Here is a 126,591-nt window from a genome sequence, read left to right on the forward strand (position 1 = left end):
TCAATTCTAGATCTATATAGCTATTTATGGGATAATCTCTCTGGCCTGGAGCTTCCTACTATGTATTGTATTTTTCTCCTTAAAGGATGAACATGGTGCATCAGTGGAGACTTAGTCTTCTAGAAGAATGTGGTCTATTGGTTAGAAAAAGGCTAATTATGAGAACCTGAGATACAACTTCCCTGTGGCACTATTCTTGCATTTCAGTCCAGATTTTTCAAAAGAACAGGTAAGATGAGAGGGAGGACTTTTCTATTAAAAATTATTTGGCATAGGAAGAAGACAGTCTCATGTATTCAAATGTTTCTATAAAGCCAATTATTAATTGACCAGGTGTTATTTGATTACCTTTTGTAAATATTTTTCTAGGTTTTTCTTTGACCTAATGTCATGCAATGTATTATCTATCATGGCAACTATAGTTTTATGAAGTGCTCAATCACTTTATGCTTTAGCCTTCCCCAACAGCTGTTTACTTGACATTGTTGCAATTCCTCCTAGTTTTCATTGCTGTTAAGTGAGAGAAAGGGATTTGCATTCATTTGGATATTAAAGTTTTCTATTTAAAGAGGAAAAGGAGAATACTCTTTTTTAATAAAAAATAATAAAGAAAAATATCTAAATGGACAAAATGTTTAAATATCAAATAAAATAATAGGATTTTCAATATTCGTGTGTGTAAGCTTCATTTTAAAGTATAGCTATTATATCAATGTTATTTTAAGACATTATTTTTTTTCGTCTCTGCTAAGAAAACTAAAACCCAAATAACTGTGGAAAGCACAGCAGGATTTGATTTCATAGCTATTGCAATTCCTTTACCATAAGAAGACTATTTTCAGCCATGGAAAATGCAGAATTGTTAAAGAATGTTGAACAAGATATATATTTTTTCTATAAAATTTGAAATGATTTAACAAACACATGCTGAATTAAAACATTACAGATATGGGGAAATGGAATTTCAAAAGTCCTCTAAGCTTTTCTTTTGTTTAGTTATAAGCAAATAAATAGCCATAAAGTTAAAAACTAGTATAGCAACCGAGCTGCAAAATAATTATCAGTAATCATTTATTTGAGACATAAAATATCTCAGCCCACGGTTGAAAAATGTCTATTATGCCCAAATTTGGGAAAGCTATATTTTTATTTCAGAAAATGTATTTTTGGCTTATCCTTGAAGAAAGAGAAAGAATGTAGAAAGCAAAGGTTATTTAAGGAAACTTGGACAGCAGAAGAGGGGAGTATGTATACTTTTCAAACATAAAGGGTCACCGTGGAAGGCAGCCAAATTTTTATGCCTTGTCAGGTGTGTTCCCCAGATCCCTGTGAGACAAACAGAGAGGAAGAGGGTTCAGTACTCCTAACCTGGGCCAGCAAAGAAAGAACAAAAATTTCGATGCTCATGGACAAATCCTAATTAGCATCTTTCTAAAGAGGGGGTGAATAGCACCTGCTGACACAATTTGTATTCTTGCTGCTACCTTAACGCCAGGGGGATAAATTGTGTTAGCTGAGTTAGTTCTGAGAAAAGAACATCACTAAAGGTCAGTGGCAGTTTTTGGAGGTGCTCTGTGCTGTGTTAGAAAGGGAGATTCTGGCCTTAATTTTGTCTTTGTAAGAGAAAGCATATCTTGATTCTCTTTTTTATCTTTTCTTATTTTCACCTAGATCTCCAGAATTAAAATGTTCCAACATTTCTAGGAATTTCTTTTAACCACAACTTTAACGTAGCAGTACTTTTTCTGTGGAGAAGATAAATAAAATATGAGACATTCATTAGCAAATGATTCTGGGTTTTCTCTGGACAATTTCTACAGCATGTCTTTCAGACACAAATTATACACTCAGATATTATATCAGATTTGAAATTCTAAGGAGAGCTAGAGAGCATTAACCAATTTTTGCCAGACACTCTGGCCATCAAGCTAAATATTGGTGAAATATGGTTATCAAGAAAAATATCTGGTTATTTTTATGAAAAGATTTTTCATTAAAAAATAAATATTTTTGATAAAAATATTTTTATTCTTTTATTTCTTTAGTTTTTAAAATGTCAAGAAATACCTTTTTTTAATTGAAATAATCACAAGGAGAAATAAACCCAATAGTGAGCAATAGCCAGCAATGGAGATAGAAATAGCTGTGAGAAGAGAGTGTATAATGAATTAACATTTCTTATCCAGCATATAAATACTGAATGTTATCTAAAATATGAGCCATGATTGGGCTTTGCTACCTCTAGCTGCTTTGTTATTCTAATATTTCCACTATTGAAAGGGAGATAAATGGAGAAACGGAGTTCTCATGCCATTGTTTCTGCTTGTCCACAGCAGCATTAAACATAGGGTTTAAATCACAGCATATTTGTTCCTGCAGATATGAGTTCTTGTGCCACCATCATTCTGGTGCTTTGTGTCTCAACATATTTCACAGTCTTGAAGGTCTGATTTCCTGACCTGTTTCTCCTTTACTGTTGTCACTGTAGTGATAAGCTTGTGCCTTGCAGTCACAATGAATGCAAGATAATATCTCCCTGTCCCCGCCTCCAAAACCACAATGTTTTTCCTTTTCTTCTGGACTAAATAGAGAGAACCATCTCATTCTCTGTTTTTAACAAAACTGATATGTGTTATTAACCTGGAGAGTGTTTTATGGGATGGAGAATACACCAAACATTGCTTTAAGTCAGCCCTCACTCAATGACGTATCATAACCTACTGTTGCATATTACAATGGTTCAAAGCAAAGGCAAATTTAGCTTTCCAACCTAGAATTTGTCTAACAGCTAAAATTACATTAATCTTTCAAGCTGTTCTTTCTACTTGACAATTAGGTTTTTCTGTGGCTGTTGGATATATTGGGTGAAGTAATATATTATTTATTGAACAATTAAAAAGCCCACAAATATTTGGTAATTTTGTGATTAAGAGCTTACATAAATAATGCAGTTTAAAAAACTAGCTAAAAATATGTGTAAAATAAAATAAAAAGAGAAATTACAGGCAAGATAGATTTTTCCTGAGCTAAGAAAAATAACCCAAATTTGGACTTTGGGTCAAGTTTTGCTTTGTCAGCAGGGACAAGATTTCAACCGCTATATCTGTCTCTCCAATAGCTAAGCTGAAAATTTTATAACATCTTTTTGTTTAAGGACCAAATACAGTAAAAAAATTGTGAAAATAAGATTCATGAGTAGCGTGGGGAAATCAGTAGGGATCTGGTTTTTCCTCCTCCTTCCACTGCAAAAGAAAAGCACACACACTAGAGCCAGCAGGTGTATGATTGCATCCTTTATGGCTGACTGCTCCATTGTTAAGTACCAAGTCAGCTGCTGACTTATACAGCAAACTGGTTTTTGAGGTATTTTAGTGAAACACCTGAGGTTACTCTCATAGTCCAATCTGGGACCAGACTATAGATTAATTATTTGTTTCCCTGGTCTGCCATCCAACATATTGCATAAGTCTTCTCTCTCCTTAACTGATCAAGATTGTATTCCACATGGGAGATGAAAACAAATTTACTCCTAAAATGGGTTGAAAAGTGCTTACAGAAGGTGATAGGACATAGCAACAGGCATTTCCTAAGGAGTTTAGAGGCGGCAGCCAAAGACCTCCTCTGTTAATTTCTCTAGAGATCAAATGAGAGAGAACTAAGCGCGGAGGGAGTGCCAGATCCCGTGGAAGCTGCCGAAGAACTGCTGCGTGTCATCTGGACGCGGTCCGGCTCAGCGTTTGTGTTAAGAGAAGAAATGTACGCAGAGGGTGTGCCAGCGGCAGCCGAGGCCGCTCCCGGAGGCGGGAAGCTTCACTCCGTGCCCTGGCCGCAGGAGGTGGGCAGAGGCAGGGGCAGCGCTGCAGGGGAAGAGGCAGGAGCAGAGGCAGGGGCAGCGCTGCAGGGGCAGAGGCAGGAGCAGCGCTGCAGGGGCAGAGGCAGGGGCAGCGCTGCAGGGGCAGAGGCAGGGGCAGCGCTGCAGGGGCAGAGGCAGGAGCAGCGCTGCAGGGGCAGAGGCAGGGGCAGCGCTGCAGGGGCAGAGGCAGGGGCCGCGCTGTACGGGCGGTAGTCAGCACGGCCCCCGCTCGGAGCGCCCGGAGCGGCGGGCGGGCCCGGCGGGCGCTGTCCCCGAGCCGGTGCTGAAGGGGCGGCCCCGCTCAGCGCCTGTGGCCCCGCTCAGCTCCCGTGGCCCCGCTCGGCTCCCGTGGCCCCGCTCGGCTCCTGTGGCCCCGCTCGGCACCTGTGGCCCCGCTCCGGCACCTGCGGCCCCGCTCCGGCACCTGCGGCCCCCCTCGGCTCCTGTGGCAGCGCCATGGCCACAGCCGCCCTCCTCGGCCCCGGTAAGTGCGGCGGGGGGGCAGCTCCGGCCGCCCCTTCCTTCCCTCTGTCCCTCGGCACGGCTCCTGCTCCCGCGGGTGTCAGGCTTGGCTCGGCCCCGGGAGCGCTCCCCGGCAGGGCTGGGGCAGGGCGGCGGGAAGCAGGAGCGGAGCGGAGCGGCCCGGACGCCTGCTCTGGGTGAACAGCCGCTTGTCTGCTGGCCGGGGAGCGCTGGGTGCTGCCAGGGCTACACACAGGGCTGCTCACACTGCCTTTGGGCTTGAGTGGAGAAAAGGGGAAAGTCAACAAGGCTGGTACAGAAAGATTTGGTACAGGAGAATATGGTGAGACAAGTATGTTGTATGTTAACTTTTGTTATTCTCCTTTTCTCCTCACTATATACATGCTCTTCTCTCTTTAACACCCCACTACTCTAAACTGATATTTCTGTGTTAAAAGTATTCTGTAGGTAGTTCTGTCCTAGGTTTTGTTAAAATAAAGTTGTCTTTTTATCACTTTTCAACTATATTCAAAGTATATTCAGCTGTAGTTTGCCATTTTGCCTTTGGAGCTTGTTATCCTACTGCTCTTGCCATTGGATAGAAACCACAGCTTGGCTTCCTAATATTCATTATTACTTACTTGCATTATTTTAGGATTGCAGAATTGGGAAATGTAATTCTTCCATTCCTCGATTCCCAATCTGCAAAATGAAGGTGCTAAAATATTTCTATTTTTCCTCCTTTTAAATTTAGGCACCAAATTCTACAGAAAACAGAGAATTGTACACCTACCCAGCAAATCAATAGGCCTTTGCATAAAAATACAGACATCTGTAGAAATTTAAATGTGTGTCTTCTTGTCAATATGGATCCTGCTAAAAGTTTTAGCTGCAAACTAACTCTTAAATACCCTCAACTCTTCTATGCAGAATCCCTTAGTATTCCAAACTCTAGAGTAAATAATTAGAGAGAGCAACTAAAGTAATATCTGTCAGTTTAAGAAATGTATAAGCTACAGTGCCCTGGACTCTAAAATCGTATGGGACAGTTTGTTTCATGTAGGTTTCTGGCTGAGTACCCCCTCTGTACTGCTGAGGAATCAAAGACCCATCCATAATAAGTCATTAGACCTAAAGAAGCCCTTCCTTCGGCTGAAGGGCCTTAAATCATAGATTATGCTACTCACCTCTTTATTTTGCAAAAACATCCCCTCTTATTTTGGGACCACTTTCCAGTTAGGTTCAAAACGGGCAGCAGTGTGAAATACTCCCTAAAACGTAGCAGGAAGGCTGTGCAGTCAGTCCTGTTTTGACTGTCCCAGCCACTGGTCCTTGAAAACTGTCTGAACACGAGGAAGAGAGCACAGAGACTTTGTGATGTGAATCCTAGTCAGATGAGTAAACCTTCTGTTGTGTAAGAACCTAAAAAATAGATAAACAGTCATCCAGAAAAATACCTTTTCTTAATAAATATGTGGGTTTATAATTTTGTATTGTTTTATATATGCAGTCATTTTGCCCTGTAAGGTATTTGGCAACTTTTTTTTTTCCTGTCATCTGAATAAATAGTGAGGAATTTCAAAATAAGAAAGACCTTTTGGAGGCAGTCCTAGAACTAAAATGCTGCCATAATAAGCCATAATTGTCCTATGGATAGGGCCAGCTGCACATTCCTCAAGGCCAAGAGGTAGGAGCTGTTTCTGTCAGTATGTCCTCAAGGCTGATGGGCAGACAGAGCCTGGAAGTGTTTGAGGCTGGAAATCACCACCAGTCCTGCATGGATCTGGGAACTGTCAGGAATATGCACCACTGAGCAAGGATTAGCACCAGCTATAATAAGCACATGTGGCCTCTTTGTTGTCTCACAGGCACACTAGTTGCTGTTGCACCTGTCCATTGTTATGTATTAAATGTTGCTTCATATTTATTGACACGCGTCCGAAAAGTGTTCCCTACAGCAGCAGCATTATATCCCTGGCAAATAATTTCCAGAAGGAATGGCATCACCTCTAAACAGTAGTGGCTCTTTGAGGTTATCAAGAGGGATATTTGATATATAATTTCTTATTCTAAAATGCATAATTGAAAAAAAGTTAATTTCTTCAGCTAGGGTCTGAACAAATCCTGAAGCAACATTTCATGCCTCTTGCAAATGAGGTTTAATGGATTAAACAATGCTGGAAACCACTCAAATTCCACAATAATTTACCTGAACATGACGGTGGGGGGGGAAGGTATTTTGTCAGAAAGATGCTGTGTTCTTCAACAACTAAAGAAAACACATCAGGTGTTCAGCAGGTAGTTTGATAAGGTCTGAAATCAGTGACTGAAACTTAATTTTATAGAAAATAAAGACACATGATTAAAAATTAGAGGTTGCCTTACCATGGGGATGTTAATGAAAGAGCTAAACCCCATCTGATTTATCCTTTCTTAACAAGGCAATTTAATTTTCTACTGATAAGTCACAGGCAGTGCTGCTATAAATTTTTTTTTTACCTTGAAACCTCCAGAACTTTTTAATGTAATTAGCAGGCTCAATGCACTCAGGAAAGCAGATGAAGACATATATGTGAAGATTGCTTTCAAGAAATTATGCATCTGTGAAATAAAAATAAAGAGAGTGAAGAGTACTGTATTTATAAAATAAAATCATATTTATTATTTAACAGTTTTGTAGTTGTCAAATCTCTTTCCCACACTCTATTCATAGGAATTCCTAAACAGCTTCGTTTGGTGAGATTTCATGTGAATAAAGTACTGTTTATTCTGAATTTTATACTGTCTTCCTTTCTGTAATTTATTATGGAGCTCAGAACTGCAACAATTTCTATATATCCATGCATCAATGTCATATATAACTATGGTTACTGTTATAATACTGGGGCAAAACCAATGCAAAATATGCCACACTGAAACTTTGAACATTTAAATTTAATTTTCCAGTTACAAAGTGGAGGAAAACTTTGTTCTGCTAATATTTAATTTGATAGCAAACTTGAATCTATAGAAAAAACCATAGTAAATTATATTTTTAAAATCTGTGTTTAAAGGAAAAGGGTCAGTACAGTATCTACTGCTTTAAATAGTCATTATATTCTGTTTTTACAGTGTTGTTCATTTACTTCACATGTATATCTACTGTCCAGACTACTGACTGTCTGCACTTGAGGGAGCAATGTATTAATGCTGGAAATGGATGTGAGAGTGTCTGGAATGTGGTTGAAGATGCCTGCAATATTTCAGGTAATTCTGTATGGTGTACGCACCTTGATTTTGAATTGCTATATGCAATTGCATGTTCATAGTTTATTACAATATTGCTCGGTAACTAAATGAAGTCTGTGAAATCTCAAAGAGAAAAATTAGGGCAGAAGACAATCAGCTTCTGAAATCCTTTGCAATGGCCAACCCTACTTTTAGTAACAGTCACACTGTCTCTTCAAGAAAGTGATAGGTGAAATTTCTGCACTAGGAACAAACTCAGAGCCTGAACCAACTCAAGAAGTCTGAATTCAGCAGAAATTAGGCTTCTGTGGGATCCTGTTAAAAAAAGCCTGTGTGCAACTGGGGAAGAAGTTCCAGCTTTGTTTTACACAATTTGCAGGAGTTGATCTGCCCCTCCCTGGCAGTGTCCAAGGCCAGGTTGGACGGGGCTTTGAGGAACCTGTTCCAGTGGAACACATCCCTGCCAATGGCAGAGGGGTTGAAGGTCCCTTCCAATCTAAACAATTCTGTGGTTCTGTAATATAACACAATACCCAAAACAATGTGGTAGTTACTTAGAGTAATTTTTAATTATTGTACTAGAATAAGAAACAGATAAAACATTCACCTCTAGTATGAGCTACCTGAATGAATGCCTCTGTCTGATCTGTTGCATGTATTTGATGTTCCAAATGTCCCAAGACAATATTTGAAATAATTAGAGTAGAAAATTCTCTTTGGGGTCTTTCTTAGTGTGTCCCTTTCCAGATACTTATCTACTTTGCATAAAATGTCTGAATACTTTTAAGAAGGGATGAAGTAAATGAAAAGTATATGATAATATAACAGTTACAACAGTTCCCAAAGCAGCTGGGCTTCAGCCCATTTTTTATTGATCTGTTGAATATTTTATGTGAAATGAAACAGTTTCAAAAGATATGGCTGCTGTTTAGAAAAAAAATAAATTGGAATATGCAGTACTTTCTGGCTCAAGTGCCCTAAAGATGAGCTCTCTAGGACCAAAACAGAACAAGCTGAATTTACTTCTCTCACATCATTCACAAACACATTAGCACCAGGACTACTTGCCACAAAGATATATATTTGTGCTGTAGCCTGTTAATCTTGGTACCCTGCAGCCAGATGAAATGGGCAAACATGATGGCTTCTGTGGCCCCCCTTTGGATGTATGACATTGTCCCATAATATGACATTTCTCTTTCTTATTATCCTATGTACTTATTCACTGATATTAAAGATATTTGTAACTGGGCCAGAGAAATCTTCCAGAAATACTCATTCTTGTGACTGCTTGTTTGGACTTGCATCTGTATATTTCCTTAGGACAATAGCTTTTGGCAAGGACTCTCCAGCATTGCAGAGCACCCAGATATTGTGTTGGGTCTAGGACAAATTATACTAAATGTGCTTATTAGTACCATGATCCTAGAGCATGTGAATCCATTCAGACAGCTGGTGGTACCTCTCAGACAGCCCACAGAAACAGTGATAGAAAACCCACCAGCAGCATCTTCAGTAAGAGTAACATTACACTGACTGTCATGTGCAAGTCTAGAAACTTCATGCTGTAGGAATGGAAAATGTCCTTTGAGCACAAACATGTTACTTGGAGGCAATAGACAATGGGGTAAATACTTGTTTTGTTAGTTTCTTTGTGGAAAACCTAACTACAAATTATAATGAAACTCCTTTGGGGTACGAGTTCGATAACTCAGTTCCCATCAGACTGTAACCTCAAAGTTAAATGTGTACATTATCAGAACCTGCATCTTTTGCTCTTCAGTGCAGGTCTGGGAACACTCTCCAAACTACTGCCTAAGTCACTCCTTTCCTGTCAAATTTTCCATCACTTCTTCCCCACTATCCAGCAGCATTTCAAGAGTCTCAGTTTATAATCTTCAGGATCCAATCCTTCTTTCACCTCTGTGGCCAAAATGTGGTGGAAAGAAAAAACAGAGTCAGGATAGAAAATATAGAAATATTAAATTTTGATGAAATAAGATTTTTCATTTTGAAAAGATCAAAAGAGTTTCAGCACTGCTGAATGAAGATTTTTAGGTTTGGGTTTTTATGGTGTATTTGTGGGATTGGTTATTTGTTTGTTTTCCTTCTGTTGTTTCAATGTAAAAAAAAAAAGACATTTCTGAACACTGATTTAACCATAAGTATAAATTTTCTTTATTTTTTTGAATGGGAAACAGGAAAGGTTTTCAAAAAAAAACCAACTCAGATCACTTTCATTTTAAGGAATCACATTTTGAATTAGATCTGTATGAGTTTAATTTTCCTAGAATAGCAGACTCATTGAGGTTGGAAGGAACTCTGGAGATCTATTCAAACTGTGGTCTCACCAGTGCTAGAGAGGAAAACCTCACACTTTCCCCTGCAGTCTTCAAATTCAATTCCCACTGAGATGACTGAAGAGCTGATTAAGCAAAAGCAGAGATTATCACCCTGGGAGTGTCAGCTTCTACTCTGCCATGCCTCTATCTGTGGTCCTGTGTACGTGAATTGTGCACCTATAAATAAATCAAATTATGAATAATGGCTGCCAAACATTAGGTTGAGAGAGCATTTTTTTTCTTAAATGCCTTAGAAGCATATGTATAAGATAAAATATATTACCTAGAACTAATCCCTGGTAAAGCAACAATAATTGAAAACCAGTAATAAAATATTTTCTGCTGCTAATCACAGCTGAATCAATACCATGTACAAACAGAGCAATACTGATAATAGGTTATTTCTACACAGTTTTTAAGAAGTCATGCAAGGGAGCCCCATAAATCTGATGTGCTTCCTGCTTGTGTCCGTGCCCTTTGCGTGTTGGTGGCCTCACAGCCTCTCCCCAGCCCCAGCTGTCAGGTGCTGACTCAGCATGGTGAGATCACAGCACAGGGGCACTGAACTCAGCCCCAGCTCCTGGCCACGACTGGTCAGTGCCATGCAAACAGGTGAGCTGAGTGAGGCTGGGGTGCTGTGCAAAATACACTGGGGCATGGGGGTTTATTCTTCTAGTTCTACTCACCTTCACCCTTGAGGTGTGATCTGGACCTTGAAAAAGACAGTCACAAATTTTGAGAATAAGCTAATTTTTACACCAGCCCCTCCTTGATCTTTATTGCTGTCTTTCTACTGGAATATATTTTCCTGAAATTCTTTTATTCTCCCTTTCTTAGTTGATAAAATGCAGAGTAGAATATCCACACACTCATCTTCGTGGGCCATGTCACTGCATCCTTTCCATCCTGTTTATATGGTCAGGAAGTATCCTATGTCTGTGACCTTCAATAAATCTCCTGAGTTCCTTGACTTGTGGAACTGTGAGTGCTAAGGGTCTGGGGTCATGATCTACTTCTGAAAAAGCAGAAGGAAATTTGAAGATGGGGTTGGAGAGATACAGGCAACCCCAGCCACCATCACCTCTTTCTTTGCTGATGGAAGAGGTGGAGTGGGAGCAGAGGCTGGGACCTGCAGCTCTTGCTGGCCTGGGACATTCCCCACTGGCAGTGTATTATTTGATATATCCCCCAAACCCTCCTTAGTCAGCAGCTGGAGAAAAGGCAATGCAGAGACTGTTGGTAAAAAGGGGGATCAGGACAGGGATGTGAAGTCAGGAATAGCTGATTCTCATCACTTCAGGCAGTGGCAAAATGCGCTGTTTCCTCCTGCAGACCTTTGCCTCCACTGCCTTCCACTGCTATTTGTGTCAGCAACATATAAGTGATTTTAAAGACGTGTTCACATCAAAGCTTGCCCGTGGTGCTGGTGACAGAGAACTTGTCACTTGCAGTTTTACTGAGTGCAGAGTCTTTGCTGCCCCACACCTGTGGGGAGCAGCCAGGCAGGGAGCAGGCAGCACCATTTGCAGGGCAGAGACATCAGCCTGTGTGCTCAGGAGACAGAAACCAGCCCTCATGCTGCCCTGTGACCTGGCTGGATCTCGTGAGCCACAGACTGCTTCTCTTACATATTGTGAGACATTTAATATCTATGAGGTAAAGAGAGGAAATGTGCTGGTTTGGGGATCCACATACCTGTTTTGACAAGGTAAATCATGGCTTTCACAAAATAAAACTTATCTAAATCAAATTAAATTGCTTCACTTGTAACATTCTTAAGTAATGTATAACTTTCTTAAGCAATAATAAATCATATAATCATATCATGATAACGATTGAGGGGACCTTAGAGATCATCTAGCCCCAGTCCCCCCTGCCATGGGCAGGGACACTTCCCACTAGACCAGGTTGCTCAAGGCCTTACCAAACTGGCTTTGAACATTGCCAGGGATGGGGCATTTACAGCCTCCCTGGGCAACCTCTTCTGATGTCTCATCAACCTCACAGTAAAAAATTTCTTCCTAAAATCTAACCTAAATTTCTCTTCTTTCAATTTGTACCCATTACTCCTTGTTCTACAGGAGTTCTACACTACAGTTCCTGACAAAGAGTCCCTCTCTGGCTTCCCTTAGGCCCCTTCAGATACTGAAGGTTGTGAGGTCTCCACACCACCTTCTCTTCTCCAGGCCCAGCTTTCTCAGCTGTTCCTTGTAGGGGAAGAGCTCCAGTGCTGTTATCAACTTCCTGGCCCTTGTCTGGACTTGCTCCCACAGTCCCATGTCCTTCTTATGCTGAGGACACCAGAGCTGGATGCAGCACTCCAGCTGGGGTCTCATGGGAGCAGAGTAGAGGTGTAGAATCACCTCCTTCCACATGCTGGCCACGCTGCTTTTGATGCAGCCCAGGGCACACTTGGCTTTGAGTGAGCACTCACTGTCAGCTCATGATGGGCTTTTCATCCACCTTTGCAGCCAAGTCTCATTCTGCAGGGCTGCTCTCAATCCTTTCTCTGCCCAGCCTGCAGGTGTGTCTGGCATTGCCATGACCCAGGTGCAGGACCTTGCCCTTTGCTTCATTGAACATCGTAAGGTTTGCATTGTCCCACTTCTCAGGCCTGCCAGGATCCCTCCAGGGGCATCCCTTCCCTCCAACGTGCCAACTGCACCACACAGCTTGGTGCCATCAGCAAATTTGCTGAGGATGCACACAATCCCACTATCATCATAACAATAATATTTTTTAAAAGCTTTCAGCTCATAAAGTAGATGGTTGATTGATTTACCTTTGTACCACAAACTAGTACATGTTCTTTATTTTCACCACACATACGTGGAAAATATGACCTGACATCCTGTGTGTCTTTACCATTGAGTCCAAGTGCACATGCAAATAGACTTGAAACTAGGCCAGCAAACTAAGGTTCCTGGACCTTTTTTTAAATGTTAACTTCTCCCTCATTTTTATTCAAAAAATCCTAAAAATCAGACTATTCTTGGGCTGCTTTAAATTTGTTGTCATTCTTAAACTTAGGCAGTGAAGTTGTTCTGTGGGGCAGGGGTTCAAGGGAATATCCAAATGGCATTTTTAGGTTTGCACCACCCTCAAATGAGAGAGAGAAGAGCAAGCATCTCCTCAGCCTGGGGTTCTCATCACCATTATCATGGGGCTGCCTTTGCCCTCTGTGTCCTGTCTCTCACTCCATCACACAGTGATGCCTCAAGCCTGCACTCTGTGTTCCTGTCCCTGTACCAGGCACCTCATTTCTGCTACACAGGACCAAGATAAGTCTCTCAGTTCAGGCTGTACCCCTTCCACGCCTAGGCACCTTTTTAGTTTGGTCTCAGTGCTTGATCTGCCTAAAATAAAAGATGTGAGTTTAAGGTTTTATGTACTTTGAGAGAAGATCTTCTGGCAATGGATTGGATCAAATAAAAGAAGTCAATATTGTACCCACAGCTTTATTATATTACTTTGAATATTATTTAAAATTTGTAAAATAAGACTGTCTTCTCTTGGCAAAGCATAATATTTTTGTTTTTCAATTTAATTGTTTTACGTAACCATATCCCTTAAGCATTCATAAGCATTAATGAAATTATAATTTTAATGGCGAGTTCTAGGTAATAGATGCAAGGCAGAAGACAGTGTTGGATGTAATAGAATAATCCAGGTCCTGGCTGATGAATACCCAGAATTTAGAAACTGTGTCTGCACTAAAGACGATATCTGTAGCATCACAACTTTGCTTGGGGAACTGTGCAGCATCAACAAAGGTAACTGAACATGAAGGTGTAATTATGAAGACCAAACCCAGTAATTTTGCAACCACCATTTTAAGTGGATTCAACTTTCTTTGCATATTCTCAAGTGTGATAAATGCCCCCCAAAATTAGTCTTGTCTTCTCTTTGATATTCATGCTCCATCATACATATGAAAGAAATGCCACAAAAGCAATGAAATGCATGTGAGAAATCCAAATGACTTCTAAAACTTTTGTTGAATCCACTGGAAAGCAAGAGTGAATACACAGTGTGTGTTGAGGGCTACTCAATGCCCAGGGAAATTTAAGAGCCACTGGATCTAGGTTGTGCATATAGCCACTTTCAGTAACTTCTGAATGGGAGGATGAGTGCATGGGGATGCACAGGGGTGCAGTTGTGTCACACTGTGTTGCACGAGGACCTTCACTACATCTAGGAGAGGTTACTGGATGTGTGAAACATAGTCACCACCTGCATAAAGCTGTACATAATATTCAGAGTGCATCTTTTAAAAATATTATTGTAATCAATGAGCCAAGCTCCCCTCAATTTATTTTTATTTTTCTGAGAACCCCTATCCCTGCAGAAAGTCTATCTCTGTAATTGAGAATTGCTTAGTACATGAAGAAGTTGCAGTTTCTGGTTCAAAGTCTCCTGGCATAATGATTAGCAAAACTGACACAAGAGATAAAATCAGCCAGTGAATGAGAGTGCAAAGTGAGTTTCAAAGTGATTCCTGGCACTGATCCATCACACCCTGCTGGCCTCACAGCATTCATCATAGTACTAGACTGGACATTCATATAGTACTAGACTATGTGGCCTTATTGCAGAGGGAATAGTAACATCCTGATCTGCCCCAAACTCCTTGCCTCAAACAAGAAGGATGGATATCTGAAGCCTAATGTTGCTGTCATTGGAACAGTTGCTTTTGCTTCTAGCAAAATGATATCATTTTTTTTTTTTTTTTTTACAATTGACATTACATTTCTCACCACTATAGAAACAAGTTTGGATAGACTTACAGTAGTGTTGAGTTTACCTACAAGGGACAGCATATGGTGTTGCTAGGCACTTTCAGGAGTAATTCTCCCTGTCTAACTTCAATTGCTATTTTAGGTAATGAATCAACCATCTTCTGGAGTTGTCATTCTCTCTTTAAAAATGATGCATTTGCTTAAGATGATAATCCATTATATGTCCAAGCTGTAGGTGGTTAAAATTATGAGAAGTTAAACTCTTTATACAGTAATTTTAGTGAGGATGTTTTACTATTGTTTTACTGCTGAACTGTTAGAGTGGACTGTACTATACAGCTAACAGCACACAGTAAACACGAGGAAGATTCATTAGTTTGTAGGACTGGAATTATTATGTGTTTGCACACAGCTCAGAATTAAGCTAGGGCTGTTTCACTCGCTGTAATACATTCAGACAAGCACCCTTTTCCCGAGTTTTGGTGCTGTGATGATGACCCATCATCCATTTGATTTATAACTGTTTGTACCTATTTCTGCAGACTATTTGGAGTCTCCCTCGCGGTCAGACCCTGAGCTGGGTGTCAGGCCCCCCAGGAGCCCCGAGGATCCGGGGAGCTGTGCTGTGGCGAGGCGGCTGTGCCGGGGGCAGCCGCGCTGCTGGGCCGCGCACCGGAGCTTGCGGCGGCACTGCCGGGCACCCGCGGGCACCTGCAGCTCCCCCCGGCCCGCCAGCTGCCTGCTGGCCTGGAGAGAGCTGAGGACAACGGCCCTGGGAAGGTGCACCTGCCCAGAGCCGCGTCGGGCCAGATGCATCAAAATCTGGAAGGGAATATTCAACAACCCTTGCTTACAGCACTCGCAGGAGAGCCAGGCCTCGGGAGCTGGTGACAGTGATGGCAGCGATGATGACTATAATGCTGATCTTGATGGTGAGAAAAATCTGGTCACTGACACAAGTTAGTGCTCTTCCAGCAGCCTAATGCTTTCTACACAGCAGTAGTGTCCACAGTCTACAAAAAGGGATTTTTGCCTATTTGCAATTCAAATTTGGAAATATGTCCATTTTAGGAGGTTTATTTACAAATAAATTCAGAATCTGATACGATATGATAGTCTGAGTGCAAATACTGTTGTTCTTCAATGAGTTAATTTGATACAACCTGATATAAATCAGTCAATTTCAGTTTTTCGCTATAACTAGAAGCAGTATAAGACCAACAAAAATAATTTACTAATAGCAAGAATTGTCTGCTACCCTTGACTTTAGGTCATGACAAGCAGTCAGTTGAACTTGAAAACTGGTCCATTGATAAACATAATAAGGCCCCTGGTTTTTAAATATTTACAAGAAATCTGACTTTATAATGCACTGAGAAGCTCTACAAAACTCTTACTGAGTCCACAGGATCTTTAAATATGTAAAAAATGCTAGGAGCAGCCTTTGATAAACTGTGCTTTGACCCCAAAGCTTATGAATATATGTAATAGTGAATTCAGAATTTGTTAGTGGGTTTTATTTGGTCAAATTAATTTGTTTTATTCTTATTTATTTTTATTCCTGGTGCTATGCCAGCAAGACAGCCAATACTTAAAACTCAAAAGGCTAAGATATATTTACAATTTATGCCTGTACCTGTATCTTTTTCTTCTAGACAATATTAGTATGGAAACAAAATTACAATGGGGTTTATCTGCTCTCTCCAAACAAGGTAAGTCTGAATTTACTTATGAATCCTAATAAATAATTTCAGCTCAATTTTCAGAGAGTGTACAACATTCCTTCAGATTAAAATTAATACTTTTCATTGAAATGGATGAGCAGGGAGTTAAAAGACCAGACATATCTTTAGTTAAGGTACTGGGTAGAGAAGAACCCAAAAATCAAGTAATGTAAAAGGAAATCAGGTAACAACCATGATTCTGCCAAACTTACAGAGGCAAATCTTACCCCATAAGCATTTTAGGGTCTAGAATTTTCTAGATATCTTTGGAAGGTTTATTTCAGTCTCAAAATACCTAAACTGATGTTAAAAGCACAAAAAGGCCATTTATATTCTCTTCATTACTTGAGCATAGGACTGCACACTGGAGATTTCACCTGTTTCAGGAGGGTTGCTTGTGAGCAGTGCAAGCAGAGCAAGAAAGAAGTATGAAGTTAATCAGTAGGCTTAAAAGAAGCAAGAAAGAAGGAGGACCTGGATCACAATTTTGGGAATCAAGCTTGATTTACTGGAATTATGTAGACAAGACACCTACCATTCATCACTTGAGAAAAATTTTCTTGAGATTTTATTTTAAAAGCTGTTATTGGTTTTAGCACACACAACAAACAGGAGCTGTTTGGATGTGAACAGGGAGTGTGTTGAAGATGAAGTGTGTAACAAACAGCTGTCCCTGTACCTAAAATTGTGCTCAGTAAATAAGAAGTGCAATGTGGAAGGATGTCAAGCAGCCATAAGGTTCTTCTATGGAAACATGCCTTTTGAAGTTGCCCAAATGATGATATTTTGTGACTGCATCCAGCATGATGAATCCTGCCACAGAGCCAAAGAACTTCTCCATGGCAAGCCCTGTGCAGTTACCGTAGTTCCACCCCCATCATGTCTGAATGTAATCCAGATGTGTGAAGAGAATGAATTGTGCAGGTGAGTAGAAGTATTTTGCCCACTAAGGTGCTTTTTAATAATGGTTTTGTCAAACCATTTTTATTATACTATATATATCCCAGCCATAACAAAATTATTTTCTGCAGTGTATCTGCTGTGTTTGACATCATCACAGATGTTTGGATCAACTGTGGTAATTCCTGAAGTAATCCCACAAGTAAACTGAAGTGATTAATTTTCAGAAAGGTTCGGAATCTAATGCATGCTTTTCTTCTGCCTGTATCATGACACTTAACACCATTTCTGCTGGACAAACTATGCTATTTCATATTTTCATTACCCCTTTCTTCAGATAACACCTGCCTGTCTGCACCTTTGCCCTCCAGCAGTTTGCCCAAGTCGTGCAGCAGACCAGACAAAGTTTGTTTGGTAAAAGTAATTACCTTTCAAGGGCAGAGTCTGACCCTTTGTACCCAACAGCCATGCAACCAGCTTGGCCTGTTCAAAAATCTTTTATCTCATTCTCTTCATCTCAAGGATACTTGCAAAAGCTTTGAAAAATCTGGCCTGAAACATGCATAGACCACCAAACTCATGAAGGATAATGCCTTTCCAACATTTCATTTTATATTTTTAAAACATGCAACAGGATTACCCATATTTGCATTTCTACCTAATTGCCTCCTTTTAAGGACAGTCAAGTGGCCCACTTCGTTTTTCAGTGTGGTCACCTTGTGGGTTAGAGTTGAATTTTACCTCAAAGCTGTGCTGAAATTAACCTTCAGTCAATAAACCAGGAGGCTAAGAGATGGCTTTGGTTTTGTGCAGATTATTCAGATTGATGTCAGTGAGAACAGCCAAAGGGCTATAAATGTATGTCTGTACATGTATAGACATGTAATGTCATTATGGCTGAATTCCCCATCATTTTGGGAACATTAATGTTTCCTGGCACTGACAATAAATGCATATAATTAGCAAAATTAGTCTGTGAATTACAGCTAGTCACATCCATAAATCAGGAGGTGAATGAAAATAATTCCATTAGAACAGAGGTGGCATCTGCTTTGAGATCCTTGCTTGTGTAATAAAAATATTTACAAAAATTTTCTACCCAGTATTGCAACAGTCCGTGCTTTTCCATGTGACATGCCTGTGGCTACTACACAATATCAACAGCAAATTAATAGCATATATAACATATATGTTATTAACATATATAACAAATTAATAACATATATAAATTATTATATGCTATAACATAGATGATTAAGGAAGAATATTTTAATAGCTTAAGGTACTATATACTAGACTTTACCTTTATCATCCCCTAAAATTTAATATTATAAATTTGTTTTTAACATTTATCTACATATTTTTAGTTAATTTATAATGGATATTTTCTATTGTCATATAGAGTGCATTAAAAGCCAATTTTATTCCATCCCAACAGCAACTAAATGGAAATAATTTGAGATTACTGAACTGGGTAACAAGTTAATTCTTCCTGTAATTTATCTCTACTATCAATTTATCTTTAAGTTCACTGTGCTTTTTCCTGAGCCTTTGACATTGTATATTGTGTTAACATTTGGGGGGCCAAGGGGTTGACAGTGGATGTAGATTATTTAATGCTAAATAAGTTGAATGCTTAGTCTTCCTTCACACTGCTCAAAAAATGGATCCATTAGAACAGCACATGGTGTGGCTTCATTGGGATGACAGGTCTAATTCCTGTATTCACATTTCTTCTCTGAGTATCTGAGACTGTTGGAATTCACACTGTGTTTCCTGGACTCTGGGAAGCAGGGGCTGATTAGAAGTGCTGCTGCTTTTTCTCAAAATCAGAGCAGAATTTATATCAGCTATCAGCGAATATTGCAATTTTTAAGGCTTAAGTGGTACCTTGGAAATACACTCTCTTTAGTGGTGTTCATTAAACGTCTTTTTATGAAGTCACATTTGTTAAAGTGCCATTGTACACTTCTTTTGTTTTTCTTTATTTTTTTCCCCCACCAGGAAAAAATACACAACTTTTCAGTCAAAGTGTTGGAGACATGTGACAAAAAAATGTTATAATGATGAAGCTTGTCTTGAAACCTTGCTCAAGCATGACGTGCCCTGTTCTGCCACCACTGATTGCAAAGCAGCCTTCGTCAGCATCTGGGGCACGATGCTGCTCACAGAGTGCACCTGCCAAAACGTGCCTCCCATGGAGCAGCCTTTGTGTGAGCTCTTCCACCACATGCTGCACAGCAAATCCTGCTTCAGGGACTTGCGTGAGTAACACTTACAACTTAGATAATCTGTTTTAAAGAGAATTAAGATCCTAATTTACATCAAATCTTTGCTACCACTGGTTTCAGCAAGATCTGCAGCTCTGGGTTTTTAAAAACACAAATCAAAACAAAAATTGAACATGTTGCCATTATAGTGCAAGAGTTCTATTGTCATTACATTGCAAGGGTTCCATATTGCTGGAGTTTCATACCTCCTTGATGTTTCTTGTAGGCAGTTCCTCGAGGCACTGACTCTTCCTTGTCCTCACAGCAGCCAAGTGATTCCAGATCCCCTCAACCAACCACTCCACTATTTTAATAACACTCCTCTTATTGGCTACAGCTGTGGCCTGCTCCTAATCTTTAATAATTGGCTCAGCTGCAACTCTTTAGGGGGTAAGATTACGTTCCTAGATACATGACATACTACCTTTATTTACTATGTTCTATCTCCCTACAGAACATAGAGTTTTCCTCCTCTGGTATTGGGAAAAATGAAATTGGCCACATGTCTCATTACCTGAATTTTCTGAAATAAAGAAATAATTTCTAGAGTCTATATTAATATGCAGATTAGATAAGTCTACAAATAATACAGATAAAGTTTACAAATAATACAAAGTAGCATTTGGGGTTTTTTTCTTTTCTTCTTGGAATCTGAATATTAGTAAACCTTACACATATTTAGCAACAGAGTTCATTCTGCAGAACATAGCTTCAATTATTTAAAGAAGGCTTTAGGATTTGGTCTTCAGTAAAAACACTGGATGTAATTAAGATGAACTATAGTTACTTTCACAGATTCAGTAATGAATTTCACGTGCTTAATTAGCTAAATATTTTTGTCAAATTTACATGTCTTTGCCAAACCTCTGATTTAGAGAATTGTTAATGCAATAAATGACAACATGGGAGCAAACGTTACTGTCTTAGTCTGAAACTGCAAAGTGCCTTTGAAGCAAAGCTCCTCTTTGTCCCCACTTACTGTGTCCTGGGTCACATCACAGGGTGGTTCTCTATCATAGGGTGCATGGGCCTCCTGTGGTATAAACTGAACCTGAAGGTTCATCTGCAGCCTCTGCAGTGCTCCACCTGCATGCAGACATCTGGTCCATCAACCAGAACAAAGGCCAAAGTATTCTGTTCTCCTTAAATCTCTGACTCATCACACCAACTATTTTGCAATATAAATCCTCTTAGGGTATGTTACTCACTGGTGCATCATGCCCCGTGCCAGCTATCTTCTACATGTATACTCCAAGATTATGTATATTCTTAAACTAACTTGGGAGAGGTAATGATACCTAAAGATCTCAATGAAAAGAAATGGTTCTTTCATAGTTTTGCCTGACGGACAGTGTTTTGAAAACATATATGGATTGTGTGCATGCATTTCATTGAATGAAGTAGCTGCTCTTTTAGGTCTAGAAACCAAAATTGTACCACTGATAAGGATGTCTTTTCTTTTTTTCATGTCCCTCAAAGGTTGCCCTAAAATTAAAATCAAGTTGCTGAAACACAGCTCTTAGTTTAGTTAATCATTACTCAAATCCAGACTCTGAGAAAATATTAAAAATCTTGTAACAACCCCCCTGGAAAAGTGATAATATAACACACTTAGACTTGAGACTTCTAGCAGTGATTTTGCTGATGAATATTATTTACTTGCTTGCTTTAGGGCTGAATTTAACAGTCCAAATGAGTGAGCAAATCATCATGTTAGTTATTTCTTTACCTACAAAGCAAAAAAATGATCCTCATGTGTGAATAATCAAATAATTGCTGATGAGCTTTTGCCATTCCCTGAAGCAGTCTCAGGATAAAATGGTTAGAGGGTTTTTGTGATTGAAACTTCCCTAACCTAATGGGGACTGAAGAATGGAAACTTATATTTCTTGTGTTGTGCAACAATTTCCTGGCAGTTAAACAAAAAGAATGTAGGGATCCAGAGCCTTTGGTGGATCACTACCTACTCTACAGACCACTTCCAGCTTATTGTTATTTTTGCTTTTTTTTTGCTTTGTCCTAGATGTCTAGTTGTGATGCAGCTAAACTGATGGTGGTGATGATCATAGGTTTTATTCCAAAGCATGTTTTTAATGCTCTGCATTTTAATACTCTGCATGGCAGTACAGAGATGTGGAGTGACTACTGTACAGTGCCCACCCAACCCCATGTGCTGAATTATTCTATTCCTCTGGCCTGGGGGTGATCTTTGGCTGACTTTCACTCTTACAATGGCAATGATCTGTAACTCTGAAAGATTTCTGGATAGGCAAATACCCAGGATCTGAGAAGGGGATCTTTGCCTCTAGAACTGGTCCATGAGTGGTGTTTGCACCATCTCATCTTCCTACCCTTGCATGGCACTGCCTTTGCTCCAAGTGCTTGTTCTCAAGGCTGTGCTCACAGTGAAAGGACTGCAGACTCAGTAAAAGGCAAGAATTGTGACTGACTGCTGCTGTGTGAAGCAGAAACACAGGGTGGATCATTGCCAATGTGAGATCAGTGTCTCAGCAGGAATAAGAAAAAATGTCAGTGAGGGAAAGAAAAAATTTAGGTCTCCAAAATACTTTAAGTCCGGGCTGTACTTTTGGATCTCACAGAAAGAAAACCAAAGACCAGGTAGGTTTAGTCCATTGTTATTTGGACAGCCAATATCCAGGCTGCAAATGTGTGCCTTTCTTATATTTCAAAAATTTCTCATCTTGTTTTTCATGTGAGTGAGCAGATGTATACTTGTATGGTTTTGCCTTCCACTCTGTAAACTATAATACTTAAGTAAACCTCCTATTTTTCATTTCAACCAAAGAGATATATTTTCAGATATATTCATAAAATTATGCCCACTGAGAGGACAGGACTTCCTGAAAAAATTTGTTGAGGTCTAACAATGCAGCTGAAGAATAAACTCTGCCTTGTGGAAATTACTTCAGACTTCTATCCCTTTCTCACCACTTCTGTGTTGGTTTGGTGGACCCAATTCTTTTTGGTGGGCCTATTTTTAAAACAGTTTATGTGAAAAGAGAATTTAAGCTCTTTTGTGGCAGAGAATGTTTTCAAAGCATGCTTGTCATCCATAAGAAAAACTGAGATGGAACAGGAAGAACTATTATGCACTCATTCAATTTGTTCATCAAATATCAGTCAACAGTATTTTTAAATAGGTCTCTTTTTAAATTATATGGTAGTTAGCAAAATATCAAGCAATATTCACTTATATTAATTTTAAAGTAATATTTTAAATGGATATTTTCTTTCCAATATCCAGGTCAAATTTCTATTCAGAAGAAGGGTTTTCACTGGGTAAATACAGAAATGCCAGGGGAAAAGATTTCCGGAGCACAGCTCCATTCTTCTGCAATTAAAGGTGAGTTTGGTCAAGTCACTCCATGACTTCCACAGCACTGCTCTCCTTGGGTGGGTTCAGGCAAGTGAGCTCGACCTGCTACTCCTTCATTTGGTCTGGAAATCTCCCTACCTGTTTGGCTTAGCTTATATATCCACAAAATAAAGTTAATCAGACTGAATCAATTACCCTGACAAATGGTTTTGAAATAGATGTCTCACAATCACTGTATTATAATTGGGGAAAATTAAGCTATTAAGCCTGCCAGAGCCTGACTCTTTGTACAGTCATTAGAGAGTAGTAGTCATAATGTGTAACACAAATTATTATCTTTGATGTCACACCTACTTCTATCTCTCTTGACTTTCTGCAGTAGTTACAGCAACAAAATTAGAAGCCACAGTAAGTGGTCTGAGAAGGGGCTTGTGTTACACTTCATCAGACTCTACCTTCTTACACAGCAGAAGGGCACACAGTACCCCTTGGGCTGAAGAGCTGCAACTTTTATTTCCTTTTATTTCTTTTATTAGAACTGCTGCTTTTCTTTCCATGCGTTTACAATAAGAAATTAAGCAACATAAAGCTAAAGGATATTGAATTAATATACAAATGTTTTCATTGCTGAAATAATATTATTTTATATTTCCTTTTGAGGGGCCCAATTACAGAGTGAGAACTATAAAGAGCTTAATGCACAAATATCACCTCTAATGAGAATGACCTGTTCTACCTTGTGCAGGGCAGATTACAATTTTCCAGACTAATACTAAAATTAGTTCCCAGAACTCTTCCTACAGAACACTTTTGACTGTGAAAAAATTAATTCAATATCTGCATGCAGTAGAAAATGAAGTGACTTCTAACCTCTCCATCCTTCAACTATTGCTGAAGTGGGCAACCTGGATAAGGGATAAAAAGGATATAAAAATGGATTAAGGGAATGGGATTCCTGAGACCTGTGTGTGCATAATTAAGCATTTGGCTGTTAGCATTAAAATTCCTTAAGAATCATGCATGTTATCCAAGTGCTCTTTGTAGCCAGAAAAGAAAGTCAGGGACCCTCAAAGGGACCCTACTCTTCAAAGGAGGAGTAGTCCAATCTTTTTGGGACTGCATTTGCTGAATATTGACTTCTCCTTGCCAATTGCTGAGGGAGCCTGAATGCCTAGTTGGAACAAGACTCTAAAGGTTAAATAATGCAAGTCATAGTACAAGAAATACTGCAGTGAGAAAATGAAAATGTGAGATATTGCACCCCTGTGACTAGTTCTAACTGCAGACCCTTTCAGTGGGTAAAATGCATTTTACATTTCACTTAGAGATTCAGATAAATATTTGCAAGAAGCAGCCTGCACCCAGTTAATTCGTTCACATTGAAGTCTGAATATTTTCCAAAAACCATTCCTTGAAGTCTTAACAGAATTTTGGATAGCTTTAGAAAAATAAAAAGAATGCTGAGCAGCCTAAACCATACAATAAAATATTCTTTCTATTGTAGCTGTCATGTACATGAGATGGGAACTTTAAGCCATGAAAGTCTCATAGGAAGTCAGGTCAAGAAGAATTTGATTCAGGAAATCTGCCTGGTGGTAAAAACCATACTGCAAATTGTTTCATAAATCCCACTGCCAAAAATCTAACTCAGTGTCCTAGATTCAAATGCTAATAAATGTGCATTACTCAGGCTGCAAAGGGAATTATCATCTTTACAAAATATTTATGTTTAACGAAATCAAATCCCAAAAAGAATTCAAGGCACAGAGGCAAAACAGATAAGTTGTCAAGTATGGCCTTTCACGTGTGTGAAGACTTTTGAAGGCATTTGCTTCTTGGCTATTTTCTGCTCAAAAAACATGAGATAAAATCTGCTGATGTCTCTACATTAAAATCTCAGAAGAATCCTTTACTTAGTTTGTCACTGAAAGATACAAGGAACTCTTTCACCAGATGAAATGAATGGCCATCTACAGATGAACATGCTCAGAAGAAACTCAGCATGTCTTCAGCTTTTTCTTTTTAGGTTTATACTTAAAAATATAGAGTACTGTTCAAAAAAACAGTTCAATTTCTCTGTTTTATTCAGCAGCATTGCAAATCATCCCATTGGATAACATTGCTTTAATAGAAGGAGTCTTTCACAATAAATAATAAATCTAAGCATATATACCTATATTCAAATATATTTGTAAATAAATAGAACCATGGAAGTTGAAAAATTATTATTCCAGGTTTGGTGTAAAAAATGTGATGCCAGGATTTTGTGAAAATCTGGACTGGATTTAAACACATTCACATTCTCAGGAGGGAACAGGCCAACAGAGTCATCTTTGGGCTGATGCAACTCTCTTAACAAAATGTGATGTGGGCAGAGTCAGAACCATATAAAAGTTAATGAGACTTTTCCTGCAAGCATGAATTTGATCTCATTTTGAAAACAATATCAAAAAGTTATAAATCAAATAAGATTTCTCTAAACTCCTAATATGCCTACCTAATTATGCATCTTCAGCCTGGCTTTGGCTTTATCCTATGCAAATGATATCAATGACTTTACAGACCCAAATAATTTAGAAGATTGCTTCCTGCACATTGGTTTGAAAAGTGATTCATGGGGGAAGATAAGGATTTATTTTCATCACCATGGAGCTTTGAGGCTAAGTTTTGGGTTGTTTATGGAAGAGGAAACTAGAAATACAGAACACTTAGCCTGCTCTTGTGAAATACAATATAATTGGACTTGATCCAAAATTTTTGAAATTTCATCTTAAATTGTAGCGTTATCATATATTTCCTACCAAGGAGTAGAGTGTTTAGATAAACAGGTAATTGGCAGGGTTTATCTGTAAGTATATCATCTGCTGTGGGAACTGAGATTAGTTCAGCTCCAGTGACTTTAATGTGTAAGGTATCAAACATTGTCAGTCTGACAGTTTTATAAATGTAGAAAAAAGCCTGTGACAAGCTGCAGGTAGCCAAGAAACCTCTGAGCAGAGGCTGGGATTAATCTGTTTGATGAACATGCACTAGCTATACCTAAGCAGGTAGATCCACAATAGCGTAAGAGTCACCAAAATTCGTCTTTGTTCCTGATAGAACTGAATCAACATCTCTTTTACCATCAATTCATCAAAAATGTAGCATTTTTTCAGATTTTGTCAAGAAAATAGAAAAAAATTCAGTTGGTCACATCAGTGTTTTGATTGAAATGAAGCACCTTTTACAAATTTTATAAGAAAAAGATCACAATGTTCTGTTGAAAAATTTTTAGCCCACTTTTAAGCATCCATGACCGTACAATATATAATGTTAGATATAATAATTTTTGTGGTGACATACTTTAAAAGTTTCCATTTGCCTAAAATATGTGTGAAAGTCACTTTCCACTTCACAAAAGTAAGAAAGTGTTGCCCCTACAACTGCTCCTACACTTGTAAAAAGTTTTCAAAAATAGCTGCATGTACAGTTCAGACTCAAACTGAAAACAATGTCTACAAATGACTCTTTTGCTAAAACCCATCATTTCATATAAATGCTGTAACTCGAGAGCTAGGCCAACTGCTGATGTAGTTTTTAATATATGTCACTAGCAGTCCTTCTCTAAGACAGACCTCAGACAGACCTCTTTCTTCAAAAATTTACCATCTTAAATATCTTCCAGTAGGTTACTGGATTAAATGGAACGTTCACTAGATTTGTGCAAATTGTGTTTTGATCACTGCTTTCATTTTCTTACATCGGAAAACTTGAATGTGGGGTAGTTTTTTGAGAAAAAGTGAGCACAGTCCTACAATGAGTGCCAGGCAGGCCCAACACCCTGCTCAGCTCCTTGTTTTCCTTGCTGTGGAAACCATATTCACTCTCTGCTGCCAGGGCTGCTGCAGCATCCACCCCACCGGTGCTTACATTTATATGAATTTATATGACACACTACCCCTGCTGCATGCATGCAGTGCACACAGAAATGCCTCATTTATGTTTTATGTGCATATACATAACACATGGAGCACCTAATAACTGATAACTTATTCAGAGACCAGAATATGGCCTTCTCACAGCCCAGAGTGGTGGCTCAGTGCTGAGCCCAGGGATCCATCCCTTCCTTAGGGAATGTTTCACTAGCTAATAGGATGGAGAAGCTTTGGAGCAGCCAGGGCCCTCTGTGTTTGAATTCCTCTGTTAACAAAACTTACCTGAGTGTACAAAAACGGAATCTGTGCAACAGGAACGTCACAGAAAGGTCTCATGTTTTATGCTTGTGGCTCTGCATTTGTGGCCACTTGTCACACCTCTCCATCCTGTGTCCAGGGCTTATATTGCACTCCCAAGTGAAATGTTCCTTTCACATATTTGATCAAAACCAATGGATTCATTACGTCAGGGAAAAAAAGAGTTACCCCTCCTTTGGAAAATAAAATTTGTAACAGCTCCCAGTTTTTCAACAGTTGGAATTTTTAGCACATAAGCCACCAAAGTGACTTCTTGGTGAGAAGCCTAACAGAAAAAGGAAACTCTACAGCAATGGGGCCCAGAAAAACAGTGTTAGATCCCATTTGATGTTAATTTGATTCTAGGTGGAACATTGCTCCACACTGTAATTACAGTAATACATAAAAATAAGTCTAGTTGATAAGTAAGAGCCAATTCTGCTCTGATACACAGAATAACATTAAGATTTTAAAATCAAAAGGGAGAATAGTCCAAAATAAAAGTCATAGTAACAAGCTGTTCCCCTGCAGCAGAGTGAAAGGTAATGCTATACATATGAAATGCTGTTGAAGCTGGTATTTACTAAAAGAAATCTGAAAATTGCATTGGATCAAATGGCAAAGGTAGAATTATTTCTACCACTGACATACATCTAGATCTTTTCCCTCCTTTTAATTACTTTTGTCAAAACTGATAGCTAATTTGGCTCACATATGTATGATTTCCAATACAGATCTCAAATCTGATTCTTATTACTAAGCAAGCAGATGTTTCATTTCTGATTTCTGTTTTTATTTTTAGGTGAAACTGTCTACATTATTGCTTACTCCTCCTGCATAGCTCTCATCCTAGGAATAGTCCTGTTGACTCTCCTAAAGATGAGGTAATTTGATAGGGATATTAATCACTGGTTCTAGGAAATTGAAAAAACAGAAAATAAAATGTTTTGACTCAGTTAAAAGGTGGGCATTGTGATTGTCTTTAGAAACAGTCCAGCATGCCCCAGTGATGGAAAGAACTGACATTGTGGGTGTCAGCAGGGAAGGGTGAAATACGAGATGTATCTACAATGCCCTCCATTCATGCAGAGATCCCAGGCTTTGGGAGGTTTCATTTCCTGTCCCATGGCAGGGGAAGGTGAAATCTGAATTCAAAAATTCTGTGAGACTACTTTCCTAGCCCCATAGCAGGCAGGGGTAATGCAAAAAGGAAATGAGAATATTCAGCATTATAACATATTTTGAAACCAAATCTTGAATGCTGCTATTGTAGTTAAGATTCTTGCCAAATGCCATTTTTGCTCATAGGAGTCTGTAAACAACACCCACTATCCCTGCCATCCTTTTCTTTTCCTCCCTCTCTCCCTCCCTCCCTCCTTTCCTTCCTCCCTCCCTCTGTATGAGAAACTGCACATACACCAATGCTTGGTAAGAAAACAGAAATGTGCATTCACTTAGTTAAATGAACATGGCCTTTTCTTAAATGATACATTTTCTTGGACCAAATTAAATGGCCAGATTTCAAGAATTACACTGTCAGATGATAGGTAACAGAACATGATGTAGCAGGAGCTATATATAGTGGGAGGGATATTGAGTCAAATTTCATTATTAAGTTCCGAGGCAGATCAAAGAGGAATTGTAGAAAAATGCAAGAGGCAAGTCAAGGATATATGGGAACAGAGGCTTTCTCTTTAGGTTTGCAGTTACAGAAATATCAGCATATAAAGAAAATTCAGATTTAAAGAATACAGAAAATGGAAGAAAGAACAATGCATTAATAACAATGAAGGGGATTATTTTATACCACAGTGTTCATCATAAAAAGAGGAGAAATTTGCCACTGATTTCAATTAAGCCAAAGTTCAAACCAAAAGCTGTGTAGTTCATTGTTAAATACATGCACATTCTTTGTTTTCAGAGCCTGCAGAACAAAACATGAGTCAAGACGTCTCTCGCCAGACCATTCTTCTGAAACATTTATGGCCCATTATAAAAGTCACAGATGAACTACTCTCTTGCTTGTGCTTTTTAAGGCTATTCCTGAAAGCCAGCCTGTTGTACATATGTGATAATAAAATATATATTAGAAAAACTACTATAAATTATGAAATTTTGTAGTTAAGCATACAAAATATTTTTTATATTTATTAGCTTATTTTTAGCCTTTCAAAAGCTGAAAAAAGGGGTAAAAATGGTAAAACTGTGCTGTCTCTTATTTGTGTAGATCCACAGATCTGTCCTGAGCTGTACATTTCCTAGATTTTTAGATACACATGACACTGGTATAAATGCTGTATCAACAATGGCAATCTTTGAAGCCCACCCTTTCTGATCTCTACTCACCTGGAAGAAATTAAAAAAATCCACTCAGAAACATTTTAGAGACCTGATAAAGAGCACATTTGTGTCATTTTTGTATACCTGGCTCCCAGGTACCAAGTACCTGAAGCAGCAGTCACAGCAAAGCTGCCTGTAGTTTGATGGTGGAGCACTTGCAGGGTAGGAGGAGGTCAGGGTTACAGCCCCCAATGAACTAAAATGACTCTCTGGAATAATGCTTTGACTCCAAAATGTTGTTGCTGAAAATGTTTTTAATTTCTCCTCCAATATGCTTCTAAAAGAAATGAGTGGGGTTTGTCACTTTAAATACAATAACTTTAGAGAGAAATTTTTGGTCTGAATGCCCAGTGGAGAAAGTCACTTGCTTGGGGCTGCAGTGTCTGCTTCTCAGGAGAGAAGCTGTGACCCATCTCACCATCTGTGTTTCCTATTCATTGTCCCTAGGCAAGACACGAAGTGCCTGATTGTCCCCTTGCACTGTTCTGGGAGCCATGGTCCCAAACACCATCCTGGATCCCACCTTGTGCCTAGGAGCTCTGGATTTCTCTCTATAGCTGCGTTGTTTGGCTAGATTTCAGCTTCTATTTACTACCAGTGAGTTGTCTTTGTTAAATCTTCGTGACAATCTAGTCCTGGTGAGCACAAAAGAATGGACTGCTGTTTCTTATTCAGCTGTTACCATGAATAGCACAGGTGTTGCCTTGTTATAATAGCATTTGATTAATTAACTTCATTTTGAATGTGATTAGTTTTAATTTTGTTTGAATTGTCACTAAATGTAACTCAACTCCAGTTTTGACCATGAGACCAATGGTCTAGGGCCACATCTAGTGCTAGATGACAGATCTAGGACTAGAAATAATGTGATCAGAAAAGTAAGAATCTCTACTCTTCTATGTGATTCTTGCCTCTGGCTTTGGTAGCTTGCAAAGTTACTACTGTAGAGCAAAATCTTAAGTGTGCAGTTCTGTTGGGGAGAGGCTTAGAAATCTTACACAATTATTACAATGTGGAATTGCTCTGTCTCTGTTATCTGCATAAACCAAAGAAAGTCCTTTTTGTTTTGCAATCAAATGTTCTGTCATTACAAAATCAGCATTTGGACAAAAATACAGAAACAGAGAAGTGAAGTTCATTTGTTAATCAAAAAGATCTGCTTTAGCAGTCCAGCAATTTGCAGCATCTGGCCTAACTCTCACCAAAGTGCTATATTCATATTCTTCATTTTAAAACTGTGAAGTGGGAAGATTTCAAACTGAAAATAGTGTTGAGAATATCTTGAATCAAAACATTTCATTACACAGGAAATGTACTTTTGACATGAAACCTGTGCTGGTTTTCAGTCTGACTTCAAACACCAGTGAATCTTCCATTCACAAAATTTGAGGAGATAAATTTAAATTTAGATTTTACTAAACCTCAACAACAACAAAAAAATTACCTTCTGTCTTAGAAACTTTTTTTTCTAATTATCTTACATTTAGACACTAGAAACCCAACTCAAAGATGTGTTTAGATGCACACACAGAGTCACAAACAAGTATGTAAAATGCATTTGAAACTGAGGGTATGTTACTCTGAGAGACAACAAGATATTTAATGGCTCTTGTGTTCTTCTGCAATTTCACAGGCTCTCTCTCAAGAGATGACTTAGGATGCTTAGTGGGAAAAGTACATTCCCTCCACTCCATGTGTACAAAGTAGTCTGTCAATTGTATCTAGGTGTTAGTAGTTAAATAAAGGAATTTCTGCTGGGATGATCTGTATTCCTGTAATCCTCATTATACTCTAACTGCTTCACAGTTTTCTGAACAGAGAATCATAGAATCAGTTAGTTCGGAAAAGACTTTTAAGACCTTTGAGTCCAACCACGATGGAAGAAAAAGCAGTATTTTGTAAGAGCTTCATTATTAAAATATTTTCCCCTGAAGTATGACACCTGCATCCAGTACCCAGATGAGGAAAGTTAAGTCTCTTGATGACAAGATTCCCAGGACACATGTCATTTTGTAGCATTCATCCTCTTTCCACTGGAGCAGGGACATCACAAAGGGAAGAAATGAAGGCTGATTGGGCTAGAGGGAGAAACCATGAATTTTTGCCTTACAGCACTCTCATCTGAAAGGGACAATGCTGGGTTCCAGTATTTTCTTTGAAGATTGTTTATACATTTTATCTAACAATTGTTTCAAATTAAATGTGTGAAGATTTTTTGGGACAAGTACACAGGACTAGCTCTTTCTTGTGCAGTGTGAAGCTGTAAAGCCCAAGTTTCTATTTCTGTAATGCCACAGTGGGTCTTGATTTCTTCAAAATGAACATTTTTCCTTGGCTGTCTCACCTGCTTGTGTGGTGAAAAGAATGAGATACTTGGATAGGCAGAGGCTCAGCCTTTTGAGGCTGTTGTGGGAATCACATCCCACTGCCCTGAGCTAGATATCAGACCAAGCTAGGAACAGAGAGATGGATGGAAGCAGCACCAACACCAGAAGATATGCCACAAAACAGAGAACACCATTCAGTTCTTTTTAAAAATGACTGTGATTGTCTTTCCACCAAGGAAAATACTAACCCTTGTGTTCAACTATTGAAGATAACTAACTGCAGGTCATGTTCAGGCACTTCAAAGTAGCATGGGGTAGGGAATTTTGCTGTTGATTTCGCCAAGAAAGTTGCCTCATCAGTATTTTGATGTTTCAGACCACATGCTGAAGTCATTCAGTCTCCCATGAAGTGTGTAGGGAATCTTAGACATCACTTAGACAGCACAGATTTCTATCCTGCATTGGAACATCTGAAGTTAGATAATGCCTCATTGAGTTTTTTGAACTCCTACCTCCATTCCTGCCTGTAGCTTTTAATGTTTAGTTAATGGAGGAAGGAAATGTTTCCCCAGTAACTTAAAAGAGATTTGTCTGCTATAAAAACACACAGGAACGCCAGATTAAAAGGTAATCCTAAGAAAAAGCACTCCAAATGTATTACAAGGTAACAAAGTCAACACAGGCATACACGTCAGTGACAGCTTATATTTGCTAATGCTGTATGCATGAGCTGGTCAGTTAGAGCTGCTGAATCTGGCATAAAACATGAGCATATCGGTTTCAATAAACAGCAAGGGAGATTTTATTTCAGCTGTAACACTGCATATTGCAAAATCACAAATGCATTTAACCAGGCAGATACATGACAATTCCTTGACAAACATATCGTCTCTTTGACATTGTTTTCAAAGGACTGAGTTGACTTTGGCTGTAGTCCTTCTGCCTGCTGTGTTATTGCAGCAATGAAGATCAACACTGCATTACAGCAGGACTGTAGAGAAAAATAATCTTAAAAAATATAACAAAAGAAAAGTTGATTAATTTTGATCAGCAAGTCAAGAACTGGAATTTGTTTACTTGCCACTCTTATACCTGTTTAGCCACTCATCTAGATACTTCACAATCAGTGAAGAGAACTGAAGGCAGTGTCAGAAAACACAGAAAAAATCAGTGGCAAAAAGTATCGAATTTCTGATACCACAGTAACTAAACAATATTTCTACCCCTTAAACTCAGTGGAAAAAATGGGCAGATCTTATACATTCACACTAACTCTTTGGATAAGCATTATTTCATTTCAACAACACTGATCCCAAACATAAGAATTTTATCTCACAGACTTGTAGTCTTCATTTTGTGACTCCTTAATACAATAATAAAAGTTTTATGAACTCAAATGACACTATTAAGAGTGGAAAATTAGCCAAAGCCTCTCTGGACTTATTCACAACACTACAACATTTAGTTCTTATTTCATAAGCTCTGGTTATACACAAAAATGAGCCATTAAAGTGTTGGTCCAGAGCCAAGTTGCCCTAATACATAAAAGTTTAAACTACAAAGCAAGCTGCTGCTGGAAGACATTAGAACTGTATGGAATCTATGTTGTTGCTGGGTTCTGGAAGGCACTGAAGAATGAATATGCCCATACTACTGGAACTGATCAACTTTTCCTCCAACAAAGGATACCAGTCATACCTTCAACAATGTAACATCTTGACTTAAATTTTTATAATGACACAGTGATAAGAACACCTGCTCATGGAAGCCAAACTCCTGGATGCAAGCCCTCCGCAGCCAGGGGGCTACTTCATGGTGAAGTGACAGCATTGTATTCAATTGGGGACAGTGATAGGGACTAAAAGAGCAGACATCACTAGTGAATATAAGCATATAGGTTCTTCTGAATATAAGCAGATATATAATATAGGTACTTCTAAATATAAGCATAAAGGTTTAGGGGTCAGGAGCACTGGAGAGCCTCATCCCATGTCTTGGCATGTTTTTCAAGCGATATAGTCTCAGCTGTTGTCCTATGAGCTGAATTCAGTGCTACCTATGTGAGTGATGCACGCTCATGGCATGGCTATTAGATTAGTCTTTGCTATTAAAAGTAATAGATGCTTATTTTTTGAAGCCAGACATTAGGTGTCATAATGTTCTGCAAAGTCAAAATTATGCCAACCCAGGAAATCAGAGCAGCAGCATTTTACAAACCTAAAATATGTTAGTAGGCAGAAGGTAAGATGTCTCAAGTCATATTACAACTAAACAAGGATTTCATAGGGACTAATGACCTGGACCCACAGACCTAAATTCATCCCAGGTGGCAATTTTGGCACATAAACACTGGGTTGTGGTTGCTCTTTTTTTATTCTGGCTCTATGTTTCTCTCTCTCATAACAATCATGACAAACAATCTATTTGTCTGTGACCTCCACCCTGGATTACAATAACTCACAATGTGGGTTAAGCTGAACATGTGGGTAAAGTACAGGCTCCAGATGTGACTGCTCATCTTTTCCAATGCTCACATCATTACAGAATAACAGACCTGCAATTAAGGCTCTCCACAAGTTTCCAAGTAGTTTCTAAAACAGACCCACCCAATAAAGAACTGAGACATTTTAGATTGTTCATCTACATGATTTAATAGGTACCCTGTTTCACTGCATGGGGAGAATCAAGAGCCTTGAATCAAGAGCCAACTGTCTGCAAACCAGACAGTCCAGATGCTGAGAAGCCTAGGATGCACTGTGCACAGAGGCATAAAAATGGACACTATCTGTTCAGTTCCTTACTTGGCTGATAATTGAAGACTTCACCACCACCTTCAAGAAAAAGAACCCTGCCTTGCAGAGGCACTAACATTCTTTTCTTGGGATTTTTCTGGGCTTAGGAATTTTTAATTTTCTATTTTACCCAGTGACACAAATTATTACAGATTTACGAGAAAGTGTGTTCTTTTTCAGTTCATAATCACAGGAAAAGCTGAGCTGGAAGGGGTCCACAAGGATCATCAAGTTCAGCTCCTGGGCCCTGCACAGCACCATCCCCAAGAGTCACACCCTGTGCCTAAGGGCATTGTCCAAACACTTTCTGAACTCTGTCAGGCTGTGTTGTGACCACTGCCCTGGGGAGCTGTTCCAGTGCCCACCCACCCTCTGGGTGAAGAACATTTTTCTGATATCCAACCTGCACCTCCCTGACACAGCTTCAGGCCATTCCCTCAGCTCCTTCATGGGTGGGTATTAATCTCCCCAGGCTGAGCAGCAAGTTCAGTCTCAGTTCAGTTGTTTAGTCTCACATTCAGGTTTGCTTCACAACTGCTTTGTTTTCAAGGGCTGACTTCCCTTTCAGTCTTTGAGAAGCTTGATAATGTTTCTGTTAATTAAACATGCAGGCTCAGAGGGTCTTGGGTGGAAGAAAATTCATCAGGACCTACATGAAAACTGCATACTTCAGCTCAAAATGAGCCAAATCTGTGCCTACAGAGAAAACTAAACAGGAAAAATTATTATTAAATACGAAAGTATTACAGTGAGGTTAGTCACCTTCAAGGGTAAATGACACACAAATTAGGGAGTTTTTAAGATGTCAATTCTGGCACCATGTTCAGGCTTAACTGCACTGCTGCAGTTTCCTTACCTCTTCATTTGGTCAAATTCATTACAGAATTTTTAAGTCTGTGAATGGTTCAAGACCTGGTTTTATTTAAGTTCATGTTTTGGTATATAAGCTATAGTGGCTGCTAAATAACAAAGCCCCAGCTGAAACATGGGAAAAAAGAGGAAAGAGTTTTTTTGTGGTGATCCAATCATGCATCCAGAGCAGGTCAAGAAAATCAGGGTGTTCTTACCTTCAGGAGTACTTCAAAGTCTTCTTACTAGACTCTGCAGGAAAGATTTAGTATTTTGGAACGATAGGCAAGATATTTCTTGCCTCACCTGAACACCTTTCTGTTTTTATCCTTTGACTTTTACCATGAGAAGAGTGAAACAAAGTAGCTTATATTAATTTTGACTATAATTATGGCATAAACAGAATAGGAGTGTTATACCAAATTTATAGCTTTGTGTTGCTGGAATGCAAAGACTAACTTTGTTAAACAATGCCAATTCTAAAGTACACAACTGGCTAAAAGATGTCAGAAAAATTCACTTTGGTATTTCAAAGGCAAACCATGACTCAGCTGTAACTTGGCAGACTTGAGTTCCAGACAAAAAACTTTCAGCCTTTTCTTTTTTTGTGTGTTATCTTCCACTTTCTTTCAACTTACCTTTTGACAAGACTTCACATTTTTGAGGAAAACTGAGAATATGGAAGAAGACCACAGTCCAGGGTTTTAGATTTTCATGTCAACAGGACATGTTCAGAAAATATAGATCAAAGTTAAGTACACAGAGAAGCACAGATCCTACACAACCAACCAGTAAGAGTACTGAAGTTTCAGGATGAAAAACATGACAGTATTTTCATGGCACACTTGAACATTTATATATAGGATAAGGCTTTTTGAATTTGTCCATTTGTTCATTATTGATCTAATCTATTGATTATTGAACAGTGCAGTTCATTGGCATCTTGTTGAACTAAGGCATTTAAAAGAACAGTATCATTTTCAGTAGAGCACACAAAAAAAAAATAATTCTGTGGTCTCCTTTGTTTAAGCTAGTCCAGAAAAATACTACTATCCTAAAAAACCTGTGATTTCTGGATGAGAATGTCAATTCGTAGCCTACAGCATGAAAAATCTAATTTTTTATGAAACCTTGGATGAAAATGTAGCCCCTTCTACACCACTATGAACCTGAATGATGTTGAAAACCTTGCCAATTTTTATTTGCTTTGTATAATTAGGTTTTAATAAGTTGACCAAAAAATGCAACTACAACAAATTTAACATATGTAACAAATAAGGAAATTTGCTGGAGGATTGGAAGGAGCTGGCAGAGTGCCACTCACCACAATGTCTTGGAACAAGATAAAGTCATCCATAATTTAGCAGATGTTAAACAAAATTTAAAAGAAGTTCTATTGCTAAAAAATTCTTACAGTGAATTCAGATTTGGCTCTGTGTTCATAACACAGTGACTTGACAAATGAAAAGCAAGAATTCAGATAAATAAAACACATAACAGAATGGCCACACACAGTGTGAGATCTCATAAACTACTGAAAATATTTGTACTGTTCTGAAAGACATCTTGATTAAAATTTAACTATGTACTCACTGTTTCTACCTGGTTTTCCTGAAAATAACTAAAAATTCAATTTAAAACATGGTAAAATTTCCTGATATTTATATATTTCTCTTGTCTGTAGAAGTACAGAGTACTTCTACAGGGTTCTGTACTACAGTCATTTATTTCTTACTTACAAATCAGACAGTTCCTGACAAGACAGTACAGTACAATAACTGTTCCCATTAAATAAAAATTATACATAGGTTCTATTTTGTTTCTTTGATGCAATGGTTTCCTTGTTTCTTTTCCTAAAGCAAATGTCCTTGGTCAAGGTAAATGGAAAATGTAATCAAGCTGCAAAAAGAAAAATCCATTTAATTGATAGTTCCAGTACTGAAGGAAGCTTGTGCAACCTTTGAGTTTGTTTTCTTGTTCAAAGCTGTGCAGATGAAGTTTCCAGCTTCCATCACGGCACAAAGATTTACTCCCTAAAAAAGAGGGGAAAATTGTGAAGAATAATAAATGCACATGTTGAAAATGCTTAGACTCCAAGTTTTTTGCTCCAGGGTCTAATTTTTGCAAACAAAGGGCCTGATTCATGTTATAGGTCAGTAATGGGGATCAGTAAAGCTACAGTGATTTACAGGTAGTTACAGCTTCTAGTTGTTTGGAAGGTTCTACTACTTTGAGAGTGATTTCTTGTCCCATCAGCAGTGGACCAAATACTGGAGTAATAACCTTCAACCCCAGAATAATCTGGAATAAGGAGCTGGAATTACAGCTAGAAGTTAGAAGCTATACTTATTTATCATCCAACACTACAAAACTTTGTGCAAAAAGCATGAAAAAGGATTCAAAAAGTGAAGACTTGTGTTTTGCTATTGCTATAATCTAAATTTAAAATTACACAAAACCTAAATAAAATCACCACCAAACCAAAGAAAAAATAAGCATTTGATGGTGAGATTGTCTCCATGGGATTTCCTATCAACCTTTAGGACAAGCTGTATTCTTGCTTGGCCACCAGATTGTTAGCAGATTAATCAATCTTATCAAGAAGCCTGGTACATGGTATATTTCATATAATCCAACTATTTTTTGCTTAATTGCTTCCTTTTGCTATGAGTCACTTGTTAAGGTCAATGAGTATTTTGCCCAAGAAAAGACTATACTGAAAGCATGAGTCTAAGGTGCACAGCAATGTAAAGTGAAATGCATGATTTCTCCTCCTTATTTCAAAGAATTGTGTTATTTCAAAAGAATAAACATCGTTCTCATGAGGAAAAGCTGCCCCAAAGTGTGTACAAGCAGTTCAAAACTTGTACAGTGGACACTTGTGATTGAACGTTTTCTGATATCTACCCTGAACTCCCTAAAAAGCAAATGAGAGCAGATAAATGCTTACAGTGAACTCTGTAAGGCACTGAATATGCTTTAACAGTGCCCAGGGAATGTCCAAGTTCTGTAATCCTTTCATGTCAAGGGAATCCACTGGCCTGTACATCACACAGAACTGAAGCCCACCAACAAGTGAATGATAAGTTCCAATGACCTCAGTAATGCAAATCTTCCTATTTCAGATATCAGGCATTTAGATTTCTTTCTGTGGTGATTTAAATGCAAACCACACACTTTGTAGTTTTGGCAGTTCTTTATATGTTCTCCTTTGAACTTGACTCTCCATGTCCATGTGTAAATTAAACATAAAGTTACAGCAATGCCTGAGTTAGCACAAACTCATTATGCCACACATCCAGATAAATGGGGACAGACAGGAAGACCAAAGAGCACATTTATTGAAGAAGGCAGTAAATGAGTTCTAGGAATACAGAATAATTAACATGCCAGCCAGCCAGGGATACTAAATGAGTGCTCTTGAGGTGTGGATGCTCACTGGTAAGGCTCATTAAAGTGCAGCTCAGGGTATGTGAGCTGCTCTGCCCTCTCCTCCAACAACAGGACTGGTAATAAAAATGACTGTGACTCCTAGCCAGTAACAGGTTCTGTACAATTTTGAAATACATTAAGTGGATACCCGAGAAATAACAATGTCCTGTGCCTGGGTGCAAAACATCACAATTTTTTTCAACTTTGAAGTCAGAAAAATTGACAACAAATTAATAAGCACTATGAGATATATCCAAAACTGTGACAAAAGCTGAGCTCTGCTCAGTCTTTCCACTGTTGAGATGATCAGCCTTCTGTAGCAATGTCTACAGTACTGAGTTTTTTTGTGGTTACTGAGACAGAGCAATGACACAAAGCAGATGCTACTAAATTCCTCATAGTTCCAGGTAGGAAGAAGTAGATTATTAAAATTATGTTAAATACACAAACCATTTCTAGTCTAAATTGCTAATGAAGACAACATCATTCCTGTTATATGTCAAGCCATATTAAAGCACTGAGTTTGCAAAAACTTCTATGGGCTCTGAATATTTTGTTGTACAGCATAAGTTTTTGTGAGGTACGTATTGTATGTTTCCTAGAATTTTTTTTTTTTTCCTTAAAGTCTTAACTGGAAAGTAAAAATATCTTACTGTGTTGATCCCCAGACCATTCAGCATGTATATCACATCCTCTGTGGCTACATTTCCAGTAGCACCTTTTGCATAGGGACAACCACCAAGTCCTGCAACAGATGAATCCACCACAGAAACTCCCATCTGGAAAATAACAACACAAAAATGAAGCATCAGCACAGAGTATTATTTATAATTTTTCATAAGTGGCAGGCCATATGTATTAGTTACCATGCATAAAATACACATTTCTCCACAAATGGATGTGTTCCTTGGAGGAAATTCCTTATAATGGTTTTAATCCTGACATCTTTATAAGGTAAGACATTTCAAACACAGGATACAGAACAAAGAACTAATGGTCCATTACATGTGATTTTGGCAGATAAGATGATTGCTGTTTTATAGAAAGAGGTCTTTTCTCTCTTTATCTTTCAACTTGGTGCTTTTAAATAACATGCATCTAATATGAAAGGTTTTCATGCAAAAAACCAATCAATGGAAGTTCTCCATAGATATATACAGGTTGAGCTCGGAATATTTTTAAGAGAATACTTGATGCACAGTGTTAAGCTTTCTCATTTAAACTAGACTTAAATTAAGACTTGAAAAAATACTCAGCAGTGGTAAATTAATAATTGTTTGCTTTTTGTTTTCTTCCTGCTGCATTCAAATATCTTCTCTCTTCTGATCCACTCAGCATATTCATGATAAAAAGTAGTAAACCAGTTACCAACTCCATCCAGAACATAATATTACATTTCCTATGGGATGAAGTCTTCCCTAGGAGAATGATAAGGGAGGAGGCAAAAAACTGAGGCAGTGACTTCACTGATATGTTTAGGAAGCTTTTGCACCCTCTTCTTTCTATTATTTGATGTTTAAAATAAAGCTGACACTGGAAAGCAATTGTTTTCTGTTACAATGCATTAGGTATGTGATCCAGGACACTGGGTCTCCCTTGTCAGAGAAAGCTCTTCAGTCTTCCCCTGCCTCTGGAGGCATTCAGGCTCGACAGATAATCAGAAGCAGGCAAGGGAATTAGGCAGAACAATTATTAAGTCTTCAAAGACACAAGTTCTTAAAGAACACAAGTTGCTCTTAGTGCCGTAATAGCACTAGAGGGTTCCCTTCCCCACAGGAATAATTTAGACAGACATACACCAAAACTGTAAGACAGGTCAGGCAGACTGAAATTCAGGACGGGAGTTCCTGTGCAGAGATAAATTTTCAAAACCCTGACTTTGGATACAGAGAGATTCAGAGGTGAAGCCATGCTTGTTACCCACATATGCAGGTCAGGAATTTGGCTTAGAGGCCTGACTGCACAGATTGGTGATCACTCTTCTGTCCCTGCAGGCTGCTCTGGGAGCCTGAGCTTCTCCTTCCCAGACATGCACACAACTAGCTGGCAAGGTAGGTAAATGACCATCCTGCATGTTGCAGTTGCTAAGTCCCCTTTCCAAATATACCTCGTAGTTAGTTTTTTAGTTCTAAAATAAACTAACCTAATGTGGGCGTTTTTTTTGTACTTGTTTCTAGTTTTAACAGTGCACTCCATAGTTTTATCATTGGCCTTACAGACTCTTTGGACTTCCAACATCTCTGGAGAGCAACAATAAAGAAGGAATTGTTGTCACAGGTCTTATTCTTGGACAGAGAAAATTATCTTGATCTAGGTAGCTGCTCAAAGCCTGTAATAAAGACCTCAAAGGAGTCAAGGTGCATTACTATGACAGGCAAGAGAGTACTATTTAATATTGCTCACATAATAAGGGTCTCTAAAAAGAGGTACCGTACTTCAAAGTACACTAATTTGTGACTTATGGAGTGAATCACCAAAGTGCACATTTCACATTTCAGTCATTTGTCACACTCTTTGTTTGTGCAGGCCACCAGTCAGAAAATGTCCAGTACACAGAGGATGTGCATCCACAACAGCTGGAAATTCTGTCTCTTTTTGCACTATCTGCTAAGATTCATGCATTTTCTCTAGAAGTCATTGGCCTGAGCTCCACAGTGGCAGCTCTCAGCTTACAAATGTCCATGCAGAGACACATGTTGGGCTTCTTATTGGAAAGATTTAAGGTATAGTGGAGGTCTGCAGAAAAGGATGTCTAACAGGCAGATGTACAGGTTGATACAAGCATGATCCCACTACTATGCCTTCTCTCTCAGTCTTATTTTAAGATTTACATCAGAAATTATTGTTTCAGAGAGGCAAAGATAAAATAAAGTGTCTTTCATGGAGGTTTTCCCAATCTGTCATAACTGCTAGAGCATTCTTCTTCATGCACTCATTTTCAGTAATTTTTACATGAGGATAAACCTATAGACAAATAATGTGTTGAGGTACATCAATGCTGTTAAATTCCCAAGGAATATCAGCAGACTCAGAAACAGCTTCAGTATTTATTATTAAAAAATTCAGTAGTACTTATAAATAACTTCAGTAGTTATTAAAAAAATTATGAACATTCACTTTCTAATCCCCAAAAATTATCTCAATAAATTCTTGTCCTTTTACACCAATAGGAAAAAAGTATCAACTAAATAGTATTTGGCAAAAACGGGCAAAAAAGTCAGTAGTCTGCTCCAGTCCTTCACAGGGCACTCACTGTAAGCAAAACCAAAACCAATATCCTCCAGCATTAAAAGGGCATGTTTTCTAAAGACATTGAATTGACACATATTAGTTCTTGATTTCCTTGTACAAACACTAGTGATGCCACTGTGATTCTGAATTTGCAGTGCAAATCTCGCAGCAGTGGGGTACAGGTGGCTGATAATTGTTTGTTGCAAGTGTTGGTGACTATGGGTGGAAATGAGATATCACAGCCACCTGAAGGTAGCATGGAACACGCCTCTGTGTCTAACCACACCCTTGTATTCTCAGGCAGCCTTGTCTGAGTTATTCAAAGTACCCTCACTGGAAGCTGGAGAAAGCTCAGACAATTTATATTACTGTAGATGCAAGAGCATCTAAAACCCTGATGCCTTCTGCTGACTAAGCATTGGGAGCAGTAATTTCCACATGACAGACAGTGATAATTGCTCTGTCTTTTAAATCATTGACTATTTTGGCTAAATATAAAAAAAAGGAGAAGGTCTAATAATAGCACCTTTACATAGGTTGCATCCTTGGGGGGATGGCTGTAGCCCTAGTACAGGACACTTAATCCATTATTTCCCAGAAACAGTGCATAAACATGAAGTCTCTAAAATTGTATCTCTATCAGGATGTATTTGCTATTTGAACATTAAGCCACTGGTAGACAAGGTCTAAACATGGCATATATAATACAGCAATCCTGACTGACCTCCAAATCTGACAGTTCCTCAAATCAGTGGTCTTAACATGCAGTGAGCAGGTGTCTCTCCTTTAAGATGTCTTTTAGAGTTCTCTTCACAATGCTTTTGAAAGGAATCTACTGTAATGTGCTACTATTTCAGCAACAGGCAGGGTCAGCTGCATCTGTGTACTCTTGCATGTTGTACAGACAGTTATAATTCAGTGTTTGCTAACTCAAGTGCAGAATCACTCCAGTTCGTCTTCAGTGGCCCCATTCAAAAAATCCTTAAATAATCCATACTCTAAACTCCAATCTAACAGTGCTAAAAAAAGATGTTGGAAAACATCCCTCAGCAGTGGTACTAACTAATTTGGAGGTTGATATTACAGCCCAGCCTGTCTAAGCACAGAGTCTGAAATAGCACCTAATAAATAACTCCTCTGCACATTTGAGCAGCCATGAAGCTCTTTTGTTTTTGCAGCCATTAAAAGCAAAAGCAGCTCTAAAGTAAAACCTAAAAATTGGCCAAATATGTAAAACTAAGTATTTTCCTTCATCTTCCATATTTGTCACACTTTTACAGGAGATAATGAATTTCAATCCTTTAACCAATTGAAGCTTGCAAAAAATTCACTGTCAATATGATGTTTTAAAAGTCCAGAGTCTCACTGTCACTTCCTGACAGGCACTAAATTGTGCTGACATTCATGAGAAGTTGTACTGCAGCTATTTCATAGGTTATGTCCTAAATGAGCACTCACTGAGCTGCTTCCACATGGACATATGTGGAGGTGAACAATGGCTTGGCTTCCAGGACAACTACAGTACTTCAATATTTTTGACACTTTTGAAAATCACAAAATTCCTGACAGTGGTTCCTGAACACCTTCCAAACTTTATTTTTGGCTAGCTTTAGCTTACTCTCCAGAGAAGGCAGAGGACTTTTTCTCCTGTCCCATGCTAAGTTCCTAATTCCCCAACGAGAAAGCAAGGAATTAAATTCATCACCTTTGTCAAACAGCCAATTTTAACAGGAAACCATTATTGCCAGTGAATAATAAATGCTTCATGTTTCTCAGCTTGCTTTAGTAGCTCCCCATAACTTCTTGTTGGGACAGTCAGTCTCCTTCCTTACTGATGTTTAAACCTGGTTTGTCTGGCAGAAGTTTGACTTTGTTTCTCTCTTAAAAATGGCAAGGTCAGCATCAGTAACTCCAGGAAAGTATGTGGTATAAATCAGAAGCTATAAATCAGATCTTTCATAAATTTGGCTTCTTCTAAATGATGAGATTTTGAAAGCATAATATCAAGGTATTGATATTATGCAAGGATACAAGGTATGCATTAAAGAGGAAAATATTTGTGCCACAAAGTCAAGGGGCCACAGTGCTGTGAAGCTCAGTGCCTTAAAGATAGGAGCATGTAGATTCTGCAAAGAGTGGCTGCATTAGTTCAGCTTTTGCTCAAGGAAGGCAGCAGGCAGAAGTAAGATTTGTCAGGCCAAAGGCTGCCCACACAAAAGGCAGTACAGGACTAATGCTATTTAATCCTGCAGCCCAGTCAGTGCCGAGCTGGCACTCTTGGAATGGTGGCTTCTGCCATATCACTGTGTCTCTCTGGCATCAGTCTGCTACCTACCACTACATGGCATGTCACTGGCAGAAACAGCCTCTCCTGCAGAGAAACACAGAATTAGCCAGACACAGAAATGACTATGCCAGCAATGCTTTGTAAGGTTCAGTGGCTACAAAGACCCTTCCCTAATTTACATTGTCAAGTTGTTTAAAACCAAAGCTTGCCATTCTCCTGTATTTCAATATAATACATGTATGCAAATAAATATTATTTTGGTATTGAAGAAATTAAAATCATCATTTTCTATGTATAAGGCAATAAAATGAGATAACACCTCTCTGTGGAAATCTGTGAAAGTTATCTGCATTTCCTTCCTGCTTCTCTGCTTTTGCTAAGGTTAAAAAACTGCTAAGAAACATCACAAAACTGCTTTTGACTTAACACCATCCCTACTGACCACAGGGTGTCACTGTAACATTAAAATATCTAATTTCCCAGTTCCCGTTGTTTGAAAATTAATACATTCATCGAGGGGAAAGAAATCCTTTTCTTCCAAAACATATTGAGATGCAAGCAATTTGTGGGCAGACGTGCCACATAAAATAGGTTAATACTACATTCCTTTAACTCATTGTACACATCTTTTCATATTGCTACTGACACATTTATTATAAGCAAAGCTGGCAATGACATCTAGAGTTAAAGTTCCCTAACACTTTCTGTCATAAGGCCCCACTTTCAGTTGTTTATTACTTTGTCAGCCTTTAACTGCTGGAACTTATATTTTCCATACCTTGTCTCTGCCTCAGACTGGATTGTTTTGAAAGTTTCAGTGAAAAATGGGCTTGGCCACTTCCGGGAACAAGTTTTGGGGAAGAAAACCACTCTGTTACATTCATATTCAATAAGTTTTACACGAGTTTCTTGGAGATATTTTTGTAGCTTTGCAGTCTCAAGTTTGGCACAGAAGGGGTACTGATCTTAAGAGATCCCAGTCTGGACTTAGTTACAAGCTCAGGGAAGTTCCACCTTATTTACCACCCTATTGTCAGGAACTGGTCAGTCTGGGAGTTAAAATGCCCAAGGGTCAAGGGAGCAGCAGCTGACCATGATTTTTTTTTTTTTCTTAACTTCAACTAAGAATTGTGAAGCAATTTCTCTGAGCCTGAGTTGAAATATCTGTGTCCCTGACTGACAATGCATCACCTGCACAAAAGCTAGAGCAGTGAGGTCTGTGTTGCAGATCTGGTTCTTCAGAAAACATTCATGGATGTTTAGGGGGAATCAATTCCATTCAACATGAGACTGGTTTTGAGATTTTGGAATGCTAATAAAAATCCTGTGCCATAACACAATTAAAGAAGCAGATGTTCACAAATCATTATTTTATTGCCCATGGAGGCTGACTGTGCTCCTTTCAGGAATATGTGCACTCTTATATTTAGAAACACTGGGGTTTGCTGGTGTGGGGCTGTGCTCAACTCCAGCTCTCCCTTGCTAAGGATCACAAAGCTGCAGGGGGAGCAGGAGGCACGCCAAGATCTTGTTGGAACCCATGAAGATGCAATCATCATGCCAGATGATGCTGCTGACTCAAAATAAGCAGCTACTGCTCAGGATGCTCTTCAGCAGAAGTTGCTGCTCTCAAGCAAACCTGTGATGGTTTAACAATTTATCTGCTTTCTATGTAATGAAATAACCTGATCTATAAACACATGGTATTTTTTCTACAGACAAAAATATGTTTGAACACAGTCAGGAGACCGATGAAATAGGTAGGGAAGAGAAGATAATAATCTTGTGATCTGGAGGGAAAGGGGAAATTAGACAGAAAAGGCAAAGGGCAGCTTTGGGGTAGGCTGGGATGGAACTGTCCTGTCCAGAGATGCAAAAGCTGTGCCAGGTTTCCTGTGCCCTACATCATCACGTACCAACAAGGTGTTTCTCATATGCTACATGCACAAATGAATAAAAATAAACTGGAAAACAAACAGAGGGCTTTGAATGGACAAGGGAGATAAATGGTTGCTTAACTCCATGGTAAAGTTACTGAGGGTAGCTTTGGGAGAGGAAAATTTAACTGGAACTGGACAAAGAATGCTTGGAGCTGCTGACTGTTATGGTCCAATGAATAAAGAAAAAAAATATCCACTTACTTCCATGGGTGGCTTACAGAGGATAAGCTGAGTAGACACATATCCACTAAAATAAAATGGCTGAATTATCATAATATGGGGCATCAGCTGAGAATGGATTGAATGAAGGACAGAACAGGTAAAAATCAATGTTTGAGATGCATGCTGCAGGCAGTGCACTTCTCTGTCAGCCACAATACCGAAAAGGGCAGAGGATTGACATGAAGAATCAGGGAAAGGCACTGATTTGAAAGGCTTACTATTTGAAGTACACGTGGCAAAAGTGGAACATGTGAATCTATCAATGAAGCATGGCAGCAAGCTTGGGCATGACCCAAGCATGACAGCATTTTAAAAGGCCCCTTTTTTCCTACATTCAGGGAGCATATAATGGAGTTAATCTATCATATGTACCCCTCTTACTGTGTCTATACCTTAGAAAGAAACTACAAATTCTTTCGATCTTATTTTTTTGTCCTTGCTAGCTTCTGCCAAGTCCCAAACCCTCTAGTTACTGAAGACCAACTTGTGTTGAGCCACTCTTCAGCTTAAGCTGAGTGACCAAATTGCTCTTGAGGTGTAATTTCTCTCACTTCTTATAACCAGAACACTTGCAGCATTATGCACTAAGTGGCAGTGGGCACTACCTTGTACCAATGTGAGCAATCAAAATAGATTGATGACAGAAAACATCTCTTGTTTTAAAATAAATTTGCAGCAATGACAGCATTTATAAAAACACAGGGAAAGTAGGGCAGAACTATTTTCATTCCACAGTACCACTATCATATATCAGCATCAGGGTATCTAAAGGACTAAAATGCTAGCATTTAAAAGGTCATCTGACTTCACTTCAGCCTAAGCCTTCATGCATTGTTACAATTTTTCTTATTATTTTAGAATGTACTACAAGGATATGTAGAATTTTGAATCCTAGTTTGGTCTTCACAAAATCCATGGTATCTTTTGCATTTTGTATTAATGCATAATAGATACTTTGTACTAGGAATACATAAGATATTTTTATAGCAGTTATTTTCTAATAACTAGCAGTTAAGATACATAAGATATTTTTATAGCGGTTATTTTCTAATAACTGCAAGAGAATTTTTGGAGATAAATCTCACAACAGAAATGAACAATTGTGCATCCTACTCAAGCTGCACACATATGTATCTCCATCATTCACTATTACTCCATATTAGAGTCAACCAAAAATAATTGGTATAGTTAATGCTGTTAAACAAAACCTGCACTTTTTATTCAGACTTAACTACTATTTCAAATCTCTTTTAATTCTATTTTCAGAATCCCCTGAGTGAAACAATACTTTATTCTACTTTAGCATGTAGGATGTATGGAGGTTCAGAGGCTCTGCTCACCAACTCATTGACAAACTACACTCAGCATAAAGAAACGTGGATTTCCAAGATGTAAGGTAAACTAACCTTAGTAAAAACACCTGGCATTCTTTACATCTTCTGGATTGCACAGGTGCACATCCATCTTCTCCTATATATGGAAAATAAGAACTGCATCCTCCATTCAAATGCTTTTAACTTATTTACAGCTAAACTGGAGACAATATTTATCATCACAAAGTATAAAGCCAAATGTCCTTTTTCTTCAGGAGCACCAAAGATTAACAGATTAGAATGTTTTCCACATGTCCACTTTGGTGTCAAGAGAATATTGAAGAAGTTTTCCAGCTTCCGCAGCTCAGCCAGATGTCAATGGATCCCACAGTGAAGCAAAATTGGCAGAGTAGCCTTCTCATGACCCCGGCATTGTTTTATCAAGGATCAGTTTAAAAGTATAAAGGGCCCATTTCTTGCTGAGATCTGTAATGTTTTTCAGCCCTTTTCCCCTGCAATTACACAAAAGTGCTGACTTTGTTGAACTACTGATATGCAGTAGTATTTCTTATGCCTTCTCTCACACTGTGCTGTAATTGCTGTTTATGTTGGCACAAGAAAAGTACCACGTCTTGTTTCCACTGTACATTTCCGGACTCTGGTTTCAGCAACATCAGTGGAGGATATTGTACTGGGCATATGTTTTGTTGTGTAAACATTAACTGGTAATTTACCCTGTCAATCTCCACAGCATGGCTTCTAATTACCAGAGGTTGAGGAGCTTCAGATGGACATTTTACAAAATATTTACAGCAGCTATCCTGCTTCTTTTTTTTCTTCTTTACTGCTATTTGTGTTTTGAAAATCCTTGCAAGAGTAAAAACTCCATCAAATGGAGTAAACAACTCCTTCAAATGGCATAAAACAAAACTCAAAACCAAATGTATTCATTCTTGTGCACCTCATTCTCTGGAGTAACTGAAGACCAGTTTCCTAACTAGTTAAGTAAAAATCATGGCAATATTACAGTAAACATGATTGTATAGTAAAGTACCAGATATTTCTGTTTGCTTGCAATTTGATTATTCACTTTATTTTTTTAAAACAAGGAAAAAAAACTTATATTGGCATTTTTTTCCTAAAATTCATTCTTGCCAAATAGCCTGTGAACTTGCAAATGGCTGTGCACATCCTTATTTTATTCAAGACTCAGACAAATGTACTTAACAAATGGGACCTCTTAGGTCTTGTTAGAAAATCTACTGCAAAATTCAGAACCAAGGAACAATCTCCCTTTAAGAGCTATGGAATGTATGTTTTAGTCATTCATCTGTATAATTTCAAGGAAGTAGCACTTTATATGTTGTGCAAAAGACAGTGTCTTGAGTAGAATTCCAGGATGGGAATCATTCCAGTAACAATAATTACAGCAACATGGGCAAAGAAGATGCAATCAAATAGGGCAGTTTTTGTCCACTCTAGGCAGAGAGAATTTTTATTTCAAATAAAATTTTCATCACAATTTTCATTATAATGCAAGAAACTTTTTTTTAAAGTGTGATAGTTTCTTTTCATCTACTGATCTATTATAATTGGATCAACTTTATAATGTTCATCACATTACAGCACCTTAGCATGTTACACTGCCTCCCCTTCAAATACATTGATTAATTAATTGGTGGCATTAAGGTGGGGAGCCATGAAATGTAAAATGTCTTGAAAATTTTCTCTTTTTCTGATGGAAGTTTCTTTTTATAAAAAGACATCTGTAATTGTCTATCCAATGTATCTGCCAGCAGTACAGCCAGAACACTTCTTTTGTTTAAAAAGCCATTCAACTTAGCACCTTGTATTTTACTATAGATGCATATTATATTGCTCTGCTAAATCTACTTCTATTTTGTTTACTTGGCTTATTCTTTAGAGGAAAAATACTCCATCAAGTTAAAATTATTTCTTACTGTTGCAGTTCTTAGTGCAAGCAAAATTTAACTGCTATGAACATTGGAGAAAAAATCTTTCTATAAGAGTTTACTTTATGCATTTGAAAGAACTCTGTTAAGCAAATCACATCATTTGCCTCTGGCAATCTTACCACATATCATTTGCACTAAGCAACAAAGAACAAAAAAGTAAACAGGCAAACATGCAAGCTGGAGTGCATAACACTACCGTTCATTTATGTTTAAAAATTATAAAAATGTTTTTATTTCTGAATGCCTGACTGTTTAAATTCATAGTGCAATATTTCAAAAGAAAAAAAAGATAAGTGACAAATTATTTGACTCAAGAGACTGTTTCTGCCTTGCTTCTGCACAGCACAGAATGAAAAAAATGATTGTCATACTTTAGGTACTACATCAGCTTTGGTTTCTGTCTTAGCTGAAGAGTCATCTTCAACTTATTCCACTTATGCAAATGCTCATTTGTACTCCCAAGCTACAAAGATCCACCCAACACTCATTTGGAGTGAATTCAGAACTCCAGCCTTCTAGGCACAGTTATCTACAGATTTTCTGCAGTTATTTTTACCTTAGAAAACATCCTAAGATCTTGTTTAAAGCCACTTGATACATCTCAAAATAGGAAATAACTCTCCCTCCCTCATTGTTTGCTAGATGATAACAAAATTCCTTCTGAGGAGCTGTAAATATTAAAGAATGGCCAGAGGTTTAGTTCCACCCCGCCAGCACAGCTGTCTGTAGAGCTGCCCAAAAAGGAAGGAAGCATCATCCTGTAAACACAACACTTCCCTGCTTGAGACCCTGGGATTTGTCATTCCCCAATTCTATTCCAGAGATGGCAAACTCCTCTGACCCTTGCTTAGGTCTCAAAATTCAGGTTCCATGCAATGTCCTCTTTTTCCAGCAAAAACTAGAATGCCCACACTCACAAATAATGAAAGGTCATGAAAACAATCATTTCTAAGAGGGAAGCATTGTAGTGATTCTGTCTTTTTTTACAGTTGCTATTAAACTTTAAGAAAAACTGCTTTTGGGTAAAAAGGGAGAGGGAATAATTCCCACCAAGTAGAAAAATAAACATGTCTAAAAGCCATTTATCTTCTAGATGTGTACAGATTTAAGTTCCATATGATTATAGGGAGAACTTCTAAAAAGTCAAGCAACACTTATAGAAATAATTTATTTTCAAAAAAGAATGCAAATTAAATGAGGAATTAAATTCTGAAAAAAAAGTTTTAAAGGTACTTAATTGTATCTTGACCAAACTTTTGAAAATTTTCTTTCACAATTATTTTTTAAATTATGTTGAAGTATTGCATTTTATTTCTGTCAGTGCTCCACATACCTTTTTAGCATCCAGCATATAAGCTGAAATCCCCAGAGACATCAACAGCACACTCAGAGCTGACCAAAACCTCTGAAATCTCATCTGCAGAGACATCCTCAGATGTCACTATGGAATGCCATTTGTGGAATGCCACAAATGCTACTGGGAATGACAGCAAAAACATCTCTTTTGTGTGGCTATTGCACAGGCAGTTGTGCTCTTTTGTGGCCATGTATATGACCAAAACCCTCAATGGCATCAGGACTAGAATTCAACTGTCCACTGTGGGTAACTCTTGCATAGTCCTTGGCACAGCTTTGCCCTAGGGCAGACAATTCCACCAAGCAATTCCTGGCACAGTCTGACAACTAGCACCCTTTAGGGACCATCCATAGCTGTCAGTCTGGATTTTTGGTTTTTGGCATGCAAGGTTTACATAGCAATTGGCCACAGAGCCAGAGAGGCCAGGATGTGCTGAGCATGGCAACCCTCTAAAGGAGTGACACAGCAACTGCAGGAATGCAAACCCTATGGAGACAAACAACCTCAAACCTCTCAAATTACCATGGCAGCTGACGAGATGGCAACTGAGGAAGAAATGCAGGTTGTGGCAGGGGTGCTGAGAAGGGAAAATGGGATGGGCCTGCAAGGATGGGTTCTGAGATGAGCCAGTTGTGTAGGTTTGTATTTGTGGAAATCCCATTTCATTTGTTGTGGAAGTTGGAAGGTGTGGGAGAGACAAGCAAGATGCCATAAAACTAAAAGGGACAAGTAATAATTGCAGAGGACAAGCTTGTCTTTCTGTGGATGAGACAGTGCTTATGTGATGATGAATAAGGCACAAGAAACGATCTTCAGACCAATGAAAATTCTTTATTTTCCAGTCATCTAGATAATCAAAGCTTTCATTTTTAGGAATTGAATCAAAGACTGTTGTAAAATAGTTATCAGTTCAATTTCTGATTGCTATAGGCAGTCATCTCATTAAAAGCACAGCCAGTACCTATAAATCATGCAAAAACTACTACCCCAAAATACTACCTTTTATGCATGCAATCCAAGGCACAACAGAAATATGCATGGGGAATGTGACACCAGTGTGCCCTCACCATACTTCTTATGCATGCTAAGGATCAGTGATTTCAGGTTTGTAGTGCTGTATTTTCACAGCTTCTAAAAGTACTAAATATTTATTTTAAATGTGGCTTAGCATTTTGAAAACTATTTTATACTAATTTGTTCTATAAACACCTGAAACCCCCTTTTTTTTTTTTTTTTTAAGCCTTATTACATTTCCAGCATTTGGAAGTAATTTGTTTCTAGTCCAAAAAAATGAATGTCTGTCTCTAACAAAAAGAGCTGGATTGCTGCCCAATCCACTTCAGAACTGGATGATGCTGACTTTTAGCCATTTAAATAGTCAAGTTAAACAAGACGCTGCTGGGATGATAAAAGGGGCTCTGTAAAGAGACTGTTGCTCTGGCTATGTGGACTTAAACCTATCAAACAATGACTAGGAAAACAGTGAAAGAGAGAAAAAAATTAACCTAAGTACCAGGGAAAACATTCGGGTTAGGTGAATGCAGGAGCACGGTATCTGCTCACATCATTCTTTCCTCTTGCCAGGGAGCTGCCAGCAGGATATTTACTCTGTTTAAGCACTCAAAGAGGCCAAGAATGGAAAAAAGGAATTACAAAGGGCAGCAAAGTGAAGGGGACTTAGACACTGACAGGCTGTGTGGAGTATTACCCTAAAAAGCAACTGTAATCTGCTAATTTTGTACCTAAATTATATTCCATGCAATTTTGTGTGAGCCTTGTTTGCAAGCTCTACTTGCAAGCTTCTTATAATCTTATACTAGTATCTTATAATTACTAGTTCCTTTCCCTTTTTCAGACTATACTGCAACATAGGACAACTAAAGATGCAGCAGAACAGAATCTGATGAAGACCAGAGAATCATTTGAAGTAAATTCTCTGAATCTGCTTACTTTTGCATAGAAAAAAGTGCATTCACAAGAGGACAAAGATGCACAGTAATGAAAGCAATATTAGAAATGTATTTTAGGTACTGATCAACTAAATCAGTATGGCTTTAATGGTTCTAGATTTAATGAAAATGATCATGAGGCTTAAATTGGAATGTACCGCTGATACTGCAGAATGAAATGTGTAAATGAATGACATTTACAGGATGGAGATCTCAGAAATTAAAGCACTTAAGACATGACTAGGCAGGATACAATAAAACAGCATTCCAAGAAAAAGAAATGTACAAGGAGGATACAAGCACAGAAAAAGAGTATTTGGGCCAAAATAATTTTTTCATAAATACACAGCTTCAATACTATTTATATAGAAATTATCTTTGCTTTTAAGACAGAAAACTAAAACCACTTCAAATTTTATTTGTATAGTTGCTGCAATAATTTTCTGTTAATATTCCATTTAGACATAGAGTGATATGTATGAATTTGCAGGGATATAAAGAAAGATGCATACATTTGCATGTAAAAATCAAATGTTTAAAAACACATTAGAAGAGAGCTGAGGTTTGACTGTAAGCCAAAGGAAAGTCATGTCTACTGTTGCAAGTCAGCCCTAGTGAGTAATTTGAAAATGAGAATAATCTATATCTGATGAAGGCTCTCTTCTCTTAGTATCCTGAAACAGACTTAGACTTGAGGTTTGTTGGTTCAGTAACTAGGTCTGAAAGCTTCTGAAGTCCAATATTACAGCATATTACAAGCAGCTAAACAATGTGTATTTCTATTATTCAGTAATCTTTTATAGTAAGCTAAGTTTTATTTCAAATAAAAAACAAAACCCACAAAACCAATAGGCTACCTATTGGTATATGCATGTAAACAAATCTAACTCAGGAACTCTCACTGCTATTTCAATACACAATAACAAATATATTCCTCTTCCTATCTTAAAATATTCAAACAATAAGAACCTTGAAACAAAGTCTACCATTTAGGTTTTTCCCCAATTATACTGTGACAGTTATAATCATAGTAAGGATTAATTTATTTGTTGCCTCTCAGACTATCAACTTTTTCTGAAGCATAAGGATAGGGGTCCAAAACTTACAGTTCCTCAGAAATTGCACACTGCACATTCTGCAAAAAGCAGCAGAAAGCAACAAAAAGGCAGTCACTAATTCTTTTGTACTGATCTAAGAGAAGAGTAAAACTAGGGCTGCTAATTCTTTAATTCTTTTGTGCTGATCTGAGAAAAGAGCAGGACTGATGCTGCCTGTTCATTTCTTTAATTCCTTATTTTGCTGTTATTAAAGGCAAAAACATAAAACCAGTACAAAAAAAAGAAAAAAAAGACAAAATACTGGAAAACATCTGCCAGATTTTGAGCATGAATGCCTATGTTTTCATTTTCTTCCCATATGTAGGTCTGATTTATCCATTTGTGCAGTATGTTTTTTCATTTACAATAGTAACTAGCTGACTGCTCACAGTAGCAATATCATTTGATTGAATACAAGGTTTTTTCCTACTTTCTTAAAGTAGACACCCTCTCTTTAGTTTTCTGCAGAGGAAGAAAATGAATATTTTCTTCAGCCTGCTACTTTTGCATAATTCACCTGCCATTTCCCCCCCAACTTATTTGCTTTCAAATAGAGTATTATTCACCTGTCTTGTCAGCTTTCAATCTCAAACAACTCTACTTACATGCCTTCCCAATATCATGTACTTTGTCTCCAACATCTGCTTTTTTAATTGCTAGCTTTAGCTAAGTGCTATGTCATTTCCACAGGGAAGGGGGAATAAAAGGAAACAGAAACAAAAAGGCAAATTGATGTTTTCTAAGGAGTTTTATTTTACTGACAACACTTTGCCTAGTTTGCTAACAATTCAAACATACTGTTTACATTTTCAAACCCAGAAAATACCCAGTGAGTGCCCTGGATATTTTAATTCTTAGAAAAATCCAAAAGTAGAAATCTGGGAATACCCTTAAATAAACAGGCATCTCACAGTGAAGTCTCTTGCTTTACCTAAAATTTTGTGTATTCCCATTATCTTATGTTTGATCTCAAACATTTTATTTTGCATGTTTTAGAATATTACACAGATTTCCACTTACAAATTGGGCTAGCTATCCTGCTTCTCACAATTCAAATCTAAAATTTGAAAAAAAATTAATTTCTACAAGTTAGAACAATTACCCTTAACATGAGCATTACAGTATTGCAAATTATTCATTTAAGCAGGAAAACCTAGGATGCACAAGCCAATATATCCACAACTCTGCTGATGGGTGCTTTCCAGCTTAAAGAAGTTCTGTTTCATAATTCCATTTGTTTCCTGCCCTTTAGCCAACTTTCCACTTATTGCATGCCTCCACACCTTAATATGAACTTCCACTGCAGAAAACTGCAGATTTCTTTCTAAAAAATCAAAGCATGTGATGGCCACTGTACATTCTTTGTCTTCTTTGGCAGTGATTGCCTCAAAGAATTCCAGCAAAATACTGAAGCATGACCAGCCCTTCCTGAATTCTGTACAGCTACCCTCAGTCAAGCTGAATTTTTTGGTCATGTTTCCCTATCTGAACCTTAAAATTAGTTTCTGGAGATCTCTGTGAAGTCTTCTGCAGTTTCCTGGCATATATTTGTAAACAGCAGAAGAAAGCAAACTTGTGAGGTCTGCTGAAGCCTTGCCATCTCCATGCTTTCCTCAAAGTAGGAATGCAAGCATATTAAATTTTTTTCAATATCTCCAAATATGTGCATTCTTCTATATGGCAAGTGTCTCCTATGCTCACATTCTGTTTCATAATGTCTTCAGAGGGCCAGGTTGTGCAGGACAAAAGAAGTGGAAGGTTACAGGGTTCAGATAATTTGATTAGGCACATAAGTATTTTGATCATTTGCTCATTCATATACTTTAGCTTTTTAAATCTAAAAAGTACATTCTAGAGAAAAGTTGAAATCTATTCTGTTTTTAAATTTTAATTTCTTTCAAAAACTAAGTATGTTTTAATTCTTCACAAAAACTATCTGTACTTGTCTGATGATCTTCCTCTGTATTTTTCCTAGCACTTCACAAAGTGAAAGAGATAAGCCTTACTTCTGTTTTACAAATAAAATAAGAAAAAGTAAGAAAAAGCCATGAGTACAGTGACATGTTAAATTAGGAAAGGACAACCCAAGATGTATGTTATGGTTCCTGTCTCCTATACCTCCTTAATTCCATACAGTATCTCCCTATTAGCTTAGTAAAACAGCCTGTAAGCCAGCGTTGAAATTTTAACTGAACTGTCATGATTATTTTTTGCTCTGTCAAAATTTAGTTCAGATATAAAGAATTTAATTGCCAGGTAGCGAGTGCCCCAGCACACTGCTGAAAAAAAAACCCCAAAATGCTAGTATCATTTAATGCACTATTGAAGCAAGAATTTTGGCAGGTCAATACAAGCTCATTCTGTCAGTCACTACAGAACTCCCCAAAACCAGATTTTTTGATGTGTGTAGCAACAGACAAATCTGGCTGGCAGCTTCCTCAGCTAAAAATTGCATATTCACTATTATAGGAGGAATTCCTAGCACAACAAGTACATGCTGGGATTCACACTTTTTCACAGTTACCTACCTATCTTCTCTGCCTTAAAACAGAAGTGTCAATTCCATGTACTGCACTATAGCTGTGGATGACTGTGCTTTTCAGGGAAATAAACAGACAATGTTGCTTACAAATGAAGAATGATAAGGTATTGTTTTTTTAAATTTCTTTCTTGATCAGTACATAAAACTCATGAAAACTAAATTAAAGGTATTGTGTTTATAACTTTTTACAACATAGTTTCATAAAACTGTACTTGAAATTGTACTTGACATTTTCATGCCATTTTACCATTATTTTCTTTTATCACTCCTCTATTCAATTAGCTATTCTATTCAGCTTCTAGCTGTAACTACTACTCATTCACTGGGACAAGCTAGGATGAGCCCTCATCCTTGTAGATACCTACTATAATATGTCAGACAAATCCAAGGTGAAAGAATTGACTGCAGGATACAAATGTTCAGTGAATTTTCTAGTTCTTACATATGATGTATTTATTTGGAAATTCATCACTATGGGCATTACAGGTATATTCTCTCATGTCAGTCACAGAAATGCAGACCTGAAAACTTAAAAGGAAAATATCAGCAAACATAATCTGGTACCTGAGAGAGATGTTTAAGTGCTGTCAAACACCAACACCAATTTCTCAGGCTTTCTTGAGTCTGTTTTTTTACCAACAGAGCTGCAAGTGGAGAACTGTTAGGGCTTTGTGTACACCCAGACACCAGGAAATGCTTTCTGAATTTAACTGAGTAGGAATACCTTGCCTCTGCAAGACAAAGCCTCCAGCTGAGCTCCAAGATCAAAGCACGAGACCTGCCAACTCTCAGCACTCACTCAGCACCACCTACCATTAAAAACCATCCTTAAAGCTCAAGTTATTGGTTGCCAGTCCCTTCTCTAAACACTTGACTGTCTTGAAAAGCAGCAAGGACAGACAACTCCATAGAAGGAGGCAAGCAAGGAGTCCAGAGCCATAGCCAGGCAGGCAGTGGCAGCAACATCACCAGAAAAACAAAGCCATGAAGCTGAGTTAGAGATTCAAAATTGGAATGAGCTCTGGACACATTAACCAGGATCAGACAAGACCAGCCAGGTCTGGGGGTAAGCCAGTAAGTCAAGCCAGCAGGTGAGGATGAGAAGGAGAATCAGGGAGGTACCAGATGGCACAAGTGCAATTGCAATGCTGCTGCAGAGTAGCTCAGGCAACGGCCAAGCACTAAAGCTTCAGGTTTAAAGTCACTGTCTGCCTGGCAGGATGGAGAGAGAGCCTGCACTGAGGATCCTTAGCAGCAAGCTGCTCCTGGACAAGAGATCTCAGCAGCAAGCTGGCCTCTAACTTGCACCTGAAGGGGGCCATGACAGTTTGTGACTTCAAGCAAGCTCAACAACTATAAAAACCTAAGCCTGTATTTGGGAAAAAAAAAAAAAAAAAAAAAAAAGAATAAGATGGACAGCTACATACAGGAGATGGTTTGGGGTGGAAAATTCATCTCATCTAATGTTTTGCATGGAATTTCATGTAAATCATGGAGGAGGGAATTTTAAACATAGGAGTTGTTTTAGCTGCTTAACTTAGGCTCTACCATTTCATGCTGCTGGCTGTTGTAAGCTCTATTCCTGTAAAAATGATCCTTGTAAATTAATAAACCATTAACTTCAGCACCTACATTCAGATTCCTCTCCTGTTTTTGGCAGTTAAAATGTCCAGGCCAATCCTGAGTGCCTTTTAGTAAACCTAGATTTTACTACAGAAGTAAACTGGATGCACAAAAATATGCAGTTTAGTTAGGGTCTCCAGCATACACCAAGAGACTAGAATCAATTTAGTTAAGTGATGCAGGGAAAAGGTCAGCAGCCAGCCATTTTTATTTGGATTTACTTTTATTTCATCTTTAAAATTCAAGGATCTTAAAGAAATTAATAAAATGTTATTAAATATTGTAAGCTCTCAAAAAGGACGTATATTATGTTTGTAATAAAAACCTCAAATCTGGATTTTGCAGTCTGAACCTTGAAAGTTTAATTAAAGGCTTGATAAATTCTGGTTTTGGTACTAAAGTGGGTATTTTATATAAAAATTCCTGTTTTCTGGAAAAAGACAGAACTCATAAAATGAAGTTTCATTTGGCATGCAATAAATCTCATTCATCTCTCTGTGTTAGGGCGAACATGATTACACAAGGTGGTAAAAATCCTTGGTCTTTCTAAGCCATTAGGGTTTTACAATTGTTTTTTTAAGTTAGAATTTGATCCTCACCGTGTAGAGATCAGTTCATTTTAATGAATTAGGACAGCAATTTGTATTTGATAAAATTCTGTGGGACAATCATGTGGTTGTTTCCTTTATTCAGGTATCACAGCCAGACAAATATCCTCTTTGCCTCTCAGCATACTCTTTTCTCTTGTTTGAATATATGTTATAAAGACACACAAATCTATTTCTGGCAACTACACAAGTTTTCCAGGAAAAGAGTTCTTTAACACTTCCATTAAACACTTTCCACACCCGTTTCCACTTCTGTGCACAAAACAGAAGTCAACTGTCAATGAAACTCAAATCTTAGATAAGGTAAGGTCTACCTTAGCAGGGCCTCTCCAGAAAGAAGTTTCCTGACCCATCTTTTTACCCTTCCTTGGAGATCTGTAACATTTTCCTATAAATGTTTTACTATTTCTGCTGCATTATGTGTTTGTCACATTATCTAATGCACACATGTAATTTTACTCAAAGTACCATAAAATCTAACTAGATCTCCACATCATTTCCCATCTTCTGAATTGTTCTTTTAGTAAATTCTATACTCTGGTAGCTTTATATTAAGCCATGTAATCAAGAGGCAGTCATGTTTCTACTTTAAATGTTTACTGGTTTCTTTTGAAGCATCACTTCATGTTCCTCACATTTTTACATAGATTCTTTTCATAAAATAAAGTGAATTTCCTTTCTAGCTGTATTATTTGCTTCAGCAATTCAAAAAATTACTTATGCTTTAAAAGTTGGCTAATCTCTCTCCCATCTTTCACTACCTATCCTTTTCTTAAAACAACACATATAAAACTGAATACTAAAATTGCAAGACTACTGCCCTCCTAATTTCTTATACAGATACGGCCTGTCAGTTCTAGATGACTTTGGATCAGCCCCAAACGAAAGAAAATATTCTGGGTAGTATAATCCTGCATGAAACAATGTGATCTGTATAAAAAATCACTTACTGAATTACCAGCAACTCTTTCCACTCCTAGGAGATCTCCCATCGAAGCAATGCCTGAATTAGTGCAGAGTGATTTGTGGCTTTCCAGCTGTCATTCATTAATTCTTAGGAAATACAATATACAGTGCAACAGTACTCAGCCTGGGATTGTTCAGCAATGTCTTAGGAAGAGTGTAATTTGTCTGCTGAATGTTCTTTAAATTTGTTTTCAAACAATAACTATAGCCTATTATTTCTATGACCCCCCAAACACATTTCATTCTTGCTGAAATATTGTGTCGGTCACGCAGACCCATAAATGGGGAAGAGAAAGGAATTGTGTCTGAGTAGAGTTTGGTTCAGGAAACAGCAGCTGAGTTAAAGACAAGGGGTTTTATCCCAGTGCTCTGCCATTCCTGTATCTTTGGCAGAAAGAAAAGCACAGGCAAGGCTGATAGCAGGGACTAGAAGTGACCTGGGCACTCTGACTCACCAGCTTTAGCACTTCACCACACAGCCAACCTGCAATTTAGGAGTCCCTGTTTTAGCAGGAGCATTGCTTTAGGAGTTATAAATCCCTGCTAGCTGCCTTGGGTTTCTGACCAGAGACAAAGAGGACACTGTGAGGTGCAGGATCTGTTTGAGGATCCAAAAGCCTGGGGACCTTCTTCTACGTGAGCCAAGGAGCTGCTTGTACAAAGCCAGTCAGAGAGGCTGTGTAATGCCTGCTTCATCAGGGCTTTTGGCAAACCCTATGACAAGTTCAGCTGAGCCAAAACCACTGCACCTTTAGACATGTACTTTAGGAGACCTTGACAACAGAGGGAAGTTTTCTGGTGGGTCTCATGCACCCTTGCCTTCCCAGAAATATGAGAAGGTTGCACAGGAATTTCTTTTTATGTCTTTTGCTCTCTAGAATTTGCATGTTAATTATTCTAAACAGCACATTAGGTACCTAAGAGATTTTTTTTTCCTTTAGCTCTTACACAGTTGGTTTAAGAACTAAATAAAAAGATTACAAGATGTAAACATGAGACAAGAAGCACTTACAACAAATGCTGGAGTTAACAAAGCATAGCCATTGTTCAGTGTTTAGTAGGCACCATGACAGCAGTTATTTAAAGGAAGGATTTGAAAAACAATGCTTCAAGTATTTTTATGGCCAACTCCTCCCATGCTCAGGGGTTTACATGCTTTAAGCTATTGCATCTGCAACTGAAGCTAACTGTGAAATTAGTAATTTATTTATCCCATGGTACATACACAAACATTTGTAACAGTAAAAGTGAGTAAGGGTGAAGAGCGAATGCTGTGAGTAAAAGTTAGAACCTTTCTTACCAGATTTTGTCATTTCCTATTTAGTCAAATACCTGTAGATTCCCATGTTGGAACCTTCCTTGTTCCTTCTTGTGCCATATACCACTAACACTGTTAACACAATTCTAGCTAAATAACATAATATGAGCTCTGCCAAAATAACAAGTCAGACAAAGGAAACTTTGACCTTCAAAATGACTGCCTGAATTGCATGGAAACCGAAGACACCATTAAGTATAAAATAGAAAAATAAAGGCCGACAATTTGTAAATAGCTAATGACTCTGTAACGCTTAGTAAAAGTAGGTCTCCTTAGCAAAGCATAGGCACTTTAAGATATTTCTCAAGATTGTATCTTGACAAAAACTACATTAGAACTTGCAGTCTGTTTTCTGCGTTGTGTCCTATTCTGAATCTCTTATGGAAATTAATTCTGATAATTTAGGCACAGATTTGAAAGCCAATTAAATAGGATATAAAGTTGTCACTAATCTTACTTGGAAGGCATAACTGATTAACAAAGAAGAATAATGAAGGCATATGAATAGTGATAAAATTATCCAGACTATTCTATGTACATAACTACTAATATTTTAGACTCATCCATCTGAAATCAAGATGTAATTATGCATGATTTCATTTTACTTTTAGACACATCCACAAAGTAGTAATTTTAGTTTAGTAGAAAACAAACATACAGATGTTCCTAAGAAAACTGGAATCTGAGATATCAGAAAAGAATTATTTAATGTCCCTCCTTCATCTAATGTAATGTAATAATCATAACTGTTTCTTAGTGATTTTGTATGGAATTGAAGGTAATTAATATATAAATTTTGACATTTCCTGGTAAAAGCAACAGTAATAATACCAGTAGACAATTTGATGTGTGAGGAATACTTTCCTAAAGTTTAGTGAATGCCTTTTTGCTCTTCTAATGATTTCTTTAATGGCAGGATTTTTTAAAATTGCACACTGAATTAAAATAAGAATAGTATTATTGTATATTATGAAAGGAAAAACCAAGTCACCTGCATGGCTGTGAGGATATTGGCTAACGCCTGGCCATACGTGTCATGACAGTGAACAGCAAGAGCACTCAAAGGAATTTCTTTCATAACAGCTTCCAGCATTTTTTTCATACTTCCAGGTGTCCCCACACCAATTGTATCTCCCAGAGAGATTTCATAACAGCCCATACTGTACAGCCGCTTAGATACCTGATTGGAAACAGAAAAACACCAAGAGGTCAAGATGAAAGAGCATAAAATAGGGTCAAGAACAAACACTATAAAGGACATACTTCTGTACAGGTCTTAGGTTTGGACCTACTGAGGTGGATCTATTTATCAGACAACCTATATTCGCTGTTGAAAACTGCCATAGAAGAAGAACATCCCACAGATCCTCTTATTTTAAAATTATAGTTCTGCTACATTCTGTATGTGGAATAGCTAACCAAGTCAAATCCATCAAAAACTTGCATTCTGACTCTCCCACAGAATCCAAACAAGCACAATTTTAAAATTATGAATTAATTTCTGTCAAGCCCTTTCCTAACATTTTCTTATCTCTGGGGACTTCCCAGCTGTTTGGTTTTCTCCATGTACTGTTCAGCTTATAAGTTGTGCAGGGTAAAGACCTGTTCTTTTGTTTGCATATTACATGAGGCCAACAAAGATAATAAATAATTAACAAAAAGCCTCATTTTTCTTTCTCTTGGCACTTAAAAAAATCAATGAAAGCTGAAATTTTAACGTGCTGCAGTCAACATTAATTTTGCAATATCAATTTTGCTTTCTTTTCATGAAATTAAACATTAAAATACTAACAAAGCAAAATGGCAACTTAATTAACATTCTGGTCCCTAAGTTTTAAAAATTTTCTTAATAAAAAACAAAACCATATACAAATAGGTCTTACTTATGTAAGCAGAGCCCTAAATATTTCTGGAATTACGTCTTCAAGGAGTTCTTTGCATGAGTGAAAACTGAGGTCTGGCTTCATAATTTTTGCATGGAGAGAAACACATTCGGAAGCACAAAATCATATTTTCATGGAAAATATTGCTTCAGGAATTGGATGCAGGCGCTTTCCATCTTATTTTTGTTGGATTCATTTGGAAAGATTCCACCTTATTTTCAGCTGCTCAATATGTTTGTCCCCTTTAGGATTCCCCACTGTGTATGAAAGATCCCAAAAGACCACTTCACTGGAACGGAATCCCAGTTTAGAAACTAACTGTTTAGAGATGAAAAAATACAACGCTCTTCCAAAAAGACATCTTAAGTCACACTGCAGTCTGCTGTTAAAACAATTCCAGGGCTCCATCAGAGGGATTGCTGTGAGCAAGTCTGAGGAAGTGCACAAAGTGCTGCACCAGCAGTCTCGGAAGCACAGGATTAATATTGCTGTTCACTAAATTCAAAAAACAGCTGAAAAAAAGAAATAGTCTGAATCATCCTGTTTAAGGCTTGGAAGTACTATGACTATTGCAAATGTGGTAAAACTGTGCTTTAAAGTCAGATTCCCTGGTTCCTATACACATAAATTCAACACACATTTTAAGAAAGGGACATTCACTGGAATGCAAAAGGGATTAATCTCACAGCATATTTCTGTATCATCAACACATGGCAGGCATTTTAACTAGACTACTGTTGTAAGAAAGAAAAAGGATCATCTGCAGTTAGTGGTGGATTACAGTCAGTTAAATCCCAAACCTTAGTGTTTCTTCAAGACCAGGGCAAAGAAATGTACTGCACTTTCCCCCCTCTTCTTTTTAATGCACAATTCAAAGTTTTTCTAGTAAGTATTTTAGTCATAACTTGGACCATATAAACTGCTAGAAATCATATTGCATTCACTTCTTTTTCATGCTCAGTCCTTAGGTTTTTCAGTTTCCTAAATGCAGAGTTCTGAAAGACGGAAGAAGAGAGGATGAAACAAGCTGAGCATCATCACTGACTCGTCACAACCTAAACTGAAAAAGAGATCTAAATTTAATGTATAGCTTGGAAGCAGAATGGGAGTTTTTGTACTGAATTTTCTATTCTACCATAGTAGAAGGCAGATTGTTAGTTATAGTTTTGTAAGTTTTCAACATGGATTTTTAGGAGGAGAGTGTGGGAGAAGAGAACACACTGTTTTTCTATATAATCAGGATGTGAATATGAGCTTTCAGCTTTGTTGATTGAACAAGGTTGTGTTCTGCACCACTGAGCTATTTTGCTATGCATATGAGTTTCCCTTTGGAAACGTTGCTTGGCACCAAGCATTGATCAAAATGGGAATTGGGGAACCAGCACTGCAACTTCTTAGGCATGTGAACAGTCCCACTCCTGGAAATATCAAAAACTATACTCCTATATTGAACACAAAAAAAGCTGATAATCCAGTTATTGATTATTTTAAGTAATTAACAATCTAAAAAACCTTCAGTTCTTGTGCTGTAAGGGAAACTTTAATGATCCAATAATATTCGAGTAAGAGTAGGTACATTTTCTATAGTTTAGTCAGAATGCATCCTGGATAATATTTAACTTAATGAATTCACTGCTTTAGGTTAAAAGGAAGCTAAAGAAAGAAATAAGCAGGCAGAAAGACAAAACCAGGCAAATATATGATGGAATTAAATGATAATTCATTATACAACTGGCTTCAAGGATGTTATATAGTGTTTCTGAAAACTTTCAGGCTTTATCTGTCTAAAGTTGAAATATTCAAACAATAAAATGATAAATGGTTAAGCAGTGATTTCCTTTCAAGAATCAGCAGAGTAACAGGACTAGGCAATTTATTTCAGGATATGAAAACTATCTGTTTGTTTGTTTTAAATAAAGAACCATACAAATATATCTGATAGATTCCAGAAGTCTGAAGGCATCTGAATTCTGCACTCACTTGATAACTATGTGTAAAGAAGTTACGTATCTAGTATGCCAGAAATTAATGTAGTCTGCAAAAATGTGTAACAATGCATGTAGTCTGAAATAATCCACCTCTCCTCTCAATTGTTTTTTGCTTCAGTTAAAAATATTTTGCTTAAAAAAATGAAAATGGTCATTGTTACTGACAGGAGGAGAAACTGTCTAAACGTTTCAATCACAGCTGCTGATTGCAATACACAGTCAAGGAAGTCAAAATGCTCCCATCCCAAAAAGATGATGACCAGAGCAGCAGCTCTCTGAAACAGTTTAACAACTCAGCCAGTAATTTTGGTACATGCTGATTCTGTACATGTATTTATACAAAAGCTAACAGATGCTTCTATATATGCAGCAGTACTTGCTGAATCAGGGATAGAATTAATAAATTTAATGTGTTAGTTTTTATCATGAACACATACACAGTGGTATACAGGTACTCAAGATGACACTTAATAGGAGGAAGATAGAAAATAAAACAGCTGTGTAGTAAAAGTTTCCTGGTCTGGAACATAAAATAGCAATCCCATGGGCAAACTGAGAAGGAGCTCTTCTCAGTAAAAGGAGATTTTCTCAGTAGGAAACAAGCAACACATGGAAAGAAGACTTTTGGGGAACATGGTAAGCAGCATGTTATCACTGCTCTAACTAAAGCTGTGTCATTTCTAACCTTCACTTCACATTAAAACAAATACATTTAGAAATACTGACAACCTTCCAGGTTGTTTTTTTTTTTTTCCAAAGAGTCTGAGTATGTGTGGATGCTGTGGGAGAAGTATTATCACAAATTCTATCTGGAGTGTAAACTAGAAGAAGATTCAGGAGAACAGGACCTGAAAACCACCCACACAGAACATAATATATCAGACAAATGTTGACTCATTGCTAGTGCTACAAATTAAAAAATAATGGTTTGGATATTCTGCTAGATCAACAAAAATAGGTGATTAAGTGTAACAGAGAAGACAAGTCAGTCTCTAGGTGGAAGGACAGCATGTTCTGTCTTAAGCCTCTTGGAATTTTTACTCCACTTTTGTTTTTTTCCAGTCCATTTAAGCTTTGATGCCCTCTTTGCCTTCCTGCAAAATTTTACACTTCTGTTTCACTCATCTCTCTTCTGGAAAAAGGACTGGACTAGGATATCTTCTTCCTTATCCTATATTCCAAATGAGGAAAAGGGGCAGGGAGGGAAGGTGCAACTTACTCCATCATGGCACTAGAGCAATTTAAGAAATCATACTGGGGGTGAGTTTTGGTTCATGTCCATCGCATGACCCTCACCAGAAGCATAATGACAACACAATGTGCTTATTCCAGTATAAAATGGATTTAAAAAGCAAAAAAAGCTGTGCAGGAAACCCTTTTGTACAACATAATCCACTAACAAATGTGCTTGAGTCTATTTGCTTAAGTAATTTCTTACTTTCTTGCTAGGTGAAATACTGCATAATATTTTTTCTCATGACTGATAACAATCAAAATGTGCTATTTTTCTCAGATTTGACTGTATATGGTTAAGTGAGGTTATGCACCAAGTTTTAGTTTTAGCTAAGTTTTTTGCTTGTTTTCCTTAAATTTTATCCATTAAAGATATTTTTATGATTAAGTAGAGATAATTACATATATTTTTGATTTATTAAAAAGACAAGCCAGAAATTCACTCTTACTTCTGCCACTTTATCTGGTACAATGTTTCCTTCATATGGGCATCCTAAGGCACAGGACACATACCTGTAGCAAAAAGAACACACAATATTCTGGTTTATATATATATATACACATAAATATATATATGTATGTATGTATGTATGTATTCATACACGTTACGTTAAAAATAGATTAAATATAATTTTGAACACATAAACCAATCAACATAAAGATTTGAATAAAAAGCTAAAATTACATCAGATGACCAGAAAAAAGGTTTATCAATTCTCCTTTCAGATCACAGAACAGCAATGCAAATCTTTATTTATGCTCAATATATGTTACGAGTTGTAAAGGACTGGCAAGGTGGCCAAGTTTACAGTGTTGTAGGAGACTTGGTTTTTATTGGTATTTCCACCTGAAGTTACAAGAGTCAGCTCAAACTTGACCTTGCCTTGCCCTCACAAGGTATTCAGAGAAAGATATCACTTTCTTCCTTGTAGTACTATCCATATCATAGCAAACATGGACACAGACTCCTTCTGACAGCCCCACCACTCATCAGAACTGTAATGAGGACATACGTCATCAGAACTGTGGTAAATGAGGGACCTTTCACACTCCCTCTCTACTGGCATTTCTGTCCCAGTGCCCCAGAAGAATTATAGCTCCATTGCAAGCTGTAATTTAGGCATGACTTGGGACAAGAAGAAACTGAGAAGCCAAACTGTGTCCCTCAGCAGCTATTGGCTCCACAAAGAACAAAAACTGAAAGCCGCAACCAAACTCCCATTGTTCAGCCCTAATGGTCTATTAGCATAGAATTCAGTGTAAATTCCTCTTTTTAATGACAATTAAGACCCATGAAATTCTAATTAAACTTCTAATTGTTTATCTTAAATTGATCAGGAATATGATTAAACCTAACCAGAAACATCCAGTCAAAATCAAAAGTGTGACTGTAAAAGGATTTACAACAGAGGCCTGCAGAGCCCCAGTCCCAGTGGGAGGTTGCTCAACTGCTTAATAGGAGAACAAGAGCCCTCATCGATCTCCCATCATTCCCTTTCGCTCAACACTGAAGGATATAATGTAAAATTATACTCTGTATAATGCAAAAGGGATTGAACAGATGCCAGTTTGTATGTAGTCAAGGTCCATGGGGTAAAGGATGTATTGTTTCTTTGCAGTTGAAGGAGAAACTGATTGATAGAATGTGAAATCAGGATCAGTAACAGGCAAAAACAAATTGTGGAAAAAATGTCCATATTTTAATACATAGAGCATATTCCATCCCTTATATGAAGGCATATTACTAGAAGTAAGAGTAAGAATGAAGCTAACCTTAAATCTAGAAAGAGCTTGATTAGCTCTGACAAAGAAATGGAAATTAATTTTGTTCCCACAAAAGTGGTTGGGTCCATTACATCCTGCTCACAATTTTAATCCAGATGCCTACTAGGCATGATTTCAATTATCTATATGTCATTATGAAAACCAGGTTTTTGAAACTTGGCCACTGAATTCATTAACTATCAGCCCCAATTTAAATGTCACTGTTTAAATTCCAAAATTCTGAATTTTCATATCTACATTAAAGATAATGTAGCTACTGTTAACACCTAAAACTGTCCTGATTTTCAGTGACACATAACTGAAAAGCAATTCAGGATAATTTCCTTAATTTCTTTTATGCATACAGTTTTTCAAATGAAATTAAGTGCGAAGAATTTCAGACCCAAAGGATTGCTTTTTACATAATACTACAGTGCCTAGAGCTAGTGACTGCATACACCTACTGAAACTGTTTTCAATATTAGCCACAGCACTTTTTATGAAGTGATTAAGAACAGAACTAAATTATAAGTAAATGCAGAACATATAGTATGTATGTGCACATGTTCCCTTTACTTACATATCTTTACAGCTTCCTAATGGCTGCATCTGTCAGATCAAGAAGACATGCATTTGGTAGTGATAATGTGGCATGAACGGCATCTGGGATGGAGTAGGGCAAACAAAAGTAAAAGCAGGCCAAAAGGTATCTAGAGAACAACAGAATACTCCCTGTGGTTCACACCAGAGAGTAGAAACTTGCCTGAGCTCACATAATTCAGCTGGGCCTGCTGGGGTATGAAAGTATGTGGTGACCTGAGGAATCTGCCTGCTACAATACACAAATCTGTTTGAGATTATGAACTCTCTGCATACTTACACCATTGCAACCAGACTGACATTTTAAACAAGGAAAATATGGTAGATATAATCTATCTGGGCATCAGATATTCAATATTAAACTGGAGAAAATAGGGATTACTGAAAGAATTTGACAGGAAAAGAACTTCCTATCAGATAGACAACAAAGTCCTGTGAAGAATGAAAAAAACAAATTTTCAGTAGAGTTCATCAAGAATGAGCTTGGCAGAATTTTATCTAATATTTTCACTTAATAAGTTGGAATAAAAAGTAGAGATGTGGTGATAACATTAAATTTGAAAGCGAAATACTTAAAATGCAGCTGTAAAAGAGCAAAGCGCACTCCAGACATACATCAGGATAAGCATTTTTAATAGAGGATATAAAATAGCAGACAGAATCACAAAATAAGCTGAACTGGAAGAGACTCACAAGGATCATTGAGTCCAGCTCCTGGACCCTGCAAAGGACAATCCCCAGGAGTCACACCCAGTGCCCGAGAGCATTGTAGAAATGCTTCTCAAACTCTGTCAGGCTGTGCTGTAACCACTGTCCTGGGGAGCTTTCCCAGTGCCCAACCACCCTCTGGGTGAAGAACATTTTTCTAATATCCAACCTACACCTCCCCTGGCACAACTTCGGGCCATTCCCTCGGGTCCTGCCATGGATCACCACAGACAATAGAGCAGTGTCTGGGCCTCCTCTTGCCCTCATGAAGAAGTTGTAACTGCAGCGAGGTCTCCCCTCAGTCTCCTCCAGGCTGAACAGAACAAGTGACCTCGGCTGCTCCTCATACAGCTTTCCCCTCCAGGCCCTTTGCCATCTTTGTTTCCCTTCTCTGAATGCTCACAAGTATCTTTCTTGTATTGTGGCACCCAAAACCGCACACAATATTCCAACTGAGGTCACCCCCGGGCAGAGCAGAGAGGGACAATCCCCTCCCTTGCCTGGCTGGCAATGCTGGCAGGGCCTGATGCCCTCAGGACAGGGTTGGCCCCCCTGGTTGTCAGGGCACTGCTGACAAATATTCAACTTGCCACTGACCAGGACCCCCAGGTCCCTTTCTGGGGCACTCGTTCCAGTATTTCATTCCCCAGTCTGACTGTACATCCAGACTTGCCTCATCCCAGGTGCAGAACGTGGCTCATTCCCTTCATATGCTTGGTGATTGCCCAGCCCCCTAATTTTTCATTGTCTCTCTGCATGGCCTCCCTGCTTTTGAGGGAGTTTGACAGCTCCTCACAGTTTTGTATCATTTGCAAGCTTGCTTAGTATCCCTTCCAGTCATGTGTCCAGGTCATTTATGAAAATGTTGAAGAACATAGGCCCTAAGACGAAGCCCTGTGGAATTAGTTTTGAAAAGATCTTGCTGTATTGTTATAGGAAATGAAATACAATTTGAGTCAGTTGCAGAAAACTCCATGCAAGCTGGAACATAGTCAGGCAAGCACTGAGTACTGCTAGTGGGGTACAGAATGCCTAGCATGTGAAAACACACATGCATGTCTGTGTGAAAGAGCAAAAATAATCATGTGTCTGGTCTGAGTATTTGCCAGGAAATGTAGAATTAAGGCAGTGCTGTGTGGGATGTTTTGTAATTCCATTTGTGTGTTTCCAAACCATTAAGTGGATGTGTGAGGAAATATGTTTCAATACAAAGGTAGATCTGTTATCTACACATACATTTGGCTGTTACATTTTTCTTTTATTTTTGGGTATGAAAGAATCCAAAGGGCATTAATATCACAAGAGAATACAACCAAATCAGAGCCCCAAGACCTCCACCCACATAACTCTGACACGGGAAACAATTTTGAAAGACATTCTGCAGAACTGCTTGGAAAGAAGAAAATTACCAAAACAGAGCCACAGAGAGCAGCAAAAGACACAAGTTAAAGGAACAGTCTGGTCAACTGCAGCAAACACTACTGACAAATCAAGAAGAATGAGGAGAGACTACTGTTTCCGAGATCTTGTCATCAGGGAGTTTGGTGAGAGTTGTTGCAGTTGCAAGCAAGGAACAGAAGCCAAAGTGTAGGAGTTACAGGAGGGAATCACAGAAGAGGGTCTCTAGACAGCAATTATAAACAGCGCCTTCAATGAGCTTAGGAATGAAGGAGAGATAGGCAATGAGATATGATATGAAGAACCAAGGAGGGTCAAAGATGCAATTTTTAGGAGGCAAATGCTTGCTTATATTGCAAGTGGAAAAGAGCCAGAGGACAGTGAGAGGTTAAGAAAGAGAATAAGGGAGGGAAGAAATAAGAGGAAGAACAGAACATGGGGTCACTGGGGCAAGTGGAAGGGGTACAGATGGAAAGTAGACAAGAAACTTCTGCTGCTCTGACAGTAGAGAAAGGACAGAAGGAAGAGGATAAAGTATCTATTTTTCTTAGGAGAAAAAGCAAGATCCTATGTGAAGAAAAGCAGCAGAGGAAAGAGAAGAGTTTGAGCAATAAATTACAGAGGCAACTGGGATTTAATTTGTGAATTCAATTAAGTTGGAGAATATAGCTGTTTTCTAAAAAGATAGCAGGACTGAAACTAAAAAATATACCATAATGAAAGAGACTGTTCCGGTGTCAGAATATTCACCAGAGACACTCCACAGTATGAGAGCAGAAGCAAATATCTGAGAGTTCACAAAATGGAATCTGCAATGGAAGTGTTTAATTCTAAGTATGTGCTTAAATCTTTGTTGAATCAAGGCCAGACGTAGCTTAACTAAGTCTTCAGCACACAAAAAAAGAAAACAGCTCATGAAGCCAGAGATGGAAAGAAGGACTTGCAAGTGAACACATTGATACACGATGCTTTAGCAACACACAAGTATTTGCTGGTTTGCTCACTCAGATTTTGAAAAATCAGAATCCTTGCCTTTAAAAAAAAGTGATAAAAAATAAGTTCTCTACTTGTTTCACCTGGCAGAGTTTACCCAGTCTCTCATCTGTCTGCAGATTTCACTGCAGATCAGTATCATTCAGTCTTCTACTAAATTGTTTGTTATGCATATAAAACAAAAACAAAATTAAATAAAAAAAAAAAACACACAACAACTTGACTGTGTAATATTTTGCACAAAAATGCTGAACAGCCTCTGGGGATGGGGAGGGAGAAGGAAGAGGAAGAGAGTTTTCAATTTCTTCCAGTATGCCAAAACCAAATTTCAACATTCTACAAATGGTATAGACAGCACAAGGTCCCCATGATCAAGGTCACTAGGAATGGTGATAACCACATCAGCCCAGCGCCTGTGAAGGATATAAAACCACAAACAGGGTAAAGGAGCAAACATTTCTTAACCAAAGTGTGTTAAAGGGAAAATGAATCCAAGCAAAAACTGAACTCCATGTTGTAATCAGCCCTTTGTCAACTTGTTTCAGCAGGAATCCCAGAGCCAGATCCACAGCTGCTACCACAGCTGGAAGCATGAAGCCTCCTGAGAAGCCAGTTGCAGACTCAGATGCTGCTGTTTCCTGTTTATTATTATAGTGTAAGTTTGCATATAATTTACCATGTTCACTGCAGATGTATTTATTTTTACTGGATTTTTATGCTAAAATGTACATGCCTATCATTTGGTGAATTCATAATATTAAGGTTGATCTATTCTGTCTCTTTCCAAAGAAAACCATTTATTAAAAACAGGGAGTCTTTACTGTAGGGAGAGGAAAACACAAAGAAGTAAAGAGAGAGAAAAAGGAGATTCCTCCAGAAAGAGATTCTCCAGGCAAAGTCCAAAATGTGTAAATAAGGCCATGATATTTTTTCACATTTGATTTTTAAAACAACCAAAAAAACCCCCAAACAACCTCCCGCTCCCCCCTACCCCTAAAAAACAAAGAAAAAAAAGAAACTATCTCTCCATGTATTCAGTGTCCAGTGAAAAGTAATATGTATCCTTTTCACAGTGAATACTACAGAAAAAATATTTGTTCATATTTTAAATGCCATAAAAACCACTACTAAATTGTGAACTATGACAAAATACTGAATTACGTTCTACAAAATAGTTACTTGTCTAAAAAGTAACCAAGCTGTTACAATAATGAAGGGCCACTAAACCATTTAACTTTCAATAACTCTCTCTGGTTACCTATGGAGCTATTAGCAACATACTATTGAGCACACCACCTTGTTACCTTATAATTTCATGCTAATATTTCATATCTGATTTACACTACTCTTCTGGAAGTCATGGGGATCATTTTTACTTCCCACAGAGACCCCTCTTTTTTTTCTTTTTTTCTGCCTTTTTTTTTTTAAGCAGCTCTTCTGGCCTGCTATTAATATTTTTCCTCTGTAGGTACAAAACAATGGCTAAAAGTTGGTAGAAATTTATTCCTCAGGAAAACCTTCACACAGTGCAATCATCCAGTATGATAGAGTCAGTACAATGGCTCCAAGATCCTTTTCTTAACCTGTTCCCAGTTCAGAGAAATTCATTACATCCCTTATTCCAGCAATCTCTGGCTCCTTAAACCTCTGCAGGGCACTGATTCCAGCTGGCTTAATACTGTGTAACTCTGTGGATTTTTTTACCATTCACATACAAAATCGTGTTCCTTCCAAGTCTATTAAATGCTCATCTACATTTTCTTGTTTCCATAACCCCAACTATAGGCTCACTTATAGTGACATGAAGGTGTTACACTGGTTTTACTATCTAGAAAAGTGATAATAGTATAAGTCAAAATGTTCTCAAAATAATTGTGAGTATGCTAAATTACACAGTGTAGTCTTTAAAATGAGAAATTTAAAGCAAAGTGAAAAAAACATGTATTTGAGCCCTAAGCATTCCAGAATACAAGAAAATATGAGTTCTGAGTTTCTGTCTGTATTTGTAAGACACACACAGCTTCGAACTGTGTGATTTGTGCAAAACTGAATTGATGAGTTCCTCTTATTGTATTTCTAAACACAGCTAAAAGACTCTCTACTGTAAGGCCATCCAAATATCTCAAGTTATTTAGGATGGACTGTAATAAAAGAAGAAAAAAAGAACATTGTTGAACTGAATTATAAAGATGTGATTATCTTGATAAACAGGAGTTTTAGATAATCAGGATGTGTCTTTATAAACAAAATAGCCTTCACTATTAGTTTCTAAAACCAATTGTTGCAAGTACATTTAAACAAAAAGAATTTATTCTTCCACATCTTTCTTTTCCAAAAGAAACCCGATATCATTGGCACAAGACAAAGATAACTAAAATAAATTCTTTAAGTCTTGATTATATTTTGTTTAGTATATATTAGCATCAAAATGAACCAATAATTATTTCCTATAATCAAAAAAGAATTAAGTATGTTGCAACCTGTAAGCATCATTATAGCATAATATAAAAGGTGGTAATAATAAAAATATTTTTAAAAATACACAACATAGTTTGTTTGTTACCTATTTCTCAAGGAAAAAAATATTGCTATATTTCAACTATATCAACCAGTATTTGAATTCTGTACAAACACAGAGGTAAGCCAAATAGTGATACATTTCAAAGTGCTTTTATGTACTGCGAACTGCATCATACAACTTTTTTTAAAAGGCATAGGGCATAAACAAAGGAATTACATAGAGCAGTTCAGAACTAATGTGTGATTGCATGTGCTTTAATTTATGAAGCAGCAGCTTTGTAAGGAAATGTCACTAGAGGTATTCTGCAGCAATCATTTGCATCTGTTTTTTTAACACTGAATCTCTAAATATTTGCATACACATTCACATTTGAACAAATGGCCTTAAAAGGACTGTTCACATGAACATTTTTCAGGTCTGGGACATAAATACAGCTTTTAGTTGCTAACCATGGAGACGTGCTTTTCAGTAAAGGAAAAAAACTACAACCTTTTAGGCTTATATCCCTGGTTCATTTTTTGTTAGGAATAAGGAAGTCCTGTACACTATTGAATGTTTCAGAATGAGATAGTCTGATTTTATGTCATGGTCAGGACCCAAAGCACCATTTTTGGAAAAGAAAGAAAAATACCAGTCCTTACCTCCTTTACTGCTCTATCATACTAATTGCAATCCATTCTGGTGTCTTTTTAAATTTTGGAATACATAAACTTAGAAGAATCTTGCTTAATGGAATAGATTAACTTGGAAGAAACTAGCTTATTCAGAATTTACTTAACATTTTCTTCAAACATACGTTCATGATACACAAGGACAATCCAAGTGACTACTTCCAATTACCATTTCCCACAATTTTTTGTCAATTCTGGCCGTTACGACTTAAATTCTGATTTCTGAAGTTGTGATATTTTTAATAGTATCTGAATCATGCATTGAAAGGTGCAAATTTAAAACCAGCACACATTTTGTGTTACTTTGTATGTAAAAGGCACATAGTAGTAATTAACTGACCACACAGTTCATAACTGATTTGGCTGAGTTTCTTCACAGAGTGTGTCCCAGACGTTATTGTAAAGTTTTTATGCATGTATTAAAAAACTCCCAAACTAACTCATAACCCCAAACAAAAACCAACAGAACCCCGCCCCTTTATGATGCTAATAAATGGTCCAACTTCTAAGACCATATGCAACATTTCAATTCTTCATAAACATTTGAACTCATTTAGTAAACATTTAGAAAACTGTGGACTGTGCTACAGTGACAGCTTACAACATAAATTTTCTGGATGATGATGGAGTCAATGTTAGTGCAGCTGTAGTAACAGTAAGACATGCAAAAGCTAAAAGTTTAGTTTCAACTGTTTGAGTGCATTTTTCATAAGATTCAAGTATTGCCAATGATTTATGCCCAGTACATAAATTGTAAATTGCCAGTAAAAATAGGAAATACAATTTGAACCCCTTAAAATTATTTTTGGAAGTATTTTTCAACTGCTCAAATAAGGAGTTAAGGCAAGGCACTACATTATCCATTTCCTGCAAATAAATAACGCTTTAAACAATAATAGTGCTTTAGAAAGGAAACAACCTCTGTAATGAAATGAACTCAAATACAGTTTATGCAAATTGTTATTTTTATTACTTCAATAATTGTAGCAAAATATTTAGCCTACAAAATTTATATCAGAAATTCAAATGTGTAGTTCTGGGAGCTTGTCTGAGAAGGGCTGCAGGTTTTGGTGATGGTTCTTTAAATCAGCCAATATCTAAAAGGGTCATTAAAAACTAAGTCCACAGAGTAAAAATCTTTCTCTGTACAGTCAACAGCTTCATTGTGTGATATCTTGCAGCACAAAGCCTATTATTACATTTCTTCTAATTCTTGTAATTTTTCAAATTCTTGTATTTACACAAATTACAAGATCCTAATCCTTTGGCTATGCAGAAACAGAATGAGATTCTATTTGTTGATGAGATTTGTTCTTATTCCTGATATCAGAGATGATCATCCACAGCCTAGCCTTAAATGGGCCACCTGCCATCCTATGGCAGGTACTTTTAGAAAGTACATACAGTAAATCACAGCAAGAAGGTTGCCTAATTCCCTCTAGTAACTACTAGAAAATTTAGGATGACAAGCTCAGGCTTGTTGTGTGGTCATGCTCAGATGTGTCTCATGTTACAACAATAGTGAAAAACAATATATAATAATTTTAAGTAAATAATATCTACACAACAAAACCCCTGAAACTAATCTTCTTCAATTGAGGAACAACCAGTCAAACCATGAGTATCTATTCAAAACACTGAATATCAAAAAAAACTTCCCACAAACCCTTGACTGTCTCAGCATTTTAAAAAAAAATCATGGAATCAGGATACCAAAATGCTGTTTATTGTATCTGTCACTAAAAGCTGCTTCCTTAGCAACAGCTAAAGATGGGATCAAAAATCACAGACTTTAATAGCTACTTCTCTTTTGATTCTTTTATTTCCAAGAAAAAGTCACCTGGATTGCACTGAATATTTCTGTGAAATCTCAGTTTAACTTTTACTTTCTGAATTTATTTTCAATTTTTTTCATTAAGGAAGAAAAACCCAGAGTTTTATCTCACTTAATGCAATTAAAAACTCCAGAAGTCTTTCAAATGTACTGCAATATTTGGGAACTAATGAACTAATTTTTCTCAAGTACTAATGAATTCCCTATAGTAGTGCAGGCTTTTCTACCAGAGAAAAGCATAGTGTAAGTTTCTAGAATTAAGTCTGAAATGTTAGGCTGGTTCCATAACCTCCCTCTTCATGTGCATCTGCAATGTTGTAAACAGGTTTACTTCCTGGACGTGGTACTCAAAACTGATGCTTCTTCTTTAAGGGCATTTTTTCATTTTTTAACTTATTGAAAGTTTTAAGTCCACCATTTAGACCTTTTTCCAACTGCTGGGAGATCTGCTATTAAAAAAAGAAGTCCTTGTGAATCCTCTATTTCCATATTCAGGCTTCTGCTATTTTTTTCTGGTCTTCAGAATTCTACTCAAGAAAATACAGCAGAGCTTTAAAGAAAGTAGTGAAGTAAATGGGCACTAAACAATCCCTTTTGACTATTACTTCTGAGAATCATTCTGTCTCAATGCTTTCCATAGACTCTTGTTACTGCAACCCATAAGGACTGCATCTGAACAAGTATGAACAGGGAGGGACACAAGTCAAAGTATCACAATACTTTTATTCTCTTTAAAACATATTTGTCTAGAGTCTGATCCATAGTACTATTTTATTTGTCATTAATTACTACTTTGACTCCTCAAAATCTTCCCAGGATGGATTTTTTAAAAGTGCACTCAAAATCCAAATGTACGGGGTTATCCAGTTATCTTTTATCTTCTAACATATAATGTTCAAAACCTTCTTTCCAATATTTTCATATACTGAAATCCATGTTTAGTGGATACTGAGAATTATTGTCTCAGAAAACGCTTTTTTTATGAAATAAGGGTCCATATTCTGCAGTTTAGATTCTCAGCAGGTTTTTTAGCAGATTGGCTACTTTATAATTGAGTTATATTAGATGACCTGGAAAAATACCAGCAATTCTCTCTTAAACTTTTTGATTTGTCGAAGTGTAACATTAGTCATCTCTTATGCCTCAACTTCAATTTTTTACTGGATAAATTAATTCTCAAACTAATATAATATGATGAAGATACACGTAACATTCACTTAAATGTAGCTTTTCTTCAATATTCATATCTTCTCTATTTGGATCCTTTACATCATTACAATCCCACTGATGCCAAATGATTTTTTGCCTTTTATGTACCTTTTATACAACTTTAATGTATCCTCAGTATTCTTAGCATGCATACTTGTTATTCCTTAAGTCCAATAACTTAGCATAACCCTAGTATTTTGTTAGGCCAGGAGACCAAACATCCTAAAGGGCTCATAGCAGGAGGCTGGAAAACCCCACGCTATCTTGGGAAACCAAGATCCCAAACCTAGTATCTCTCTAGAACACATCCTGTAAATTAAACATTTGGCCCATCCAGGGGGGAATTTGACGGGGAATATCACACCATTCATCCAGGCCTCCCATTGGGGCATCCTTGCTAGATATGCTGATTTGTAAAGTCTATAAAACTGTACACTGATTTATCATGTGTGTGTGCGTTGTGGCACACTCCACCTTGGTGAAGTGGTGCACCGATCAGGAAGGATCCTTATTAAAATACCAAGGCAAAAACCCTTATCCCTTAACTGTGTCCGGCTCTCAATTTTCTAAGACCAGGAAGAGGCATCATCACAAATTGAATTATTCTGTTAATGGCTATTTAATTCTGAATTATTCACTTTTCCTGCAAGCCTAAGGAAGAAAGGTGGAGTGCACTTACATGATTTTCACTCACAACTTTGAATCTGCTCACTTTGTAGCATATCCGATATTAAGCATTTCTCTGTTGAAGTGTTCTGCATAACATACTGCACCTGGTATGACAGACTCAATAAAATTTTCCTGTATGTACTGTATGAAGTATATCTTATGTTTGCATATTGCACTGAAATTAGAGATATCTCTACTGGATACACAAAGTAAGCACTTTCATAATATGATCTGCTTGTATTTTCCCTGAGTTCAATTATATTCTCTTCATTTCTGTACTGTTCTGTTTGCTTCACCACTTGGTTCTTGATATTCCTCCCTTTTATCTCTTTGCCTTGTTTCCATTCTTTATTATTTTTTTTGCTGTATTGTTCTCCTGTTTTACCATTTTCTGCCTCCTACTTCTTTCTCTCTTTTCTTTTTTTTTTTCCTTTTATTTTCTTTCTTTTTCTGTGTGAAGGAAAATAAAAGCCACATGGTTTGTCAGTAGATAATAAATGTTTGGGAATGTTATAGAATTGTGTCATGGGAACAGTTACTTCCATCACATCAGTGTATTTGATGCCATAATAATTGCTCTGGTATGTTACGAATGCAATAGTCATAATGTGTGGAGTGGGCGAAAGTACCACGCTCCCACTTTTTTAAACATATGCAAACTAGTGCACAGAAGACAAGTTAATATTTTAAGCAGAAAATCAATCTACAGTACACCACAGGGGCTTCTGCATCACCTACAATTTACATCTTATGGACAAGTTGCAAAGTTCCCTTTTTGACATCCTCCATAATTATCCAAAAACTACAACACATAGGCCTTGAGGATGGTTGGTTGCCTATATCATACCATTTAGTGGAATTTTATTAATTAAACATAGGAATATAAAACAGAAAATATCTCCTGACATGCCTAGACATCTGAAAAAGACAAAATCAGGAGTTTAGTGTAAAAGTGTTCACAAATGGATAAAATTTGTTGCTATACACTTGCTGTTTTGTCTGAATTCCCTAAACCACGCTTGTCTGGGACCTAAAGTTCAGGCATCCCTTAGCTTAATCCTCCTGGAGAACTCAAATTGCTTTTTGTGTTCTCAGCTCAGATTTTAGTTTTAGAAAAAAAGTGATGAACAGTGATGGCAGACAGCTTTTAAGGAAGAGATCTCTTATATGAGAAGTTGCTCAGGGAGGCAAATCATGACTCTACTAGCAGATTAGCAACTGGAAAAAGTATTTAAACTCTGGTACAAGTTACTATTTCTTAATACAGTGAACATCCCTACTTCTCTATTCAGTGATTTTCCTCCTGAAATATACCCAGGCAAAGGAAAAGGAATCCAAGCATTTATGAGCTATCCTTGGTTGGCCCATGTGTGTGTGTGTGAAAATCACAGAAACACAATATGGTTTGGGTTGAAAGGGACCTTTAACATCTCTTAGTTCCAACACCTCTGAAATGGGCAGGGACACCTCCTTCCAACAGATCAGGTTGCTCAGAGCTCATCCATCCTGGCCTTGAACAACACCTCCAGGGATGCAGCATCCACATCTTTCTGGGCAACCTGCGCCAGTGCCTCACCATACTCACAGTAAAGAATGTCTTCCTAGTATCTAATTGAAACCTACTCTTTCGTCCTGAAGCTTTTCCTCCTTGTCCTGTCATTACAGTTCCTGATGAAGAGTCCCTCTCTGGCTTCGCTGCAGCCCCCTTCAGATACTGGGAGGTTGCTATGAGGTCTCCACAAAACCTTCTCTTCTCCAGGGTGAACAGAGTCAACTTTCTCAGCCTGACCTTGTTAGTGAAATGCTCCAGTGCCTCTGCTGGACTTGCTCCAACAGTTCCATGACCTTCATATGCTGGAGAACCACAACTTTATGCAGCATTCTAGGTGGCATCTCATCAGAGCAGAGGGGCAGAATCCCCTCCCTTGCCCGGCTGGCCATGCTGCTTTGGATGCAGCCAGGACACAATTGGCTTTCAGGGCTGTGAGCACACACTGCTGCCTCAGGTTGAGTTTTTGCCAACCAACACCCACAAATCCTTGGATTGGACAAAATGATCTCCAGAGTTCTCAACCTAAACCATACTGCTGTTCTGTGATCCTCTGGGGCACAGTTATAACTCGAAGTCAGATTTCCCTTTCTCCAGGCAAATGCCCAAACAACCACACACTGTTGTGGAAAAACGTGTGCAGTAGCATTACCCCATCACTATTTCTGGAGCAAAGAGGGAAACCAGTATTTATTCCCAGACTGGTTTTCAGGTACTTAGCCTCAGAGGTATCTACCTCCACCTATTTTCAAGTCCAGGTATTTTCTGAGCATGATGTAGTTTATACTACTAGTAATCCTCAAGGAATCTCACTGCTGAGTTTCTCCTTGAATCTACATGAGCCCTTCTGCATTCACAAGGACCTTCACAAATAATCTTAGGTAAGTAGTTCTTACCTGTGATGCAAAAGAAAGTGGAAATTAAATTCTCTACTGTTCAAGAGTGAGTACCATTCAGGATAATTTTAAGTTTAAAAAAATGCTGGATAATTCTAGAGTTTCATGCACTGGAGACTCAAAAATTTCAATGCCTGGGTTTTCGGGATAACTTATATACAGAATAAGTTTTTTCTTAGGAGTAAATTTGTTTTCTCACTTTTATACCTTATTCCTGCAATGTATGTAGTGATATATTATGAATTCTACAATAAAATAAAAGTTTGTAGGGCATTTTTAAGGTGCTAGTGTTACAAATTCTCAACAGCAAAAAAGAAATTTTATTCTGTCATCAGTGACAGTAAAAACTAATTTATATAATAAAATCTCATAAAAACTCCTTTCTTTTTTCAATTTCCACAGCAAAAGAGTTATCATCAGTAGTAAAAATGCAAAATTAACTAAATATATTCAATCCTAAAAATAAAAATCACAGTAAATATTATTATTACAATTCATCTACAATGTAAACATTTGGTAATAAGCTTTTCTACTGGTACCAAATAACGCCTGTAACAATGACTCCAGTAACTCTGTATTACTTTATAATCTGTATATTTACCCACGCACTGGAATATTCATACTCCTTGCAGATTTAGTGACTTCTTCAAACCTTTCTATGCTTTCTTCAATTGAACAATTAATATTCATTTTGCTAAAAGATTCAGATGCTGCGCCAAATACCGAGACTTCTGTAGCTCCTGCTGCAATCTAAAAAACACATTTCAAGAAAACATAATTATAATACTACATTAAAGTATTAGATTGAGCATTAATTCTGTACAACATTCTAAAATGTTAAAGTACATTAAGTATATCATCCATATCAAAAATCTAATTTTAGTTCCAATTTTTTTTAAGCTATAGCATACAGACATATTGAATCAAATTTTGAGATCATTCACTATGGCATATTTTCTGCTTTTCTTAGCAATTAGTTAAACATGTTTTTAAGATGATGAATAATAAAGGGAATAAGATGTAGGAATTCACATGAACCAGCTATACAAAAAACCATTATTAATACTTGTATGTATCTTTTCAGAAAAGGAAAAGATCATACAACAACTGTCATACTGTCTGTTCCCCCTGAATACCAGGAAGTCACTCTCATGCTTGGCAAAGCCCTCTGTGTGCATATGCCTAGAGCAGCAACAGTAATCAACAGGGATTTCTTTGTTAAAGCCAACTCTAGGATCAAGGACTCCATTGGTCTTGGTGTCACAGTCGATAAGGATAATATGGAAAATGTGTACATCAGAGTCTGCTGAGAGAAGTCTTAGCAAACACCAGTCTAGAAAATGTGTAAATGTGGTGTTTTCACTGAAGGGGCAACTAGCCTGAGCTTGTATTCAGTACCTCAGTAAATCAAGTAACATGAGGCAAAGTAGAAGGCTGAAAGCCAACGACTGGAGAAGAAATTATTTTAGCTTAATAGTTCGAATAGTTAACTAACTCTCACTCTCCAGGCAGAATAATACTCTTGTTCAATGAAAAAGGATGGAGCTTTTGCCTTCACTCTCTGCCTCTGCAGGATCATGTCTAAAATTCAGCAACCCACAGAGGGACAAATATTCTTTCAAACAGAGGGGAAAAAAACATCAGCAAGAAGGAATGTAGAAATCATCTACAACTATTTTTTCATTGTTTTCTCTTCATTGTATCACTAAATACAGTATAGAGATAAAACACCATTAATTAAACTCATACAAGCTACCATTGAGACAAATTTGCAGCACTATAACCTGATGGTTGATAGTTAAGTCAACCATGCACAGGATTCTGTTTTAACACTATTTCAGTATAGGAACTGAATGACACTAGAACACAAATGTCCACCAAGCAGTAGGCTTTCCAAATACAGCCTGTCCTACATGAGGACAAAAGCAGAAGCACTAAAAATTTTCAAAAAAAAAAAGGTAAAGATTAGACTCACCATGTGTATATTTTAAGACTGAACTGTTCCATTTTCACTCTTTTATACACTTCAAGGCTATAATTTTGAATATTTTGGAAGAACTGAAATAATTTAAACTTTCAAACCCAACCAAAATGAAATCCAGAATTGCTATAGAGCCTTTTCATTTAAATGAATGTTTCCTCATCGTTCTTCAGTGTTTTCCACCAAGACACCCTTGAAAACCTTTTCCAGGGACAACAAGTCAAAGAGAAAGAACTGTCTGGCCCCTTATATACAAGCATCATGTAAAGGAACTTACAAAGTTCCTGGTCAATGCCTCCACTAAAATATGAGCTTAACATCACTCTGTGAATTTCCCATTTTTTCATAAAGGAAATTGGGAGTTTTCAGTGAAAAAAAATATAGTTTATTTCTGACATTAAATAGCTAGATTCTGGTACTGAACTGAAAGTGTCTGAAACATAAAAGAGGTAAATGTAGACAACACCTATGAAAGTACTTACAGCAGAATGAAAACCTTGAAGATTAGGTGTGAGAACAGGATACTGGACTCCAGGATGCCGCTCAATGCCCCTCATTACTTCTTTGTGATCTGCCATCTAAAATAAAATAAATAAATAATTTGTATTGATCAGCAGTTCTTTTCTGATTTTATATAACCAAATAGAAACTGGCTTAGGCTCTGCTTTTGCCTTCATTACTTTTACAGTTCATGCAAAAAGTCCAACAACAAGGGCGTTAAACTGATTTTGTACAAATACTCTTTTTTAATTTCCTAACTTTTGAGTATTTGTGCTGCAATTTTTTCAGATCTATGTGAATATAGAGCTGGGGCTAAGACTTCGACAGTGTTCCTTTGTGTGTATCTGTAAAAATAAAATTTGCATCATGAATTGACAGACTTATGATCATGCTGTTCATGAAGTGTTACAGCAACTTTAACTTTGCTTCACTGGACTTAATAGGTGGAAGTAACAGAATAATGAGATTTAAGAAACATAGAAATCTTGAAAAGTTCAGCACTCTGATAAATGCAACCTCACAATGTTAAGCATAACTGAACTTGAATTACTCAACACTGTCATCAGAACATTTCAAGACTAAACATGTCTATTCTGAAAGAGACAGCAAAATCTAGATGTCCGCATAGTGCAATGTTTTCTTATATTCAGAAATTTCTTTCTGAAGAAGAAAATACTTCTTTATTATAGCAAAGATCAGAGTACTTGTTTTCCTTAGTCTCCCCTCATAAAAGAAAATCTGCCTATTTAAGATACGCTTACATTTTCACTCATACATTCAAGATTAAATATACTCCCTGTACTGATGAAGATGAATGAAACACTTATTCACTTAATTAAAGGCAGATTCTTTAGAGAAGCACATTTTCTTTAAATAAATAGGTTGAAAACAAATATTTTTCAATGGTGTGCACACCTGAAAACAATACAAAATAAAACATATCCCTCTTATTTAATGTCTTAAGGATTCTGAGTTTTAAAAAAAGAATAGTGCACATTAAATGCTTTTTAAATGAGTTCTCATAAAAGCAAATCTCTCAAGCAAACACTATTAAGTTGGATTTCTGTTTCTTTCCACACTGGTGAAAAGTATTTTGAGAAATACCATCTAAAAAGATATATGAACTACAGAGCTTTCATTGCTCCTTACTTTCAGCCAATGCCTTCCTGATAGCTATGCAGTACCACAATTCTAAATACATGTTATAAAATTATAACACACTATAAACTAAAAATACTGCTTATAGCCTGGAATCTTCCAGTCATCAGCTTCCTTCTGTGAAGATGAATGGATTAAAAACATCAGAAAAAACTATGAATTCCTCTTCAAATATAAGCCCAATATGTATCTATAAGGAAAAGGTACAAAAGGTGTTCTATAGCCAGACACAATTTCTTATCAGGAAATAAGTGATAAAACAAAACTTTTTCTATTTGCTACTATGTGAAGTAAATTGGTCTGATAACCTCACAAAAAACCCTCTGTTAAGACCTAAGTTATTTGTGAACAATTTTTCATTCCTTATTTTAATATAAGTAGTAGCTACATTTCTCAGGGCAAAAAAGAATATCATTGAAACCAAATGATAAATCAAATGGCTAATGCTGGAACTAAATTCACTCTCCACAATTATAGCCTGTCTTAAAATATACTGGAAAACCAAAATGACACTTTTTCAACCAATATAAACCTGCCAGACCCAAATAATATTATAAATATTAAATCTGTCCCATTGCTATTTTTCCTGTAAGTAAAATCCCATCTTTGCACATATTGCATGTTATAAGATTTTAAATTGTAATAAAATACTTTTTTTCCCAATTTCTTTAAAAATAAGCTTCCTAATAGTAGATATTTATAATTTTGGCTGTTTATGTTATAGGTGTGGTATCCTGTTTTATATGGCACCTTGCTACTGTGGAACTTTTTCTTTTAGATTTTTCAGTTAAAAAATATCTTTGCCAAAGACAACAGTGGATGGGAAACCATAAAAAATTTAAAATCCTAAAACAGAAATAAGTGAATGAGTGATCTAAACATAACTGTGAATTCTATTCCCATGACCTATGAGAAAAAGAAGGAGCAAAGAAAAGACAAAGTCACGACTGCACTCTCTGTCAAAGACACCCAATCTTATCTTTTAAATTTAAAAAAAAAAATAGACACCAATTAAGCCATTAAAACAAAGTATTCCATGAATGAATTTGAGATAAGAAGGGATTGCTCGATTTTTTCTAAACTGACAAACCTATGCTAAATTTGGTACTCGCAATGGCTCACAGGAAATGGAAATAATTAAACAAGAAAGGAAGAAATACACCCTTGATTTAGAAATTTTCTTCTAACATTTGAAAAATGTTATTGTTCTCTGTTGCAGTAACTGACAGTGTGAAGGCACTTAGAAAAATTTAACCTATTCCCTTTTAGCAGACAAGAGATCATTGCCCCTCCATTGATGCCAAAGAAATTCTGCTTTGTCACTCTTCTCTTTACCTTTCCTATTACCCTTCTTCTAGACTCTTCTCTGGTGACCCTGAGAAAACTGAAATAAAGCAAAGGAGTCCTTCAGAGTGCTGTACAATTTGCTTTGTTAACTCTTGAATAAGCATGACTGCATTATGTTTTTCTCAGAGAAAAGCCTAGAATACAGTCCAGGCCCAGGATGTATTCTCAGTTTAAAATGGACAAACTTTACATTTTGTCAGATGTGTACCATGCAATAGACATTGTAAAAATGGAAGTATTTTCTCAAATTAATTAACTTCTTGTTTTAATTTGTAAATAACTTGTAGGCTCCTTGTCAAATACAAAGTATTCAAATGCTTCTGTGCAAACAAGTGTGCAATTTCCTGAAAAACAGTTGGAATTATAAAGATAAATACTGACTTATTTGCATGTTTGCAGGAAATAATTAATTTGCACAAACAGGCGCTAAATAGTAAACTTCAGGACTAAGCCTGAATTTGCAGTATTAAATTTCAAATGGAAATGTGGCACTCTAATGCCAATGCAGTTTTGCTGCCAATTCCAGAAAGGCTAGGTTTCTGCTGAATTCTACCAAATGTAAAAATTAATTCTGGAAAAATAATAAGCAAATTTTTATGATTCATCAAAATTTAAGTGAAGTTGCTGATAGAGTGTTAGAAGTCCAAAATAAGTAACGTGCCTAACTACTACTACATATGTAGAAGTCCCAAATTTCGATCTTCCAAACACTTTTGCAAATGTGGAAAATTACACTTCATTTACAGAAAAAGAAAATAACGTATACTACTTTTCTTTTTTACATCAATGCCTACTAGTTTTAGTAGAATAGAAAATAAGTAGGTACAACATTAAATTGTATTAATGATGTGTCACCATCTCAAATCTTTAGTTACAACTGAATTCTACATAAATAAATGGAATGGCATTTAAATTGAAATAGTTGTGAATAGAGCTGATTTTACGTACCTGAGGCACCCATTTGGATGAAACAAAACTGGTTACTTCTATAGCAGGCAGGCCTGTTTTGGAAAGCTGGTTGATTAACTCAATTTTTATATCAGTTGGGACTATCACCTATAGACATGGAGACATACTTAAGCAAAGTATTTCATACATAAGAAACTTTTTTAAGTGAAACTTTCCTTGTATGTAAGCAATACTTTTTTTATACAATAATGAGCTATTCTTACACATTTTACCATAACTTTTCTGTTTCCTGACAGGAGTAAGTATAAGGAAGGTATAAGGAAGGTACTCAGCAGTATACATGATCTTACTCCATTTTCTGTTCATCACAAAAGGAGGCACTTCTGTAACTGGTTATAGATCTGGCCTCATTATTTGTTATTAACCAAACACCAAACTAGCAAGAACTGACAGAGGAAATACTAACAGTGTGACCAGTGAAAAATGGGAGGAAAAAAGCTCCCCGGCTGCGGCAGGGTAACTCTATTCTGCTAATACCATTAACATCTCTGGTATCAGGAACAATGATATATGTGAGCTTATCCTCCTGTCTGTGGAAATAGATGATTGTTTCTACACATGTACCCTATAATCTCTTTCAATCTTCTTCCATGCTTCCCTACCACCCTTCAGGCAAATAATGCTATCAAAAGACTAATATTTTTCTCCTATGTCTCTTCAGCAGGAAACATGATAAAATCTATTTTACTATTCCTTCTACATTAACACTTGAAGCAGAAACACAAGTTACAGAGATAGCCAGTGTTTCATAGTGTTTACAAATTATGTCACAGCCGAATGTTATTGACTGACAAGACAAATGCCACTAAAATGAAATGCTGAGTAACAGAAAGGCTAGTTAGCCAAGTGTAGAAAGAAATTTTATGATCTAAAAGTTGAGCAAATAGGAATACACTTTCATTCTAATATAAAGGTAAGTTATCAATATGAAAATATATATATTTAATAATACCAAATGAAAGAAACATAATTAGCAGGATGTACATGTTCTACACAATGAAAATAACACTAAAATCCATGTCAAAAAAAAAGAAGAGAAAAGTTACCTTCTCATTTTGTAAACCATCCCTTGGCCCAACTTCTACAATCTTTATGTACTCAGGCAGTCCAGATGCTGGTGGTTCCTGAAATAAAAATCAATACTGAAAAATAAAACAATTAAGATCAACACCAAGATCAAAAGGTACAGCTTGTACTTGTCCTTTCATATGATTCTGGGTATAAAGTCATATTTTCAACATTAAGTTTGCTCAGCACATTTAAAAATCTCTGAGAACATGTTCCACACCTTGACCTAAGGAACAAAAGTTAAAACAAGAAGTTAGTGAATGTTCCACTGCTCCTTTGAGGTCACAAAGGTTCATTAAAAATGTATATAGAACCATAAATGAACATTGAGTTTTACAGTGAGAAATATTTCCATTTCAAAAATCTTTCCAATGAACAATCCAGCCCTCCAAACTTATAACTGAATGTTCTCAATTTAACAGGTACTTCTCTGTAAACGTTTGCAAGACCTGACTATAAATCTGAAAAGAACATAGCAGTCAAGAAATGTTAAAGAGATTATTAGTGAAAAATGAAAATTATTTCTCTTACTGAAGATGAAGGTTTTAAAAAAGGATTTAAAGGCAAACAAGGAAAGCCTCTAGTAAATAAGAAGGAGATTTTTTCAGGTGTAAGAGCAGCTCTGGAAAGGCAGGAAGTTGACAGGGGCAGGAGGGAAGGAAGGCAGCAGTAAGGTCAAAGGGCTAAGGAGAGCATGGGGAACTGGAGAGGGAGGAGAGAGAAACGAGAACAGGAAAGCAGGTGAAGGGAAATGAAATTTCCTTTTTTATTATTTAACTGCTCTGTGATTGAGTCAAGTTGACATGCGTGGCAGTTAACGTAAACTGGGCCTATAGGTCCTGGAGCAGTTCAGAGAGTTGGCTGGATTGAACCAAAAGCTGTGTGCCCTTAAAAACACACCCCGTGGCTAATTTGGGCACGCTGTCCATGCTCAGGAGTGGACAGGAGAGCCACAAGAGCTCTGGAAATCCCCTCGTTTCTGTATTGCACTGAGGACAGAAGCCAAACCAGTTCTCCATTCCCGTGTTGAAGGCCTGAGCTGGGATTAGCACGAGCTACCTGCAGGACAGCTGCTCCAATCCCCACCACCTCTCCTGGGAGTTTACACCACTGGAAGGGTGACACTTCAGTCACTGTCAGCACAGGGGGACAGCTCTTGCCCAGGGAGTAACAGCTCCCCCAGACTGGGGACACTCCGTAAATACAGCCACTAACCTCACAACATACACAACCAAAGGAAAACCCCATCTTTTATTCCTCCCTGACTTGTATCATCAGAGCTGTTCAAACCAAATGGCTGCTAATTTCTCCTCAGTAATGGAAAATGGGCATGCCTATGAGCACCTTTGGTTTCTCCCTGCATTCTTGGTGCCTGTGGGCAGTTCTCTGCAGGACTTGCCAAAATACAATAAATATATTTCAGACCATTTACTGTGTATTTATCTGAGCCCAGTAAAAAGAATAGGAAACAGCTGTATAGCATCTATTTGATCACATGGAACATCTGGTAAGTTGAAACTCTGTCAGACCCTGCTAAGCCCACACTCACTGACAGTATAAACCTACTTAAATGTGAAGGTAAAACCTTCACATCTGCTGCATATTGTTCCTCTTAAGTTATTTTCACAAATATGGCACCGCTTCAGCACTACAGGCATAAATCTGGGTTATTTCATGATTATCAGATCCTTCTTGTTGCAAGACAAATGCCACAGCTGTGCTATGAGTGAAGCTGTGACTGGAAAATAAAAAGAGAGCTAAAATAGATTATGTGAACCAAAGCATAATTTAGAGCATGAAAAATGTCCATAAAACTTCGAGAGCAAAAGCGTTCATTTTCTAGGCCAAATCTTGTAAATCCTATTTAGTGCCTACTGTGGCAAAATTTTGTGAAAATCAAGAGCTGTACTTGTCTTTTCAGAACAGTTCCCACAACCACATCAGGTGATGTCCACAGCCCTTGGAGTTCAAAGGGGTCAAAAGTTTGGAGGGGATATTGCAGAAAGGCATTCAAGTATTGGGTTTTATTTTCTGTCTGTGATATTACAGATACACAACCTCTCTGAACCACAGTCCAAGCCTCTCAGCCCCTGATTTTCTCTATAGCCTTCCTGTTCACTAGTCAGACTCAACTTGAATTCACTGTTCATGGAGTGAGAACAACACTGAGAACTACAGAGGGAATGACTCCCACATACTGGAAACTCAAGGCAGTACTATAAACAAATCTGTACATTCTTCAAGCTGATGAACTAAAAGCCTAGACTAAACTTCTTGCCTCTGAGTCTAGAGGAGTCTTGTTTTGCATCGTATTTCATTTAATTTTATTTCTGGTACATTGATTACTCCTATCTGCAATGCTACTCAGTTCCTCCTGTATGGCATCCAATGTTGTACTGAGAATGTCTCCTGTCCTTCAATTATCAGCAGATATTAGCACCTTCATACTTTCTTGTGAAAGCTTTTGGACTATCACTACCTTATTTTAGTACAAACATGTATTATCTCAAAAAGAATTAGAGTAGTGCTATAGAAGAAAGATGCTAAGAAGAAAGAGGAACTTCACCAGCAATGTCTTTCCAGTCTAATAAATCTGCTTTCGACATTATCTCCTATTTCCTCCTCAGCCAGTTTCTTATTCATCTCACATATTCTGTTCTGATCATCCTTCTCCCCAGCATAACTAATAATTTCTCTTACACTGCATTGCTGAAGCTCCGATAACAGGCAAGTTAAAGACAGGCAGAACACTTAGGTTCAGGTCCCTATACATTTGTATACTATTTATACATTTTACAGTCCATTTCTGCTGGATACGACACAGAAACTAATTGGAAACTATAAGAGTATGTGTACCATCTGCTAAAGTGACTCTAGCTTTTGTCTGTGCTGTGGCCCAAGCTGAATCGAAGGAGGACTGAACTCCTTGGAATCTCACCTGTCCTGTGAATGAATACTCAGTAACTAGCTGTTGGGACATTCTTCCAAGAGAGAAGGAAACATGTACTTGGCAAAGCTGTTGGGAAGAAAAAGGAGACTCCACTTTCTAGGAAGTTTTCTGATCAGAGCGCTGCACTTGCAGAATATCTGGACATTACTTAAATAACATCTTAAGAAATCACCTGAGCCACAAGTCATATTCTGTGCCAGGCTCAATGCCATCTGCACTCACTAGTCAAGCTTCAAGTGCACAGAACACACTGAAGTCTGTAAGAACTTAGGCAGGGTCTAAACACTTCTCTGTTTACTACCTGGATGGCAGCAGACCTCAACCAGGACTTGGGCTTCATGAATTTGAGGACTCATTTCCTCAAACTCTGATCAGAGCATTTCAAATGTACATCACACCCTTGGGTAAAAGGAATGATTTTCTGAACCAACGGGACCAACTTAGAAAATTTCAACACCTTTAAGTATGGCATTAAATGCCCTACAGATAATAATTAGAAAATAGAAATAAAATGAAATATGCAAACCAGTTTTCATATTTTAAATTAATGAGAAATGGTGAACTTTGTAGAAATACACAAGTACCAATTTTAGTACCACTAAACATGTCAGGTATACAATTTTGTTTCAGAAAAAATATTTACTAGATTGAACTATAAGAACCATTTGTATGTAACAACATATGAAAAGTAGTAACGGCAAATACTTAGGGGCGACTGCTTATTGAATAATACAGGGTCTCTGTTAAAAAGTAATGACCACCAAAGTATCATGTTTTAAATATCAAAAAGGAAATAGCTGACATAAAAGACTAAGAGCCTGGAAAATTTGTTTTTCCATGTATCAAGCCTTGCCAAGGGAGCACAAAAAGCATATAAAACCACAAAAAAATTGCCTCTCTCAAAACAGAATGCAGCCAAAGAGTATTTTTGAAAGAAATAGAAAAAGGAAAACCAAACCGCTTAACTTGAGACGTTGAATGCCAAATTTCTGTATGGAAACATTTTCTCTCAACTATAAATAGCTGCAAATTTAGGTTCATTAGAGAAAACCCTAGTAACTTTTAATTAAAGCAGTATAATCTCCCTAATGTAACAATAAATGTAAAAAGATTAAATAAACACACTTTTTAAGCTCTGTCACTACTTCACTACTTCATTACTTCTACTTAAGGTGCTGAGGTTCTTTCAGCCTTCTGATTTTTATTCCATGAAGGTCATTCATAAGGGCAGAAACAGCAATGGCAAATATTACCCAGAGCTTCTCAAAGGTAACTGAAAAACACAAAAGTAAAAGAGAAGCATCTGGAGGTTCAGGTCTTTTCAATCCTTCTAAGATAAAGCTCTCCTTTCCTTTTCCACAAGGTGGTGTTCTGGCACAGAGGACCTAAACAGAGGTAGGTCCATTCTTGTACAAAGAATTACTCAGGAAAGCAGTTTTCAACAAGAATCAGCAGGGAGGTGGCATCATAACTCCATAATGTATACCTGCAGTGACATGGAAAAATGCCCAAAAACCGGGAGAAGGCTCTAAGATAAATAATATGATTGCTGGAAGGAGAACAAAGAAAACTGGTGAATCTTCTGAACACTTAGATGTCTCTAAACTTTACAAGATATAGAGGAAATAAATAGGAAGAAATTAAAATCCTTCTTCACATAGTTCACACTACTAGAAGGCAGATATAAAACATATTAATTCCCAGCTTAACTAGAGAAAAAATGGAGAAGATTCAAAAAACAGTGGGATGCACCTGAGGAATATCCCTCAGTAAAGATAAACTGAGTATTATTGTTGAACTTCTGCTGCATGCTGCTGACATGACCACTGGGAGAGGAGTAGCCATGAATGGACCATGACTAGCAAAAACCTTCAACCCCTGAGAATCTTTCATCACGTGAAGTTTTCTTATTATATCACTCCACATTCATGACCTGAATGTTAACACAGACATACCACAAAAAAGCAGTTACAGCAGAGTACAAAATTCCATCGAATTCCCCAATGCATTTAAATAAAAGCAATATGCAAGATAACACTTAGGACTCTCCATATTGTTTCTCAAGTAAGAAAATGAAATGACAAACTTGATCCTGGGCTACAAACTAGGATGTCATAGATAAAACAGTAGCCTGGAACTTCATGAGTAGAAATATTGGGACTTCCAACTTCAAAAAACAACTCAATCAACTGGAGATTGTCCACTGAATGGCAAAATATAAAATCCAAATAAATCATTACAGAATAAAATTAGTTAAGTGCAGAGTTAACTCACCTGGAAGAAACCAAATAATTGTTGAGGTCAGAAGGTTTGTTTGAGTCTATGAAAGAGTAGTGATTTACATACATCAGGGGATTGTCTGAACTGGGAGAGAATTCACTGTAAGGATTTCTATGGTAAAATTGCCCTAATTATAGCCCTAATATTTTTACTGTCATTTACATTAACTATTACATTCCAATATAATCTGCTAGTATACTACTTATTGTTGCAGGGTTGTTTACAAAAAAAGTAATTCATATGAAAATGTAAGAAATATGATTTTAAACAAAAATGAATTTAACTGAATTATGAGACTTGTGCTCATGTTGCTGGAGTGGCCAGTTGTTTGATCTAATCCTGTTTACAAAGAGGATTTTAATGGTAAAGGCAAAAGTGATAAAGTACAAATAATATCAACTAATACACAAAAAAACAACTATTACTTTTATTTAGAAAATAGAAATTAAGATTTGGAAAAAAAGAATTCTGTCAAGTTCTCTGATGAGCTGGCGAATCAAAAGGTAACAAATGACATTACTAAGGAATGCCCAAAAGACTGAAAAAAATGGTTGCTGTGGTAAGAATACTATTCTTACACAAAACTAGAACATTCAAGTCACACTCACCTACACTACTCATGGACATAGTTACAAATTTCAAAAATCAAAAAAAATCTATAAATTACTATTCCTTTTGAAAATCCTTTACAATAGGTCTTCAAAAGCCACAGCAAATGTATTCAGACCAAGATTAAGAAACCTCAGCTAGCATCAGTCCAATGAAGAGGATACTAAGTAATTTCAGAGCATCTCTTTGGAGCAACTGGCATGATCTCTATTCCTCTGCACAAACTACAGCCTAGAAGCAAATCAGACCAATTTAATTCTTTCCTCCTTGTTTTCCCATGACTCCCCTGTAAACAGAGTATTCACATCCATCCATACCTAGACTCATGGACTGACTTTGCAGTTTGACCTTGGATCCCTCTCATCACTGCGGACCTGCCTGATGGGCACAGGGTTGCACGGCCAACTCTGCTTTCCACCACTGGACTAAAGCCTGACCATGACTCACTGACCTGAACTCCCAGCTGTAACCTGGGACCTCCCTTAACACCACAAACTCACCCAATGACCTGGACTTGTGCTTGAATGCCTTCTAGGCCCACCCTCTAGGATACCCCCTCTAGGCCTACACTTCTCACCCCACCCGGCTCCTGTGGCACTGCCTGTTATCAGCCTCAGGTCACTCCCTACTCCCTGACAGAGAAATTTCTTATTCTAGAGTTCATTGTAATATCTGAACCTTGTTCCTTAACATTCAATTCAGAGATATACTCCTTGAGTATTTTTTAACCCAAGTCAAACAGGCTAGGATTAGAATTAGAAAAGGAGAATAGAGCCTATTTCTCCTTTCTTTGACCCTTTCTATAAGTTGCACCTAAAACAAAGCATAGTAGTTGTTAATGCTTAGCACCCTAAGGATAAGTTTTGTTGATGAAAGCCAGAAATCTCACACTTTTCAGATTAGAGTAGCAGCACTCATAAAATACATCTGAACATTAGTGTTCTGAGTATTAACTCTATCTTCTTATCCATTGGAGGCTACAACTATCAGATGCTATGACAGTAATCCCAAAAAGTAGTTTTATTCAAGCAACAAACAAGGGTTTAATAAGAAAAAATACACCAAAATTCAACTAGTAGTAAAAGAGCTCTGCCGGATACACAAACAGAATCATGGTTATAAAAGGGAAAATTTAAGCATAATATGCAATTGTGCTAAATCACCGATCACACAGACAATTGCCACAGAGGTACTAAGTTTGCAAACCAATTTCACAGCACAGTACTTCCCTGGTCTTAGCAAAATGCAATGAGATGCAGCAAAACAAATAAGGAACTTCTTTCTATAAGAAAGAACATTTCTTTCAGACAAACACAAAACAGCACATTTTCTAAAGAGCTACAGAGTTAATAAATCAATATAATCTCTGCCTGCAGGAGTCTGAGAGAGAGGACAGAAGGAATTCCTCACTTCCCAGATTATTTTCCTTTATATCAGCTCAGAGAACTCTCACATACTTTGGGTGAAACACCTGCTGATTATTTTCTATGACTTTAAGTTTACTCTTTTGCTTACAGTGAATGTTCTTAATGGATAGGAAACCAGAACCTGCAGCTGCCTCCAGTACACAATTTACCTCATATAACCAATTGAAGTGAACTCAGCTTGATCTATGACAACACATAAACTGAAAGCCTGGAACTATCTGTTTTGTTTAATTGAGAGTGTAGTCATATATTTGAAAACTATTTGGAGGAGTCTACGTTCACTTTTATTTTAAAATCATAAGAATAAAATGTAATAATTGTAACATTTAATAATGTAATAAATGTAACATTTTTAAATGTATGAGAGGGTGAAATTTGTTTTCTATTGTACTTTTTATATCACAGGGCGGACTAAACTCAAATTCCCTGTTAGATTTTTACTAATTTTCCCCTTCCATGAGGAAGTGCAGAGTTCAGAAGTAGTAAACAAGCTTGAAGATTCTTCACTGGTTGTTTTGAGCATGTCGTGGGTTTGGAATGCATTCTGAAACTACTACTTCTAGGCAAACAAATTATATGTGTTACCATACTGATCTTGCAACAATACTATTCTATTCTATATTTCTTTATGACTTTCTCAGTTTCTTTATAACTAGATTTTTTTCTTGATCTCTCCATTACACAAAATGTAAGTGTTTCTTTCTAAATTGATGAGCTACACTGAACTACTATGCCAGGCAAGTGTTTTTCTGAGTAGCAGGATATAAAGCCATGAATTGTTAGCACATATTCTTTAGTCCTGATTTAATCCTTGCTTTTTAATTTTTCATATATGGCTTTCAACCTCCAAAACTGGGGGGTTGAAATGATAGCGCACAACTTAACTGTTGGTGTTATCTCAGGGACACAGTAAAGGCTATGATGGATAGAAAATCAATAAAGCAGTATTTCCCACTTTATGTAACAGTCATGAGCAAAATCTATTAATATAAACATTTACAAAGAAACATATGTAAGTTTTACATAAAATACAATTACTAATATTATTTCAAATAATAGAAATAAATATGGGGAAATATAAGCATAGAATGATCAATATTTAATATTATTAATTAAGACATTTCATTGTTATTTTTATAACTTAATAGAAACAAAGGCAGTGAAAGTATACTGGAAAATATCTATGAAGCAATTTTGATGTGAAGATAGTTACAGACCCCCAGAAGTTTTTCCCTTTAGTAAGCAAAGAAATGTGAATTATACACATTACAATTTTTAAATTGATTATCAAAATCATAAAAGTCCATGCTACATTTCAACTATGAGGCCAAGGACAACTTACTACGTGTCAGTATAAAGTCACCCAGACATCTCCTGTGGTCACGGCTTAAAATTACCTAATGCAAGCTACAGTGGGTCAGAAAATTCCACAGGCATGTGGCAGGTTAACAAAACTGCTGCTCTGACAGCTCTTCAAAGAAGGAAATCTCAGGAACTGGAGACTGAGTGTCTAATAGACATGTCCAACTCTCTGCTATGATGTTGCATGCTCTTAAAAAAAAAAGAAGCAGCATTACAGGACAAACAAAAAGATAAAATCAAGCCCAAAGATTTTTCACTACCTTTGAAAACAAAAAAATACCTTCTTTAATATTCATGTCTATATTTTACAAAAATTCATTCATAACCTGACAACAAAAATGACAGGCCACATTTGCCAAATAATGGTCTCCTGGATGAGACTGAACTTTCTGAATTTTCACTGATGACTTGACACCTTCTAAAAAACATTTGTTGCTGTGTAGAATACATGGATTAGCAGAGATCTGAATACCCAAATTACAGCCAACAGTTCATGCAACCTAAAAAAGCACATAGATGTGCTGAAGTCACAGACAATTTTTGATAACTTGAAAAATAATGATCAAGGAATCTATTAGTAGCATCAGGTGGTAGCAGAGACATAGACAACCACAGTTAGACTTGTGTTACAATGAAGTCAATAATAAATGGTACTAGAGACCTCTATTATTAACAGGAGGCCAACATAGCCAGTCACTTCAGCAAAAATTAAAAATGTATTTTCAGGACATGGTGTATACATTACCTTTTTCTATTTCCCTAAATGCTTCCCTTGGCTAACAAGCAGCATTTCTCCATTAACCAAGCTGATTTACAGCCAACTCACTTTCATCCATATCCCTATCTTGGTCAAAGCCTGGAAAAGCAATTATACTCTGCCATCTGGCCTGGATGAAAAGGATACACAGAACAGAGATCAACAGCACACTGATGACACTGGAGCCAAAACCTCCCACACTTTCCTTTGCTATTATTTATGGTAATAGTATTATGGTGTGTATGGTGTTTTACAGGCAAGACTAAAGACAGAATTCTAGAAGGGAGAAAGAGTGGTGTTTTTCCACACACATTGAAAAAGCAGAGGCATGATCATCATTACAAATCCAACATGTGCAAGTAATTTGCTCTTTAAAATACTTTGGGATATCTATGGTGGGGGGGGGGAATATGGGATATACTGCCCATCCACCCTATCAGATAAGTCTCTCTAAATAACTCATTGTCAATAAAAGTGAGCCACGCATAGATTTTTAAGAATTAAAATTAAAAGCTGAAAGTAAATCAACTATTCTCCATTACTATTGCAATCAAAATCATCTTCTGTGTCCAAAGCTGGGCCTAAAAGATGAAGTAAATCATGAATTTAAGTACAGGTGGCCTAGCACTATATTTTCCATAGCTCTCTTTCCAAAAGATACTGATTAAAATGACAATATTTTAATGGCTATTTATTTCATCACTGTTGGCAACTCATCCTTCAGAAGAATTTGAGATTTATAAAGTTCTTTATAAAAATAACATCTGTAAAGCATTACCATAATAATTTCCCAATAATGGTAAGGAAATTATAACTTTTAACACAACGCCATTCACGATGTTTTAAAAATCTTCCATTTTCACTATGAAATTAGTCAAATGTGAGCATATTTAAAGAATATTGTTTTCTTCCTATTTTGCTGAAAATAATTAAAAGAATTTTAAAAACTCCTTATATGAAATTTAAAAAAGATATCATGGAAACCTGAACACATTGAAGTGGAACAAGTAGAAGAAAATATACTGGTACTGGAGGAAATATGACAAAGACAAATTTAAATTTGAAACATATTACTTCAGACTGTTTGAGAAGATTAAGGGTTGTCATGGCAAAATGAATCATGATATTTCCCAAATGTGATTGCTTTCACTTCCAGACTTTGCTCATTTAGGAAGTTTGTTTGGTTTTTTTTTAAGCCTCGATACTCTGAATAATAAAGTGCTCAACTGATGAGAAAGAAATTTATGTAGTTTTAAAATTAGTAATAAGACCAGTATTAACTAAGGACAAAAAAAAAAAAAAGATAAATATCTAATAGTACTAATATTAGCTGTATTAGTACTAATATTAGCTGTACTTTCATTTTACTGTGACACATAAACTCAACTGAGGGATTTTTCCAATGACTGACAATAGATAATACTAATTATGGACTAAATGGCAATGCAGTCATTCCACTCATTAAGCTCAAAATGCCCTTAAATGTTCTTAATAATAGGACTCAACTGGACTTTAAAAATCCTAAAGTCTGGACTTTAAAAATCCTAAAGTATCGACACAGTTATATCCACAGGTGTCCTGGGTATCCCTGTGCAGTCAACGTATATATTCACATAACATGTCTTAAGGTTCCCTCAACACAGCATGCAGGACACAGGACCTGTGGCTTTTTGGAAGCTGGAGATAAAGGAGGACACCATAGGGCATCTTAAATGGTGTCATCAATGAAACATGGCCAACTGAATGGAGCCACTTCTCAGCACTGCCAGCAACGGCCCAATGCTTATCCAACAATGCAGCAAGCAGCAGGGGCACAGGTCAGATGGCTGAGTACAGGCACCCTTGTGCATGTGGGATGCATCTGACTTGACCTCTAGCCATTGAGCCAGAAGGCAGAGTCTCCAGTAAATCCTATTCAATACCTGCCAATCCTATAAGCCATCTCAGCTACCTTAGGGTATCTCACATGGCACCAGACAAGAGTGCTTAGGAAATTGAATCAAGTAATGAATATCAAAAAATGGCCGGGAGACAAGAGAAAATTCTCACTCACCAGCTGATTTCTCTCTGCATAGCCAACGGCCAACTGGCTTAGTAGCTTAACCTCCACAGTCTTCATTCATCCATTCTGGCAAAAGTGACGTGCCAAGGCCAATGAACTGGTCTATACCCTGTCTTCTCTTTCCCCAATAACATATTCATGTACACCACTTTACTTTTTATTAAGCTAGTATATAGTTCAATTCAAATTATGTTTCCAGGGTTTTAAAAATTCAGATGTGATCAGCTGTGGATTCTGTTCAATCTTTTCCCTAATCCCAGTGTTCTACATGATATACCTTCATCACTAACCTTGTTCCTCCATTTCTCACATACTAACACCTATATTTAATCTCATCTTAACTACTTGCATTAAAAGTAAGCCCTAAAGCCACATACAGTTCCTTTCCAGATGCTGCTGTTGAATTATTTCCCTATGGGTTTCACCTAACATTCCAGCAATGTCCTCTGGCGCTTCAGTCCACACATCTCATCCATTCAAAGCCTTTAAACTTCTTTTTCCAAGAAACTCATAAACTAACACCTTTATTCCCATACAAAACAGCTAACATCTGTGAACAAAAAAACCTCATTCAAACAAAGAAGAAATGTCTACCCAGCACAGTTTTTTCACCAGGGCACCTTTTAGCAGTTTCCTCATGTAATAAATCTGTGTTTTTGTCACAAGAGCTGCTGAGAATTACTCTCATAAGAACATTTAATCCAAATAAATTCAAATGTAATGCCACAATTGGAGTAACTTTCATGCATTTACACCAAACTGTAAAATAAATCTCCATTTAACAAGAGAATTATCTAAAAATAATATTGGCTATAACAACATTCCAACAGTAAATATAATTTCCTTCTTATCACCTGCAGCATCTTTCCCATCTCTTGCAATATTAGAACTTTGTCCCAAATGTTAATCAAAATCTTCACCATTGACATGATACCTAACCCAGTTAAGTTATAAAAGTTAGGAAAAAAAAAAAGCTATGAGCTAATTACTTCTAACTGTAATAAGTTTGAAAGGCAATCCTTAAAACTGCCCATGGAAATATTTTTCTGAAATGTAAACCATGCACTTAGCAGTTTTTCTCTGAAGTGACTGATTAAAAGACCAGATAATAAAATATGTGTCTGATTAATAATACCTTATATAATTCTTATTATTCATTGTATATTATGTCCCTATCAACATACACAAAATAGAAAAAATCCTTCATCTCTACTGCACTGCTTAATTTTAAAGTGTGTGCACCATTGTGACATTTCTACCCCAAAAGGGCTATATAAGCATACATTAACACAGCAGTAATATTTCCCTTTTGCTGAAAAGCAAAAATGCTGGATTTGTTTTACAGGTATTTAGCACAGCATGAAAGTCTGATTTTGATCATGCTCTTATCTCAGAAATTTCTGATCAATCAAGAAATCAATCAAGAAAGCAACTTCTCTCAGAATTCCAATGAGTTTTCCCAAGTGACAGAAGATAGATGGATTAGACAGACAGAGAGAACCTTTTCCTACGAATTTCTATGTAATTTTTATTCCCACATGTAAATTTATTATTTTTCTGTTCAGCATTTTCTGAGGATCAATTAATTGATGAGCCTTACTGAGTGCATAGTACCTCATAACACTGTATGTCAAGGTCCACATCAGCAATATCATGTGCACCAGCAAACTTTTAAGGTAGCACATTTTGCCCAGCAAGTTCACAATACCACACAACATCACCTCTTTCATACTTCATCTATCTTTTAAAATATACATTTTGGGGAAAAGAAGGATGCTACAGAAAATATTATACCTTTGTTATATGAGTGAGAGAGCTAAACAATAGAAGATAATTCAACACAGCCTGAAGTACTAAATAACTACTTTTCTGAAGCTCTCCACAGTTTCTTTAAATGTAACTTCTTTCATATTGGACACATTAAAAATTTTCAATAGCCTTCAGTTCCTAAAATTTCAGAGAACCATCACCTTGTTTAAACAACTCAAATATCTATGTAGTGAAAGAAGTAAGGATGACAAGAACTCAGCTTCATCTGTGGACTATACCTACACTGCAGCAGTTTCTTACTGCATGCTATTCACTTATAAACTGAAATTCAAACACACACTTCCATAAACATGTGAATCTTTCAACACAGGTGCTGCAAGAGTTGAAGCTACCTTTTTCCTCAGAAGCACCAAAAAATAATCCTGTCATTAAAATGTAGAGAAAACAAATAACTTCATCCTAGGTACCCAGCATTCCACCCTGAAGCATTCCAGGTACTCAGCATTCCTTCTAAGTGGAAAAAAAACAACCTAAAAGCCACTATAGAGACAACAGTTAATCAGTTTATTAGTCACCATATCAGAAAGCTAAAAACCAGAAAATTTTATTAATTTGGAGCAGTAAATGTTCTGCTTTATGAAAACTTTTATGTTTGACCAGCTGGTACAGTAAACTTCTAAGGTGAGATTTCTTTACCAAAACTAAAAAACAGAAAAATCACAAATTGTAAATAAGAGCCTTATTAAAAGATACTCCCATTTATTTCAGTAGGAATTAAATTGGCATCTGAGTGATCTTTGGCAGTTCACTTATCTTCACTCCCAGCCAAAGTAATGAGAAAAGACTTATCTCAAAATGCATGAATTTTAAAAGAATTATGGCATGTGGGTGTCTTTAATCAATCCTCCTCCTTGAGCTGGCATGAGAGGAAATGAACATCACTGTGCCCATATTTAGGCTCTGAAGGAGATGGAGTTGGGAGAAGTCACAAATGGGATTTCAGCAAAAGGCAGATATGGGGTCTGAATAAAAACTTCCTGTGCGTTTTTTTAGTTCCCAAATGTGCAAAGCAAATACTTTACAATATTTCCACCTTTATTATAAAATTTTAAATTCACTTAATAATCTCAGTATAGCATATATCTCTATCAAATAAAAAGCTCCTGTTATCTGTCCAGTACTTACAGGCCAATGGTATAAAAAACCTGAAAGTCAGTGACTCAGTTTAGGTCAAACCTACAATTTATCAGCTTCTGAACTTCTAACATCCTGTTTGGCACCCCTAACAAACCAACTAATCAGTCTTTTCAGCCTCTCTCTCTTCAATGTTCTTGAGATCTTACTCTGCAGCACATAAAATACCTGACTGAAAAAGCTGGCATGAGTCTAGTGACTTGCTCTTCTGAAGGGGAAACTCCTCTTCACTTCAAAGAACATTTTAGGAAGAGCTCAGCATTGCACTCCAGTTCAATTCAGTGGGAGGGTGTTTTATTTACTACCTTCAGTGTCAGCATGTATCATATGTCATTCATAATTTCCAAATTCAACAAGAAAAAACAGCATGCTGATACAAACTTAATAGATTGCTAAAATTTAAATTATAATATCTTCCATTTTATTATTCTATTAATTTATTATATATATTTAATAATTATATTTATATAAGATATATAAATATATTTTTCTATTTAATAAATTTGTATGCTTTAATCTTATGAAGACTAAGAAAAACAAATGTTCCCTGAAATCTGCAACAAAGCAAAAAAAAAAAAAAAAGTCCCATTCTTGGGACATTCTTAAAATGTATTCAATGAGAAAAAGATTCCTTTAATGACTCTGTATTGACAAGGCCTCTGCATATAAAAGAGTACAGAAGGGCTGGAAAAATGTTGGACTGGAAACAAGGAACTTCAGTGATCATTCTTAGTGATCAATTATTTGGTCTTAGGTTATATGAAAGACAACAAAAGGTCAGGATGAAAACATAGAATGAGGTAAAAATGGTGGACAAAGGAAGGTGAAAAAAGACCTTTGTCCAGTGAAATTACCATACTTTCTCTATAAAGATTTCATTAAGTATCTTTAAATAATGCCATCCATAGAAAGAGTTAAGAAACAAAAACTGTAAGATAAAATCCTAGAAAACTACCTTGTTTTTTCTCTACTCACATGCAATTTTCATCAGATTAAAAAAAAAAGGGGGGAATAAACAATGATGTATGATAATTGTCACAGTAAATTAATAAACTTGTAATATTGTTGTCAGCAGTTTTTTATAGTACTTCTTAGCTTGATAAATTAAATTTAAAAATGAAAATAGCCTAAATAGTTATTTGATGAGAGCCTGCAAATGTTAATTTATTCCTGGAATATATAATTACATGGAGATATAAAGAACATGAAATACAGTATGTTTCAAATCAGTTGCTCTGAGTTGTACCTAAAAGATTCAAACAAAAGAGATTTGCTGTCTCCTCCCAGGCTGCACAATACCATATGCTTCATTTTTTATGCTGTAATTTGAATCAAGAATCAAACATAAGTGAGTAAGACACATATAATTGTCACATGGACTGTGGGTTTTGTTGTTATTCTTGAGTTACTTTAAAAATAAATTTGAGAGGTTTCTAGCATCTGTTTAAAACATGACAATCTATTACAAAATCTAAACTAGCACATTAAAACTGAAAAAGTAAGACACTTGTGTGCATCTCTAGATCCAAGAGTGTCATGCAGTGAGGAGATGAGGCAATCTTAGTCTGCGCATTTTCATTCTGGATATTTAGGCACGTAGCACATAAATCATTGGCATCAAGGCTCTAAAACAGAAGTTAGCTGTCTAAATCAGAGGAACCAAGTTTTTGCTCATTATTTTACGCATTTAGCACCTGGCATTTCTGTTCCTCCCCAGTTATAAAATTTTCCAAGGGTAATATCCTGAACAACTGTTAATGATTCTGGATATTGCATTCCATATGACAGCCTAAGTCTGTGACAGAAACCCTACAACATAACATTGCACACATTAGCATTATTTAGACAGATTACAATTCCTAGAGTCACAGCTACATCCAGCAAAATAAGAGACTAGAGTCTTATTTTTGTCTTATTTTTTGCTTGATTTGTTTTAAGTGTAGGTAGCCCTCACCAAACCATGACTCCTAATACATTCTTATTTTACTATACCCCTTAGTACACCTAGCTAGTACTACATAAATGCAATGGTTTAAGAAAAAGATGCTTATAATTTAGCCAGTGTTTAGCCACTACCCCCTTGCAGAGTAGAATTCCCCAGTTTAAAGTGGCAGATGAATGCTCAACTGAAGTTGACACTCTGACCTTAACAAAGTATTAAGCCATGCAATGTAATTAAAAAAACTGGACATAGATTGTCTCTTTCAAAACATTTAAATATCTATCCTCTATTCCTTATTATATAATCATTAAAAATTCTTAAAAACCAAGTAATTTCCACTACTATGGACACCACATCATATAATCCTTTTAGTAAACCTAAATCATATCCTCCTTACTGTGATTAAAAAGCTCCTAAAGAATTCCACCAATGTGTAATTTGTTTTTCAATTTCTACTTTATATTTATTATATGGACTGAGTATAAGTGTGTGTTTGTGGGTAGCAACATCTTCCTTTATTTTAAACAGCTAATTCCTCTTCTTCCCACCCTGCCCACACATCCTCCAGGTCTTAACACTAGCTATCAAACAAACCCAAGCATTTTACATTTCACCTCCCTGTTCCCAATCATTGTTCCCAAATCATGCTCCAATTCCAGTGGTGCAAGACCTAACTTACCCCAGCTGGAATTCAATTTCTTGGACATGACTAACCAAAATGGAACAGATACAGTTTCTTTGCAATGGCATCAACATCTCCCTGTTTCACCGGAAATATCTGATCTACTCTATCTGAGGACCAGGACCTAACTTGATTTTTTTTAACAACTATATTGGCAGCTCATAGTCATCCTATGATTTGTGAGGATTCCCAGGTTCTTCTTCAATCTCTTCTAACAATAAAGTCAAAGTTTCTAGTTTGGGTGATAGGTCTCAAAGCACCTAATCATTCTGTATCCTTGAATTTCATCCCAGTCTTTAATACTTTAGCCATCCAGCTCTTCCTGCTGTGTCCTTAGCACATTCCTAATGCAGCAAAATTCCATTCTAGCCTGCACGAAAATATAACATTAAGTCTGTAGGATAAGACCAATCAATGTCAATTACTCTCAGACCATCTCTTCTCCAAGAAGGTTGCTGCTAAACCAGAGGACACCAGCAGCAGATAGACACCTTCCCTGCTGCTCAGCCTGAGCACTTCACAAAGCAAACCACAAAGGACATTACACACTCTGGTAAAATCCTGTGAGTCACCATCAGCAATGACCTTGACTCTGCAGAAATCTCCCCAATACTGCAATATCTGTGGCCACCTTTTTTTTTCCATAGATGCCAGCACATATTACAGTTCTGATATAAACCCATGTCTTTAACAAAATCTTGTGTACTATAGCTCTTATTTAGTAAAAATAAACCAAACCTTTAATATTAAGTTAATCAGACCTGGTAATAAAAACCATATACATTGGGGTAATGCTATGAAAATGAAGCTGAACTGTATTCCTTGTATGAAGCATACTGGAAGCATTCTGAAGCAAACAGTTAAGAAATTAAGAAGATGGAGAAAGATGAACACACCGGAATGCAACAGGAATATGGTGTCTCATTGACCAGTCAGGTGTTCAGTAATTTTTTGATGTAACACAGACTAGTCTAAATAAGACTGAAATAGGTATTAGTAACTTCTACAAATATGTAGTAGAAAATTCTATTGAATGTCTATTTAGCCACCTAGACAAATTACCTATTACTTTTCATCTCTCATTTTAAACAACTTTACTACTCAAGTCAGTCTATCTTTTAAAGTCAAATATTTGTCTAAAAATACCACAAAAATGGTTGGCTAAATGAAACAGAAAAAAAGAAGGGAAAACAAAGAATAAGATATTCTACTACTCACTTTAGAACCCATTATTTCAACTCCAGTAGAGCTTCAAGTGGTTGAACCTGGACAGGACTACAAATTAGTCAGCGCAGTATGTAATCAAATTATTATGTATTTGGGGTGTTTAGACAAAATAGAATGATTTTATTTTTACAAGAGCCCTGGCAGCAACATTTACATTTTACTTGGTGGTTAAAGAAAAATCCTGAGGAACTCCCGAAAATATTTCAGCAAGTAAATAAACTCTATATTTTTATCAGCCATGAAAGCATTATTTCTGGGAAATTGTTCTCCTACCTAAACCCTCTTTCCTATTTTATTCCTTAGTGTACTCTCATAAATATCATTGCAGTGGTGCTGCCATAAGTATCTTGCATATGCTGATCATAAAAAAAAATAAAAAAAAGACCAACAAACCTTTTACAACCATCACTTGAGCCAGTATAGTTATAGATCATGTAACTAGGAACACTTTTTTTCTTGACCAGGATTGGTATGGAACACACTCCTACATAAGGAAAACCTCTGGGGGTTGTTTAAGAGTCCACGTGAGAAATATGGAAATTTGAACAGATTCATGTAAAATCACAGCAAGGTAATGCAGAAGCAAATGTGAAAAAACATGAACAATGACCACCTCCGGATTTAATTAGTTTACTGTGCAGCTCACACCCACATCAATGTGCACGGGGGAGATGCTTGCTGTATATTCTCATGTTTGCTGTTTACTGATGACATCCTTCTGTATCCTTGGACGAAGAAAAATGGTGATGAAAATAAAAGAAGAGCACTGCAAAAATTAAGTAAAATGATCCATTACAATAAAGAAAACTTTTTTAATCAGCTATTTTCTGAGAAGATGTTAATGATTGTTCTTGACTGCAAACCCACTCTGTTGCAAAAGACTTTTCAAATGCTTCATCTGATAGGTGGAGAGAGACTGACACAATCAAATGGCATATCACTTTTAAAAAATGTTCAGATATTTTGAAAGGAAATGATGCACCAAAATGTAGTAAGGGCATGTGAACAGAATTATAGTGCTTTGCTTCAGGCCTAGTATGTAAAAGTCCATTAATCCTATTTTATTTCTTTACCATTAAAAAAAAAATCCACTAAAAAAAAAAAAGTAGATTTTTTTTCACTGATTTAATTCTGGATAGACACTATTTCCAGGGAAGTGTGATAGCTGGAAGGTGTATGGGGCTTACCTATACAAAGCCCTATGCTCACAACAATGTTGCTTTGGGTATTCCATATATGCATCTTTTGAGATATGAGGCTCAGAGCATCTGAAGCAAAATTAAAATGCTGCCAGTTTTCGTATCAATCAGAACATTTTTCATCTTCTCTCCACCTCTGAAGTTACATTGCTACATAGGAATTAAATTTCACTTCCAAAGAGTGGAGAAAAATGGGAGATGATCCCACCACCTATCTGAAAACAGAAAACGCAACAAACAAGAGCTGCTCTTAAAAAAAGAAAATTAAAAATGTATTTAACTACAGTTTAAATTATTTTGTTCTAGGCTTGGCTTATGTTTTTAAAGGTTTGAAGCATTGACTGATTACTGGAGCTGGAGTTGGACTGGATGACTGTTCAGAGAAGATATGCTGGTAACTTTGCCTCCCTTCTTTCCCATGTTCAGGACAGTCATGGCCTACGCTGTTGATTTCGCAGCCTGCCCGGGCACCTCACTAACCTTCACTCCCAGCAGCCACTGTCCACACCTGCTCGCAGCTCACAGAGCGGAGGGTGAGCAGCCACCGTCACCCACCCCTCCATGACTGCCCCCGGCTCTGCCTCCGCACCCCTACGGCCGCAGGGACTCCTCCCTCGACAGCAAACGCGTGGGAGCAATACAAGGGCGTGCAGCAAGGGCAGCCCCCGCCCAAATGCGTCTCACCCTGCCATTTTATCATTTTCACACGGTGAATGATCACGCGTGGCGAGGACCACTGCTGAGTGGGTTTGCCACTGCCTCACCACGGCCCCAGCGCCACCCACCTGTGTTCGCACTGCCTGGAACACGGCGTGACACCGGCCGTGTGCCGAACACTGACCAGACACACCCCAGCGGTGCGGGGCAGGGGGTAAGGGCCCCCCCTTCCTCGCTGCTCCGGGCAGGATGGAAGATGGGAGAGGGGAGAGAGCCGGGCGCTGCGGGCGGGCAGGGGCAGAGCAGGCAGGGGCAGCAGCGGCGCGGGGGACGCGCCTGAGGGGCGAGGGGACGGCGAGGGGGCGGCGAGGGGGCGGCGAGGGGGCGGCGAGGGGGCGGCGAGGGGGCGGCGAGGGGGCGGCGAGGGGGCGGCGGCGCCCCGTCCTCCCCCTGCTGGCGGCCGCGCCCCTTCGGGCCGGCCCCGTCCCATTCCTTGACCCGCGCCGGGCGGTACCTGCGCGGGGTGCGCGGCCGCGGGCGGCTCCGCGATCCACAGCTGCTCCTTGAGGAGGTGCTGGTAGCTGAGGCAGTGCTTCAGCGCGGACGGCACCGTGCCCATGGCTCGCCCGGCTGCCGCCGCCGCCGCAGGGTGGGCGCAGCCTCCGGCCCGCGCGCGAGCAGCCCCGCGATTGGCGGAGCGCGAGCGCCGCCGCGTCCCCTCCCGCGCGGCTGCGGCGGCCGCCGCCTCACGCCCGCCGGCCCCCGGGCTCGCCCGGTGCCGCTCCTCGCACTCTGCCCCCGTCGCCCTCTGCGCCCCTCGCCTCCTGCCCCTTCTCGCCTTCTGCCCCCTTCGCGTTCCCGGCTGAGGAGCCGCGGCTGTGGGTGGCCGCGCTGGCTGCGGGCTGGGCCGGCGCCGCAGCAGGCTGCAGTCGGGGCTGCGTGCGGGAGAAACCGCTGAGGAGAGAGAGCCGAGAGGGCCGAGCGTGGGGACGGCCAGCCGTGCTGCCCCACACGCTCCCGGCGGGACACCGGGCCCAGCCTGACCTGACCTGGCAAGGCTTTAGGCAGTAGAGGGGAAAGAGAGGAGCAAGGGGAAGGGACAGGGCTGCTTCCAGACGTGTCCTGTTTGACTCCCTGGGCTGTGCTAACGATGTAAGATAAATCACGTCGTGCTCGATCGGGCGTCCAGGTGACGCGAGGCTTCGTGCGCACACTGGCATTTCTGCTTTCCATTTAGATAGCAAAAACTTAGAGCTTTGCAAATGTACTGTTCAGGTTTCGATAGCTCTCTCCGCAGCTGTAAGTTATATTTTGTCTGCTCCCTTACATTCATTGTGTCAGCCAACTTTCCAAACTCTTCTCAAGCAAAAATTGCTTCTGGATCATTCGTTTTCTGTGCTATCAGGGATATTTTGTTAAATTTATTAACCTTTCCATCAATCATTTTCTGCAAAAGATTATCAGGTTTTACCACCAAGTCTCTGTTTATTTATTCACGGATAGGTATGATGCTGTCAAAGCCCCATCTTTCTTTTGCAGTTTTGCATTTCATCCTTGTTGTTCTGTGCATCTAAAAATTGTATTTTCATAGGAATTGTAAACCAAAACTGGATGCTGATTGGTTGGCTGGGAAGCTTTTGTTCTTCAAGGATAATCATGGCTTTTCAGAAATAAGATATTTAAAATCCAGTGTAAAAGTTTTAAAATATTACTAGTAGTCATCTGCAATTTCAAATCTGGCCACTGAAAAGTGCCAGGAAGTTTTTTTACTGACTAGTATCTGATGCAGTTAGTATAGTTTCTGCCTTTTTCCAGTAAAATGTTTGTGAATGCAACATTCTTTTATTTTCACAGTTCAAAATTCCACTAAGCTTTCCTTAAATGCTGTCTCTAGGTATTTGCTTTGGTCTTGTTACCTATAGTCAGGGATAAAATATAGAGAAGATGGCAAAAAAATCATGCCTTTCTTTTTTGTCTCACAGTGAGAGAACGTTTATCAATGATGAGGTATGTGTGAAGGGAAAGGCACTTTATTAAGATCAATAATTTCATTTTCACTTTTCTGTACATTTCAAAGCCAGCTGGAAAAAGGTTAACAGCAATCACAAGAAAGTTAGGACTATGTCTATGAATGAAGTGTACCTCTCCTACTACCTCACCTGTTCTCGAGTTGCTTCAGTTTCAAAGTCAAATTTCTTATGGCCTTTAATCATCTTTTTTACAAATACCTCTGACATTAGCTGCATTGTAATGCTCTGCAGGCAGCTTATATATCAAAGTGCAATTTTCTGCACATTAAATCCCTTCTAATGGTATTGGTTTTTTGTCTGTTACTGTTTTGTTTTTGTAGGGCTTAAAACCTCAGTGGCCTCTTCCAGCCTAACCCAAGTGTGGATGTTTACTATTACAAACCTGCTTCAAGACTCAGAGCACCACCACATATTCTGAAAAAGAATATCTTTACCTGAATTCTTGGTGTTGTTGGGCAGAGAAGGAAAATATAACAGATACATTCTGAAGTAATCCCAGATTGAGTTCTCATGCAACAGTTTCTCATTGTTTCTTTTCTGTTCTACCTCTTATTCTCCCTGCAATCAGAATTTGTTTTTCACGCTTGCCAATTTTGCACTGAATTTTTCAACTGGTCCTTCTAAATGCAAGGAGTTGTTTCAAAAACAAGAGACACAAAAATAAAACACATTCGTATGAAATATGCATGTTTCTTGGGAGAAGGGTGTGATAATTTTTCTATTGGAAAAGGCCCTGTGTGTTAAAACCTCTAGAGCTAAAATGGATTGTTATTGCTAAATAAGAGTTGCATTGGACAGCACAGAGTGAAAGATGCTCCAAGAGGATTGTGTTTTAGGCACACACAATCATCTTGATACTCTTCTTTTCTTGCAGAGGCTACAAAACTTACTCCACCCCACTTTATGAGTTAACATGAAGGCAGACACGCTTGTCCTGTGATAGTACCAGTGTATTTACTAACAGAAGATTTGCAGGATGAGGTAAAGAATAGTGGGCACTTCTGGCAGATCTTTCTGTAGCATCATGTGGGCCTCTCGTGCTCTGGACTTTTATGTGCCCTGTGCTGTTCCTTATTTTAATTCTGTGTATCTTTTGTTCAACAACGGCATTTTGGAACAACTTCAGTTTGCTAGAACACATGGAAGGGCTCAGATGTGTTTAGTGCTGTATCAGGATAGTGAGTAGAAATTGTGCACAACTGGCTTTTGGCTTTCCATTTGTCTCTTGAAACTGTTTATCATTCTGATACTCCTCTGAATTTATCATTGTCATTGGCTCATGCTGCATTCTGGTCAAAGGTTTTAAAACGTTTATTAAAAGGAATGCTTTTGACTAAAATAAATAATCTCTCAAAGAAATCATGCCACCAAGCCAACCAGATGGGGAAAACAGGCATATTTGTGTAATATGCAGAGTAACTCCAAACACTACCACAAGAGATGTTTCTGTACTCCTCATTGTTGCCATGCAGTTACACAGGTAGTTGGCAGTCAGATCATTAGGAGTGGAAACATAAAGCTGTTGGATCTCCTGCAGTGTGACACAAAACCTTGGCCAAGAAAGGCATGGTAAAAATAGATTGATCATTTATAAGCATCTGAAAGAAAATAAGAAAGTTGTTTAAAGAGTGATTTGATGACAGCAAGAAGGACAGAATCAGAAGCAAGGGAGCTATTCATACTGATGATAATCATAAGTGCCAAACTGGCAAGCAGCCAAAGTGCCTACTATGCAGGGATCAAAGACACATATGGTGAGTCTCAAACAACAAGTAAGCCATAGAATTCTGGCAAGCATTGCAGGAATAATATGCTCCAGCCCTGACAAAGATGAGGGCTAAAAAAAACCAACAATGGGGCTACCAATACTGGATCATACCTCAGGGAAAGCAAAGCTTTCATCATTTCAGTTTTATTGGAGAAAAATGTAGATAACTTCTCACATATGGTAGGTCTGGTTGATCTAAATTGATGGGACGTGTAACACAATGTTTAAAAATATCCTTTACAGTTGTGGCAGTAAATCAGTATTCCATTAGCTGCAGCATCATTCAGAGACGGCATTCTTCAGAGAGTTAGTAATAGATTTACTTTGCCAAAGTAAAACTATAGCCCAGGTGATAGACACCTGGCATTTGAAACAGACACAATCAAGAAGAAAGTCCAAGTTAATGTCTTGCCAGATGTTGGAGCTTGTTCTTTTCTATTCTTTCAGTAATTTGGTCAGATGGCAGGGTTTATGGTAACTAGATCACAGTGTAAAACAAGCAAACACAAAAAGGGACACATTTTAGCTTTATTCTCATGCTACTATGCAGCATCAAAAAGGAAAAGAAGGAAATTCTTTTAGAGTTTAGACCTGGTTTCATAGTTATACACCCATACACAGAGTCATTAAAAAGGAGACATGTCATGAGCTGTGTTATTTTACATTTGTAAAGGGTGCTGACTTTCACACTGGCAGGAATGGTACTTGGCAGCCCTTGGGTCTATGGGTGGTCTCCAAGGTACCAGCCCTGCATAGCTACCTAAAATTGTTATGAGGCATATCAAGGACAGCAGAGAATTGTAGCAGGAAGTGCTTATTTATGGATAACGTTTTCCATTTGAGACATTTTCATAACTGACAAAAATGCTGCTGAGCCAAATGTGTCCCTTGTCTGACTCCATCATTTAGAACTGTGATTTCTTTGTCTCAGCGACCTGACCTACCACTTGACAGTAACGGGAGAAACCGTAAGGCAATTCCTGAATGGATTTTCAAGGTGCTATTCTAATATTTAAGAATATATTTCCTTTTCAGAGCAAGTGTTTTGCCTGCTGTTATACAGACTTTGTTTCCATCTCTTTTTTTCACATCATGTACTTAGTATCTCCATCTCCACCTAGTCTTCTCTGCCAGTAAATGCTGATGTGATTTTTATAGGGATTATAAGGTGCAATACGCAGTGACCTCTGATTTCCTTCCTCTCTTTATGTTATTAAGAGACAACAAAACAGTACTGATTTTCAGTGAAGCCGGTTTTCTTGTTTTTCAAAAAAGTGACCCTTTTACTTCATGTAGGATAAACTATAAATTACTCTTAGGAAGTGTTTATTGGATAAAGAAATGCTGGAACAGCTTTTATGCTATGTCCATTGCTTCTCAAATAGAGAGTTTTTACCAGAGTTTAGTCAAAACAGAAAAAAAAATAGCCACCTGAAAATTGTACATGCAGTGCATTCTGGGAGCGGTGCTTTCCAAACAGGAAAAAAAAAAAATTAAAGACCTGAACCTTTTCTGTTCTCTTAGGGAGCAATTCTTTTGATTTGTTTTAGATATATATTTTAGTATCAAATGAACTATCTTCTACAAACCATATGCAACTTCTCTATTTCAACCTTGTCCATCAATTGAAAATGAATTAGGCATTATCCAATAAAACACAAATGTATATGGATGGTACAAACCCAAAAGCTAAATGTACATGTTCTTTTTAAATTGTAATATTCTAATTACTAAGCTAACATGCAAAACATATTTTGTGAGCATACTAGGAATAAGTTTGAGGGTTTTTTGAGGCATTTGCCATCAAACTGAACTTTTAAATTTACTTGCAATATGTCCCGAATTACTGTGCCCGAGTTCCAGAGCAATAGCAACAGTTTAAATTATAGTGTAGTGACCAGTCTGACCCTAGAATTTTTCTATTTCTTCTGTCACCAACATTACTAAGGACAAAAAATAAAACCAAAAAACAACCAATGGCAAAGTTTTCTGGTGCAGTATAAACTTGCTTAATTTGACAACTAAAAAGTAAAAAAGGCAGAGTTATTACTTAAGAGAAAAAGGAAAGTTTGTGTTCGCACATAAAGGATGTGCTTGCCAAGATAGTTTGCTTATGTGTGATATATCAGGTTTTGTGTTTTTCAACTTGCTTCATATAATTTTGCCTAAACATTGTGCAATTAAAATGTATATCCACAGTAACTAAAAGCAGTTTTTAAATTATCAACACAAAAAAACTTTTGGAGAAAATACCATTAAATAATAAAAAATAAATTGGAATAGTGTGTAGTGTAGGGTAAAAACAAATATCACATGTGCCATAATGCAAAGTAATCTGAGATCATCAAGTAGATGTGTGCATCATTTTTTTCTCCATTTCTGTTTGTATTTAACTTCAGAGTCAGTTTGAAGTTTTCAGTTGAGTCCTATGATCTAAAATCCTCTTTAGTAGTATGCATAAGTAGGACAAAGAATTGTAATTTTTGGCTTCAATAGTAAAGACTGAACCAGGCAAATGCATACTGTAACTCTAGAGGAAAGACTGACATAGGAATTACTGGAATGATATTGACATTCAGAGATTTCCTTTTTAGCAGAATGGTAGCAACAGCATTATAAAGTAAAAAAAAAACTTGGAAAAAGTCCGATTTTTTGCATCTTGTTTTGCTATCTTCATCACTAATGCAAGATTTAGTCACATAAAAATTGACATGCACTATTTCATATTGCATTTACAACAAAAAGCACATTCTTGAATCCACATTTCTAATAAAAATCTATCTGTAAACTTTATCTGGGCAGAAAAACCTACAATACCTTTAAATTAAAATGCTACTGTCATATTGTGAAGCAGAATACATCTTACTTTTGTTATGTTTAGGACTCACAGTGTTGCTTAAGCAATATTCTGTGAAACAGAACAGTGTTCTTTTCACAACCAGAATGCCATTTGCAGCATCAACCATTCCTTAGTAGCCTTAATTATTTCTTTCCCCAATTTAAAATACAATTCACCTCCAAAGCAGATGTTTGTATACCAGGATGAGAAGAGATTTGTTTCTCATACTACATCTGGGAGTTTTAAGGTCTGTGTGTCAGCTCATAGAATTATCAGAGAATCGTAAAGTTGCTTAGGTTTGGCAAGAATTTTAGAATCATTGAGTTCAGCCATTAACCCAATTTGGCCAAGTCTATCACTAAAACATATCTCTAAGCATCATAATTACTTGACAGCACAAGAACTAGGATTTTCTTAGGAAAATTCATAATTTTATCATCCTTCTGATTGCAAATAATGACTTTTAGAAGTGTTCGTGTGGTCCTAGTACAACAAGGTGCTAGTTTTAGCTGGGATGGAGTTAATTGTTTTCATCACAGCTTGTATGGTGCTGTGTTTTGGAATTGTGATGTAAACAGTGTTGATAAGACACCCATGTTTGATTATTTTATTCCTGATCATTGTCAAATCCTTCTCTGTTTCTCTCAGGGGTAGACTGGGGGAGGGCAAGAAGTCAGGACACAGCTGGGACAGCCAACCACAAAAGGATCAACATACTAATAAAAGCTGAGGAAGGAAGAAACAGGATGACATTCAGGTTTATAGCGTTTGTCTTCCCGAGGAACAGCTGTATGTGATGGACCCCTGCTTTGCTGCAAATGGCAGAACACCTGCCTTCCAAGAGGAAGTGCTGAGTCCATTCCTTAGTTTGCCTTGCATACATGCACAGCTTGGCTTTACCTATTAAACTGTCTTTATCTCAATTCACAAGTTTTCTCACCTCTGTGCCTTTATTTCTCTCCCCCATCCCACAGTGGGGAAGTCAGTGAGTGTCGGGCTGAATTGCCTACCAGGGTTAACTCACAACAAACAGATCCAATCTGCATGAGACTGCAAAGGAAAAAAATAGACATGAACAGCATTAGTCAAACCTACTACTTTAGGCACTTAAATTAGGCAATGCCTAATTTAATTTATAGTCTTTTAGAGAGATTTAAGCTGCCTGAGCTGCATTTTTTCCTGGAGTAAATGGAGGGATCTAGGTGCCCACATCACCCTCAGGGAAGCATTTGCTCCAGTTTAGGTACAGACTTGCTTTTCCAGTGTGGTGAAGGAAACTTCGGTGTTTTCTAGGCAGGGCAGCACGTGCACATGTTGAAAAGGTAACCACTGAATTTTGGCAAGTAGGAAACATCAAGCACAGAGGAATAGCTACAAAGTTCCTGGCTGAGTTTGAGAAGCCTTCAGAGTATTGGACCTACGCTTCCCATTTACAAGGAGAGAATCCCAAATGCCAGACCTAATGCTGACAGTGCATCACTGTATAGCCAGGAATTTGAATGATAAGGAATCAAAAACAACACATAAAGTATTTCATTAGTTCTATAGTAATACATTAGTGTTACAGTTCTGACTTTTCTTTGACCTTTATGTATTGCAGATTCTAGTGCAGTGAGATTCTTTAAGATCTATAGTTTTATAGAAGGTCAACAGGTAAACAGACTTTTGGACTTAAAACTATTGTGTTTGGGGTTTTTTGGTTTGGGTTTTGGTTTGTGGTATTTTGGGTTGGTGCTTTGTTTGTTTGGGGTTTTTTTGGTAAAGCTTTTTTGTTCCTTTTCTGCTCATGTAGAATTTCAGAATTTAAAATTTTTACGTGTTTTGCACCATGTCAAGGAACATCATTTGACACAATGCCTCAATTTTTATAAATCAGATTTGTTATATTCTGAGCTCAAGGAGAGTACTAACAGAGATTGGAGGTAGTATAAGTTTTTATAATTCTCATTTAGTGGGTCTTTTGAGAAGCATGAGCAAAGGGGAACAGATCACCCTGGGGTGCCAGCGCAGGCAGGAGAGACAGCATTGCAGCCACAGAGGCAGTAGGACTGCTCCAGTGCTTGACAGCCAGGAAGGGGAGCTTTAACTTTCTTTCACAATTGGTCCCAGAGAGACTTTGGCTATTCAGCCTCATTAGCATCCATTTCCTGCTCCTTCCCATAGTGTTGTCACCAAATATGTTCATGAGACAACGAACTTGTGTTCCCACTGTAAACACAGCGGTGTTTACCCATGTTACATCTGGACCTGATGTAGTCACCACTCTATTTAAGTTGCCAGAACTTTTCTGTTACAAAAATATGTACAACTGTTTCTAAAAGGACAGACATCTCCATGTCTTGTAGCAAGAATTTGGAGTTTAGCAGCGGTATAGCCTGGAGTCAGGAACATGTCCTCTGTTGTCTCAGTGAATATCACTTTAATTTCTGAAATGTTGAGAAATGTGATTTTCTAGCTGTGATTTACTCTTTTATGTTTGCCAGAGACTAACAGCTAAGCAGTTTAATATTCCAGTTGCTCTGAGCAGATTTTTCTCTTGCATGTTACTCCAGCATGGGAAACAATACTGAACCTACATCTGGAGCCCACATAACTCAATTCCTGCCACTGCTCCACAACAAACACTCTCAAAGAGTAAAACTTAGTGAGACACTAAAGTGGAATTCTGGAATGAAAATAAAACTTCATGCTTTTGGGCTTCAGACAATCTCTTAAGCTTCAGGGTTTCGGATGAGACCTCCTTAATAGAGAAATAATCCAACATCTGCCTACTGTAGGGGGATTTTGCACCTTTATGTGAAACATCTGGTGCTGGCTACCATCACGGACAGGATTCTCTTCTTCAGAGATTACACATTTGATGCATATGTTTTTTATAGTATGGATAGAAAGTTCATAGGATGCTAATTCAGAAAATGCGAGTTCTAAAGGAATTTGGTTGTACCTGTAGACTATTTTATTTCTACTAAAACAATGATTTCCAGCAAGAGATCATTCAGGTAATGTGTATAAGATGCTAATGATGAACATATGGAAATATAACCACACTTGCATGCTTGCCTTGAGATTGACTGTATCCAGACATCAAATAAAACATGTTTCCTATCCCAGTTTATCAAAAGAGAATAGAAATGTGGTTAGAGAAAGGTAGTCAGAAAAAAAGATCAACTTTTAAAAGCCTATTATTGACAAAAGAATATAAAATATAGCCAGCCCAGTTCCTTTTAGACAGAAAAGCTAGGAAAATATGGTAGACAGGGTACAGGATCTCTTGCTGTTCTCTATTTATATGTGACAAGGAGTTAACATTGAAATTATGAAGTGTGTGCATTGTTAAAAACATTTTAAGAAAACCAAGGAAAATTTTTGTTTGCCATAGTTAGATATCTGAACAAATCATTGCTATGGCATTTGACTAGTGATATGGTACAAAGGGAGTTCATTCAGCCATTCTTAGAGGGAAGAGAGTTCAAAGCCAGCTCTAGTAGCAGAGGACTAGGTGGGGATCTCTGAAGCTGGAGGTAAAATTCTAACCAGGCATAAATTTTTACTTCAAGGGACAAATTTGATGAAGGCTTCACCCAGAAAACAATTGTATGGAAAAGCAAAAATAGCTGAAGTGTCCTTTCTGCTGGAAACTGTGCAGCAATCAGCTAAATTAATGAGCACTTCCTGATGAGTAATTCACCACCATTATTCTCATTAATCCTGTAGTCTATCCAGACAGATTTAGGATTGTTCTGTAGAAACATAAATCACCTGTTAAGGGCAGTAATTGTTGCATTATAATCAAAAACGTGGTTTATCTGAAATGAACAACCATGAATTATTGTGCAACTTGTGCAATATGGCAGACGTGCAATGAAATAATTCATTAAAGAATTAAGGAAATGTAAAATTTTTTATTGTCAGCAAGCCTTAAAGGTCTTTATGAACAACAGCAGTGATTTGGACTTTCCAAAGAATGAATCAAAGTGAGAGTGAATGAAGTCCACAATCAGTGAGATGCAAATTCAGGATTAACTGGGCATATCATAAGTGCCCTGTTATTCTACATGTTCCAACAAAACATGGAGACTTGAAAAAAAAGGTGTTTGAAAGAAATCTTTATGAAAAAAATATAATATCCCTTGCTTAAATAGGTTGTGTTGCTAGTCTGAGAGAAAAAGGGGAGGAAATACCGAAAATGTATTTCCTAGGAATAATATGTTAAACAGTGATTCCATTTTTAAAAACAAACTGCACATTTTATTTCCATACCATTAAGAAAAGAAGTGATTCCTTTGATTCCTAATACATCATCATGACAAATCAAAAAATTATGACTTTTTAACCAAAGTTAAAATTGAATGTGCCACATTTTGCCTTAAAACTCCAAAACAAGGATCTATTGCATATCAGACAGAACACTTCAAGCTCATTGCAGTGTTCTTATTACAGTACATATTTAGACAATTCTTAACGTGTAGGGATTATTTTCTTTGCATAAGATATCTTGGAAGCAAAGACCTCAGCAGGCTTCTAAGAAGGGCTACTGTCTTTTTGCATGAAAAGATAGCTACAAAAGAAAATTTATAAATATAATAATTATTTATGCAGTTGACACTAGGTGGAATTAGAGACTTCTATGTAGAAGCATATTTAAATTACTGTATGATTTCCTGTAGTAACCAATGGATTCCAGATCCTGAGAGGGATTACTTCCCAGCTAGACCTTACAACTGGTGTTAATTGTATCTTAATATGGACAGAAAAGGTATCTTATTCATACATCTGATGTAAACAAAACACATCATGTGCACCAATATGCAATGTCATGTTTTTAATATGGATACTAATCAGGTCATAATTTTAAAGACTTGGTTGCTCCCTTTTATGGTGCCATAAGTAAGCCTTTCCATCTGTAGCACTACAAAACATAAGACTATATATGGTACCTGAATAGGCAATAAGCATGATAACAGGAACAACACTTGCTCAATTGTGATTTCACCTAGCAATACAGTGAGGGATGACGTCAGAGGTCAATAAAGTTGATGGATCTGTGGCTGTGATAAAGTCAACTTGCTCCTGAAAATGCTGCCTAGCAGTAAAGGATATCCAGGCAACAGGGGACACCTGACTTCATACGAGATATGAATCAAGACTTTGATACTGATTCATCTTTTGGGGGGGCTGGGGGATAAGCAAGCAGAGCATCCTGCTCTTGGTGTCGCTCAGTACTCTGCAGAAGGAAGAGAGCTCACGAGCAGCTGGTCATTGGGCTAGTTCCCATTCTTAGCCATTCCTGGTACACTGCTCTGTACAGAGACATACCCTCAAAGTCTGTCATCCTGCCCTGTGCTGCCAAAACACATGTGCAACGTAGAAGGAGTTGTCTTGGCCTCAGAATCAGGATTTGCCCCTTCGCAAAGGGAGAAAGAAGAAAAAAGGGAGAAAAAGCACTTTTTTCCTCCTTGCAAAATAGGAAATCCTGAAATCCTGTGTAATTACAAGGTAGTTGGACTTTGTGCAGATGTTGCATCTAGGCTCTGGAGGAAGACAAGTTGCCTCATGTTCACTTTTGCTCTACTCTTGCGCTACCCCAACAGTTACTCACAGCATCACAGAATCAATTGAGTTGGAAAAGACTTTTGAGATCATCAAGTCCCACCTATGACTGAACACCACCTTGTCAACTAGACTGTGACACTGAGTGCAACATCCAGTGTGTCATTCAACACCTCCCTGATGGGATGGTGACTCCACACCTCCCTGGGCAGTCCATTACAATGTCCAATCACCCTTTCTGTGAGAAACTTCTTCCTAATGTCCAGCCTAAACCTCCCCTGGTGCATCTTAAGACAGTGTTCTCTTGTCCTGTCACTGGTTGTCTGGGAGAAGAGACCTCAGCTGGCTACAGCCTCATTTCAGGCAGTTGTAGAGAGTGATAAGGTCTTTCCTGAGCCTCCTTTTCTGAACAACCCCAGCTCCCTCAGCTGCTCCTCACAGGACTTGTACTCTAGACCCTTCATCAGCACTTCTTTGGACATACTCCAGCAGCTTAATATCCTTACTAAATTGTGGGGCTCAGAACTGGACACAGTATTCAAGTTGTGGCCTTACAGTGCCAAGTAGAGTGAAAGAATCACTTCCCTAGACCTGCTGGCCATTCTATTATTGATACAGGCCAGTATGTCACTGGCCTTCCTGGTCACCTGGGCACACACTGGCTCATGTTCAGTCTGCCATCAATCAGTACCCCCAGATCCCTTTCTACCTGTTGTCCAGCCACTTTGTCCACAGCCTATAGTGCTGCAGGAGGTTGTTGTGGTCAAAATGAAGGATTCAGCACTTGGTCTTGTTAGACCTCATAGTATTGGATTTGGCCCATCTCTCCAGCCTGTCCAGATCCCTCCCAGAGCCTTCCTACCCTCCAGCAGATTGACATTGCCCCCAGCTTGGTGTCATCCAGTATTTGTAACAGATGCAAAGCTCACCTTTGTATGAAGCCCACTATACAGTCACCCCTACTTCCTTACTTATCCCTTCTCAAGAGCAGTCATATAATTTAACCCAGAATTTTCCTACATTAAACTTCTTCCACTACACAAGGATCAAATATATCTTATGATAATATCTGAAACTCTTTGTCCCTGGGATTTTACACTACTGTCTCTTCCTGCAGTATTTGATTGCTTCATATAGATACAGCAACAACAATTATTTTGGAAAAAAATAAACTTCTTTTGGACTAGAGTATGTTCTTGAGAGGCAAGATTATAGTTGTAATTTTTTGTTTAAATGGATATATTCTCAAATACTAACACTAGAAGCAGTGCTGTGACTGTGATGGACATGCGCATGAAGGTGTTGGTCAGATGCAATATCCCTAGCAGTATTTATGAATATTTTTAGAAAAAAAGCAGATGATCTCTTGGGCACATTAAGCCATCCTATTCCATCAATTTCTAGCTACAAGGTTAAGGAACTCAACTAGTTGACAAATTCAGTCTTTTAATGATTTTTATGAGCAAATGGTAAGTCAGGGTTACAAGTTATGTATTGCAGCAGCAAGTTTCTTCACAGAAGGATTTTGTTAATGGAATCAGAAGTTTAATGTTATAAAAAAAAGGAAAAATGTTTTGTCTAGTCTTACCAGATTAACAGGTAAAACAAACACATAACTTGGTTCCTCTGGAATATGATCCTGTAGATTTCCATGTGTTGCTGTTAATTTAATGCTTTGTATCTACTTTTACAGCTGGATTCATGAGCTGAAGCTGTTAAATTTAATTTCTAGCAAGCTAAATAGCTTATGGTCTAGTTTTATTATTATTCATATTTCTGAACCTTAAGCAATAAGACATTGCCTGTAGGGATGTTTTAAACCCACACATAACTAATCCGCCCCATGAGAGCATGAGCAAAGAAGTGGCAATATATCCACAGCTGATCCCCAGTGACTTTTTCTCATTATTCCTGCAGTCAAAATAGTGTAATTTAAAAATTAGTGTAATAATAGAGAATAAAGCTTGGTGACTAACCTGATGAACTGTTTAAAAAATTCAGTAAAGCAAAACAAGACTGAAAGATAAAGTGGACTGGAAGTCTTCTTGGTATCGTTCTTCACCTTTGACAGACTCACCTGCTGTGAAAGTAGATAAAGGACCTTTCCCACTGAGATGTAAACTTTTTAGACCCTGATCTGCAAGTCACAAAGTGTGGAAACCACTCTGAGATGGGCCTTATTCTCCAACTGGAATTTATATGAAATCATTCTGGAATTTTGCTAACATTAATCCTAGTGATAAAGTATATTTTCTCAAACAAAGTACCAGTCTTCTATTAAAATAACAATTCTCTTTTCTATTTAAAGTCTATGTAAGTATTTTTCAGCAAAATACCAGTTATGCATATTTTTTCTTGAAAAATGACAGGCAGACTGCAGTTGTGTTATTTGATGTATGAGTTATGCTCTAAATTACATCTTTCAATTTGACCCATTTTGTTTAGGGGAAAGCCTCTGTATGGATGAAACCTCCCTCATATCAGATGAATGCTTCAGAGACTTGCCACCCAAATTTGGCCGCTCAGCAAAATTGACAGGGTCAGGTCTGTGATAATCCTGGTGTGGCTAATCAGAAGCAAAGTGGAAAGGAGTCCTAGGGATGGTTGCTTAGCATTTCTGCAATATATTTGCTTTTACCAAGGTGCAGCTGGTTGTGCCACATTGTAAACCAGCCTCTTACTGTAAAGCAAAAGCAACAAACCTGAAAACAGCAAGCCGCCAAAACATGTGAACAGTATAAAATCTATACCTAGTCTGAAAAGTGTGTTTAATATCAACATAATGAAACACAACTTTATGACTGTGCTGCTTAAGGACTCTCTTTTGGGAGGTGCTGAGCACTCTTAACTTAAGACACATAATATTTTATAATGAGGAGCTGTGCAAGGCAGAAAGAAAGACATTTCAATATGCCATCAGGTTTCATTAATCAAAATGACAGTGCTTGAGGGTATATATCCTATATACCAATTTATATGAAAGTTATTAAAGTCCATAAGTTCCTCAACACCTTCAGTGTCTGAGCAGATTCATTATTATTATTTTGTTCTGTATAACAAGGCTGTTACACTAGAAAGTCATTAGCTGCTGTGTTTAATGTAAAATTTGGAAATCTAAATAAATGATGGGAAGGATACCTATTGATCTCAATTGGATTTTATAAGCATGTGAGTTAGAAGATTATGCATAATGCATACCAATAATGTATGTTAAGTTTAAAGGAATAGTTCCTTCTCAATATGTGGGAAAATGTATTAGGATTTCCAATAATGTATTTTCTAGAGAGAAAATTTGCACATGTAAATGCATGCATATACACACAGACCACACACAAACACTTGGAAGTTGTTAATATTGAGATGTGAACTTGCACATCATTCACACCATTCATATATTTCTACCAACATTCACATGTAGATGTATCTACATTTACTATCTCTAAATTACACACAGGGTACTTGTTTATCCATGGAAGCAGCGCCAGACTTAACCAGTGATCCATCTTTTATAAACACTTGCAAGGACCAGTTTCCCTTACGGCTTCTTCACAAATAGTTCAGCAGTCACTCCGGTTCATAAGCATGGATGCCTGATGTTTTTAAGCACCATAGTTTACAAGACATTTGTGTGAGGCTAACAGACAAAATTAGAGAGGATACATGCTTTGAATGGGATTGGCAGCCATACAGTACTATGGCCTGTGCCTTTCTAGAATGGCTGTGCATCTGCCTTAGTTGTCTAACAAGTGGTTTAAGGCTAACAAAACAATAAGCAGTTCCAGGTCCTCTGGATTTCAATCTGTCTCATGCTCTGTCACAACTTCTGGTTTTATATTCTAATGAACAAAAGAGAAAGGAAACAAGGGCGTCCATATATATTGCCCCATCTTACTTATTCAGCTGTGTATTTTGCATAATGAAGCAAGATCAAACAGCTTTTCTGATAGATCAGTCATTTTGATTTAATGTCTCCCATGTGGCAATAGGAGTGTCAAAATCTGTTATATAACTTCATAAAGTTTTGTTCTTTTCATTTTGGGATCATCCGCAGTGTTTTTGTTCGGCCAGAATTAATGATTGTTTTTTTTGCAATTATATATTTTGGGCCTGACAACTTCCATATTCCATAGTGAGAATTTATTTTGTTGGGTACCAACAGTGTCAAAATACCCCAAAAACTTAATTTTCCAAATTAAAAAAGATAACCCATAAGAATATTAAACATCTATTTTTATATTTTTCCTCTATTTATATTTTGAAGAGGTATTTTATTTTTATTGTTATTTTCACAGCAAAGTACATCTAAAACACTGAATTTATCCATAACTCCAAAAGCCCAAATTTGAATCACAGCATAATAGCAGGCAGTTCAGAAAACTGGCCTCTTTAAACATTTTAGAATGGCTGGAAATATCATCTGCCAAAAGCACATGGAACACCTCTTAAACAGATGCAGATCAGTGTGCTACAAAGGACACTGAATTCAAGTGCCCTTTAAAACAGTTATCCTTTAAATACAAGCTGGCATGAAAGCCAAAAGACATTCATGAGACTGAAACACCACAGCTTGGACTTCCTCAAACTGTGAGCTGAAGAAAAAGCTGGACTGTAAAAAGTCATGAGCTGAGCTTCCATTGACCTTTGCTCTGCCTTCCTAACTGTGAAGAGTGCAGTGCTTCAGGACTGTAGATAACTATAGTCATGCTGCAAGAAGAGATATTCCAGATTCAGGATACCTGCTAATGTGCATATAAGTACCAGAGAGGGGAAAAATAAAATCCTCAAAGGTTACATATTTCTATTGGATAATTAAGCAAAAGAAAGTGGTTTAGGAATACCACTTCTTTTTGATAACATAATTTTAAATTCTTTTTTTTTTTCAAACTCCATACTAGTTCCTTTTTTACAGTGGATATTCTCCTGTGTTGGTTTCACAGAAATATTACAGAAGGCTGAAGGATGAAAAACTACCCTCATTTTTGTAGTCCAGGTTCTTTTCTGTAGGTTGAAAGCAGTCATTTTTCCAGAACCTATATTAGACTAGCATGCTCCCTTTCAAACCCCTTCTCCTTTTCCTTCCTTCCTTCTTTGCCCTTTTCTAGACACCAGTTGCAAGAAATTTCTGTATGGCCTCCCCAGGCTGTGGAGTTATTGTATTTGCTGAGTTTCACCAGCAACAGCAGAAGCAAATCTGTTACCATGATCTCAAGGGAACTACCTAAGTTATGTCTTGAACTTACAACATAACTAAAGATTTACAGAAAATCCAGGAAAAAATATCAAATCTTACTCTCTCCTAGCTTTATTGCTGATCTTACCAGGTGCAAGATGGAGTCTCATAGATGTATGTAAACTTTTGTTGTGTATGTGAGAGACTTTTACAACTTAAAGTTTACCAATTCCTGTGATCTTTGCAAATAAAAGGCAATTATCTGGTGGCATTTTGATTAATAATTTACTTTTTTTTTTTAAAACAACTGTTTCTCACAGCTCAGATTGTTAAGAACTGCACCAAATTCTTCCTATAACTGTCGGTTTCCAGCTGTTGAGATTTGCACTCTTCCCACACCTGTGAATCTCTGCAAAGCACTTGTAAGCAAGGTGTGGGACCAAGAGGCCTTCAAGTCTTTCAACTGAAGAAAGACAGCAGAAAGGATAGCTGGTAAAATGATTAAGTCAAAAGAGAAAAACTTTCTTGCCTTCAACAGGTAAGAAATACAAGTCAGAGAACAAGGGAACCAAATGCTTCTCAGGAGAGTCACAGAAGGGTTCGATTTCTCCCACTGACATGAGATGAAAGTAGGAGAGAATGTCAGAGTGGGAAATAGGTGATTAGCATTTCAGAAGAGCTAGAAAGCAAGAATCCAACTGGAAGGGACATGAGCCACAAATATGATCATTACATTCATTTTTCAAGGACAAAGAAGAAATGTTGTGAGGTACTTCAGGGAATACACAAAAGAGAAAATACAAGTAACAAGTTGTAACTGGGAGAGAGGGAGATATGTTTTCTCTACCAGTGGGCTTTCAGTTTTCACCTACGTGTGGATTTAGAGAGTAACGGGGTGTTGTCAAGGCTGGGGACAGTTCTTTATTTTGTAAGCAGGAAGG

General features: G+C 37.5%; 2 protein-coding genes across 3 annotated transcripts; one reads left to right on the forward strand and one right to left on the reverse strand.

Moving 5' to 3' along the window:
* The first annotated feature begins 4,309 nt into the window (after positions 1 to 4,309).
* Positions 4,310 to 29,075, forward strand: GFRAL (GDNF family receptor alpha like). Its single transcript, XM_058801508.1, has 10 exons — positions 4,310 to 4,337; positions 7,427 to 7,561; positions 13,500 to 13,658; positions 15,167 to 15,583; positions 16,280 to 16,336; positions 16,945 to 17,272; positions 19,253 to 19,512; positions 22,784 to 22,882; positions 27,869 to 27,950; positions 28,988 to 29,075. Exons 1-10 carry the CDS (start codon positions 4,310 to 4,312, stop codon positions 29,073 to 29,075), a joined length of 1,653 nt encoding a protein of 550 aa, XP_058657491.1.
* Positions 29,076 to 34,596: 5,521 nt separating this feature from the next.
* HMGCLL1 (3-hydroxymethyl-3-methylglutaryl-CoA lyase L1) lies at positions 34,597 to 108,939 on the reverse strand. 2 transcript variants are annotated; one of them, XM_058801612.1, is made up of 9 exons: positions 108,808 to 108,939; positions 88,154 to 88,231; positions 87,087 to 87,194; positions 83,615 to 83,710; positions 81,753 to 81,901; positions 66,789 to 66,852; positions 62,227 to 62,415; positions 39,460 to 39,585; positions 34,597 to 37,407 (listed from the first exon to the last, which is right to left on the reverse strand). In XM_058801612.1, the coding sequence occupies exons 1-9, from the start codon at positions 108,910 to 108,912 to the stop codon at positions 37,294 to 37,296; spliced, it is 1,029 nt and encodes a 342-aa protein (XP_058657595.1). In that variant the 5' UTR covers positions 108,913 to 108,939; the 3' UTR covers positions 34,597 to 37,293. The 2 variants fall into 2 exon arrangements, with proteins under 2 accessions (XP_058657595.1, XP_058657596.1); XM_058801613.1 differs by lacking the exon at positions 108,808 to 108,939 and adding an exon at positions 86,127 to 86,175 and having other exon boundaries at positions 88,154 to 88,220.
* Positions 108,940 to 126,591: the final 17,652 nt, after the last annotated feature.

This window comes from Ammospiza caudacuta, chromosome 3 (genome assembly GCF_027887145.1).
Source record: "Ammospiza caudacuta isolate bAmmCau1 chromosome 3, bAmmCau1.pri, whole genome shotgun sequence".
NCBI lineage: Eukaryota > Metazoa > Chordata > Aves > Passeriformes > Passerellidae > Ammospiza > Ammospiza caudacuta.

Coding starts and splice junctions, on each gene's coding strand:
- GFRAL (XM_058801508.1), top strand. CDS start 4,310: ATGGCCACAGCCGCCCTCCTCGGCCCCG. Junction 17,273..19,252: donor GAAGAGAATGAATTGTGCAG/GTGAGTAGAAGT, acceptor TTCCCCCACCAG/GAAAAAATACACAACTTTTC. Junction 19,513..22,783: donor ATCCTGCTTCAGGGACTTGC/GTGAGTAACACT, acceptor TCCAATATCCAG/GTCAAATTTCTATTCAGAAG.
- HMGCLL1 (XM_058801612.1), bottom strand. CDS start 108,912: ATGGGCACGGTGCCGTCCGCGCTGAAGCACTGCCTCAGCTACCAGCAC. Junction 87,195..88,153: donor ATGGTTTACAAAATGAGAAG/GTAACTTTTCTC, acceptor CCATGTCTATAG/GTGATAGTCCCAACTGATAT. Junction 37,408..39,459: donor ATGGTCTGGGGATCAACACA/GTAAGATATTTT, acceptor CCTCTTTTTTAG/GGAGTAAATCTTTGTGCCGT.